At 46.3% G+C, this 129,324-nt stretch overlaps 2 protein-coding genes across 13 annotated transcripts; both read right to left on the reverse strand.

The window, feature by feature from the left end:
- Positions 1–24,537: 24,537 nt before the first annotated feature.
- Positions 24,538–31,537, reverse strand: LOC121287337 (proteinase-activated receptor 3-like). The gene is made up of 2 exons (XM_041205122.1): positions 31,462–31,537; positions 24,538–25,784 (listed from the first exon to the last, which is right to left on the reverse strand). Exons 1-2 carry the CDS (start codon positions 31,487–31,489, stop codon positions 24,835–24,837), a joined length of 978 nt encoding a protein of 325 aa, XP_041061056.1. The 5' UTR covers positions 31,490–31,537; the 3' UTR covers positions 24,538–24,834.
- A 26,393-nt stretch (positions 31,538–57,930) lies between these two features.
- On the reverse strand, positions 57,931–110,343 carry LOC121287102 (proteinase-activated receptor 4-like). Of its 12 annotated transcripts, XM_041204645.1 has the most exons (3): positions 110,114–110,207; positions 78,119–78,347; positions 57,931–61,404 (listed from the first exon to the last, which is right to left on the reverse strand). In XM_041204645.1, the coding sequence occupies exon 3, from the start codon at positions 61,328–61,330 to the stop codon at positions 60,275–60,277; it is 1,056 nt and encodes a 351-aa protein (XP_041060579.1). In that variant the 5' UTR covers positions 61,331–61,404; positions 78,119–78,347; positions 110,114–110,207; the 3' UTR covers positions 57,931–60,274. The 12 variants fall into 12 exon arrangements, 11 of the variants coding, with proteins under 11 accessions (XP_041060579.1, XP_041060576.1, XP_041060582.1 ...); XM_041204642.1 differs by lacking the exon at positions 78,119–78,347 and having other exon boundaries at positions 110,114–110,277; XM_041204648.1 differs by lacking the exons at positions 78,119–78,347; positions 110,114–110,207 and adding an exon at positions 82,657–82,720.
- Between the last annotated feature and the right edge of the window lie 18,981 nt (positions 110,344–129,324).

Here is a 129,324-nt window from a genome sequence, read left to right on the forward strand (position 1 = left end):
CATCAAAACCAGCACGAATACCAGCATCAACACCAGCAAACATCAACACCAGCACCAAAATCAACACCAGCACCAAAATCAACACCAGCACATCAGCACAAGCAACCATCAACACCAGCAGTAACATCAACACCAGCACCAAACCAGCATCAACACCAACACCAACACCAACACCAGCAGCAAAATCAGCACCAGCAAACATCATTGTCAGCACCAACACCAGCAAACACCAACAGCAGCAAACATTAACACCAGTATCAACGACAACACCAGCAAACACCAACAACAGCACCATAATGAACACCAGCACCAACAAAAACATCAGCACCAACAGCAACACCAGCCAACACCAATATCAGCACCAACACCAACAGCAACTTCAGCAAACACCAACACCAGCACCAAAATCAACACCAGCACCAACACCAACATTAGCACCAGCACCAACATAAACACAGGCAAACACCAACACCAGCAAACACCAACACTAGCACCAATGTAAACATCAGCACCAACACCAAGACCATCATCAACACCAGCACCAAAATCAACACCAGCACCAAATTCAACACCAGCAAACAACAACACCAGCAAACACCAACAACAGCACCAAAATCAACACCAGCACCAACACCAACATTAGCACCAGCACCAACATAAACACAGGCAAACACCAACACCAGCAAACACCAACACTAGCACCAATGTAAACATCAACACCAACACCAAGACCATCATCAACACCAGCACCAAAATCAACACCAGCACCAAATTCAACACCAGCAAACACAAGCACCAAAACCAACACCTGCACCAACACCAGCATCAACACCAAAATCAACACCAGCACCAACTTCAACAAACATCAACACCAGCAGAAACTTCAACACTCGCAAACAACAACACCAGCAACCACCAACACCAGCAAACACCAACACAAGCAAACACCAACACCAGCACCAACACCCAAACCCGCAAACAATTACACCAGCAGCAACATCAACACCAGCAAACACCAGCAGCAACACTAACCCCAACACCAGCACCAACTGCAGCATCAACACCAACATCAACATCAGCACCAGCACCGACATCAATGCCAGCACCACCATCAACATCAGCAAACATCAACAGCAGCACCAACATCAACACCAGCAAACACCAACACCAGCACCAACACCCAAACCAGCTAACAATGACACCAGCACCAACACCAGCACCAGCACCAACACCAGCATCAATGCTAAAATCAACACCAGCACCAACACCAACATCAACTCCAGTACCATCATCAACATCAGCAAACATCAACACCAGCACCAACCTCAACACCAGCAAACATCAACACCAGCACCAACACCAACATCAAACTCAGCACCACCATCAACATCAGCAAACAACAACACCAGCACCAACACCCAAACCAGCTAACAATGACACCAGCACCAACATCAACACCAGCTAACACCAACAACAGCAAATAGCAACACCAGCACCAATGCCAGCAAACACCAACATCAGCACCAACAACCAAACCAGCAAACACTGACACCAGCACCAACATCAACACCAGCAAACACCAGCACCAAAACCAGCATCGACACCAATATCAACATCAACAACAGCACCAACACCAACACCGGCAAACACCAACAACAGCAAACATGAACACCAACGCTAACAGCAACACAAGCAAACAGCAATAAAAGCACCAAAATGAACACCAGCACCAACAAAAACATCAGCACCAACATCAACACCAGCCAACACCAACACCAGCACCAAGACCAACATCAACACCAGAAAATATCAATACCAGCACCAACATCATCAACACCATCAAACAGCAACACCAGCAAACATCAACACCAACACCAGCACCAACTTCAGTAAACACCAACACCAGCAACAAAACCCAAACCAGCTAACAATGACACCAGGACCAACATCAACACCATAAAACAGCAACACCAGCAAACATCAACACCAACATCAGCACCAACTTCAGCATCAACACCAACATCAACACCAGCACCAACATCGACATCAATGCCATCACCACCATCAACATCAGCAAACATCAACACCAGCACCAACATCAACACCAGCAAACACCAACACCAGCATCAACACCCAAACCAGCTAACAATGACACCAGCACCAACATCAACACCAGCTAACACCAACAACAGCAAATAGCAACACCAGCACCAATGCCAGCAAACACCAACATCAGCACCAACAACCAAACCAGCAAACACTGACACCAGCACCAACATCAACACCAGCAAACATCAGCACCAAAACCAGCATCAACACCAATATCAACATCAACAACAGCACCAACACCAACACCGGCAAACACCAACAACAGCAAACATGAACACCAGCGCTAACAGCAACACAAGCAAACAGCAATAAAAGCACCAAAATGAACACCAGCACCAACAAAAACATCAGCACCAACATCAACACCAGCCAACACCAACACCAGCACCAAGACCAACATCAACACCAGCAAATATCTACACCAGCACCAACATCAACATCAACACCAGAAAATATCAATACCAGCACCAACAACATCATCAACACCATCAAACAGCAACACCAGCAAACATCAACACCAACACCAGCACCAACTTCAGCAAACACCAACACCAGCAGAAACTTCAACACTCGCAAACAACAACACCAGCAACCACCAACACCAGCAAACACCAACACAAGCAAACACCAACACCAGCACCAACACCCAAACCCGCAAACAATTACACCAGCAGCAACATCAACACCAGCAAACACCAGCAGCAACACTAACCCCAACACCAGCACCAACTGCAGCATCAACACCAACATCAACATCAGCACCAGCACCGACATCAATGCCAGCACCACCATCAACATCAGCAAACATCAACAGCAGCACCAACATCAACACCAGCAAACATCAACACCAGCACCAACACCCAAACCAGCTAACAGTGACACCAGCACCAACACCAGCACCAGCACCAACACCAGCATCAATGCTAAAATCAACACCAGCACCAACACCAACATCAACTCCAGCACCATCATCAACATCAGCAAACATCAACACCAGCACCAACCTCAACACCAGCAAACATCAACACCAGCACCAACACCAACATCAAACTCAGCACCACCATCAACATCAGCAAACACCAACACCAGCACCAACTTCAGCAAACACCAACACCAGCAGAAACTTCAGCACAGCAAACACCAACACCAGCAACAAAACCCAAACCAGCTAACAATGACACCAGGACCAACATCAACACCATAAAACAGCAACACCAGCAAACATCAACACCAGCACCAGCACCAACTTCAGCATCAACACCAACATCAACATCAGCACCACCATCAACATCAGCAAACATCAACAGCAGCACCAACATCAACACCAGCTAACACCAACATCAGCACCAACAGCCAAACCAGCAAACACTGACTCCAGCACCAACATCAACACCAGCAATCACCAAAACTAGCACCAATGTAAGCATCAACACCAGCAGCAAAACCATCATCAACACCAGCACCAACATCAACACCAGCAACAAAATAGCAGCAGCACCAACACCAATACCAGCACCAACACCAACACCAGGACCAACACCAGCATCAATGCCAAAATCAACACCAGCACCAACACCAACATCAACCCCAGCACCACCATCAACATCAGCAAACATCAACACCAGCACCAACATCAACACCAGCAAACATCAACACCAGCACCAACACCAACATCAAACCCAGCACCACCATCAACATCAGCAAACATCAACACCAGCACCAACATCAACACCAGCAAACATCAACACCAGCACCAACACCAACATCAAACCCAGCACCACCATCAACATCAGCAAACATCATCACCAGCACCAACATCAACACCAGCAAACATCAACACCAGCACCAACACCGACATCAATGCCAGCACCACCATCAACATCAGCAAACATCAACAGCAGCACCAACATCAACACCAGCAAACATCAACACCAGCACCAACACCCAAACCAGCTAACAATGACACCAGCACCAACACCAACACCAGCACCAACACCAGCATCAATGCCAAAATCAACACCAGCACCAACAGCAACATCAACTCCAGCACCATCATCAACATCAGCAAACATCAACACCAGCACCAACACCAACATCAAACTCAGCACCACCATCAACATCAGCAAACACCAACACCAGCACCAACACCCAAACCAGCTAACAATGACACCAGCACCAACATCAACACCAGCTAACACTAACAACAGCAAATAGCAACACCAGCACCAATGCCAGCGAACACCAACATCAACACCAACAACCAAACCAGCAAACACTGACACCAGCACCAACATCAACACCAGCAAACACCAGCACCAAAACCAGCATCAACACCAATATCAACATCAACAACAGCACCAACATCAACACCGGCAAACACCAACAACAGCAAACATGAACACCAACGCTAACAGCAACACAAGCAAACAGCAATAAAAGCACCAAAATGAACACCAGCACCAACAAAAACATCAGCACCAACATCAACACCAGCCAACACCAACACCAGCACCAAGACCAACATCAACACCAGCAAATATCTACACCAGCACCAACATCAACATCAACACCAGAAAATATCAATACCAGCACCAACTACATCATCAACACCATCAAACAGCAACACCAGCAAACATCAACACCAACACCAGCACCAACTTCAGCAAACACCAACACCAGCAACAAAACCCAAACCAGCTAACAATGACACCAGGACCAACATCAACACCATAAAACAGCAACACCAGCAAACATCAACACCAACACCAGCACCAACTTCAGCATCAACACCAACATCAACACCAGCACCAACATCAACATCAGCAAACATCAACAGCAGCACCAACATCAACACCAGCAAACACCAACACCAGCACCAACACCCAAACCAGCTAACAATGACACCAGCACCAACATCAACACCAGCTAACACCAACAACAGCAAATACCAACACCAGCACCAACACCAATGCCAGCAAACACCAACATTAGCACCAACACTCAAACCAGCAAACACTGACACCAGCACCAACATCAACACCAGCAAACACCAACACTAGCACCAACGTAAGCATCAACACCAGCACCAAAACCATCATCAACACCAGCATCGACATCAACACTAGCAACAAAATAACACCAGCACCAACACCAACACCAGCACCAACACCAACACCAGCACCAACACCAGCATCAATGCCAAAATCAACACTAGCACCAACACCAACATCAACTCCAGCACCACCATCAACATCAGCAAACATCAACACCAGCACCAACATCAACACCAGCAAACATCAACACCAGCACCAACACCAACATCAAACCCAGCACCACCATCAACATCAGCAAACACCAACACCAGCACCAACACCCAAACCAGCTAACAATGACAGCAGCACCAACATCAACACGAGCTAACACCAACAACAGCAAATAGCAACACCAGCACCAACACCAGTGCCAGCAAACACCAACATTAGCACCAACACCCAAACCAATAAACACTGACACCAGCACCAACATCAACACCAGCAAACACCAACACTAGCACCAACATAAACATCAACACCAGCACCAAAACCAACATCAACACCAGCACCAACATCAACACCAGCAACAAAATAACACCAGCACCAACACCAGCATCAATGCCAAAATCAACACCTGCACCAACACCAACATCAACCTCGGCACCACCATCAACATCAGCAAACATCAACACCAGCACCAACATCAACATCAGCAAACATCAACACCAGCACCAACACCAACATCAAACCCAGCACCACCATCAACCTCAGCAAACACCAACACCAGCACCAACACCCAAACCAGCTAACAATGACACCAGCACCAACATCAACACCAGCAAACACCAACACCAGCACCAACACCCAAACCAGCTAACAATGACACCAGCACCAACATCAACACCAGCTAACACCAACAACAGCAAATACCAACACCAGCACCAACACCAATGCCAGCACCAACACCAACACCAGCATCAATGCCAAAATCAACACCAGCACCAACACCAACATCAACCCTAGCACCACCATCAACATCAGCAAACATCAACACCAGCACCAACACCAACACCAGCACCAACACCAACACCAGCACCAACACCAGCATGAATGCCAAAATCAACACCAGCACCAACACCAACATCAAACCCAGCACCACCATCAACATCAGCAAACATCAACACCAGCACCAGCGTCAACATTACCACCAGCACAAAAATCAACACCAGCAAACACCAACTCCAGCACCAACACAAACATAAACACCAGCAACACATCAAAACCAGCACGAATACCAGCATCAGCACCAGCAAACATCAACACCAGCACCAACATCAACACCCACACCAAAATCAACACCAGTAAACACCAGCACATCAGCACCAACACCAGCATCAACAACAACATCAACACCAACACCAACACCAGCACGGACACCAGCACCAACACCAACCTCACCAAGAGCACCAACATCAGCACAAGCAACAATCAACACCAGCACTAACATCAACACCAGCACCAAAACCAGCATCAACACCAACACCAACATCAACACCAGCAGCAAAATCAGCACCAGCAAACATCAATGTCAACACCAACACCAGCAAACACCAACAGCAGCAAACATGAACACCAGCATCAACGACAACACCAGCAAACACCAACAACAGCACCATAATGAACACCAGCACCAACAAAAACATCAGCACCAACAGCAACACCAGCCAACACCAACATCAGCACCAATACCAACAGCAACTTCAGCAAACACCAACAGCAGCAGAAACTTCAACACAAGCAAACAACAACACCAGCAAACACCAACACCAACACCAGCAAACATCAACACCAGTACCAACACCCAAACCAGCTAACAATGACACCAGCACCAACATCAACACCATCAAACAGCAACACCAGCAAACACCAACACCAACTCCAGCACCAACTTCAGCAAACATCAACACCAACACCAGCACCAACTTCAGCAAACATCAACACCAGCACCAACAACAACACCAGCAAACACCAACACCAGCACCAACACCCAAACAAGCTAACAATGACACCAGCACCAACATCAACACCAGCAAACAACAACACCAGCAAATACCAACACCAGCACCAACGCCAACTCCAGCAAACACCAACACCAGCACCAACACCCAAACCAGCTAACACTGACACCATCACCAACATCAACACCAGCAAACACCAACACTAGCACCAATGTAAGCATCAACACCAGCACCAAAACCATCATCAACACCAGCACCAACATCAACACCAGCAGCAAAATAACACCAGCACCAAGACCAACACCAGCACCCACACCAACACCAGCACCAACACCAGCATCGATGCCAAAGTCAACACCAGCACCAACACCAACATCAACCCCAGCACAACCATCAACATCAGCAAACATCAACACCAGCACCAACATCAACACCAGCAAACATCAACACCAGCACCAACACCAACATCAAACCCAGCACCACCATCAACATCAGCAAACATCAACACCAGCACCAATGTCAACATTACCACCAGCACAAAAATCAACACCAACAACCACCAAACAACAGCAAACATCAACTCCAGCACCAACATAAACATCAACACCACCACCAAAACCATTATCAAAACGAGCACCAACATCAACACTGCCACCAAAATCAGCAAACCGCAGCACCAACACCAACACCTACACCAGCAAACACCAACACCAGCACCAACACCCAAACCAGCAAACACTGACACCAGCACCAACATCAACACCAGCAAACACGAACACTAGCACCAAGACCAACACCTACACCAGCACCAATGCCAGAATCAACACCAACATCAACATCAGCACCAACACCAACATCAATGCCAGCACCACTATCAATATCAACACCAACGCAAACATCAAAACCAGCACCAAAACCAACATAAACACCAGCAGAAATCAACACCAGCACTAAATCAACACCAGAAAACACCAACACCAGCACCAACACCCACAGCAGCAAACACCAACTCCAGCAGCAACATAAACATCAACACCAGCACCAAAACCATCATCAACACAAGCACCAACATCAACACTGGCACCAAGATCAACACCAGCAAACGCCAGCACCAACACCAACAGCAACACCAGCACCAACACCAGCATCAACACCAACATCAGCACCAGCGCCAGCACCAACATAAATAACAGCAACAAAATCAACACCAGCACGAACACCAACATCAACATCAAAATCGACGCCAGCACCAACATCAACACCGGCACCAAAATCAACACCAGCAAACACCAGCACCAAAACCAGCATCAACACCAATATCAACATCAACAACAGCACCAACACCAACACTAGCAAACACCAACAACAGCAAACATGAACACCAGCGCTAACATCAACACCAGCAAACAGCAATAACAGCACCAAAATGAACACCAGCACCAACAAAAACATCAGCACCAACATCAACACCAACACCAACACCAACACCATCATTAATACCAGCAACAACACCAATACCAGCAGCAAACATCAACACCAGCGCCAAGACCAACATCAATACCAGCAAATATCTACACCAGCACCAACACCAACATCAACATCAGAAAATATCAATACCAGCACCAACAACAACATCAACACCATCAAACAGCAACATCAGCAAACATCAACACCAATACCAGCACCAACTTCAGCAAACACCAACACCAGCAGAAACTTCAACACCAGCAAACAACACCAGCAAACACCAACACCAGCACCAACACCAACACCAGCAAACACCAACACCAGCACCAACACCCACACCAGCTAACAATGACACCAGCACCAACATCAACACCAGCTAACACCAACACCAGCAAATACCAACACCAGCACCAACAGTAACACCAGCAAACACTGACACCAGCACCAACACTCAAAGAAGCAAACACTGACACCAGCACGAACATCAACACCAGCAAACACCAATACTAGCACCAACGTAAACATCAACATCAACACCAAAACCATCATCAACACCAGCACCAACATCAACACCAGCACCAAAATAACACCAGCAAACACCAACACCAACACCAGCACCAACACCAGCATCAATGCCAAAATCAACACCAGCACCAACACCAACATCAACCCCAGCACCACCATCAACACCAGCAAACACCAATACTAGCACCAACGTAAACATCAACACCAGCACCAAAACCATCATCAACACCAGCACCAACATCAACACCAGCACCAAAATAACACCAGCAAACACCAGCACCAACGACAACACCAGCAAACACCAACAACAGCACCAAAATCAACACCAGCACCAACACCAACATTAGCACCAGCACCAACACCAACATCAGCATCAGCAAACATCAACACCAACACCAACACCAGCAAACAACAACACTTGCACAAATACCAACATCAGCAGCAGCAAACATCTACACCAGCACCAACATCGGCAAACATCAACACCAAAACCAACACCAACACCAACACCTGCAAAATCAACACCAGCGCCAACCACAACATCAAAACCATAAACCACAAACACCAGCACAAACATCAAACCCAGCAAACACCAATACCAACAAACATCAACAAAAAAACCAGCATCAAAACCAAAACCAACAAACTTTAACACCAGCATGAACATCAAAACCAGCAAACACCAGCACCAGCACCAACACCAACAAACACCAACACAATCACCAACACCAACACCAGCAAACACCAACAACAGCATACACTAACACCAGCAAACACCATCACCAACGCCAACATGAAGACAAGCACCATTTTTCAATAAGCCAACAGAATCTTTGCTGCCCCCCACCCTCCCACAAATCGTGGTGTCCTAGGTGCATGCACCCAGTTCGCCTTATGTTAGTGCCAGCCCTGGACCCCTCTTTCCAAGCACTAGGCTCTGAGTAACGCTGATCAGAGTGATCTCCTACACTGGTTTTGATCAACCAATGAGATTGGAGAGGATTCCCCAGATTTTCTCCTAATTTATCCAGGTTTTTTGAAGTGGTTAGTCACTTCACCATAAGGTTAGCTTTCAGATGTAGTGTAAAGTGTCTGCACTGTGCCACAGGCAGGATGAGCTAGAAGATCTTATCCTCTATGTTCCAATGCTCCTTGAACCCCTACATTGCTCTCTAAATTCCATTCATTAATTTAAACTATATAATTTTGGTTAAGTAAATAAATGTACATTGTGGACAAAGTACTTTGTCCATTTGGTCAATTTTACATAATCTCCGCTCCTTGGGCTGGTGTAGGTCACTGTGGCAGTTTAGTCTCTGGTACATCGTGGGATCTGGTAAAATCACCACAGGCTGCATAATCCATACAGGGAAACAGGATATATTCCAAACAATGACAATCTTTTATGGAGAAAAGTCAGGTTCATACATTTTTGAGATACAAGAGGAATATTCTGTACAGGAGACATTCTTTCATGTGATGCCATATCCTTTACAGGCGTTACAATCTCACACAATGGGTGGAATTTTCCAGAACTGAGGCTAAGTGTGGTGGTGGGCAGTTTCGGTAGCGCCCACCCCGCTGTTGGGAATGGCCGGAACTCGCGTCAGATAATATGCTTGGAGGCTCATTAATTATGCAAAAGCGCGTATCCACCCGAATCAGCTGGTGGGTTCATTGGTCCGGACGCCATATTTAAAGGACAGCCCATCACACAGCCTCACTCTCTCCAGCCCACCAGAGATGTCCGGCAGCCAGAAGAGGAAGGCCAAGAGCCTGAAGAGGAATGCAGCACCTGCTTCACGCACCGGGCCCTCCAGGTCTTAACCTGAGGGATTCAGGCACACGGGCAAGTGCTCTATCCCAGGGATGGCTGCAGGAAACGCAGCAGCCTCACCTCTCTGGCCTGGGAGGTCTTTGTGGAGCAGGTCAGTGTGGCTGGCTCCAGTGCCCGAAATGCCACCCAGTGCAGGAAGAGGCTGAATGATCTCATCCACTGGGCCAGGGTAAGTCATCCTTCAACACCCTCCAATATCAACCTCTCATCGTGGCATCATACACTCCAATAGCTACTCTCTTCAGGGATCCCACACAACCATTAGCGGGGGACACATCAATGCTCATTCTCCATCCGAGACTTTCACATCACCACCATCCCATTGATCATGTTACTCACACTCCACCCTCTGGCCCTTCTGGGGGTGGGGGGGGTGCATTCCCCAAACACAGGGGACAAGCATCCCACCCAAACTCTGCTCCGTCCCTTCTCATCACCTGCTTCTCTTTCCTCTTCATACAGGCCAAGCTGGTGCACAACAGGAGCCAGAGAGCGCAGACTGGAGGAAGGACAGCCGACATCATCGCCCTCAGTGAGTTTGAGGAGGCTGCAGCTGAGCTGGCTGGGGAGGACAGGGGTCGCTCCTATGGGGGAGGGGAGATCGGCTTCTCCCACCAACCCAGTGCAGACCACAGCTCCATCACCTCATCAAATCCTGACATTCACAGTGAGTCACGTGCAGTCTTATCGAGCTCATGCTCATTAACTGAAACTCTATTTTCTAGCAGATCGAGGCCCCCAAGCCAGTCCAGCACCAGGGTGGACCCCAGACTTCATCCAAACAGGAAGCTCTGGAAGAACCGTCATGGCACTCACACACACCCTCCACCAGCTCAGAGACACACACATCGACGGGGCACAGATGTAGTTTAGGCTCAGGCTCACTTTCTGGGGAACACCTCACTGACAAGTACCTGCAGCAGCCGGAGACATGGACAGCCCAGGTCTCTGGCACTCGGACGGCTGCTGGAGACCAGCCACCTGCTCGGTCTGAGTCAGATGATGAGCTGCTGGAAGCGGCTGCCAACTCAAGGCTGAAGATGGAACGACAGGCAGCAGAACATCAGGCAGAGATTCAGCAGTCACTCAGCAGACTAGAGCGAATGATAGAGGAGTCCGTCTGCGTTCTATCTGAGGTTGGGTCTCCGTCATGCGAGTGCCTTGTGGTCGCCATGGGAAGGCTGGCGACCACCATGGAGACCTTGGTCCAGCAGCTCTTGCCGGATTTGCGCTCAGCCCTGCACACCTTATCCACACACCCTGGTGGGCACCATCAGGATGTGGGCGACATGGGAACGAGGCACCTTGACCATCCTCCAGGTTCCCCCACCATCTCCTGCAGGAGTCAGTGCAGGGCCCTTGGGCACCCACAGGATGAGCGTCAGCTGGACACCCCAGGGCTTCCTCTCAGGACACTCCAAGGGTGTGCAGCTGCTTTGTCCTGGATGGTATTGAGCTTCTTGAGTGCTTTTGGAGATGCACTCATCCAGGCAAGTGGGGAGTCTCACTCCTGACTTGTGCCTTGTAGATGGTGGAGAGGCTTTGGGGAGTCAGGAGGTGAGTTACTCGCCACATGATTCCTAGCCTCTGACCTGCTCTTGTAGCCACAGTATTTATACGGCTAGTCCAGTTCAGTTTCTGGTCAATGGCAACCCCCCAGGATGTTAATAGTGGAGGATTCAGTGATGGTAATGCCATTGAACATCAAAGGGCGATGGTTGAATTCTCTCTTGTTGAAGATGGTCATTGCCTGACACTTGTGTGGTGCGAATGTTACTTGCCACTTGTCAGCCCAAGCCTTGATATTGTCCAGGTCTTGCTGCATTTGGACATGGACTGCTTCAGTATCTGAGGAGTCGCAACTGGTGCTGAACATTTTGCAATCATCAGTGAACATCCCCACTTCTGACCTAATGATGGAAGGAAGGTCATTGATGAAGCATCTGAAGATGGTTGGGTCGAGGACACTACCCTGAGGAACTCCTGCAGTGATGTCCTGGAGCTGTGCTGATTGATCTCCAACAACCACAACCACCTTCCTTTGTGCTAGGTATGACTCCAACCAGTGGAGAGTTTTCCCCCTGATCCCCACTGACTCCAGTTTTGCTAGGGCTCCTTGATGCCACATTCGGTCAAATGCTGCCTTGATGTCAAGGGCAGTCACCCTCACCTCACCTCGGGAGTTCAGTTTTTTTGTCCATGTTTGAACCAAGGCTGTAATGAGGTCAGGAGATGAGTGGCCCTGACAGAACAAAAACTGGGCATCATTGAGCAGGTTATTGTTAAGCAAGTGCTGCTTGATAGCACTGTTGATGACCCCTTCCATTACTTTACTGATGATGGAGAGTAGACTGATGGGGCAATAATTGGCCGGGTTGGATTTGACCTGCTTTTTGTGTACAGGACATACCTGGGCAATTTTCCACATAGCCGGGTAGATGCCAGTGTTGTAGCTGTACTGGAACAGCTTGGCTAGGGGCACGGCATTTTCTGGAGCACAAGTCTTCAGTACTAATGCCGGAATATTGCCAGGGCCCATAGCCTTTGCAGTATCCAGTGCCTTCAGCTGTTTCTTGATGTTATGTGGAGTGAATTGAATTAGCTGAAGACTGGTGTCTGTGATGTTGGGGAATTCCAGAGGAGGCTGAGATGAATCATCCACTCAGCACTTCTGGCTGAAGATTGTTGTGAATGTTTCAGCCTTATCTTTTGCACTGCTGTCCTGGGCTCCTCCATCATTGAGGATTGGGATATTTGTGGAGCCTCCTCCTCTAGTGAGTTGTTTAATTGTCCACCACCATTCACGCCTGGATGTGGCAGGACTGCAGAAATTCGATCTGATCTACTGGTTGTGGGATTGATTAACTCTAAGTATCACTTGCTGCTTATGCTGTTTGGCACGAAAGTAGTCCTGTGTTATAGCTTCACCAGGTGACACCTCATTTTAGCTATGCCTGGTGCTGTTCCTGGCATGTCCTCCTGCACACTTCATTGAACCAGGGTTGATCCCCTGGCTTGATGGTAACGGTAGAATGGGGGATATGCTGGGCCATGAGGTTACAGATTGTGTTTGAGTACAATTCTGCTGCTGATGGCTCACAGCGCTTCATGGATGCCCAGTCCTGAGTTTTGAGATTGTTTAAAATCTGCCCCATTTAGCATGGTGGCAGTGCCACACAACACAAAGGAGGGTATCCTCAATGTGAAGGCATAACTTCATCTCCACAAGGACTGTGTGGTGGTCACTCCTACCGATATTGTCATGGACAGATGCATCTGCAGCAGGCAGGTTGGTGAGGATGAGGTCAAATATCTTTTCCCTCTTGTTGGTTCCCTCACTAGCTACCGCAGGCCCAGCCTGGAAGCTATGTCAGTTAGGGCTCAGCCAGCTCGGTCAGTAGTGGTGCTACTGAGCCACTCTTGGTGATGGACAGTGAAGCCCCCCACCCAGAGCACATTCTGCGCCCTTGCCACCCTCAGTGCTTCCTCCAAGTGATGTTCAACTTGGAGGAGCACTGATTCATCAGCTGAGGGAGGGCGGTATGTGGTAGTCAGCAGGAGGTTTCCTTGCCCATGTTTGACCTGATGCCATGAGACTTCTTGGGGTCCAGAGTCGATATGGAGGACTCCCTGTGCAACTCCCTCCCAGCTGTATACTACATTGTCACCACCTCTGCTGGGCCTGTCCTGTCAGTGGGGCAGGACATATCCAGGGATTGTGATGTTGGTGTCTGGGACAATGACCAATCAGTTGTTCACGGTCAATGAGCGAATGCCCTTTGGCCCGTTAAGAGTGTCAAATCTGGTGAACAGGTGACTGGCCTTCATTGATGGAATGCCGTATATGATGCAGCTGGGCCTCCTTCACTATTTGTCTGTATACCCAAATTCTATATTCCTGTGTGTTGCTCTTGAGATGCAGCTAGTGTGATGTGAAGCCACTGAGTTCTGAGTAGCCCTTTAGCAGTGCCAAAGAAGCCATTGGCTTTCAGTGACTTTCATCACAAGGAGGTCTTCCTCCTTTCTTTCTAAGCCGATTGCCGCTCACTCCGGTGGCAGCAAGAGGTTGGAGGTCGACCCCACAGAGGCTCCTATCTTGTTCACCCTTCCCCTCACTGCCATTCCACTGTCTTCCCTCCCTGTTGTCCCCTTCGTGTTCATCAACCGCACCCTCGCCTCACTGCCCACCCCCTAGTTGAAGTGCTAGTCTCTGAAAGTGGAGGCCTGTATGAGTACCACAGCACAGGGGTGTTCCTCGGGACAATGTAGACAAAGAGCAGGAGCAGACCAACCCTACAGTCCCAGCAGAGTGATGCTCATTGCAACAAGACCGGTGCAGCGCTATGACAGGTAGGCTATGGATGTTCTACTCACCTCAAAGTTACCAGCGAGCTAAGGTCTGACTTGTGCACGCCACCCCTTTTCAAATGGGTTTGACACCAATATAACTTCCCGCTGGCGTGACAGAAGGTTGGAAGGTGAGACAAGATTCTGGCAAGCAGCTGTTTTAATGAGCATTCATGACATGCTAATGAATGCAAATGGCATTCGCGTCACTAGTTGGTGGGATAACCAACCCACCATGAACTCACAGTCGGGAGAATTGCAACATGTTCTTACAACGATGGATTTGAGACTTTTTGCTTCTGGCTGGATTCCCCACACCTGCCAGTCACGAAACCCGCCACAGGCAGGATGGGAAAATTCCAGCCTCTCATTGTTAAAGAAATCAATCCCTTTAATTGAATCAGCGAACAGCACAAGTCCAGGGCTAAGCTTCTGAAGATGCAGACAATTTGGATTTATTTTAAAGTGCTAGCCAGGACCAGCAGCTCAGGCGCCAAAGCATACACAGCCAATCACAGCCTTACATGAAAGCTAAAAACTTGTACAAAGGGCTCAGCTATAAACTTGCAATTAGGAAATGGGAGACACACATGGGCTGGGACACGGGATGACTCAATCATGTAATGGGGAAAGCCATGTCACACTGTCTAATGGCCTCGAACCACATCCAGTCAGCCTCTGTAAACTTTTTGTATAGAACAAACATACATTCTTTCATACATTGCTGTCTCCTAAAGGACAATACCCAGTCTCTGCACTGCAATCACTATACAAGAACATAATTATCAACCCACCAGGGGGGTGGGGGGATAGGGGTCTTGGGCTTTGGCCTTTGTCTAACTAATACCATTAAGTTGTAACCGGTAGTAAAATGTATATAAACTGTGCTCATTTGAACCTCAGTGGAGAAGCGCCTGGATTGCCGAGCGTTTGCTCCCCGCATGTGTAATAAAGGAACCACTTGAATAGTGCATCTGGACTCCAAGTGTTGAAATTTTGTACCAGAGTATTCCTCAGACCTTTCAATTGGCATGGTCGGCAGGATACAAAAGATGCAGGACACTGACTGGGAACCAGGCCAAATCACAGTGTGAGTACACTTTTATTCATAATAAATCCGACTCTGTCCTGACCCAGGAAGTGTCAGGCACCTCGTGTATCTGAAGCCTAGGTTCCAGGCAATAGTTCAAGGGGTGGTAAAGATGGAGTAGAAACGCTTGTATTATAGATTGCTATAATTACATCCGGGATTAGTCGCAAGTAACGAGATCGGTCATAAAGGACCCAGGTAAGAATCGTACCTCACACGACAACTATACCCTGACCGTCTTACCCAGAGATGGCCAATAGTGACAAACTCGAGTGAGGACCAGAGGAATCCCTGGCATGGCATTTAGCTGACACAAATAAGAATTTGATAGGCAAAATGATAAAGAACAATTGGAACCCATTTGATTCACCCGCTGATCAAAGAAAATGGTGGGATAACCAGAAAAAAGACAAAGATGATAAAGCATGGATCCTAATGTTAAGACAACATGTAGAGTTAAGTAAGAAAGTAAATAGAATGTTGGCCAACACATCCCAAAATGAAGAGCTGGTGCAGGCAAAAATCTCATGTCAGTTTTGCCAGCTGTAAGACAGCTACCAGTAACTCCACAATACCCAGATAATGTAGATTGGAATGGGCTGGTGGAACAGACAGTAGGATATGAGGGACAATGGGAAGTGGGTTGGGAATCACCACCCCCATTTCCCGTGGCCCCAATTAAGATAGAGTGTGTGCCCCTGGTGCCCGGACAACCAGGCAGACTAGGCAAGCCATTTTCCAAGCCTTTACTGCAGAAATAGCACAAGTCTTAGTGCAAGCCCCAGTTAATTGGAATATAGTGACTGGAGTAAAACAAGAAAAGGGCGAGGGTGCCCATGAATATGGCTATTGGAAATTTGAGGCATATTGTAACTACGGGGGTGTAGGTGCTGCGCCGAACCGAGACGATGTACAGTTTATGCAATTGTACAAGGCTGGCCTTAGCCCGGCCCACCAGGCAATCCTAGACACCGGGCTAGTAGACAAGAACACACATGATGGGCCACTGGGGAAAATAACTGCATAGGGAAAGATGGGCCACTGGGGTAAATAACTGCATAGGGAAAACTAAGATAAAGGTGTCGGCAGTGGAGGTTACAGACCCCACTGAAACGGTAGCCACTGCGACAGCCATCCTTAAACCCAAGGTGTTCTTTCATTGTGAAAACCCGAACATAAAATATTTACAGTTTTAGATGTAGCCAATGGATTTTGGTTGATACCATTGGACCAGGAATCCCAAGATAAATTCACTTTCACGGTCGGAGGGAGACAGTATACCTGGGTGAGAGACTCCCACAGGGATTCCACAACAGACCGAACATCTTCCATCAGGTCATGAGTGAGGAGCTGAGTCAGACTCCAGATGGGTGGCATGGGAAGCTGTGTTACTACCAAAAGATAAGGCAGTACCGATCATAAGGGATACTAAAGTTAATCAGCAGACGGATTGATATCCGAAGAGGAACCACACCAGTGTCAGATAAGATTAGACCAAGAGGTGGAGGGGGGCATCTCAGGTGAACCATTTGATAACCCAGATTTGACTCTCTGTGTGGATGGATCTAGAAGATACATAAACGGGCAACTTTGAACTGGGGTGGGCAGTCATAGACCAGAACGAAGAGGCTATCCTAAAAGGGGGATTAGAAGGGGCCCTGTCAGCTCAGATAGCCGAACTGATTGCCCTTATGGAGGCCCTCAAAGTGGCTAAAGGCAAGAGGATGAACGTGTATACTGACAGCCGGTATGCATTAGGGGTAGTCCACGATTACATGGCAGCCTGGAATAGGAGGAGATTCATCACCTCAGGAGGGGGGCACATAAGGCACGAGAACGTAGTACAAGAGTTAGTGGAAGCAGCTCGGACACTCACAGAGGTAGCAGTTATTAAAATACAGGCGGATAGGAAGGTGGCAAACCAGCAACAAAGGGGTAATGTGCTGGCAGATGCAGCGGCCAAAGAGGCAGCCGAGAAAGAGGAAACGCACTTAGTCCAGGTGGCTGCATATAGCGCAGAGGAGATGAATGTACAGAAATTACAGGGATACAAGTCCCAAGGAGGAGGAAAAATGGAGAAGGGCAGGGGTCACCACGGGAAAAGACGGAATATGGAGGAAATTGTTAGCAATGGCCCTGAATTGTATACAATACACCCTGTTGGAACTGTATCATGAACCAGACCACAGCGGACAGGGCAGTATGCTCAGTACATTGCTTCAGAACTGGTGGTGGACTGGCATTGGCAGGGATATAGCCAAGTATTGTCAGAGATGCATAATTTGTGCCCAGCATAACCCTTGCAAACCGATCAAAGTAAGGCTATCACACCAGCTGCGCCCCAAGGGCCCATGGGAAAACCTACAAATAGATTTTACAGGACCCCTTCCCGACAACAGGGGAAAGAGATGCTGCCTGGTCATCATCGACCAGTTCTCCAGATGGGTGGAGGCTGTGCCCACCAGGGACTGCAGCACCACCACAGTCACAAAGACCCTCACTTTTGAAGTAGTACCAAGGTGGGGAATCCCTTTATAGATAGATTCAGATCAAGGAATGCATTTTAGGGGCAGTATTATGAAAACGTCGTGTGAGCTGCTCGGGGTAAAACAGAAATTTCATGTACCTTACCATCCATAAAGCTCAGGAATGGTAGAACATATGAACCGCACATTAAAAAACTCTATTGGAAAGGCAATCACAGCAACTGGTAGGGGATGGGTTGTGATGTGCTCCCCTGCATATTGATGCAACTGAGGGCTACCCCCTAACAGGACAACTGGGTTAACCCCTTATGAGTTGATGACTGGGAGGGCTATGTGATTGCCAGAGGGCATAGACACCGGAAGCGAGGATCTGAGGTAAAATTAAAAATTATATTAAGCAATTGGTTGGACAGCTAAAGGAATTACAACAGGAAGTGAAGGACCAACAGGGATTTAGAAGAGAGGACAAAAGCAGGACCCCCGTCACCAACAGCTGAGGTCGGAGACATGGTGTTTGTTCAAATCACCCCAAGCCAACCAAGTTTTGCCACAAAATGGGCAGGACTGTATGACATTATTTTGACCAGCGATTCATGTGCCTGCGTCGATATGAAGGGAAAAGGTAGATGGAAACACTGGTCTCAACTAAAAAGGTATGATGTAAGTAAGAAATACTGAATTACCGGGCAGTGGGGATAAAGCAGACAACGAGCAGTCCATACCGTGTTAGCCAAGTGTTTAGGATTCATTCCCAATCTAGAGGGCTGGCCATCCGAAAGACAAAAGGGGGAATCCTCAACGACTGGGAGGGTCACTGTGGGCTCTGCACAAGGAGGGGTGTAAAGGAGAAAGCTGCCTCTCATATACAACCTAACCCCTGGTGATCACCAGCAGTGTGCTTCATTATAGAAATAACAATAACCGGGTAACCTCCAAGCCATGATGGAATAAAGCTGGGTGTCGATAATCATTACCAGGGCCCTGGCTATTGCAGCCACCGGCATACAGAGCATAAACCGTGAAGCAGCGGCTGTTATGGGCTTATACTACAAGAATGTCTGTGACGGATATTACATGAAAGGAGGTGTGAATATCACAACGGAAAGGTCAGTGCTCTTCAAGTGTGGCACCAGGTTTATGCAACTATCCTTTGGAATGAGAGATGGAGAGCACGTATGGGAATGGAACTCTGATGGAAAAATGAGGGCCCAGCATGCTTCCAGGTCAGCGATGGTTCGGACGAACCCAGGACATGTGCGAAGGGGGCACAGGTCCAGATACAATGTGTGAGAGATTTTTCGCAATTTACTCTCACATCCCGGGACAACAACAACTGGGGTCACTGTCCCAGGGAGGAGGACTTGGAAATGACAGATACCTGGCATTGGACCTTGAGGCCCAAACACGCAGAGTTGACTATAACGGCGGACCCCTGGACCGACACCACCCCGCTATCACAGGACACTACGACACCACAGAGACTACCTTGCCCACACATGACCCCTGGGCCACAGAATGGACTGGTACTGTATTCGGATGGTGAACTATTATATGATTAATGTTAAACATGAAATTGTACCGGTAATTATGAACCTGGCAGGTATACAACTGCCTGAGTATTGCAGTAACCAAGCGCCCCTGCGAAAACTATACAAATTACTGAGTAAGGCTGAGAATAATCAGGCAGCCGATGCCACGGGTGCCACTAGATTCAGGGGACATGCTGCTTTCCACCGCCAGAAGAGTTAACAATGTACTGACAGGGGTGAACACAGGGACTTCCCTGGTAAACTCTCTCGACATTCAAGGAATCAACTCCGAGGTCACGAATCTTAAAGGGATCATGAGGCAGCTGCCCATAAGAGCAGCGAGGGGCGGAGAAATGGCAGCGGCCCTAGGGTGCAAGGGTGTGGCATCTCTATTGGAAAGCATACACGTTATAGAGACCCATGCTAAAACCACCAGCCATTTAATAGAAAGTGAGGAACGATAAGAGGACAGCACCCAAAAAATCCAGCTGTGCCACGCTTACAGCCAGTGGATGATCAGGCAATTAAGACACAATCTGGCCCAGAAAGGAGGGAGCTATCGGGCTGGATCAACAGTACCCGGTTGCAGGGAATGGCCAAGAACCCAGGCGTCATTGAAGCCTGTACATTGAAAGGAATGACCAGGGTGTGTCCGGTGATTCAGAAATGCACCACAAACCAAATGAATGTGATAGGCATGGTATTGGCAATCCCCTCAGTCACATCAGGGCCCGTACCCTCAGTACCAACGTTGGGTTAATCTGAGACAATGACTCCCTCTGGTACTGCCCCACAGACATGCATGTCATACACAAGAATGAGGGCATACAAGGGGTATCACTGAGCAGGTGCAGGAGGGAAGGTAGCCTCACGATTTGCCCCCATCAAGTCGGAACTGGGGGCTTAGACGAATGTAGATACAACCGAACGGATGTTTGTATGTTAGAAATTACCCACAGAGAAAGCCATCACACCCATGCAGGATACAAGGGAAAGGGGAAATAGTCTGTGACAACTACTGAGCAATCATACACGTACGGAAGCCTACATTGCAACATCACCACCCCCAACTTCTGCTTTAAACTACGGCTCCCAGTTACTATCGGACTCACGCAAATGGTGTACATTCAACAAAGGGGTCAGGTCTCAGTCATCACCTCCAACACACTCCACGATGCCCTGGAACAGTATGAGGAACCTAAGCAGGCCCCAATTCCCCACCTTCCCGAAAACCTGACAAAGATTAAAGGTGACTTATGAAAGGTGATGAAACATTATTACGTGTTACAGGCGGTGTTTAAAAGGCTAATTAATGATACGGAAGAGCAATTGAGAGATCCGACATGGTGGGAGCAAGTGTAGGACTAGGGGCTGAGCGTGGATATATACCCCTGTATATGAATAATCTCTCATATACTCGTCGCAGTGCAGCTAGTGTTAGCATTGGCGTGGGGAATTACAGCACGTTGCACCTGTAAGAAGAAAGTCCTTAGACACAGGACAAAAATAATATCAAAGGAGCAATAATGGCTGCTGGGACAGAAAGTAATATTAATGTAGTAGGGCCCCAGCCTCCCGTCTTGGTGGCCACACATCACCGGAAAGACAGGAGTCTCGAACATTAGAAACCTTAAAAACTTGGGGACAGGCCTGGGTGATGCCATGGCCCATAGGACTTGCTCGGATCAGTACCACCATAGCCATGACAGAACCATCGGACACAGATTAATTGGCTAGCTTAACCTAACGGTTACGCACTCAAAAGGGGGGACTGAAGATGCAGACAATTTGGATTTATTTTAAAGAGCCAGCCAGGACCAGCAGCTCGGGCACCAAAGCATACACAGACAATCACAGCCTTACATGAAAGCTAAAAACCTGTATAAAGGGCTCAGCTATAAATTTGCAATTAGGAAATGAGAGACACACATGGGCTGGGACACGGGATGACTCAATCAAGAAATGGGGAAGGCCATTTCACACCATCTGATAGTCTTGAACCACATCCAGTCAGCCCCCGTAAACCTTTTGTATAGAACAAACATACATTCTTTGCTGTCTCCAAAAGGACAATACCTAGTCTCTGCACTGGAATTACTGTACAAGAACACAATTATCTGCGCACCAGGAGGTCATTGTGCTGTGACCTTTGTCTAACTAATACCATTAAGTTGTAACTGGTAGTAAAAAGTATATAAACTGTGCTCATTTGAACCTAGGTGGAGAAGCGCCTGGACTGCCCAGCATCTGCTCCCTGCATGCATAATAAAGGAACCACTTGATCATTGCATCTGGACTCCGAGTGTTAAAATTTTGTACCAGAGTATTCCTCGGACCTTTCACATCTTTATACACACATGCAGAAATCCTAGTTTTTAAAACTTCTTTCACGGGATGAGGACTTCACTGGCTGGGCCAGCATTTATTGCACGTTCCTTGTTGCCCTTGAGAAGGTGGTGGTGAGCTGCCTTTTTGAACCGCTGTAGCCCATGTAGTGTAGGCACATCCACAGTGCTGTTAGGAAGGGTGTTCCAGGATTTTGACCCAGTGACAGTGAAACAACAGCGATATACTTCCAAGTCAGGATGGTGAGTGACTTAGAGGGGAGCTTGTAGGTTTCCCCAGGTTTGAGATATGCTTCAGAGAGGGTTGAGCTGAGCGACACACATTGTTCGGCCAGTCTGTGCAATGTTCAGTATCTGCATTTTGAGAAGCACTTGGATTTTTCATCCCGTCTCCGTGCTTTACATTATTAGAGATGTAGGGTCAAGTCTCGAAACGTCAACTCTTTTCTTCTCTGCCGATACTGCCAGACCTGCTGAGTTTTTCCAGGTAATTCTGTTTTTGTTTCGGATTTCCAGCATCCACAGTTTTTTTGTTTTTATCTCTAGGGTCAAGTCTTGTTGGGTTGGGGAAAGTCCTGGTATCCTGCCATTGGATCCTTTGGTGATAATTTGCCCTTTACCTTTCTGGTGTTTGAGATAATAACAATGAGGATTACAGAAACATCTGGCGTTGAGAGAGAGGATCAGCCATGATCATATTGTATGGCAGAGCAGGCTCAAGGGGCCGAATGGTCTACTCCTGCTCCTGGTTTCTATATTTCTATCAGGAATCCGAAAGACAGGACCAACAATCCATCTCATTAACTAATGAGATTTCCAAGCATGTACAGAAAGAGAAATGGAGGGAAAGGATGATTGGATTCAGAGAGAGAAAAATGGGGACATTCAGTGAAAGAAATATTTGCATGGATTTTAGGAGCAGATTTTCAGCTTACAGCCAAGGGGAATGGCTTGCTTTGTAAAAAAGAAAGACTTGCATTTCTATCATGCCTGGCACAACCTTAGGATATCCTGAAGCAAAGACAATGAAGTAATTTCTGAAATGTAGACACTGTTGTAATGTAGGTGCAACAAGATCCCACAAACATCAATGTGACGATGACCAGTTCATGTGTTTTTTGATGTTGATTGAGGGGTAAATATTGGCCAAGGCACTGGGGAGAACTCCAGCCATGGGATGCTCTCCATCTCCCCGAGCAGGCAGATAGAGCCTCTGTATAATGTCTCATCTGAAAGGCAGCACCTAGTATTCATGGCAGCATCGGCGGAGAAGAAAAGAGTTGACGTTTCGAGTCCTCATGACCCTTCGACAGAACTTGAGTTCGAGTCCAAGAAAGAGTTGAAATATAAGCTGGTTTAAGGTGTGTGTGTGGGGGGCGGAGAGATAGAGAGAGAGAGAGGGGTCATGAGGACTCGAAACGTCAACTCTTTTCTTCTCCGCCGATGCTGCCAGACCTGCTGAGTTTTTCCAGGTAATTCTGTTTTTGTTTTGGATTTCCAGCATCCGCAGTTTTTTTGTTTTTACCTAGTATTCATTTCCAGCAGCTTTTATGATGCTAATGGATTGAATGTCAGGGTTTTCTATTCTAGGTGACAGTTCATACCTGACATACAATCAGGCAGCAAGTTCACAATCATCTGCATTGGGAATTGGCCAGGCTCAAGCAGAAGATTCCTGCCAACCTGGGGTTGTAGCAGATGTTTTGTATGTTGGTCGCATGGTCTATGATTAATTCTGGGCTGATTCAGGTAGTTACTTCAAACTGCTTTATTAACATGATTTACAAGATAGGTTACGGAGCTGGTATATCTCACATGAGTATGGACTGCTCCATCTGCTCCACAGAGTCTCTGCCACATGACTGCTGATGTCACTGTTACATCATGATACACATCACTAGCTCATTACCATAACAATTAACTCATTATTCTGCAGTGTGGTTGCAGGGGCATGATTTCCAGCCCAATTTCTGGCATCAATTATGGTTCCCAGCTTGTGGATCCACACACCTGAGAAAGCGGGAAACCTGAGAAAGTTCTTCAAAGTAATTATCCAGCACTTACGTTCTGGAAACAGATTATCCTTTTCACTCTGTTTCTACAATCCTCAGAAATATAATAATAGAGGAAAGGATCAAAGCAGCTGTTAAAGCTGCTCAGACACTGTAAGAAAATGTAATGTTTATGGAGGTCAGGCACCCATTGGTGCACCAGCAGCACGATATTACTTGGAGAGAAACATACTAGATATACAAACAGTATTAAGAGAGTGATTTTTGCAGACTTTTTGTACTTTATATCATTAACTGTTAAAGATCTGATTATAAGACTGTAACAGGATATAGTGACGAGGCTCGGAATGAAAAATCCTAACATCACAACAATTAACCAGTAATAGAAATACACAGTCTGATTAGCCTTTAGATACACATCATAGCACATGGTGATATTTAGACCTTTGATTTCACGGGACTGTTTAACAGAAAAAAAAGGCCAAACAAAGAGAACAACTGTCACCCAAATGACAGCACAAACACTTAAGGCAAACCGATTGTCCCTGAAACGCTTGGAGAAAAATGGATGGACCAGAGCGAAGTATCTGTCGATGCTGATGAAGGTGAGCAACAGGATGGAGCAGTACATGTTCCCGTAGAAGAAGGCGGTCATTGTCCGACAGAGTCCCTCACCAAAGAGCCAGTCATTGCCCAGGAGGTGGTAGGAGATCTTGAACGGCAGCATCAGGATCAGGAGAAGGTCGGCAGTCGCCAAGTTGATCAGGAAGATGTTGGAAGGTTTCTTGCTTTTGGCAGCCATTGTTAAAAGAGCCAGAACATTTGTTGGGAGCCCAATGCCAAACACTAGGGTGTATAAGACAGGGATCAACTTTGTGGTGATGGGATTGATCAGTTGAGATATGGCCTCATCATTTACTTCAACTGCAGTGGAATTTGCAATGTTGATTCCAGCAACTCCTCCTGACGATGGTACAATGCTCTCAGCTGAAAATATGAAGCAGATTGTTTATTCTTTCTGGTTTTTATTTCCATTTAGGGTAATTTCTCTATCATCATTGTGAAATGAAGAAATTTGTCCCCAACAACAACAGAACCTTCCTTTGCGCTTGGGGAGAGTATCAAATCCCAAGAGGAGCTGGAGAGCTTTTTTTGTCCACACACTAATACTGATGAGATGATTTAGGAATGAAAGGATTTTGGAATAATAACTATCTGGATAATGTGAAGGAGCTGGATTATATGTGCTTACCTCATTGTTTTCTTTATGGGGTCCCTTCCCTGGCAGTGAATCCAATCAAATCAGAAGTCACTGATTGGTCATAAAATCCTGATATTCCTCTGAAATTTTGAATCTTTTATAATTCTTAGGTTTAGAAATCGTAATGATCATGGATAATAGACATGCAGGCACTTTACAGGGGAGGAGATTTCGTGAACATAGCTTTTCATGAACTGCCCAACATGAGTGTAAGGGCTTGGCTTGAAGTGTTTGTAATCATCCAGGCAAATGAGCCAAATGGATGATTCCACTGGCCTCCCTGCACATTTCCCATCATTGTAGATAGGCTGGGTCAGCTGACAAAACGGGAGGCTTGGGAGAGGGACAGGTTGTGATCTATGATTGGACTGTGAGTCTGAACCAACTATTCTAGAATATTTATAATGGGGAATTTAAACTATAGACTGGGATAGTAGTAGTGAGAAGGACAAGGCGGGCTGGGGGGACAGGCAAGTGTTTCAAAATGTGTTGAGGAGAATATTCTACATCAGTATATTTCCAGGAAGGAGGCACTAGGGGAACATTTAGGTAACAGTGATCATTTTATCATGAGTTTTAGGCTGACTATGGAAAAGAACAAGGAACAATCCAGAGTAAAAATAATTAACTGGGGGAGACAAATTTCAATGGGAAGAGAAAATACCTGGCTGAGGGATATTGGAATCAAAGATTGATAGGCCAAAAATTTAAAGAGAAGGTGGTTCTGGTACAGTCACAGTATATTCCCATGAGGTGGAGAGGTAGAGTAGACAAAGCCAGAACTCCATGGATGACAAAAAGATAGAGATTAAGATGAAGCAGAAAACAAGTGCATTTGACAGATGTCAGGTTGATAACATAAGTGAGAAACAGGCTGACTATAGAAAGTTCAGAGAGGAAGTGCTAGAACAAATAAGAGATGCAAAGTGAGAGTATGAGAAGAGACTGGCAGCCAACATAAAAGAAAATTCAAAAATCTTCTATCTGTGTATAAATAAAGAAGGGGTGATAAAAGGAGGAGTATGGCTGATTAGGCAACAGAAATGTATTTACACATGGAGGCAAGGGTCATGGTTTAGATATTAAATTAGTGCTTTGCATCTGTTTTTACCAAGGAAGAAGATGCTACCAAAGTCATAATGAAAGAGGAGATTCTTGATGGATTAAACTAAAATGAGGAATTAGAAAAGTTGTCTGTACTTAAATTTCATAAAGGAAATTAGGAATTGGTAATGAATGCTGCCTTAGCCAGCGAATAGTAACAAAGGTACTGAGGGAAGGGAGAGTGGAAATTACAGAGGCACTGACCATGATTTTCCAGTCCTCCTTGGATACATCGGTGGAGCCAGAGGACAGTGGAAATACAAATGTTTCACCATTGTTCAGCAAGGCTGTAAGGATAAACACAGCAACTGCAGGCCAGTCAGTCTAACCTTGGTGGATAGGAAAACTTTTGGAAATGATAATTAAGGACAAAATTAACAGTCGCTTAGATAAATATTGATTAATTGAGAAAACTCAACATTAATTTGTTAAAGGCCTGCTTGATTTTTTTAATGAGGTAACAGAGAGAATTGATAATGTGGTTGATGTGCTGTACATGAATATTCAAAGGACGTTTCATAAAGTGCCACTTAATAGGCTTGTCTGCAAAGTTGAAGCCCATGGAATAAAATGGACAGTAGCAGCTTAGATACGGAGTTAGTGGAGTGGCAGGGAGCACTGGAGGAACAGCACCTCATCTTCCGACTAGGCACTTTACAGCCTTCCGGACTGAATATTGAATTCAACAACTTTAGGTCTTGAGCTCCCTCCCCCATCCCCACCCCCTTTCTGGTTCCCCCTTCCTTTTGTTTTTTTTCCAATAAATTATATAGATTTTTCTTTTCCCACCTATTTCCATTATTTTTTAAATCTTTTATGCTCTCCCCACCCCCACTAGAGCTATACCTTGAGTGCCCTACCATCCATTCTTAATTAGCACATTCGTTTAGATAATATCACCAACTTTAACACCTATGTGTTCTTTTGTTCTATTGTTGGTGACATCTTTTGATGATATGCTTCTATCACTGCTTGTTTGTCCCTACAACCAAACCCCCCCCCTCCATTTCTCTCTCTGTCTCACTCTCCCCCCACTACCAGCCCCCCCCCCACCCCCCACCCCCCCCACCCCCGCCCCCCCCACCCCCGCCCCCCCTCACACCTTAAATCAGCTTATATTTCAACTCTTTCTTGGACTCAAACTCAAGTTCTGTCGAAGGGTCATGAGGACTCGAAACGTCAACTCTTTTCTTCTCCGCCAATGCTGCCAGACCTGCTGAATTTTTCCAGGTAATTCTGTTTTTGTTTTGGATTTTCAGCATCCGCAGTTTTTTTGTTTTTATAGCAGAGATTAGTGTTGTTTGTCAGTCTGGAGGAAGGTTTACAGAGAGGTTCCCCAGGGATCAGGACCATTGCTTTTCTTGATTTATGTTAATAACTTTGGGCACAAATTTTCAAGTGACACGAACTTGGAAATATTGTGAATTGTAAGGAGGAGAGTGATGGACTTCAAAAGGACATGAGCTAGTGGAATGTCCAGACAAGTGGCAGTTGAAATTTAATGCAGGGAGGTGTGAAGTGATTCATTTTGATGTTAAAAATGCAGAAAGGCCATGTAAAATAAAGGGTACAATTCTAAAGGGAGTGCAGGAGCAGAGGAACCTGGGTGTATATGTGCATAAATCATTGAAGGTGACAGGGCAGACATCATGGTGAATAAAGCATACAGGATCCTGTACTTTATCAATAGGGGCGTGGAGCACAAAAGCGAGGAAGTTATATTAAACCTGCATACAACACTGATTCAACCTCAACTGGAGTGCTGTGTCCAGTTCTGAGAACCACACTTTAGGATGTGAAGGCATTAGAGAGAGTGCAAAAAAGATTCACAAGAATGGTCCCAGGGATGAAGAACTTCAGTTACGTAGATAGATTGGAGAAGTTGGGACTGTTTTCCTTGGAGAAAACAGGGTTCAGAGGAGATTTGATTGAGGTATTCAAAATGATGAGGGGTCTGGACAGAGTAGATAGGCAGAAACTTCCCAACAGTGGAAGGACTGAGGACCACAGGGCATAGATTTAAGGTAAAAGAAGCAACAGCAACATGAGGAAAATCCTTTTCATGCAGCAAAAGGTTAGGATGTGGAATGCACCACCTGAGACCGTGGTGGAGACAGGTTCAACTGAGGCTTTCAAAAGGGAATTGGATAATTATATGGAGAGAAAAGATTTGCAGGGCTGCAGGGGAAGAGAGATGAGTGGGACTAGCTGAGTTGCTCTGGTAAGGAGTTAGCATGGACACAGGGGTCAAATGGCCTCTATCTTTGTTGTAGCCATTCTGTGATTTACTCCAGATGAAAGTAGAAACAGGCCAAGTACCATAGACATAAGAATGTCAACAGGCCCTGGAAACACTTTGGCCCTATCTCTGGTGTACCAAAGTGGACAAGCTGTTCCAGTTCAGCTAACACTGGCATCTACTCAATAATGTGGAAAATTTCCCAAATTTGTCCTCACCACAACAAACAGTAAAAATGTAACCCAGTCCGTCCCCACTCTATCACCCTCCTGCCAGTTATCAGGAAAGATATGGAAGGAATTCTCAATAGTGTCATCAGCCAAGTAACCAACAACCAGCTCACTGACCCTCAGCTCAGGTTCCAACAGAACCATTTATTTCCACACATCATCGCAGCCTTGATGCAGTTACAGACATGAGCTGTTAACTAGAAGAGAGATGAGTGTGATTGCCCTGGACATCAAGGTAGCATTCAGCTGAATGTGGCTCCATGGTTCCTGCAAAACCTGAGGCCCGGGGGGGGTGGAGGGTTGGTCGAAGAATGTCCTCAGCTAGAGTTATATCTGATACAAAGGAAGATGGTTGTTGCCTTTGGAGACCATTCATGATATCTTGGGGATTAGCTCCAAGCGAGAACTGATCATTTTCACCAGCCTAACAACAAAAGCATGGAAACAGTGCAGCAGCTGGATTCACATTGTCAAATGGCTCTTCTTCACCTTTTGGATGTGGACATCACTGCCAAGGCCAGTATTTGCTGCCTATCCCTAATTGCCTTGTTCAGCCATTTTCTTCCCTAAAGGGCATTAGTGAACCACAGAACCATAGAAAAGTTACAGCACAGAAGGAGGCCATCGGCCCATCTTGTCCATGCTAGTCTGAGGACACCCAGGTGCCCTTTCTAATCCCACCTTCCTGCACCCGGCCCATAGCCCTGCAGTTTACAACACTTAAGATGTAGATCTAGGTACTTTTTAAAAGAGTTTAGAGTTTCTGCCTCTACCATCAACTTGGGCAGTGAATTCAACACCCACTACCCTCTGCGTAAAAAAGTTCTTCCTCATGTTCCCCCTACACCTTCTGCCACATATCTTGAATCTATGTCCCCTGGTTCTAGAATTCTCCACCAAGGGGAACAATTTTATCCTGTCCAATCTATCTATTCCCCTCATAATTTTGTACACCTCAATCAAGTCACCTCTCAGCCTTCTTTGTTCTCAGGAAAATAACCCCAACCTATCCAACCTGTCCTCATAGCTACATTTTTCTAACCCTGGTAACATTCTTGTAAACCTCCTCTGTGCTCTCTCCAGAGCTATTAGGTCCTTCCTGTAATGTGGTGACCAGAACTACACACAATACTCCAGTTGTGGCCTCACCAGTGTTTTATACAATTCCAACATTATATACTTCCTTTTATATTCTATACCTCTGCCAATGAAGAAGAACATTCCATATAACTTCTTTACAACCTTGTTACTTGAATTGCTGCCTTCAGGGACCTGTGTACTTGTACACAAAGATCTCTCACTTCATCTACCCCTCTTAGTATATTCCCATTTATTGTGTAATCCCTATTACTGTTTGCCCTCCCTAAATGTATCGCCGTTCCTTCACTGTCACTGGGTAGAAATCTTGGAACTCCCTCCCTAACAGCACTGTGGATGTACCTACACCACATGGACTGCAGCAGTTCAAGAAGGCAGCTCAACACCACCTTCTCAAGGGCAATTAGGGATGGGCAAAAAGTGCCCATCTTGTCAGCATTGCCTATATCCTGAGAATTGAAAAGGCAAATTACCAGGAAGTGGTGTTCTGGACAGTAAGACTTGGGTTGATTCTAATCTCATTTCACTTGAGGTGTTACAGGCAGCAAATGAAGTAAATTATCAGGCTGTAAGCAACTCCATTCAGGCACAGGAAAAGATGTGGTTTCTAATACACTGACCTGCACACTGCCCTTTTCCTGCTCGACACAGCAAGTTGATAATCCACAGCCAGTAAGGAAAAGATAACATCCATTAAACCTCCTGATAAACAGCATTATGCAACAAACTTACCTTCGCTGTTTCTGGGAGAATAATGCATTGTAAATTTGCAGAGTGGAACTTGCTGGAGAGGGAGCAGCACCGTGTCACAGTTATTCCTGTTATTAAATACAAGTGAAGCTATCCTATTGCAACAGCCAATTCTCAGCTATCAGAGTGATGCAAGAACAGTTAAATTTCCTGTAAGGGTGAATTTACAGGTCACAAGCTTTAGAACACAAGAAAGTCTGAAAATCATAATAAATGTTGTGTGAAGGAAGAACAACAGTGAAAAAAAGGAAAATGAGAAATAATAAAGTGAGAGGAAGATGTAAGTGGGCCGGGGAAGCTGGGATGTTACCAATAATTAGCCAGAGTTTGGCATAAAGAAGTTTTTGCTGAAACTCCAATTGTTTCTGCAGTAGGTGAGTGGGAGTGTGGAGAACTCAGTGAGATCGTGGGGACTAATTATCTTCTAGAACCATCTTCTAGAACCATGTGAAACCACAGGCTGAACAGTTTGGAAGATACAAGCCTGAAGGAAGGCAATGGTCATAGGGAGAACAGAGCCTTGGCTAAACAAGCAACAGGGAGAGCCCAGTGAATCCACATGAGTATCTCTGCATCAGGATCTCTCCAAGAATTAACAATAAATTCCTTCTTTTACATTTTATGTTATCAGGTTCACTTTGTCGGTCAAACGCTAGCTGCGCCCTTAATATTAACACGTTAGTTGGTGCTTGAAACAATATAGGCAGAGAGACCGATTAACTGAACAAACACTAGTGGTTTATTGGAACGAAGAACAGAGTATTAACACCTTGTGTGCTTCTTCAATCATCTCCAACTCCAGACTTAGTTACCAAAGTAGCCTGCGCTGTGTAGCGATTGGTCAATATAGTCACATGGTCAATTAACTATATTCTCTTAAAGGTACAAAGCACTCCACTTTACCGCGTCCTCCCCCTTTACTTGAAAGCACAATTGACAAGCTTCACAACATCCTAATTATTTACATGAATAATTATTTACAGGTCAAGACTCTCAGGAGGTTTCCTCGGACGTGTCGAGTGTCATAGCTCAACAGACTCGGCTGGTTTTTCTGAGACCCCCTCCTCAGGGGTCAACTGTCCACCAGGCTCTTCGATGGAAGTGGGCATCTTTGTGTCTTTGACCCTCTCTGGACCAAGAGGCCCCACCGGTACTTCCAAATCGTGTGACATTTCTTCCACGTGTGGTGCAGGCTCAAACACAAGTGACGACGGCATTCCTTCTTGTGGGACTGTCCCTCTTCTCCAGAGATGATCCACGTGTCGCCTAATTATTCGGCCATTTATTGACACATTACAGGAGAGAGGTCCTGTCGCTTCGCCTGGTAGCCAATTGGGCCCATCTCCAAAGTTCATCGCGAGAACTGTATCTCCCACCGTGAAATTTCTTTCAGGATTATGGCCATCATGTCTGGTCTTCTGAACCTCTTGGCTTGTCTCCACCCACCCCACTAGATCCGGCCTGATAAGAGTTAGACGGGTGCGGAGACGTCTCTTCATTAATAATTCAGTGGGGCAATACCTGTGGTCGTGTGTGGCGTCGTCTGGTACACGAACAGGAACCGTGACAAACTGGTGCTGATGGAATCCCCGTCCAGTTTTTACACTGCTCACTCAGCCAAACTATTAGAGGTGGGGTGGTAAGGGTTTGATATGAGTTATTCTGTTGAGGGTTGTAAATGTGTGGAACTCACCGCTGGTAAATGCAGCCCCGTTGTCTGACACAAGCACCTCCGGTAGCCCGTGCACTGCAAAATTCTGGCGCGAACGGCCTATGGTGGCAGCAGACATGCGTGAACAGACGTCGTAGACATCCATCCACTTGGAGTGGGCGTCTATTAGTAAAAGGAACGTCGTGCCCAAGAAGGGTCCCATGTAGCCGACGTGGAGATGCACCCATGGCCGCCCTAGCTATTCCCAAAGGTGCAATGCAGCTAAGGTGGGGGGTAGCTTTTGTACCTGCTGGCATTGAAGATAACTTTTGACTAGGATTTCGATGTCTGCGTCCATCCCTGACCACCACAGGTAGCTGCACATGAGCAACTTCATCCTACTAATGCCAGAGTGAGCGCTATGTCATTTTTAAAAATTCACTCAGGGGAAGTGGGCTTCGCTGGCTGGGCCAGCATTTATTGCCCATCCCTAGTTGGCCTTGAGAAGGTGGTGGTGAGCTGCCTTCTTGAACCGCTGCAGTCCATGTGGCGTAGATACACCCACAGTGCTGTTTTAAAGGGAGTTCCAGTATTTTGACCCAGCAACAGTGAAGGAACGGCAATATATTTCCAAGTCAGGATGGTGAGTGGCTTGGAGGGGAACTTCCAGGTGGTGCTGTTCCCATGCGCCTGCTGCCCTTGTCCTTCTAGGTGTAGTGGTTGTGGGTTTGGAAGGTGCTGTTTAAGGAGCCTTGGTGAATTCCTGCAGTGCATCTTGTAGATGGTACACACTGCTGCTACTGTGCGTCAGTGGTGGAAGGAGTGAATGTTTATGGATGGGGTGCCAATCAAGTAGACTGCTTTGTCCTGGACGGTGTCCAGCTTCTTCAGTGTTGTAGGAGATGGACTCATCCAGGCAATTGGGGAGTATTCCATCACACTCCTGACTGGTGCCTTGTAGATGGTTGACAGGCTTTGGGGAGTCAGGAGGTGAGTTACTCATTGCACGATTCCTAGCCTCTGACCTGCTCTTATACCACAGCATTTATATGGCTAGTCCAGTTCAGTTTCTGGTCAATGGTAACCCCCAGGATGTTGATAGTGGGAGATTCAGTGATGGTAATGCCATTGAACATCAAGGGGCGATGGTTGGATTCTCTCTTGTTGGAGATGGTCATTGCCTGGCACTTGTGTGGCGTGAACGTTACTTGCCACTTGTCAGTCCAAGCCTGGATCTTGTCCAGGTCTTGCTGCATTTGGATATGGACTGCTTCAGTATCTGAGGAGTCGTGAATGGTGCTGAACATTGTGCAATCATCAGCAAACATCCCCTCTTCTGACCTTGTGATGGAAGGAAGGTCATTGATGAAGCAGATGAAGATGGTTGGGCCGAGGACACTACCCTGAGGAACTCCTGCAGTGATGTCCTGGAGCTGAGATGACTGACCTCAAACAACCACAACCATCTTCCTTTATGCTAGGTATGATTCAAACCAGTGGAGAGTTTTCCTCCTGATTCCCATTGACTCCAGTTTTGCTAGGGCTCCTTGATGCCACACTCGGTCAAATGCTGCTTTAATGTCAAGGGCAGTCACTCTCACCGCACCGCGGGTGTCCAGACCTTTTCTCCATGTTTGAACCAAGGCAGTAATGAGGTCAGGAGCAGAGTGACCCTGGCAGAACCCAAACTGGGCATCAGTGAGCAGGTTATTGCGAAGCAATTGCCGCTTGATAGCACTGTTGATATCTTCCATTACTTTACTAATGATGGAGAGTGGACTAATGGGGTAGTAATTGACTGGGTTGGATTTGTCCTGCTTTTTGTGGACAGGACATAACTGGGCGATTTTCCACATAGCCGGGTAGATGCCAGTGTTGTAGCTGTACTGAAGCATCTTGGCTAGGGGCATGGCAAGCTCTGGAACACAAGTCTTCAGTAATTCAGCCAGTAATGGCCTTCGCCCTCTCAGGGGGCACAGTAACCCCTTGTTCCCCAGAGCAATGTGCCGTCCTGGCAGGTGAGCTCATATCTGTGATTGAAATAGGGCTTCGTGTTATCAGACATTGGCTCGGCATACCATCCATTCAAGACCTGCTCTCGAACCTGAGGTAAAAGTGGATCGTGGTTTGTCGACTCAAGGATTTGTTTGGCCTGGATAGGGAAGGAATCCAAAAACTTTAGTATGAAGACAAGTTCCTGGGGAATTGGAACCTTCATGTTGTTATCTGGCAGGGTGGGGTGGGGGCAGCTCAGTGCTTCAGCATGTACAATCTGGCTACCCAATCAGGGAATGAATGCGCATTCATAAACTCTCCAAATAATCCCAGCAGAGTCTTGTGGTTGGATATAATGTGAAAATGGCGAGGTATTGATGGAATTTCTGAATATCAAACACAACAGGCAATGCCTCCTTCTCATCGCTCTGCAGCACTGAGCGTGTGAGATCTATGGTTCATGTAATGGGTCGTTCAGAGCCCAATTCGGGCGAGGCCAGCTTGAGGAAGCTGAGGTCCGGGGAGCTGAGCGCGGCCTCGGGCTCTCGGTGGTTCTTGAGGCCGCTGCCGGAGACGGGCAAGCTCAGGTTCTTCTTCATGCTGTGGGTCGAGCTCAGGCTATCGTCATGGTAGAAAGGCGTTTCCATCCCGGGCCAAAGCTCACTGGGAGCCCTGGGCTTGGCGAAGCCTCCAAAGGGAGACTCCCAATTACATCCACAGCCGCCGCGCTCTCTACCGCTCGCCGCCGACTCTCCCCTTTATATACCCTCGGCCGCGTGTCCACCCAGGCCCATGATGTCACCGAGACGCTCTCCCACTGGCTGCCGGTGACGTCTTCCACACAGGCTGTTTTGCATGCGGCTCTCCGATTGGCCTCCCATTGTCACGGAGACAGATTGTGTACGCCAAATAGCACGGTGCATTGTGCGGTGACGTAATGATTTCGGGGCGGAGCGACCAGAGGCACATGACCTGAGGACCCCAGGTGGCGTTGCTGTTGGAGTGAAGAGTGGCGCAATGGGCAGTGTCCCTATTCCCTGAGCCATGGGCTCTGGGCTCGTGTCCCACCACAGCGACCGTAACGGGAAAGTTCATAATGTGGCCAATTTATGGTCAGGTGTGAATTCTGATGAAGAGTCATATGGACTCGAAACGTTAACTCTTCTTCTACACAGATGTTGTCAGAGCTGCTGAGTTTTCCCAGCAATTTTTGTTTTTGTTTCAGATTTCCAGCATCTGCAGTATTTTGCTTTTATCCCAGGTCTTTATGGCCCATGTCTAGTGCAGTTCCCTCCTTGTTTGGGATGCTGTTGGAGAGGGAGTGTGCAGCACAGCAAGACCGTTACTTTCTGAACAGCTCTTAAAGAGTAAAACAAAACAGAATTACCTGGAAAAACTCAGCAGGTCTGGCAGCGTCGGCAGAGAAGGAAAGAGTTGACGTTTCGAGTCCTCATGACCCTCAACAGAACTAGGTGAATCCAAGGAAGGGGGGAAATATAAGCTGGTTTAAGGTGTGTGGGGAGGGGGGGTGGGTTTGGGTGGGGGGAGAGAAGTGGAGGGGGTTAGTGTGGTTGTAGGGACAAACAAGCAGTGATAGAAGCAGATCATCAAAAGATGCCACAAACAACAGAACAAAAGAACACATAGGTGTTGAAGTTGGTGATATTATCTAAACGAATGTGCTAATTAAGAATGGATGGTAGGGCACTCAAGGTATAGCTCTAGTGGGGGTGGGGAGAGCATAAAAGATTTAAAAATATTTAAAAATAATGGAAATAGGTGGGAAAAGAAAAATCTATATAATTTATTGGAAAAAACAAAAGGAAGGGGGAAGAAACAGAAAGGGGGTGGGGATGGAGGAGGGAGGTCACGACCTAAAGTTGTTGAATTCAATATTCAGTCCGGAAGGCTGTAAAGTGCCTAGTCGGAAGATGAGGTGCAATTCCTCCAGTTTGCGTTGGGCTTCACTGGAACAATGCAGCAAGTCAAGGACAGACATGTGGGCAAGAGAGCAGGGTGGAGTGTTAAAATGGCAAGCGACAGGGAGGTTTGGGTCATTCTTGCGGACAGACCGCAGGTGTTCTGCAAAGCGGTCGCCCAGTTTACGTTTGGTCTCTCCAATGTAGAGGAGACCACATTGGGAGCAACGAATGCAGAAGACTAAGTTGGGGGAAATGCAAGCGAAATGCAGCTTCACTTGAAAGTAGTGTTTGGGCCCTTGGACGGTGAGGAGAGAGGAAGTGAAGGGGCAGGTGTTACATCCTTTGCATGGGCATGGGGTGGTGCCATAGGAGGGGGTTGAGGAGTAGGGAGTGATGGAGGAGTGGACCAGGGTGTCCCGGAGGGAACGATCCCTACGGAATGCCGATAGGGGGGGTGAAGGGAAGGTGTGTTTGGTGGTGGCATCATGCTGGAGTTGGCGGAAATGGCGGAGGATGGTCCTTTGAATGCGGAGGCTGGTGGGGTGATAAGTGAGGACAAGGGGGGCCCTATCATGTTTCTGGGAGGGAGGAGAAGGCATGAGGGCGGATGCGCGGGAGATGGGCTGGACACGGTTGAGGGCCCTGTCAGCGACCGTGGGTGGAAAACCTTAGTTAAGGAAGAAGGAGGACATTTCAGAGGAACTGTTTTTGAAGGTAGCATCATCGGAACAGATGCGAGGAGGCGAAGGAACTGAGAGAATGGGATGGAGTCCTTACAGGAAGTGGGGTGTGAGGAGCTGTAGTCGAGATAGCTGTGGGAGTCGGTGGGTTTGTAATGGATATTGGTGGACAGTCTATCACCAGAGATTGAGACAGAGAGGTCAAGAAAGGGAAGGGAAGTGTCAGAGATGGACCACGTGAAAATGATGGAGGGGTGGAGATTGGAAGAAAAATTAATACATTTTTCCAAGTCCCGACGAGAGCATGAAGCAGCACCAAAGTAGTCATCGATGTACCAGAGAAAGAGTTGTGGAAGGGGGACGGAGTAGGACTGGAACAAGGAATGTTCCACATACCCCATAAAGAGACAGGCATAGCTGGGGCCCATGCGGGTACCCATAGCAACACCTTTTATTTGGAGGAAGTGAGAGGAGTTGAAGGAGAAATTGTTCAGTGTGAGAACAAGTTCAGCCAGACGGAGGAGAGTAGTGGTGGATGGGGATTGTTCGGGCCTCTGTTCGAGGAACGAGCTAAGGGCCCTCAGACCATCCTGGTGGGGGATGGAGGTGTAGAGGGATTGGACGTCCATGGTGAAGAGGAAGCGGTTGGGGCCAGGGAACTGGAAATTGTTGATGTGATGTAAGGTGTCAGAGGAATCGCAGATGTAGGTGGGAAGGGACTGGACAAGGGGAGAGAGAAGGAAGTCAAGATAATGAGAAATGAGTTCTGTGGCAGGAGCAAGCTGATATGATCGGTCTACCGGGACAGTTCTGTTTGTGGATTTTGGGTAGGAGGTAGAAGCGGGCCGTCCGAGGTTGGGCCACTATCAGGTTGGAAGCTGTGGGAGGAAGATCTCCAGAGGAGATGAGGTCAGTGACAGTCCTGGAAACAATGGCTTGATGTTCAGTGGTGGGGTCATGGTCCAGGGAGAGGTAGGAGGAAGTGTCTGCGAGTTGACGCTCAGCCTCCGCGAGGTAGAGGTCAGTGCGCCAGACAACAACAGCACCACCCTTGTCAGCGGGTTTGATGACAATGTCAGGGTTGGACCTGAGAGAATGGAGTGCAGTAAGTTCAGAGAGAGAGAGAGTGGTGGATGGGGATTGTTTGGGCCTCTGTTTGAGGAAGAAGCTAAGGGCCCTCAGACCATCCTGGTGGGGGATGGAGATGTAGAGGGATTGGACGTCCATGGTGAAGAGGAAGCGGTTTGGGCCAGGGAACTGGAAATTGTTGATGTGACAAAAGGTGTCAGAGGAATCATGGATGTAGGTGAGAAGGGACTGGACAAGGGGAGAGAGAAGGGAGTCAAGATAACGAGAAATGTGTTCTGTGGGGCAGGAACAGGCTGACATGCTCAGTCTGCCAGGACAGTCCTGTTTGTGGATTTTGGGTAGGAGGTAGAAGTGGGCCGTCTGAGGTTGGGCGACTATCAGGTTGGAAGCTGTGGGAGGAATCCCCAGAGGAGATGAGGTCAGTGTCAGTCCTGGAAACAATGGCTTGATGTTCAGTGGTGGGGTCATGGTCCAGGGAGAGGTAGGAGGAAGTGTCTGCGAGTTGATGCTCAGCCTCCGCGAGGTAGAGGTCAGTGCGCCAGACAACAAAGCACCACCCTTGTCAGCGGGTTTGATGACAATGTCAGGGTTGGACCTGAGAGAACGGAACGCAGTAAGTTCAGAGAGAGAGATTAGAAAGGGTGAGAGGAGCAGAGAAATTGAGATGACTAATGTCGTGCCGACAGTTCTCAATGAAAAGATCAAGAGAAGGTAAGAATCCAGAGGGAGGGGTCCAGGTGGAGGGAGAATATTGGAGGTGGATAAAAGGATCCGTTGAACGGGGAGAGGACTCCTGCCCAAAGAAATAAGCCCGGAGACGAAGACAGCAGAAGAGGAGTTCAGCATCATGCCGAGCCCGAAATTCATTGAGATGAGGGCATAAGGATATGAAACTAAGTACTTTGCTAATCACTGAATGTTCAGCATCGGAGAGGGGAAGGTCAGGGGGTATAGTGAATACACGGCTGGGGCTGGGATTGGAAGATGGGGTGGGGACGGAAGGACAGGCAGGGGTGGAGGGTCCTAGATGGGTCTAGGTGTCGATGAGTTGTTAGTGTTTGCGTTCCTTAGCACTTGAGAGAAAGAGAAAAAGTTTCTTGTTGAGGCATGGAATTCAACAACTTTAGGTCTTGAACTCCCTCCTCCATCCCCACCCCCTTTCTGTTTCTTCCCCTTTTTTTCCAATAATTTATATAGATTTTTCTTTTCCCACCTATTTCCATTATTTTAAAATCTTTTATGCCCCCACCACCCCCACTAGACCTGCACCTTGAGTGCCTTACCATCCATTCTTAATTAGCACATTCATTTAGATAATATCAACACCTCTGTGTTCTTTTGTTTTTTTGTCTGTGACATCTTTTGATTATCTGCTCCTATCACTGCCTGCTTGTCCCTACAACCACACCCCGCTCCCTCCACTTCTCTCCCCCCACCCAACCGCCACCAGCACCCCCCCTCCCCCCACGTTAAACTAGTTTATATTTCACCCCTCTCCTTGGATTCACCTAGTTCTGTTGAAGGTTCATGAGGACTCGAAACATCAACTCTTTTCTTCTCCGCCGATGCTGCCAGACCTGCTGAGTTTTTCCGGGTAATTCTGTTTTTGTTTTGGATTTCCACCATCCGCAGTTTTTTGTTTTTATCTCTGAATTTAACCTTTACCCTGCCTTGCTGCTCTCCAATCAGCTCATCTCTACCCATCCCTTCTGTAACGGCAAAGAGCCAAACAACATTATGTCAACTGGGCAATCTCACTTCTAAAAAACAAGGATATTTAGTGGGGGAAAGGTCACACTGCAGTATGACAGGATAGTGTACAGGGAGCTTTACTCTGTATCTAACCCCGTGCTGTACCTGCCCTGGGAGTGTTTGCTGGGGACAGTGTAGAGGGAGCTTTACTCTGTATCTAACCCCCCGCTGTACCTGTCCTGGGAGTGTTTGATGGAGTCACTGTAGAGTGAGCTTTACTCTGTATCTAACCCTGTGCTGTACCTGTCCTGGGAGTGTTTGATGGAGTCACTGTAGAGTGAGCTTTACTCTGTATCTAACCCTGTGCTGTACCTGCCCTGGGAGTGTTTGATGGAGTCACTGTAGAGTGAGCTTTACTCTGTATCTAACCCTGTGCTGTACCTGTCCTGGGAGTGTTTGATGGAGTCACTGTAGAGTGAGCTTTACTCTGTATCTAACCCCGTGCTGTACCTGTCCTGGGAGTGTTTGATGGGGATAGTGTAAAGGGAGCTTTACTCTGTATCTTACCCCGTGCTGTACCTGTCCTGGGAGTGTTTGATGGAGTCACTGTAGAGTGAGCTTTACTCTGTATCTAACCCCGTGCTGTACCTGTCCTGGGAGTGTTTGATGGGGATAGTGTAGAGTGAGCTTTACTCTGTATCTAACCCCGTGCTGTACCTGCCCTGGGAGTGTTTGATGGGGACAGTGTAGAGGGAGCTTTACTCTGTATCTTACCCCGTGCTGTACCTGTCCTGGGAGAGTTTGATGGGGACAGTGTAGAGGGAGCTTTACTCTGTATCTAACCCCTTGCTGTACCTGTCCTGGGAGTGTTTGATGGGGATAGTGTAATGGGAGATTTACTCTGTATCTTACCCCGTGCTGTACCTGCCCTGAGGAAGGTTGGCCAGTCAGAGGACTCTGGGTTGGAGTCTATGAACTCTGCTGCCCGCAGACCTAACTCCCAACTTGGTGCAGGCTGTGCTGAGTGTTCCCAGAACAGTGAGAAGGTGCGGCACCTCGTAACAAGGAAAGAATTTGGTGATAACTTTTGGTGCAGAGATGCCCAAATAACTTAACATAAACAATGCCTCTTTGGTTATCAGTTCCCAGCATGTCTATAAACTCAAGAATAAAATGCTGAGAACTTAACTGCTGTTAGATAACATTTCACCTTTCAAAACCATGGTAACTGTTTTGAGGAACAACTGAGCAGGATTTCCATTTGGAATCCACTCATTGACTGTGGGATTCACAATATTGGTTGATTCTGAATATGAAGTGCATTCACAGGTGTGCTGCTCACCATTGGCAGCTTTTAGTTTGCTGGACTGTATTTGCTGCTTTGTTCTGGCATTACTGTGTTGTACTACACTGTGCTGGGCTGGGCTGTACCTGACCATAGTGTACTGTGCTGGGCTGTTCAGTCTGTGCTTATACAACACTTTGTCAAGGGCAGTTACTCTCACCTCACCTCTGGAGTTCAGCTCTTTTGTCCATATTTGGACCAAGGCTATAATGAGTTCAGGAGCTGAGTGACCCTGGCAAAACCCAAACTGGAGCATCAGTGAGCAGGTTATTGCTGATTAAGTGCTGCTTGACAACACCTTCCATTTCTTTACCAATGATCGAGAGTAGGCTGATGGGGCAGTAATTGGCCGGGTTGGATTTCTCCTGCTTTTTGTTTACAGGACATACCTGGGCAATTTTTCACATAGCCGGGTAGATGCCAGTGTTGTAGCTGTACTGGAACATCTTGGCTAGGAGCACAGCAAGTTCTGGAGCACAAATTTTCAGTACTATTGCTGGAATATTGTCGGGGCCCATAGCATTTGCAGTATCCAGTGCCTTCAGCTGTTTCTTGATATCATCTGGAGTGAATCGAATTGGCTGAAGACTGGCATCTGTGATGCTGGGGACCTCCGGAGGAGGCAAATCCTGTTTGACTAACTTGACTGAATTTTTTAGATGAGGTAACACAGAAAGTTGATGAGGATAATGTGGTTGAGTGGATTTTATTAAATTCTTTCACGGGATGTGAGCTGGCAAGGCATTCAAGAGGGAATTGGATTATTATCTGAAAAGGATGATTTTCAAAAATGTAATCTTCCACAGGTTGTGGGCTTCGCTGGCCAGGTCAGCATTTATTGCCCTTGAGAAGAATGTGCAGGGCTATGAGGAGAAGGTGGGGGAATGACACCAGGTGCATTGCTCCTTCAGAGAGCCAGCATGGGCTGAATGGCCTCCTTTTGTGCTGCAACCATTCTGTGATTCTGTGATTAGGAACACACTGACACACAGGCACAAACACATACACAAGCTCCATCCCCTAAGCAATGAGTCCACAGATGTTGGAATTTGTTAAGTCTGCCCAGTTCAGAGATACTGCAATGGAGCCTCCAACTTTCATTCAGTCACCCATGGAGAGGATATTTCACAATTCAAGCAAACTAAAGGGATCCTGCGATCTGAAGCAAGTTGTTGGATTCACTTGTTACACAAAGTTAGTACAATGTTTAGAGCATTATACCTCTCTCACTGGTTGAAACCCTGGTTCTACACAAAGGGATTCTGTTTCCTGCCAGCTCACTAGCAGACTAAAGGTCACACGTTTCTTTTTCATTTTCTCTGTGAACACACAGGCGTTTCTGGAGAAATCAGTGCTCGTCTCCTCCCAACCCAATCAAAAGCAATCTCAACATGGGGCCAGGGGAGGGCTGGAGAGGCGTCTGAAGGGGCTGACACACATCAGACTGTGACGTCTAGCATTGTATAAGTGGGATAAAAACAAAAAAACTGTGGATGCTGGAAATCCAAAACAAAAACAGAAAAAGAAATACCTGGAAAAACTCAACAGGTCTGGCCGCATCGGCGGAGAAGAGCACAGTTGATGTTTCGAGTCCTCATGACCTTTCAACAGAACTAAATAAAATTAGGAAAGGGGTGAAATATAATCTGGTTTAAGGTGGGGGGGGAGGGGGGGTGGTGGTTTGTTGGGACAAGAAGCCAGTGATAGGTGGAGATAACCAAAAGATGTCACAGACAAAAGAACAAAGAGGTGTTGAAGGTGGTGATATTATCTAAAGGAATGTGCTAATTAAGAGTATAAGACAGGACAGATAAGGTACAGATAGCTCTAGTGGGGGTGGGGGAATACTAAAAGGTAGAAATAAACAGTAGTGGAAATACGTTTAAAATTAGTGGAAATAGATGGGAAAAGAAAAAATCTATATAAATTTTTGGAAAAAACAAAAACAAGGGGGAAGAAATGGGAAGGGGGCGGGGATGGAGGAGAGAGTTCAAGATCTAAAATTGTGGAACTCAATATTCAGTCTGAAAGGCTGTAAAGTGCCAGTCGGAAGATGAGGTATAAGTGGGATTGAGTGGGAGAGCTGATAGAATCTCAACCACTGGGCAGACTGAAATAGAATGATTCTTAGGAAGGCACAAAGTCAGATTTGATAATTATCATTCAGCATGTTAGTTTAAACATTGAGTTACGGTGAAGGAGATACTTGCAAATTGGTATGAGTATCTCTGTGAGTTATTGCACAATTCTATATCTGTCCCTTATTCAGCACAGGCCTATATATAGTCAGCAAGGAATTCCACACCCTATATTTAGCTCACAGATTGTAAAAGGAGGCTCCATTTGTAAAAATTTTAAATGTCATTTAACATGAATAGAAAGAAAACAAAAAAAGTATAATTAACTCTGTCAACATACAGTCCATCACAGGCCTCCCACTTACCCTGACACAGACCCTCACACTGACCCTCACACTGAACTAGTGACCCTCTTACTGACCCTCACACTGACCTCACACTGACACTCGCACTGACCCTCACAATGAACTAGTGATCCTCACACCGACACTCACACTGACCCTGACACTGACCCTCACACTGACCCTCACTCTGACCTAGTGACCCTCACACTGACCTTCACATTGACCCTCACTCTGACCTAGTGACCCTCACACTGACCCTCTCACTGAACATGACATTGATGCTCACACAGACCCTCACACTGAGCCTTACTCTGACCTAGTGACCCTCACACTGACCTCACACTGAGCCTGATACATACCCTCACACTGACCCTCACACTGACCCTCACACTGAACAAGTGACCCTCTCACTGACCCTCACACTGACCTCATACTGACCCTCTCACTGAACATGACATTGATGCTCACACTGACCCTTACACTGAGCCTTACTCTGACCTGGTGACCCTCACACTGACCCTCTCACTGAACATGACATTTTTGCTCACACTGACCCTCACACTGAGCCTTACTCTGACCTAGTGACCCTCACACTGAGCCTGACACAGACCCTCACACTGACCCTCACACTGAACTAGTGACCCTCTCACTGACCCTCACACTGACCTCACACTGACCCTCTCACTGAACATGACATTGATGCTCACACTGACCCTTACACTGGGCCTTACTCTGACCTAGTGACCCTCACACTGACCCTCACACTGAACAAGTGACCCTCTCACTGAGCCTGTCACTGACCCTCACACTGAACAGTGATCCTCATACTGACCCTCACTCTGACCCAGTGACCCTCACAATGACCTTCACTCTGACCCTCACTCTAACCCTCACACTGACCCTCACACTGACCTTCTCACTGAGCCTCACTCTGAGCCTTACACTGACCCTCACACTGACTCTCACTGTGACACTCACATTGACCCCCACACTGACTCTCACATTGACCCTCACACTGACTCTCACACTGACCCTCACATTCACACTGACCCAGTGACCCTCACACTGACCCTCACACTGACCCCCACTCTGACTCTTACACTGACACTGACCCTCACACTAACCCTCACACTAACCTTCACACTGACTCAGTGACCCTCACACTGGCACTCATACTGACTGTCACACTAACGTCTCCCTTCCCAAAAGTATCCCCCAATCTCTACCCCAGAGCCTGTACTGCCCCACACTGCACCCCCTCATCCTGTACCCTACTCTGTAACTACACTTTGTACCGCCTCCACACTGCACCCCTTCACTCTGCACTGTGACTCTGTAACCCGCACTTCGACACAAGCAGTATTAATTTCCTTCCTTTCAACCAGTTTTGTATTAATTCCTAGGGTTCACTGTGAATCCGTACACCATTCAATTTAATTAACAGCCTTTCATGTGGAACGTTATCAAAAGCTTTCTGGGTATTGAGGTTCACTAGATCAGCAGTTGTCCCATAGAGGCTGGTGATCAGGAGCAGGAAATCTGCCTCTAACTGGGGAAACAAAAAGCTAAGTTAGAAAAGAACTGAGTCTGAGTGAAACCAATGAAAAGGAAGGACTTATGTGGTTTGTATTTTCTACAGAATGCCTGACACTGTCTCTAAACCACTCTGGCCCTGCCGGCCAGTCATTGCTTGTGCAGGAACATGAGCTGATCTCTGAAGGTGCTGCAACTTCCAGTGTTTCTGGATTTATTCAGTGACCGTCTGTTTCACCAATTAGTGTCCTGTAAGTTCTGAATTCCTCAATGTGTTGTTTCACTTGGGCCTGTGATTGTGTTGATCAAACCCCAAGCTGGTAGCAATGCCGCTGTCCATTGCAGCTCTCAGTCCTGTCCCTGTATCTCAGCGAGAGTTTAATCTCCTTCTCAATGCCACATTTGATGTTGGATTCAACATCAACAATTTGCATTTGTATAGCACCTTTAAAGTAGTAAAATATCTCAAGCTGTTTCATGGGAATGATTATCAAACAAAACTTGACTCCAAGTCACACAGGAAGAAAATAGGACAGGTGACCAGAATGGTCAAAGAGGTCAGTTTTAAGAAATTTCTTAAAGGTGTAGAGAGAGGTGGAGGGGTTTAGGGAGGGAATTCCAGAATTTAGTATCCAAGCAGTTGAAGGCACAGCCACCAATGGAAGATTGAAAGAAATTGAGGATGAGCTAGAGGCCAGAACTTGAGGAGTGCAGAGGTTTTGGTAGGTTGTAGGGTTACAGGAGATTAACACAGTCATTCACACAAATGGATTCCATATTCTAATTGACCTCTGCACCATCCCTAACTCTCCCCTCCCCCCCTTTTATAACCGATATCTGAACCTGGTTACTGTCCCCGGTTACTGATTCACTGATTGGTCAATATAATTTTCACTATCGATTCCTTTTCGCTTCTCGCCTGAACATGTTCTAGTTTTTCCATTTCAAACTCCAGTCATTTTTTCTGGTTACTGGATGATGATTGAGGGGCCACACATCCCATGAACAAATATATTTTAAAAGTACACTGTCATTCTGGGTTAGTACACTGTTACTCTGAGCTGGTACACTGTTACTCTAGACTAGTTCACTGTCACTCTGGGTTAGTACACTGTTACTCTGAGCTGGTACACTGTTACTCTAGACTAGTTCACTGTCACTCTGGGCTAGTCTGCTCTTACTCTGAGCCAGTACCCTGTTACTCTGGCCCACTAGACTGTTTCTTTGAGCTAGTACACTATTAATCTGGGGAGGTTTTCCACATAAAGATTCTGTGTAAATAGCAGCAGGGTGTGTCTGTTGATAGAATCTTGGATGCACAGGACAGACATCAATACTCAGCTGAGTTATGGTCACCAGAGAGAGAGAGAGAGAGAGAGACACCCACTCTCACCAAGGGGTAACCTGCGCCTTGAAAGACTCTAATTTTCATATTCCCCTTGTGTAATAATCACATCTTCATATTGTTTTGCGGCATTCATTAGTAACCAAGGTGGAAGGTTTCACAACTGCGCACTTAAGAAAGCTGATTCGATTATGGGAAGGACAATGTTGTTTGTCACATAGTCCGAGTAGGGGCCCGATTGCGTAGTTTCATTAAGAACCAACAAAATGTTTGTTTCCACGTTTGGGGATTCCCAATCGACTGTTTAACATTCAGATACATTTCCATCATCAAGCTGGAGGTGGAAAGATATTTATTCACACCCAGGGTGATGGGAACACAATTTTATTTCATTTTAACCCCTTCATTACTGAACTTGCTTTGAAACTAAAACTCTCACTGGGTTATGGGTCCCACACACACTGACTCTCACTGGGGTACGGGGTCCACACACACTGACTCTCACTGGGGTATGGGTCCCACACACACTGACTCTCACTGGGGTACGGGGTCCACACACACCGACTCTCACTGGGGTATGGGTTCCACACACACTGACCCCCATTGGGGTACGGGTTCCACACATACTGACTCTCACTGGGGTACGGGTTCCACACACACTGACTCTCATTGGGATACGGGTTCCACACACACTGACTCTCACTGGGGTACGGGTTCCACACACACTGACTCTCACTGGGGTACGGGTTCCACACACACTGACTCTCACTGGGGTACGGGTTCCACACACACTGACTCTCACTGGGGCACGGGTTCCACACACACTGACTCTCACTGGGGTACGGGTTCCACACACACTGACTCTCACTGGGGTACGGGTTCCACACACACTGACTCTCACTGGGGTATGGGTTCCACACACACTGACTCTCACTGGGGTATGGGTTCCACACACACTGACCCTCACTGGGATATGGGCTCCTGTTACAATCCTTGGCCAGACCTCAGCATATTGGGGGAGAGCTCGATAGGGACTAGTAACGTTTTTTAAAAGTCGTTGAAGGTTGAGATTAAAGACACCTGCTTTTGGAATAAAGCTACAAGATCCCATGAGTTTTGAATCAACAAAAGCAAACTACTTTATAAGTTCAGAAAGTTAAAACAAGTTACAATATGTGTCTTATGCTCTTAACATTCAGGGTAACTATGAGGTACATGTGAATTAATGGACAGACTGTGGTTGAACCCACCACACTACAGAGTATATGACAGGCGCAACCAAGACAGTGTATGGAATTCTAAAGAAATCACCCAGAAGTTAATCTCACTGTGAGTCATCCAATTTCACTGAAACTGTCAACCTCCACTGTCATGCAGAAATATTAATATCTATAATGTTACTGGAAATTATTTTTTAAATTGAGTTGTAGAGGAGTCTGCGTCTGTGTGTGTGTGTGTGTCTTAATTGGATTAAAGCCACCTAGTCTGGGTGCTTTGATGTATAGAAAGAAGTAGGTTTGAAATGGTAATTAGATAAACATGGGGAAGTTTAGAAACATAGGCCAGATTTCACCGTGTCGGGTGGGCTCGGCGGGGGCAGTCGGGATGCTGACCGCTGCCCACAATCGCGCTGGAAGGCAATTTCACACTGGCGGTACAATTAAGGCCTGCCCAGCGTGAAATGCGAGTGGCAGCACTCAGCGCTGCCTGTGCGGGCAGGAGTCGTGGGGGGAGTACAAGCCAGGCGCTTGCCCGATGTCATCGCGGGTTGTTTTACTCTCGGTCAGGTTGGGCACGCGCCCACCCACCCGAGCTAAAAATTTTACCGTTAGGTGTCAAGGGGGCAATTTGCATTTTTAAATAAACCATTCAAAAGAATGGATGAACTCTTGCACCTAGCTAGAAGCCGTGAAGCAATGTGTTTAATATTTTTCAGCTTAATAATAAAATTGGTGCAATGAAAGGCTATTATTGTTAAGAGAAGTAAAATTAAAAACCTAGTGATACAATGGAAAATTTACATTCAAAGGTAAAGCTAGATATAAACAGAAAAGAGTTTGTGATTAAGACAGAGGCATTTAAGATCTAACCAGCCTGTAAGCCTACAACTGTGTCTGCAAAGGAAGCAAATTGCAAGGAACCTCATTTTGAATTCGTAAGGTAAAATGTGCTTTGCCTGGTGTTTGTTTAAAGTCTATGGGTTATTGTTGCCTTGGTTAAGATTTACCTTGGAATGATTAATTTGGGAATTTGTTTAAAAGCTATTATGGTAGTAATTTGTAGACACGTGTATGTGTTTAATTCCTTGTTAAATTAATAAATGTTTAATTTAATTTATATAAAAGAACCTCTTGAGGCTTGGTGGTCTTATTCCTGAATTCCGAGCTGCACCTCAAACATACCAATTGAAAATATAGGTTATGACAGTTGTTTAAAGTTTCCCTCTGGGATTTTAAATAACTCAGCCTTTACCAATTGCTGTGTCATAACACTACATTTCCTTAAAGGTACATAGCACTCCACTTTACCACATCTTCCCTGTCCACTGCATTTCTGTTCCTTCTCATGTGAAATTGGCAAATGATAGTGTTAGATTGATATTAATAACAACATTGCTTAATATGAGTTCCAGTAATGACATTAAAATTCGCTGCCCGGGAAATCCCTTTGATCCCCAAGCATGGAAGTGTAAAGGAATCATTAGTGAAGTTGGAACAGGTCTAAGAATTTGAGTTAGGACATAGGGACATAGGAACAAAGGAGTTAGGAGCAGGGGTAGGTCATTCAGCCCTTCGAGCCTGCTCCACCATTCAATATGATCATGGTTGATCTAATTATGGTCTCAACTGCATTTTACTGTCTGCCCACATCCTGCTCCCCACGCCCGTAATTCTTGAATCAGTTGTCTATCAAACATCTGTCTAACTCTGCCTTGAATAAATTCAATGAGACAGCCTCCGTTGCTGTGCGGAGAAGCAAATTCCATAGACTAACGACCCTCTGAGAGAAAAAAATTTCTCCTCATCTCCATCTTAAAAGGAAGACCTCTTATTTTTAAACTGTGTCCCCTTGTTCTGGTCTCCCCCACAAGAGGAAACATCTTCCCAGTATCCACCCTATCAAATCCCCTCAGGATCTTATATGTTCCGATAAGATCGCCTCTCATTCTTCCGAATAGGCCTGGGTATCGATGTGTCCCACCTTTCTTCCCAGGATTGAGCCATAAGAACCTTCTCTGTACTACTTCTAATGCAATTATATCTTTTTTCAAATAAGGAGACTAAAACTGTACACAGTATTCCAGCTGTGGTCTCACCAAGGCCCTGTACAGCTGCAGTAAAACTTCCCTCCTTATATATTCCATTCCCAACGCAATAAATGCCAACATTCCATTTCCATTCATAATCACCTGGGGCAGAGTTTTCACCTCAGTGGGTGGATCCGTGCCCGACCCACTTGAGCGTGAAATGGCCTGCATTGACACTGGACGAGCGTCCTGCTGTCAATGCACAGTCGCGCAATAGTTCGGTCAGCAGGAGCGCACGGGAGTCGGCAGCGCGCCCGCCAACAATTAAAAGGCCTGTTAAGGCCATTAAATTATCAATTAAGTTAAATTTTTTGCTCCCCGCCAAAAGGCCTTTGCACATTTTAGGAAATCTTACCCACGGGCGGGGTGAGGTTTCCTTAAGCAAGTAAAAATAAAACAAAAAGTTTAAAACTTAATTAATACCATGTCCCCCTGCTCATGTGACAGTGACACATGAGGTGACATGTTTTATAACACTTTTAATTTCTTTATATTTATTTTAAATTCTTCATCTCCCTGAGGCAGTTGTGTGCCTCAAGGAGATTATGAAATGCGCACCCACGATTGTGCTGAAGAGTTCAAGACAAAAAGCTTTGACAAAATGTCATTTTTCAGCAATACTCAAGCTCTATACTACCAAACGGCAAAGTTAAAAGTCACATGGACAAACGCAGGTTAACTAAGGAAAGCTAACATGGATTTCTTCAGGAAAAATCATGTTTAACTAACTTGCTAGAGTTTTTTTGAAGAGGTAGCAGAGAGGGTGGGTGAGGGTAATGCTGTTGATGTGGTATACATAGACTTCCAAAAGGCATTTGATACAGTGCCACACAGCAGACTTATGAGCAAAGTTATAGCTCATGGAATAAAAGGGACAGTAGCAACGTGGATATGGAATTGGCTGAGCAACAGGAAATAGAGAGTTGGGGTTAATGGATATTTTTCAACCTGGAGGAAGGTTTGTAGTGGAGTTCCCCAGGGGTGAGTTTTGGGACCCTTGCATCTTCTGATATATATTAATGATGTCGGCCTTGGTGTAAATAGTATCTCCCATAATGATGATGTAAGAGATCACTTGATGAGGAGTCGAGAGGGAGAATATCATGACTTCAACAGTGTAGCACCTCATCATGGATAGCTGTACATAGTTCAGCTGCATAAAATAAAGCAGTTATTGTTTGGACACACCAACATCTCAGTAATCATCCCGAAACTAGACTAACCAACTCACAATATTCTACAGGCTCCCCAGAATAAATGTAATAATTGTTCATCCTGTCATATATTTTGAGTTTAACTGGTAAATTTAGAGCAGAAATGATGTTGTGTCTGGGTCTCCTTGTGTCTAGTTTTATTGCTTACAAAGAGTATGGAGCTGAAATTCCTGATATGGACAGACCGAGGGTGGAATCTTCCTCTCCTGCCAGCAGCGGGAATTGGGGCGAGCGGCAGCACTTAAATTGGCTGGAATGAAAAAATCAATTCCCTACCAGCAGAAAAATAGTTGGAATTTTATTCTCCCAACTTTCCAGATGGGTGACAGGCCGGCTGAGTTTCCCAATGAGCAATGTCAGGAACCCCATTTGCATTCATTAGCACCTCATGAATGTTCATTAAATGGCCAACTCACCGGAAATACATTCCCCCCCAGCAAATTAAGTGCCCTGCCAGTTGATTATTAGAACGGTTTGTTTCCTAACAGTACGCGTTCCATGCACCTGGTGAGCTTTACTTCATCCACAGCTTGGAGATCAGTAGACAATGCTTTCGCCTTCCTTTCACACTGTCACTGAAATATATCGGCTGCCTGGAGCACAAGCTGTGCCAAGACTGGGCACGGGAGGCATGACCAGAGAGGAAGGGTGAGATGGAGGCAGGAAGAGAGGGTAAAGAAGGAACAGAGGGGACGATTGAAAGACTTTCCAGGAGTAAAAGTTAAAAGACTGTCCGGAGAAGGTTCAGAGACTGCCCAGGGGCTGTCAGGGACATGTTGAAGAGGCCATCCTGGAGCTGTACAGGCCACGTTGGAGGGCTCTGCATGGTACACATGTCTTGGTCCCAGTCTTAGGCAGAGAGAGGCCTCTCTGGGCAGTGATGGTCATGCACAATGTGGTGTGGAGGGTGTTGTCAGTCAACTAAAGCATTTGATCCTGGTGCTTAGAGTCATCATATTGGGAAACAGAGGGCACAGTTACATACAGAAGAGACATCTGGATTTGGTATGTCAGTAGCTAAAATGTCATGGGGGGTATTGGATGGTCTCATGCAGCGTGGTGGGGGGGTGCGTGTCCTGGAAACTAGGGGTGCCTGTGGCCTCTGGAAGGGGAGGGGTCAGATCAACAAAGGGCCTGGGGACATCAGCTTTGAAGGGATCATGGGAGAGGACAGGAATACCTGCATAAACAATGATGGGGTCAAGGGGAGGTCATGCCTGACAAATCTGTTAGAATTCTTTGAGGAGGTAACGAGTAGGTTAGACAAAGGAGAGCCAATGGATGTTATCTACTTGGACTTGCAGAAGGCTTTTTACAAGGTGCCGCACAGGAGGCTGCTCAGTAAGATAAGAGCCCATGGTGTTAGATGCAAGTTACTAGCATGGATAGAAGATTGGCTGTCTGGCAGGAGGCAGAGAGTGGGATCAGGGGGTCCTTCTCAGGATGGCAGCCGGTGACTAGTGGAGTTCCGCAGGGGTCAGTGTTGGGACAACAACTTTTCACTTTATACATTAATGATCTAGATGAAGGAACTGAGGGCATCCTGGCTAAGTTTGCAGATGATACAAAGATAGGTGGAGGGACAAGTAGTATTGATGAGGCGAGGAGGCTGCAGAAGGATTTGGACAGGTTAGGAGAATGGGCAAAGAAGTGGCAGATGGAATACAACGTGGGGAAGTGTGAGGTCATGCACTTTGGTAGGAAGAATAGAGGCATAACCTATTTTCTGGATGGGGAGAGAATTCAGGAATCTGGCATGCAAAGGGACTTGGGAGTCCTAGTCCAGGATTCTCTTAAGGTTAAATTGCAGGTTGAGTCGGTAGTTAGGAAGGCAAATGCAATGTTGGCATTTATTTTGAGAGGACTAGAATATAAAAGCAGGGATGTGCTGCTGAGGCTTTTTAAGGCTCTGGTCAGACCACATTTAGGATATTGTGAGCAATTTTGGGCCCCGTATCTCAGGAAGGATGTGCTGGCCCTGGAGAAGGTCCAGAGGAGGTTCACGAGAATGATCCCTGGAATGAAAGGCTTAACATATGAGGAACGTTTGAGGACTCTGGGTCTATACTCGATGGAGTTTAGAAGAATGAAGGGGGATCTGATTGAAATTTACAGAATACTGAAAGGCCTGGACAGAGTGGATGTGGGGAAGATGTTTCCATTAGTAGGAGAGACTAGGACCCGAAGGCACAGCCTCAGGGTAAAGGGAAGACCTTTTAGAACAGAGATGAGGAGAAACTTCTTTAGCCAGAGAGTGGTGTATCTATGGAATTCATTGCCGCAGAAGACTGTGGAGGCCAGGTCATTGAGTGTATTTAAGACCAAGATAGATAGGTTCTTGATTGGTAAGGGGATCAAAGGTTGTGGGGAGAAGGAAGGAGAATGGGGTTGAGAAACTTATCAGCCATGATTGAATGGCGGGGCAGACTCAATGGGCCAAATGGCCCAATTTCTGCTCCTATGTCTTATGGTCTTATGGTCTTATGGTAACGGGAGTTTGGATAGCTAAAGCACCATCCAGGTTCAATGTAAGATCCTAACAGGTAAGGAGAGTGTTCACCAGGATGAACACACACCTCTGGCATCACTTCCACAAACCCACGCTGCAGACATTTGCGATGTTCTCGGTTGATCCTTTCCCTAGCTCATCGCCCTGCATTGGGAGAGTGGGAACTCAGCGTGGAATGATGTTCAGCCTTAAACGCAGAGAGGACACCTACCTGCAGAGAGGATTGGAGGCCTCTGGACTTCAAAGATTGATACTAATCTTTTCATGAACTCACTCTCACAGAGTAAACACATTGGAGAAATGAGTATGTTAGACATCAGTGTGACAGCAGCAGGGTGAGCAGAAACTTTCATGAGGACGTCTCCAGAGACCAAAGCATGTCTGCCTGAGATTGGAGATTGACACGTGAATTGTCCGGCCATCGGGTTCACAGATGATGCACATTTCCTGATGTCACAGATGTAGAAATAAAGGCTATTCTGTCTTGCGATTGTGAGAGAATTAATGCAGCTGAAGATCCAGGTGGGAGTTCGCTGGGGGAGTACATTTTGGGCCCTTAACTGACCGTGGGACATTTAATCAAGTTGGATATCAATTGGATCCATGAGACATGGAGAAGAATTAATGCAACATATATTTACAAAGTGAAAAGTCAAAACAATGCGCGAACGCCACTGTCACCAGTGTGCAATCAAAACTTCTTCATTTCTCTTACCCTATGGCTATGTCTGACTGCAGCCCTGATATCCGCAGCAGAGGTGGAGGCAGCCTGCTGACTGCAATGCCCTGTTATCTGAGATAACTTTGGCAGGCGTCCTTTGGTGGCCCGAGTTCTTGAGGGCCCCGGCCTGTTAAAGGTTTCCTGTTCCAATGCAGGTGCACCCTCCTTAGTCTGACCTGCTGGAGTTGATGGGGTCACTGGCAGAGGGCACCCTTGGCATGTCCTGGGATGATGCCCCCAGGTGCCTGACAGGCGCTCCTCCTCCCTTGGGGTGCTTGATGGCACCTTCCTGACCCCTTGAGGAGAAGGAGCACCTGGAGGGAGGTCGAAGTGCCCTGTCCCCTTCTCCTGCCTAGCCACTGCTGGAATGCACCCATGGCTAGAGTAATGGAATGCAGATCCAAACGCAAATCCAACAGAAACTACAGGACCTGGGTCTCCAATGTGGTCGCCACCTCCCCATGGAGATTTCGATGCATTCGTCTGCCAGAGCAATGACATCAAACAGAACGTGGACAGACTCCTCCATTCTTTGTTTCAGTCTGCTGACGGCCTCTGCACACTGACTGATGTTCTCCTGCCTGTCTTTCTATCTCCAACATTTCTCTCAAGGCCGTTTCCAGAGACTTGTCATTGGACTTGACCTCAGCAGGGGCCCGGTCTTCAGCAGTCCTCTGAGTGTCAGGGACCTCGGCTGTCACTGCCTCCCCCAGCTGTGGACCTGTGTTGGTGAGAGAATCAGCAGATTGTGAACACGAGCCTACTCTAGAACTAGGTCCCGCCGAGGTGCGTGTATCTAAGAACAACGGAACATAAGAAATAAGAGCAGGAGTAGGCCATCTGGCCCATCAAACCCGCTCCACCATTCAATTTAGATCCTGGCTGATCATCTACCTCTATGTCACTTTCCCACGCTATCCCCATATCCCCCTGACGCCATTAGTATCGAGAAACCTATCTGTGCTGGTGGAGGGTGCAGGTGAACACAGTGACAGTGCTTCACCCGAGGATAATTCTGCTTCCTCCTCTGAGATGTTCTAGCGCTGGGGCTCAGTCTTCTGATGGAAGACAACCTCCCCCTTTTCTTATTGGTACCTGGAATAGAGAGAAGGGAATATTAGTTATTGACTAAGCAGACTCATACATTACAGGCCACTCACAGTCATTGCCCTCATGTTGTCGATGTATAATGGATCCATCCTCACTGGCTTGTTGGAGGAGGCCAATTTTGTCTTCTGTGCAGGGATGATCCCCTCCTCACCAGCCAGCTCAGTGGCTTGCTTTTCAAACCTTGACAGAGTCTGGAACTCTGGAGATCCCCCTCTGGGTCTTCACTCCCTCCCTTTTGTTGTGGGTGATCTTATCCTGCAGGCAGATGTAATGACTGCGAGAACTATGGATGAGAGTGCAGTTCAGAAGCATGCATGCCTATTGTGTATGCTGACCCCTTCCCAGTAAGGGACTAAGATGCCATTTGTGCAAGAACTTACATGGTGAGATGGTGAGCTTAAAGTGGCTAGCAGACATTCAGTGCTGATGTCCCACCTGCTGGTCTTGTGTGATAATCCTGAGCGTTTTAACCCTTAGACTGCCTGATGCCCTTATGAGGACGTGAATTTAGAGTGAGTGGAAGTTTCATTTACCCTGGCAGAGCACATCAGATCATTCATTCTCTTCCTACACTACAGGATGCTCCTTCTCTGGCCCCATAGACGCTAACCTCCCTGGTGAACTCTTCCCGGGCTGGTATGGTCCGGCTCCCGTCCCTCAGGAGACCTCCTGCCTTTTCTTGAGGAGTCAGGAGCCCCAGAGAGGCTTTGCTGAACCATGAACCAGAGGGTTTGCTTCGCTTGGGTGCCAGAGGTTTCCTCTTCACTGCAACACCTGACCTGCAGTGAGTGAATGTCCATCCTGGCGCTGTTTAAATATGGCGCCAGACCCATGGGGTAACAGTGGGACGGACGACATCCTGCCCACCTTGCCAACTGGTGCACCATGCTCCTCACTCATGTATAATTAATGAGCTAAAAAGCAGAAGATTGCACATGTTCACCCATTCCGTCACCCAGAGGGAATCACGCTGCCCATCACTGGACTTAGTCTCCAGAATGGAAAATTCCACCCGAGGCTCAAGCAATTCCTCTGTGAAGATTGGAAAGATTTCTAACCCAATGAACACCTGGAATCATAACCACGGGCTGATGGGGGTCAATCCCCCCGCTCCCTTAAGTCCAGTGCCTGTGATGGGACAGTGTGTAGCGGGCGTTCCCATGGGCACAGCGTGTTACACTTTCCTTAACCATGCCGGAACTACATCACTGAGAGTGAGCATGCATTTTGCACAGGGCGATCGAGAAGGAAAGTGTGGGACCAGCCCCAGAAGGGTCAGTTTCACTTAGTAACAGACCCTTTGTTCCCACCTCCCACCCACCCCGGCTAAATGCCAAGAATTATAATTGTAATTGTAATGGTTGGCTTTGCAAGACCCAATGTTTTCCCGGGCATTGCTGTTTCCGGCACCACTTAAGGCCCCACCTGTGCCAATCATTCAGGGAGTTGTTCCAGAAATCAGCACCTTCACTTTGCAGTGACTGGGAATCAGGTTGGGGAGCAGGTCCCTGGACTGGGGAACTTACTGAAGAATTGTGTAGGAGCTGAACTGGAAAACCTGGACTGAACAGTTACAAACACCTTCACATTTCACATTCACGTGAAGAGGTAATTAACACTGATTTGGGATTCTGTCTGTCAGTGGGAGCTGCTTTAATCGTGGAATTCTCTGAATGGATGTGGGTTATACTGGGATGGGGTGGAGGGGTGGATGATGAATATCCATGGGGTTTCTCCCCATTTTCCTGGGGTTTCTGCAGCATTTCTGTTGCCAGGGAGGGGTCTCTGCTGATGGTCACACTCTGTCTTGTTCCAAATGTAAGAAGCACTTTCTGAAAGTCAGGGTGAGTTAAGGATGTGACTATTGAGTCTGACATCATTTCGTCTCACACTGAATATTGAAACAGACACTTAGATTGGTGCGAAGCAGCCTTTATACACAAGTCTACAATGTAATAGTTTAACATATAAACTGAGAATTTATAAAGAGAATAATGATTACAGAGTGAGTTGTTAGGCCTTTGGGAGGATTAAATAATATTCTAATAAATGAAAAGAAATGCAGTTTTACAATGTTCGTAGTCACCACTCAGAGATTAAGAAATAGGCCATTAGCCTAAGAAATCTGCCATCTCCGGCCCAGCTGTAACCCTCAACAGGTTATTTGTGAACTTTAAGTCAGAGGCAACCTGTTCAACTGTGAGAAAGAGGGAGGTGGAGGTGGAGAGAGAGGGAGAGAGAGGAGGAGAGGGAGAGGGAAGAGAGGAGGAGAGTGAGGAGGAGAGAAGGGGAGAGTTAAGGGGAGAGAGGGGGATAGGGGTGAGGGAGAGGTAGAGAAGGGGGGAGGAAATGGTAGAGAGGGAGGGGGAGAAAGCTAGAGAGGGAAGGGGAGGGGCAGAGAAGGAGGGAGGGGGAGAGGGGGAAGCCTGAACATTTCAATACTGAAGCAAATTGAGGGTAATTTCCTGGTGAGAACCTAACAGGGTTCAATTAGTTTTACACTCTGAATTTACTAGAATCACTTGCTGGGTTTGTTAGATTAAAATGATCCCCATGGTGTATCCCGTGCAGATCCTCCAGAAAATGAATCCTTAATCACTCTGGACTTCATTCCCAATATCTCACATCACGCGGAACATCCACTCTTGCTTATACAGCTAAATATAAATCCTTCCTGGTGTGTAACAAGGCTGACTCTGCAGCATTAAATGACACCACAGAATGGCACTATGCCCCTTTATAGCAGACAGCAGTCACACAGCTAATGCCACATAACAATACTTTAACATTAGTTCCAGTGTATTCATGCTGTGGAGAACGTTCCTGATGTCAGATACTGATTTCCCATTCAATGATAAACCAGTGTTTCTATCAGAAATGCTGTGGATGTTTCCACCTGATCTCCTGAGCATCCTTGATGTCTGCTCCCAGAATGAAAAAGCAGTTGGGACTAGTACGCTTATTTCCCAGTTTTTACTGTTTTTTTCCTTCTGGGCTGTGTCACCATTGTTTTAAGAGATGATTAACAAACTTCCCTGTCTCCTCCCAATGTTTGTCCATTGATTTTGTTTCATCACCTATTTTCCACCTGATTTTTGTGGTTCAGAACTCGAGCAGCACTAGCTCGATGTGCTTCTGTCTTCTGTCATTCACTACCTGCTCTGATTCAGCTTCTCCTTCATTTCACATTCCAGCCATGCCACCTAATCATTGGGAAACCTTTGGAAATCTCACTGTGTTTGCGCTGTGTTTGTGTTTAAATCTGGTGATTTTTATCCCAGCAAGGGCTCGTTGAGGCGTGAATAACTGGCTCCACTAATTTGCCTCCAGCTAAAAATACCAAACTGACAGATCATGAACGAAAACCATGCACAAGTTAAGGAGGGGCTTTTGAGGCATCCCACAATTATGATCAGATAGGAATATTGAACCCATGAGTACTTTCATTCGCTATTCATATGCTCTCACAGAAATGTCCAAACAATTTGTTAGTGCTGTACACTGATGTAGCCATGGAACTATGGGGACATGTATAAAGTTTACATCTTCCCACAAGTTATCATCTTCCTCAAGTTGCTGATGCGAATGGGTGTGGGGTTCCAACTTCAGGTTTATGCATCAACCAGACACCGGCATCTTACAAACCACCAGGTCCATGAAAATCAAACCAATCAGCAAGAAACATTGACACCATTTTTGTTCAAACAGGGATCACAGGACTATGTTGATAGAAATGGTTAAAATCTTGAAGGAATGAGAAGGGTGGAAAGAAATAGATTGTTCCTAGTGTTTACAGGATCCAGAGCATGGGAACACGGAGATAACATTAAATGTAAAAGATTTAAGGCAGGGAACAGGAAGAAATGTCAGAGGGTTGTAGAGGCTGGGGGAATAAACAATTGAAATGAAGCAGAGAGCAGGTTAGATGGTGGATGCTGGAAAAGGGTGGGGCATGGGTAAACACCAACGCTTGTGTCTAGAGGCCTGTATGCCTTCCGTCCCCTACTGCCTGTTTCTGGCTGTGTAGGCTACCAACAAACTTAAAAGAAAAACAAATTTCCATTTCAAAATTCCAAATTGATGACATTGGAGAAACCAAGAGTTCCTAACTTTATTTGAACTGACAGACTTTGGACCTTTCTCAATCTTGTAATTATTTGATGCTGAACTGGGCTGGGTTGAAAATATTTTCTCAATTTACAATTACCAATCAGCTGATTTTTCTCAGTTTTCTGAGATTTCTGCAGCTCCAACACAAACTCAGATGCTCCTCATCGACACTCCAGTCCTTGAGTGTGATGAGGAGGTAATGGTTGTGCGAAGAAGCTCTTGGGAAGTTTTACCTGAGAGTTCTCTGTGCTTTCCCTTGTGACAGCAGATCACTTGCCTCACTTTGGCCCTAAATTCATCAGAAAGGTAATAGTAGATGAAAGGGTCAATGCAGCTGCTGGAACTACTGAGAACCAGGCAGAACATGTAATAAATATAGAGGTCACTGCCCTCAGTGAGGCGATACTCAGAGTGGTGAATTAGTAAAATGATGTTGCTTGGAGTGAAACACACCACATAGACCAGCAGGATTAAAGCAGTGACTACTGCTGCTCGCTTGTACTTCTTCTCAGTAAGTATTAATGTTTGGATTACAGACCCATAGCAGAAGACAGTAACACAACATGGAATTAGAAAGCCCACAATAACCAGACACACAAAGTAATAGAAAAAATACACAGTCTGCTTTCCCAGTGGTAACACATCATGACATGTAGTGATGTTCAGGTCCTGGACCTGGTATAACTGATCCACAAAGAGGAACGGTAAGACCAGTAACACAGCAATTACCCAAATCACACAACAACCACAAGCAGCAAACCGATTGTCCCTGAAACGCTTGGAGAGAAATGGATGGACCAGAGCGAAGTATCTGTCGATGCTGATGAAGGTGAGCAGCAGGATGGAGCAGTACATGTTCCCGTAGAAGAAGGCGATCATCGTCCGACAGAGTCCCTCACCAAAGAGCCAGTCATTGCCCAGGAGGTGGTAGGAGATCTTGAACGGCAGCACCAGGATCAGGAGAAGGTCGGCAGTCGCCAAGTTGATCAGGAAGATGGTAGAAGGCAATTTCCTGATTTTTGTTGACATTATCCAGAGAGCCAGCCCATTGGCTGAGAGCCCAGTGACAAAGATGAGGATGCAAAGAGCTGGGATGATCGTTGTTGTGATAGGACCAGTCAGAAGGATTTTGTCTCTCTCTCTCACTGTGTTGATTGTCATATTCGAGCCGTTCAAATATTCCTTTACACCTTCAAAAGTCCTCATGATATCGCCCACGCTTGGGGTTTTACCTTTTGATTGGCCTCCTGGTGAATTGTCACAGGATTGATTTTCATAATCTATACAGAAAATAGAAAGAATAAAGAAATGAACTTATAATCGACTTTATGACCATATTAAAATATTAAAACACAGATTCAAAGGTTTTACAGTGCAAAAGGAGACCACTCTGCCCATTGTGTCTTTGACAGTTTTCGGAATGAGGTATATAATTAATGTCATTTTCCTGTCCATTACCTCAAATCCTTTCAAAGTTTTCACTTTCAAATGCTTATCTACTTCATTTTTTGCCTTTTTCCTTCAAGCCCAACCTCAAGGCTTAATCACAAAATTCCAGCCTGATACCTCAATGCACTACTGAGGGAGTGCACACTGTCGGAGGATCAGTACTGAGGGAGTGCGTACTGTCGGAAGATCAGTACTGAGGGAGTGCGTACTGTCGGAAGATCAGTACTGAGGGAGTGCACACTGTCGGAAGATCAGTACTGAGGAGAGCTGTACTGTTGGAGGGTCAGTACTGAAGGAGTGCTGCACTGTCAGAGGGTCAGTACTGAGTGAGTGCTGTACTGTCAGAGGGTCAGTACTGAGTGAGTGCTGCACTGTCAGAAGGTCAGTACTGAGGGAGCGCTGCATTGTCAGAGGGTCAGTACTGAGGGAGTGCTGCATTGGCAGAGGGTCAGTGTTGAGTGAGTGCTGCAGTGTCAGAGCGTCGATCCTGAGGCAGTGCTGCATTGTCCGAGGGTCAGTACTGAGGGAGTGTTGCGCTTTAGGAGGGTCAGCGCTGAGTGAGTGCTGCACCATCGGAGAGTCAGTACTCAGGGAGTGCTGCACTGTTAGAGGATCAGTACTGAGGGAATGCTGCACTTCGGAGGGTCACTACTGAGGGACTGCTGCATTGTCGGAGGGTGAGTATTGAGAGAGTGCTATACTGCCAGATGATCAGTACTGAGGGAGTGCTGCACTGTTGGAGGATCAGTATGGAGTGAGTGCTGCACTGTCAGAGGGTCAGTACTGAGGGAGTGTTGCATTATCGGAGGGTGAGTACTGAGGGAATGCTGCACTTCAGAGGGTCACTACTGAGGGACTGCTGCATTGTCAGAGGGTGAGTACTGAGAAAGTGCTGTACTGCCAGATGATCAGTACTGAGGGAGTGCTGCACTGTTGGAGGATCAGTACTGAGGGAGTGCTGCACTGTTGGAGGGTCAGTATTGAGTGAGTGCTGCACTGTCAGAGGGTCAGTACTGAGTGAGTGTTGCACTTTCGGGGGTCAGTACTGAGTGAGTGATGCACTGTCAGAGGGTCAGTACTGAGGGAGTGCTGCACTGTCGGAGGGCCAGTATTGAGTGAGTGCTGCACTGTCGGAGGGTCAGTACTGACTGTAGTCAGTACTAAATTAGTAAAAGAAGCAGATGCTTTGATCATTATCACATTGCTTGCTGTTTGAAGGGTTGCCTGTGCATTCTTTGGCTGCTGCTTTTCCTTAATTACAGCAATGACTGTATCTCATTGGCTGTAGAGCACTTTGCTCTGTCCTGAGATTGTGGAATGTAAGTGTGCAATTAAAACCTTTCACACTGTTATGGGGACTATGTGACTGTACAGATGAATCAGCCCTAAGCGTGGGTAATCTTAGGGGCGGAGATTTCTGGCCTTGGCCTTGGAACAAGCATGTAGCGTCTTCAAGAGCTCTGTGAATAAAGTTTACTGTTTGTAACAGGAAACATGCCCTGCATTCCAAGTTTATTACAGTAAGCCTTTTTTCTTTCTATTTTCAAATCTCGATGGATTCTGCTTCCAGCAGTAATCCTGCAAGTCAAACATTCCACCTTTAATTTAGCCTGGGAAATTAAATCTCCTAACTCCCCACTTTGTCCTCCTAATATATATTATATATAATTACCCTCTCTGGTTACTGTCCCACCAACCCGTGCAAATGGGTTTCCCTAATTTACCTGATCAAACTCTCCTGCTTTTGGGCATCTCTGTCAGATTGCCTCCCTACATTCTTTGTTATAATGGGAAACCTTCCTCCTCACTCCTCACAGGCAAACCCTATGCTCCCAGTCTCTTTGCACCAGTGCCCACTTAGCTTTTCTAACCCATCTTTCTGTATATCTGCAATACCAATATCAGGCATACCTCTGTGAGTATACACAGAACTCACACTTACAACAATTACATGCTGTTCACATATACAGTTTTACTCAAGCAGATCATATACAAATTTTTAGGTATAATCATACATATCACGCATGCAGCAAGGCCAAGAATGGAACAAAGTAAGTGAACCTCAAACAGAGAAGTAACAATGTTACAAGCAAAATACTGTGGATGCTGGAAACCTGAAATAAAAACAGAAAATGGTAGAAAAACTCAGCAGGTCTGACAGCATCTGTGGAGAGAGAAACAGAGTTAACATTATGAGTCCATATGACTCTTCTTCAGAGCTTGTTTCCTCTTATTTTTTGTGCAGTGAGAAGGGGATGAGAAGCTAGGGGTGATGGAGGAGTGTACCAAGGTGTCCCGGAGGGAACGGTCCCTACAGAATGTCACCACGGGGGTGAAGGGAAGATGTGTTTGGTGATGGCATCATGCTGGAGTTGGCGGAAATGGTGGAGGATGATCCTTTGAATGCGGAGGCTGGTGGGGTGAAAAGGGAGGACAAGGGGGACCCTATCATGGTTCTGGAAGGAAGAGGAAGGTGCAAGGGCGGATGCATGGGAGATGGGCCACAAATAGTTGAGGGCCTTGTCAACCAGAGTGGGAGGGAAACCTTGGTTAAGGAAGAAGGAAGACATGTCAGAAGCACTGTTTAGGAAAGTGGCATTAACAGAACAGATGCGATGGCAAAATAGGAACTGAGAGAATGGGATGGGGTCGTTACAGGAAGAAGCTCTGAAGAAGAGGCAATAGGACTCCAAACATTAACTAAAATTGTTAAGTGAAAATGTTAAACCAGGTATTTGGTGCAAATGGAAACTGAGGAATTGTGTGTCCCACTGTCACCAAATGACCACATTTTTCATAATATTATTGTGGGGTATTGTAAAGTAGGCTTATGTTTGTGTGAATGGTTCTGTCTGTGTGGCTGATTTAGTTGAATTAGAGTTGGATAGACTACAAGGTTGAAATATCAAAAGAGTTAGGTGTAAAAGGGCATTTGAAATGCTATTGAGTGAGCTAGGGTAAAGTCAGTAGATAGGGGTGAATGAAGTTTGCATTTTAAGATAAGTGGAGAGGTGTTTGGCTTTCAAAGGAACATGATAAAGTTTTACTCTAGCGATCTTTTGGTCGGGGGCACGGGCGAGAGGGGGCAGCATCCCTGCTGACAATTAAGATGTTTATTAAGGCACTTAAGTAATTAATCAAGCTGCATTTTTCGCTGCCCACTCAACTGCTTGGTTGGCAGGCTGGCAAATAGACCAGGTGGCCTTTACATTTTTAATGAAACTTCATCCACGGGCAGGATGAGGTTTCCAGCCCTTACTAAAAAAAATCAATTAAAAAATTTTCACATTCTTTTTCACATGTCCCTCTTCATGTGGCTGAGTAACATGTGGGGGCATATGTATCTCATGTGCAAAAAGTTTATTTTTGTATTTAAAATCCACCAGCTCCCTGAGGCAGCTCTGGGCCTTCAGCGAGCTGTCAGCGCGTGCTCTCCCGCGCTTGCGCCCGGGCACTCAGCACTCCTTCCCCCCTCCTCCCACCCCCACTCCAGCAGTGCTGAGGGTCCTGGCGTACATTTGACCCTGGCTGGCCATTAATTGGCCAGCCAGCGTGAAATCGCAGCCAGAGCCCAATCGTGGGCAGTGATTAGTTTTGCAGCTGCTCCTGGGCCCACCTGCCACATCTGCCCAACGAGGGAAAAACTCTGCCCATTATTTCTGAATTCACTACACGAGCCTTCTCATAATAAATACAAATTGCAAAACCGTTGTGATAGCTTGGCCAAGTTTCCCTTGTGGATTTGGTCAGCCTGGAAAATACCACCTGCCATATCCTAACACCACCCATAACTTCATAAAAATGGTCCAACAGAATTTGGATTGTTAAGTTAAATAATGTGAAAAGTGCTTTACTCTATGCCTAACCCCATGCTGCACCAGTCCTGGGAGTGACTGACACTGAAACTCTAGCTGCATAATGTGGAAAAATATCTAACTCACTAGCACCAACAGTCCTCATCTTGAATTAGAGTGTGAGAGTCAGGACTGGACAGTAGGATAGGAAAATTGTGAAGTGTAATTTTGGAGAATTTTACAATATTGATAAGAATTGTGAATATTGCCTGCAGCATGTTTCCTGTACCAACAGCACAAGCAGCCAAGGCCAATCTCTTCTCTGAAATCTGAAAAACATTCTGTGAAATGGATCCAAAACCACTTCACAATTTCCATTGAAATGTCAGGAAGGGGGAGGGGCTGTAACTGTAATCTCCTGCAGCAGCAGCTGCTCTGGGCTTCACTGTAAACTCACTCACCAAGATCCAGAATTTTGCTGTGATGTGCTATATGAAAACATTTCTCTTACATCCCACTCCAATTCTGCATTTTAACACATACCTGGGGTATTGGAGCAGCAATAGCTTTACTTTGTTCATTGGCATCAGTGTTTCCTGATTAAACCACAGGAATAATTCCACCCTACAGCTGAATATGGCCAGCGTGCACCAAAACCCGGAACAGTTTAATCCCAATGTCATCTTGGAAAGAAAAAGCAATCATTTTTGCAGCTCAGCACCAATAGGATTTCACACAGCATTATGAGCGTCAGCTGTGGCTCAATGGGCAGCAAATCCCGTCTGAAGATGTCAGGTGCAAATCCCACTGCAGGGTTTGAACACAAAATTCAAAGCTGATGTTCCAGTGTAGTACTCTGGAGGTGCTCTTTTTGGTTAAGATGTTAAAGTGCGCTCTTAGGTGGATATAAACGGTCCCACCACCATTATTTTGAAGAGCAGGGGAGTTCTCCCCAGTGTCCTGACCGATATCCATCCCTCAATCAACATTATTAAAAACAGCTTACCTGGACACTATAACATTTCTGTTTGTGAGATCTTGCTGTGCATAGGTTGGCAGACACATTTCCTCTGTTACAACAGTGTCTACATTTCAAAAAGGATTTCATTGTCTCTAAAGCCCTTAGAAATATGTTTTACAGATGAAAGCCTTTCTTTATACAGTGATAAAAACAAAAAAACTGCGGATGCTGGAAATCCAAAACAAAAACAGAATTACCTGGAAAAACTCAGCAGGTCTGGCAGCATCGGCGGAGAAGAAAAGAGTTGACGTTTCGAGTCCTCATGACCCTTCGACAGAACTTGAGTTCGAGTCCAGGAAAGAGCTGAAATATAAGCTGGTTTAAGGTGTGTGTGTGGGGGGCGGAGAGATAGAGAGACAGAGAGGTGGAGGGGGTTGGTGTGGTTGTAGCGACAAACAAGCAGTGATAGAAGCAGATCATCAAAAGATGTCAACAACAATAGTACAATAGAACACATAGGTGTTAAAGTTAAAGTTGGTGATATTATCTAAACGAATGTGCTAATTAAGAATGGATGGTAGGGCACTCAAGGTATAGCTCTAGTGGGTTTTTTTTATTTTATATAATGGAAATAGGTGGGAAAAGGAAAATCTTTATAATTTATTGGGAAAAAAAAGAAGGGGGAAACAGAAAGGGGGTGGGGATGGGGGAGGGGACTCACGACCTAAAGTTGTTGAATTCAATATTCAGTCCGGAAGGCTGTAAAGTCCCTAGTCGGAAGATGAGGTGTTGTTCCTCCAGTTTGCGTTGGGCTTCACTGGAAACACCTGCGGTCTGTCCGCAAGAATGACCCAAACCTCCCTGTCGCTTGCCATTTTAACACTCCACCCTGCTCTCTTGCCCACATGTCTGTCCTTGGCTTGCTGCATTGTTCCAGTGAAGCCCAACGCAAACTGGAGGAACAACACCTCATCTTCCGACTAGGGACTTTACAGCCTTCCGGACTGAATATTGAATTCAACAACTTTAGGTCGTGAGTCCCCTCCCCCATCCCTACCCCCTTTCTGTTTCCCCCTTCTTTTTTTTCCCAATAAATTATAAAGATTTTCCTTTTCCCACCTATTTCCATTATATAAAATAAAAAAAAACCCACTAGAGCTATACCTTGAGTGCCCTACCATCCATTCTTAATTAGCACATTCGTTTAGATAATATCACCAACTTTAACTTTAACACCTATGTGTTCTATTGTACTATTGTTGTTGACATCTTTTGATGATCTGCTTCTATCACTGCTTGTTTGTCGCTACAACCACACCAACCCCCTCCACCTCTCTGTCTCTCTATCTCTCCGCCCCCCACACACACACCTTAAACCAGCTTATATTTCAGCTCTTTCCTGGACTCGAACTCAAGTTCTGTCGAAGGGTCATGAGGACTCGAAACGTCAACTCTTTTCTTCTCCGCCGATGCTGCCAGACCTGCTGAGTTTTTCCAGGTAATTCTGTTTTTGTTTCTTTATACAGTGACTGGTCTGGGGTGTAGTCCCTAGACCTGAGTCCTTTCACATCTGGTTCTTGTGTTCAGGTCAAGCCTAAGTATATGGGATAAATATTTCCTCTCTGAAAATAATGAAATGGGACAGTAGTCCAGATGTTCCAGTCAGGGGCTAAGTCAGCTACTGTAGGTTATCCACTGTTAGTGAACTCAAACCACCTGATATTTCGGGTCAGCTTCATTTGCAGAGTGAAGACTGTTGCATTTCTATTTTTGTTTAATACAAAATTACTAATCTCACACAGGACTGTCAAACTAAACGTAGGTTCACTTTGTTTGAAGATGTTAGACAGGATTGCTCAGCAAACAGATTTACTATAAAGATGCAACAGCTATTGTTGATACAAAAGTACATCTGCAATTCCTTCACACCACGTGCAGCTAGCTAAACTGAAAGATCCTCTGAACAATGTCTGCTGGTCATATGGTTTACAACCTGGCTACTTGCTCATTAGCAAATTCTCTCTTAAAATGATATCACAACATCCCATTTTTCCCAAGGTAACATTACATACACAGTGAAAATACATTTACATTAGGGCCGTCGTGGAGACTATTTACATAAAAAGTAAGTCTCTGTTCAAAAGTTTGAGGCGTTAAGAATTTAAGAGTTTAAATGTCTATATAATGTATAGGTGATGTAACAATCCTCCCTGATCTCATAATCATATGACCTTCCTGAGATCTAAACTTATCACTTGGGTGTTCATAGCTTGTGGGTGTGTATCTTGTGTATTATTACTTCTGTGTCATACCCGACTCACAATGGGGAGAGAGGTCAAGTGGCCAGAATAACAATTTTGAAATGTCTTTTATTATAACACCCAATCTACTAAAAGCAGTATAGAAGAAATCTGCTAATGGAACAGTAACTGTCACCCCTGTTCTCAAATTCTGAGCCCTATTTCTGTTATATTGTAGAATCCATCACAGAAAAAGGGAAGTTCAATGGAAAGGAGCTTCAGGTACAATATCATCAACTTTTGGAAAAGACAGATTACAGTTTAAAAGAGACTGTCTCCAGAAACTGCAGAAAGGTCTACTGCATTCTGCATTTTGTATTGGCATCAATAGATTATATGTTGTCAGTTGACTACATTAAATTCTCAATCATTTCCATACTATTAATGGGTTTTACAAAGCAGCATTGTTTGTTGCATGGTTATTAACTTATCCCATACCTCAGCGCCTGTTCTCACTTTTAGCTAATTAATACCAGATATAATAATAACTCATGCAAAGTATGTAGGCTATAAGTCCCAATGACTGATAGGTCATATCAAATAGCACATCCCTTCATCTGTTTGCAACAGGCAAAATACAGACTGTACCCTACCAGCCCACGCTTGCAAAACTCAGAACTTGGTGTCCAACATTAAATGTGATTCCGCGATTGGACAGCATTTAGTAAGCAATCCTGATTGTGCTAAGAATTACACTGCAAACCAATTTAAGATTGTCAGTTGGGCTCACAGTGTGACTCACCTACACATGCCAGAAGCTACATATATTCACACACAGGGCCCTGTCCTTTCAAGCAGAAAGAACATGACCATGCATACACTCGCATTGCTCCTTTATTGACTCAACAAAAACATGGCCGACAGCCATTCCCTGGTTCATTCCCCAGGGCAATGACTTGACCAATCAGAGTCAACTTGCCTAGTTTGGATTTAAACAAATGCTTGGCAGTTAAAATCATAAGAGCATAAGACGTAGGAATAGAATGAGGCCATATGGCCCATTGAGTCTGCTCCACCATTCAATGAGATCATGGCTGACCTGCTAATCCTCAACTCCACTTTCCTGCTTTTTCTCCATAACCCTTGAATCCCTTACTGATTAAAAATCTATCTCATCCTTGGATATGCTTAATGACCCAGCCTCTACAGCCCTCTGCGGTAAAGAATTACACAGATTCACTACCCTCTGAGTGAAGAAATTCCTCCTCATCTCTGTCTTAAATGGGTGATCCCTTACTCTGAGATTATGCCCTCTGGTTCTAGACTCACCCACAAGGAGGAAACCACCTCTCAGCATCTAACCTGTCTAGCCATCTAAAAATTTTATGTTTCAATAAGGCCGCCTCTTATTCTTCTAAACTCCAATGAGTACAGGCCCAACCTACTCAACCTCTCCTCATAAGAAGATCCCTCCATACCCAGGATCAACCTAGTGAACCTTCTCTGGACTGCCTCCAATGCCAATATATCTTTCCTTAGATAAGAGGACTAAAACTGTTCACAGTATTCTAGGTGTGGTCTAACCAGTGGTTTGTACAAGTTTAGCGAGGTTTCCCTATTTTTATATTCCATTCCCTTTGAAATAAAGGCTAACATTCCACTTGCCTTCCCTATTACCTGCTGATCTTGTATGTTAGCTTTTTGTGATTCATACATGAGGACCTCCAAATCCCTCTGTGCTGCAGCTTTCTTCAGTCTTTCCCCATTTAAATAATATTCAGCTCTCCTATTCTTCCTGCCAAAGTGCATAACCTCACACTTTCCCGCATTATATTCCATCTGCCAAGTTTTTGGGTCACATGCTTTGGTCCATTCTCTGTGGCAATGCCTCCACCATCAGTGTCCACTTGCCAATCAATCATGCAGTAGAAATTTTGCAACTTGGTATTCTAGTCGATCTGTCCTGATGAGTACAAGATGAAAAGTTTTGACAGCATGTCTCTTTTTTTTCAGCAACACTAAACTAATTCATTGTTCGCACTCTGTTTTCTTTCCCTGCTCTCTCCCTCATTTTGTTGTATAATATTCTCAAAATCTCTCCCAAGGCAAACTTTCCAACCTTCTCAAATTGCATCTTCTTTCCAGCTCTCTTCCCAGCACAAAGTGCTGCATTGTCATCAACCCTATCAAACCCCTTTAGCTCCACTCATCTGAAAACAAACACTAGAAGATACTGTCCTCCCCTTCAAACCCTGCAGTCATACACCACCACTCCCACTCTCCATTCCTCAGACTTCAATGGTAAAACTATTTCTGACACTGCTTCAGGCCTGTCGAGTTAAACCAGACCCCTCTGGAACCCATTCTTCCACCTCCTCCCAATCCCACAGCCTGAGTTGCCTCCCTACCAGATTCCAAAAGTTTCCTGAAAACCTCTTTGTCCTAATATCTGCCACTTTCCCCCTTTCACTCCCCCTCTCCCTAGCTGTCCACTGTTTCTCCTCTGCCATGTAAAATATTCTGAGATAACCTCTGTGCCTCAAAATTAACAACAGTTGTGTGAAGCCATTTACTCCGATTAAAGCTCAGACGAGACATTCCTGTCCCAGCTACACAGGACAAAACATCAACATACGTCCCCCAAACTCAGCTGCTCCATTGTTGATCTAGTTTGTTATATATTGACAGGGATGAAAATAGAAAATTCTTACCATCATATTCCAGATTATAACAAGCTGCTAATTCACTCCTGAAGGTAAAAAGAGTTAGCAGCAGAAGCAGTAGCAGCAGATTACAATTCATTTCAGTGAGTTTAAGTTTCCAGCACACACACTCATAATGCAAAATGTCATCGACTGGGAAGCTCAAAGCAAAGTGGAAAAGACAGTATGCCGATGAATGATCTCAAGCTGTGTAAACATCACTGGTCAGTTTGATATGGTTTATCTTTGAGATCCTGACTTCCTGGGAGGATTTTAATAGAGAATGCCATTAAAAACAGGGCTGAAATTATAAACATTTTTTCTCAAATGTCCTTTACTGAAATATTGGAGCAGGATTTCTATCTGTCTCTTGCACTCCCATTCTATAAGTTTGTTTTACATCACATGGCTGACAGTGTGACAGTGTCATATGGCTGACAGTGTGAGAATATCGTAGAGGAGAATCATTGTGTGACAGACAGTCCTCGTTAATACAGCATCTTATGCGAGTCCCAAAACCCACAGGAATTTCTGAAAGGGAGAATGAAGAAGGATTCGATAGAACCCTAATTATTCCCCCAGCGGAAAAAAATTGGGGATTTTTATGAGTCTAACTCCGCCCAGCTAACCTAATGGGGATTGGAAAGAACTGAAATGTAAACAGGAATTCCAAGAGGCTAAGTTAATTTTCTTTTCTGTTGAAGAAATTTATTTACCCAGAGAATGAGGAGCAATTGGCCTTGGGAGAATGAGCAAAAGAGGCAAAAATGAGAGGGACGTTCACAATGTAACAGAATGGGCGACATTCACTAGCCTTGGACACCCAGCAGGAATATTCACAGCACATTTTTGATATCACTTTCTAACATTGAACTCTGGAAGCAGAAATTATCTGGGAGTGCGTTTTTAGCAAAACTAATCCAAAGGCCACAGAAAGCCTGGAATGGGAAAAGGTCATTAGATTCAACAAGCCTTGGGAAGGCAGTGGTGTAATGGTAATGTCACTGGGCTAGAAATCCAGAAACCCAAGCTAATGCTCTGGGAACACAGGTTCAAGTCCTACCACAGCAGCTGGTAGAGTAAAAAAATCCAGAATTAAAAACTAATCTCAGTAATGGTGACCTTGAAACTATCAAATTGTTGTAAACACCCATTTAATGCCCTTTAGGGAAGGAAATCTGCTGCCCTTACTTGGTCTGGCCTGGCCTACATGTGACTCCAGATTCACAGCAATGTGGCTGACTCTTAAATGGCCAAGAAAGCCAGTCAAGCCTACAAAATGACAATGGCATCCACAACCGTGCTGCCTCTGCAAAACCCTCCTCACTAATATCTGGGGGCTTGGAGAGCTGTCCCACAAACTAGTCAACCAACAGCTTGACATGGTCATCCCCATGGAATCATATCTTACAGACAATGTCCCAGACACTGCCATCACACCCCTGGGCATGTCCTGTCCCATTGGCAGGACAGACCCAGCTGAGGTGGCAGCACAGTGGTATACAGTCAGGAGGAAGTTGCTCTGGGAGTCCTTAACATTGATTCCAGACCCCATGAAGTCTCATGGCATCAGGTCAAACATGGGCAAGGAAACCTCCTGTTGACTAATGACAAGCCACATACCCTACCCCCTGAACTGAAGAATCAGTGCTCCTCCATGTTGAACACCACTTGGAGGAAGCACTGAGGGTGGCAAGGGCGCAGAATGTATTCTGGATGGGGAACTTCAATGTCCATCACCAAGAGTGGCTCGGTGGCACCACTACTGACCGAGCTGGCCGAATCCCAAAAGACATAGCTGCTAGACTGGGTCTGTGGCAGGTGGTGAGGGAATCAACAAGAGGAAAAAACATACTTGACCTCACCCTCACCAACCTGCCTGCCACAGATGCATCTGTCCATGACAGTATCGGTAAGAGTGACTACCGCACAGTCATTGTGGAGACAAAGTCTCGTCTTCACATTGAGGATGCCCTCCATCATGTTGTGGGACACTACCACTGTGTTAAATGGGATAAATTTCAAACGGATCTAGCAACTCAACCTAGGCATCCATGAGGTGCTGTGGACCATCAAGCAGCAGTAGAATTGTACTCAACCACAATCTGTGGCCCAGCATTTCCCCCACTCTACCATCACCATCAAGCCAGGGAATCAACCTTGGTTTAATGAAGAGTGCAGGAGGGCATGCCAGGAGCAGCATCAGACATACCAAAAAATTAGTTGTAAACCTGGTGAAGCTACAACACAGGGTTACTTGCGTGCCAAACAGCATGAGCTAAATGATCCCATAACCAACAGTTCAGATCTAAGCTCTGCAGTCCTACCACATCCAGTTGTGAATGGTGGTGGACAATTAGACAACTCACTGGAGGAAGCGGCTCCACAAATATCCCCATCTTCAATGATGGAGGCGCCCAGCACATCAATGCAAAAGATAAGGCTGAAGCATTCGCTACAATCTTCAGTCAAAAGTGCCGAGTGGACGATCCACCTTGCACACACACACACACACACACACACACACACCACCGCCCCCCCCCACCCCCCAAGAGGTCCCCAGCATCACAGATGCCAGTCTTCAGCCAATTCAATTCACTCCACATGATACCAAGAAATGGCTGAAGGCACTGGATAATGCAAAGGCTATGGGCCCTGACAATATTCCAGCAATAGTACTGAAGACTTGTGCTCCAGAACTTGCTGCGCCCCTAGCCGAGCTTTTCCAGTACAGCTACAACACTCGCATCTACCCAGTTATGTGGAAAATTGCCCAGGTATGCCCTGAACACAAAACGCAGGATAAATCCAACGCAGCCAATCACTCCCTATCAGTCTACTCTCGATCATCAGTAAAGTGATGGCAAGGGTGTTGACAGTGCTATCAAGCAGCACTTACTCAACAATAACCTGTTCACTGATGCTAATTTTGGATCCTGTGAAGGTCAATCAACTCCTGACCTCATTACAACCATGGTTCAAACATGGACAAAAGGCTTGAACTCCCGAGGTGAGGTGAGGGTGACTGCCCTTGACATCAAGGCTGCATTTGACCGAGTGTGGCATCAAGGAGCCCTAGCAAAACTGGAGTCAATGGGAATCAGGGAGAAAACTCTCCACTGATTGGAGTCATACATAGCACAAAGGAATATGGTTGTAATTGTTGGAGGTCAGTCATTTCAGTCCCAGGGCATCAACGCAGGAGTTCCTCAGAGTGGTGTCCAAGACCCAACCATCTTCAGATACTTCATCAATGACCTCCCTTCCATCATAAGGTCAGAAGTGGGGATGTTCGCTGATAATTGCACAATGTTCTGTACCAATCGTGACTCCTCAGATACTGAAGCAGTCCATGTCCAGATGTAGCAAGACCTGGACAATATCCAGGCTTGGGCTGACAAGTGGCAAGTAACATTCACGCCACACAAGTGCCGGTCAATGACCATCCACAACAAGAGAGAATCTAACCATCACCCCTTGATGTTCAATGGCATTACCATCACCAAATCCCCCACTATCAACATCCTGGGGGTTACCATTGACCAGAAACTGGACTGGAGTAGCCACATAAATACTGTGGCTATAAGAGCAGGTCAGAGGTTGGGAATACTGTGTTGAGTAACTCACCCCCTGACTCCCCAAAGCCTCTCCACCATCTACAAGGCACAAGTCAGGAGTGTGATGGAATACACCCACTTGCCTGGATGAGTGCAGCTCCAACAAGACTCAAGAAGCTTGACACCATCCAGGACAAAGCAGCCCGCTTGATTAACAACCCATTCACAAACATTCACTCCCTCCACCTTACAGTAGCAGCAGTGTGTGCCACCTACAAGATGCACTGTAGAAACGCACTAAGGCTCCTTAGACAGCACCTTCCAAACCCACAACTATTACCAGCTAGAAGGGCAAGGGCAGCAGACACATGGGCACATCACCACCTGGAAGTTCCCCTCCAAGTCACTCTCCATCCTGACTTGGAAATATATCTCTGCTCCTTCACTGTCGTTGGGTCAAAATCCTGGAACTCCCCCCCAATAGCACTGTGGGTGTACCTACAACACAGGAACTGCAGCGGTTCAAGAAGACAGCTCACCACCACCTTCTCAAGGGCAACTAGGAATGGGCAATAAATGCTGACCCAGCCAGCGAAGCCCACATCCTGTGATTGAATAAATGAAAAAACACTCCATTCAAAAGTTAGAGCCATAATCTGTACCATGGGCTCTGGTCAAACCATTGAATCCCTTGAGCCCCTGACCCTGAAGAGAATAAATCAAAACCCAGAATATTTACCATCCTACTATCTCAAATACTCATAGAAACATAGAAACTAGGAGCAGGAATAGGCCTTTCGGCCCTTCGAGCCTGCTCCGCCATTCATTATGATCATGGCAGATTATCCAACTCAATAGCCTGCTCCTGCTTTTCCCCCATATCCTTTTATCCCTTTTGCCCAAAGAGCTAAATCTAACTCCTTCTTGAAAACATACAATGTTTTGGTCTCAACTACTTTTTGTGGTAACAAATTCCACAGGCTCAGCACTCTCTGGGTGAAGAAATTTCTCCTCATCTCAGTAACTCAGTTATGGTCTTCTCCATTTCAGTCAACTTCCCCTATCCCAGAGATCTAGTATCAACTTATCCTGCATCAGGTTGTGCAGTGCCTGTGACCTCCAGTGTTGTTTCTCTCCGGATATTTACACAGAATAATCGCTTTTTACATTCCTACTACCCTGTGGTAAACAAGGCATCTTGTGTCTGTCCTCAAATTCCTCACAGACCATTGGCCCACATAGCATAGCAAATAATTTCTCAAAGCAATTTACAAAGTTCTGTGCATTGGAAATGATTTGAGAAGAATTCCTTTCACCTTTTTTGTTAACAAATGAAGAAAACTGTGAAGCAGACTCAGCGTTTGCAAAGTTTTGGACCCTCAGTTTCTCTTTCCACTTCATTTTTCCACCAATTTTCTCACTGTTCCCTCCTATCCCAATATTAACTGACTCTAAACATAATCAAACAAATTGATTACACAATTGGTTTTGTTAATTAAATTAAGGACAAGAAAGATTATGATCCCTTACATGCCTGTAAGCATCAGTTCATGTGACTGAAGGATAACTATCAGTTTGGTTACCTTTCTATTGGCTGTCTAGTTCTGTGGTATTGCTGGAACATCTTATCGTTTTATATAAATTTCCGGTTCTCTGCTCCCTTGAATTTGTATGAACAAGTTGTCTATCAGGATTAGACATATGTGTGTCATGTTAAGTTAAAAATACAATCGCCTGGTGTTGTAATTTTCCATTGTTAGCTGTGGCTCAGTGGTTACCTCACCTCTGAGTCAGAAGGCTGTGGTTTCAATTTCTACTCCAGAGACATGAGAGCAAGGTTCTGGCTGATATTGTCAGTGCATAGCTGAGGGAGTGCTACACTGTCAGAGATGCCATATTTTGGATGAGACATTAAACTGAGACCTGCCCTCCCATGGATTGTAGAACCTTCCATGATCACTCTTTGCCCAGTACAGTCATTCCCACTTAAATACAACCTCCCCCATATGTTGGGCCAATTCTCCACAAATAAAAACAGGAAGAGGCCATTCAGCCTCTCAAACCTTTCCCACCACATGAAGGAGGTTTATTTCCTCAAGATCTGGAGAAGCTGATCATCCAATTCAGCTCTCATGAACTCCTGTCATCCCTCAGCTCTGGCAGGGCCTGAGATGAATTTGATGTTGGGGACGATTCCGATCAGGCCTTAATTTGCATCCCATTAGTGGGATGCAACTCAGGTTCATGCCGGCCTCTCCAGTGGGTTTCGCAGTACGCCATGGTGGGCACCATCAGATAATCCCGATGTGATTTCACGTCAGCGTGAAACCGATTTCTGCCCCTCCCACCAAATTCTGCCCCCTCCCGCTTGCCACGACGCACACCGCCAATTGGAGTGGAGGATTCTGGCCAATGTCCGGCACCGTTGTTCCAGGTTGGTGGTGGCTCTGAAGTTCTCCCTTCTTTACATCTGACGTCCACTTCTCTCTTTCACATTCCATTTTCATCCAGTCGTGAGGACTGGAGAGACAGTTTAGCAAAGCCTAGCGGGATGATTTTTTTCTGCTCCGTCTGCAACGTCTTAACTTTACATTTATGAAATTTTCCTTCACAAAGTGAAAGTGTTCATGATGGAATTCCCTTTGATCTTCTGCTGAAACTACAGCAGCAACTTGAGGTTGATCTTCAGGGAGTTCTTGGGCTCAGAAGCTGAGAGGATGTTTCCCCTCATGGGGGAATCTAGAATAGGGGGCACAGCGTCAAAATATTGAAAATGGAGATGAGGGGGAATTTGTCCTCTCAGAGGGTTGTTAGTGTTTGGAATTGTCTTCTTCAATGAGCAGTGGAAGCTAGATCATTGACCACAGGAATGATAGGGCAAGCTTACAACGAACACAAGAATTGGGAGTAGGAGTAGGCCATTCGGCCCCTTGAGCCTGCTCATCCGTTCCAGAAGCTCATGGCTGATCCGATTGTAGCCTGAACTCTAATTTCCTGCCTGTCCCTCATAACCTGCTTTTTGTTGACCAAGAATCTAACTCAGCCTTAAATAAATTCAGTGAGCCAGCCTCCACTGCTCTCTGGGGAAGAGAATTCCACAGACTAACAACCTTTTGTAAGGAAAAAATTCTCCTTATCTCAGTTTTAAATGGGAAACCCCTAATTTTTAAACTGATTCCCCCTTATTCTGGGCCTCAAGAGGCTGAATGGCCTGCTCCTGCTTCTATTTCTTATGTTCTTAAGATTAAGTGCATTGAACAGCCTCTGGGAGCTGAGCTGTGGCTGGCTAACCTCACTCTGTCAACGCCTAATTGGCATTGATGAATCTTCTATTCATCAACCATATCCAGGCTTTAACCCAGCTGAGGGGCAGAACCCAGACGCTCATCCTTATTAAAGGAATGGGAGGTAGATCCTGCACTGTGTCATGTGCCTGTAGTTGCTCATGTGAAGCAGTTGTGGGAAATTGTCTGTGCCTTCTTCAAACTGGCGTCTTCTCTCCCAAACACAAACGTCCTGCCTGTGATGTGAAAAGAGATAAAGTTTGTCATCCTGTTTGCTGCAATCCGGGATGCCCGCTGGAGACTCTGTTGAACGAGAGTTTGTTTGTGATAAAATTTAAACAGGAAATGCTGGGAAAACTCAGCAGGTCAGGCAGCATCTGTGGAGAGAGAAACAGTTAACGTTTCAGAGTGACCTTCCATCATCATCTCTTTTTCTCAGATTTCCAGAATCCTCAACATTTTGCTTTTGCAAATTCGAGAAACTTTGTTCTGGGTGTCCAAGATCTAGAAGAGAAACTCAGCCAGTGGCAAGCTGTCAAGTGAGTAAATCTGGAGTGAATACTCGGCTGGGTGGGAGTCAGCAGCTTGTGTTATGCTGCACCTGATCTTTTAAAAAATTTATTCACAGGATGTGGGTGTCGCTGGCTGGGCCAGCATTTATTGCCCATCCCTAGCTGCCCTTGAGAAGGTGGTGGTGAGCTGCCTTCTTGAACCACTGCAGTCCATGTGGTGTAGGTACACCCACAGTGCTGCTAGGGAGGGAGTTCCAGGGTTTTGACCCAGCGACAGTGAAGAAACAGAGATTTATTTCCAAGTCAGGATGGTGAGTGAGTTGGAGGGGAACTTTCAGGTGGTGCTGTTCCCATCTATCTGCTGCCCTTGTCCTTTTAGATGGTAGTGGTCGTGGGTTTGGAAGGTGCTGTCGAAGGAGCCTTGGTGAGTTTCTGCACTGCATCTTGTAAATGGAGCACACTGCTGCTACTATGCATCGGTGGTGGAGGGAGTGAATGTTTGTGGATGGGTTTTCAATCAAGTGGGCTGCTTTTTCCTGGATGGTGTCCAGCTTCATGAGTGTTGAGGGAGCTGCCCTCATACAGGCAAGTGGAGAGTATTCCATCACACTCCTGACTTGTGCCTTGTAGATGGTGGAAAGGCTTTGGGGAATCAGGAGGTGAGTTACTCACCACAGGATTCCTAGCCTCTGACCTGCTCTTATAGCCACAGTATTTATATGGCTAGTCCTGTTCAGTTTCTGGTCAATGGTAACCCCCAAGATATTGATAGTGGGGGATTCAGTGATGGTAATGCCATTGAATGTCAAGGGGCGATGGTTATATTCTCTCTTGTTTGATATGGTCATTGCCTGGCACTTGCATGGTGTTAGTGTTACTTGCCACTTGTCAGCCCAAGCCTGAATATTGTCTTGCTGCATTTGGACATAAACTGCTTCAGTATCTGAGGAGTCGCAAATGGTGCTGAACATTGTGCAATCATCAGCGAACATCCCCACTTTTGACCTTATGATGGAGGGAAGTTCATTGATGAAGCTGCTGAAGATGGTTGGGCTGAGGACACTACCCTGAGGAACTCCTTCAGTGATGTCCTGGAACTGAGATGACTGACCTCCAACAATCACAACCATCTTCCTTTGTGCTAGGTATGACTCCAAACAGTGGAGAGTTTTCCTCCTGATTCCCACTGACTTCAGTTTTGCTAGGGCTCCTTGATGCCACACTCGGTCAAATGCAGCCTTGACATCAAGGGCAGTCACTCTCATCTAACCAATGGTGTTCAGCTCTTTTGTCCACATTTGAACCAAGGCTGTAATGAGGTCAGGAGCTGAGTGGCCCTGGTGGAATCCAAACTGAGTGTTAGTGAGCTGATTGACTGCAATGGATTGGGTAATCATTTATGGCCTATAAGCTGCCAGGACAAAGCAGCCCGCTTGACTGGCACCCCATCCACCACCTTAAACATTTATTCCCTCCACCACCGAGGCACAGTAGCAGCAGTGTGTACCAACTACAAGATGCACTGCAAGGATTCATCAAGGCTCCTTAGACAGCACCTTCTAAACCCACGACCATTACCATCTAGAAGGAAAAGGGCAGTTAGATAGATGGGAACACCACCACCTGGAAGTTCCCCTCCAAATCATTCACCATCCTGACTTGGAAATATATCACCGTTCCTTCACTGTTGCTGGGTCAAAATCCTGGAACTCCCTCCCTAACAGCACTGTGGGTGTACCTACACCACATGGACTGCAACAGTTCAAGAAGGCAACTTACTACCATCATCTTCTAAAGGGCAACTAGGGATGGGCAATAAATGCTGGCCTAGCCAGCGATGCCCACACCCTGTGAAAGAATAATAAAAAAATCTCTGAAGCTGTTGAAGGGAAGTGAGGTCATGCACTTTGGTAGGAAAAATCAAAAGGCAGACTATTATTTAAATGGAGAAAAACTCCAAAAAAGTGTAGCACAGAGGGATCTGGGTGTTCTTGTGCATGAAACAAGAAAAGTTAACATGCAGGTGAAGCAAATAATTAAGAAGGCAAATGGAATTTTGGCCTGTATTTCTAGGGGGTTGGAGTTTAAAAATAGGGAAGTCTTGTTATAACTGTACAGGGTGTTGGTGAGGCCGCACCTGGAGTACTGTGTACAGTTTTGGTCCCCGTATTTAAGAAAGGATATACTGGCACTGGAGGCAGTTCAAAAGAGATTCACTAGGCTGATTCCTGGGATGAAGGGGTTGATTTACCAAGAATGTCTGAACAGGTTAGGCCTTTATTCATTAGAGTTTAGAAGAATGAGGGGTGATCTTATTGAAATGTACAAGATCCTGAGGGTGCTTGAAAGGGTAGATGTTGAGGAGATGTTTTCTCTAGTGAGGGAATCTCAAACTAGGGACATAATTACAGAATAAGGGGACACTCATTTAAAATTGAGATACGAAGGAATTTCTTCTCTCAGAGGGCAGTGAATGTCTGGAATTCTCCAACTCAGAAAGTTGTGGAGGCTAGATCACTGAAAATATTTAAAGAGGAGGTAGATAGATTTTTGAAATTGAGGGCTATGTGGAGTTGGCACGAAAGGGGAGTTGAGGCCTAGGGCAGATCAGACTTGATCTTATTGAATGGTGGGGCAGGCTTGAGGGGCCGAATGGCCTACTCCTGTTCCTATTTCTTATGTTCTTATGTTTTGCTTTTCTGGTGAAGACCAATTTCAGTTGAATTACAGAGATAATTTGAGACTGACATGTCAATATATCTGTTCAGAAACAGACAAAAGAATTTGATACATAATAAGTGCTTCGTCTATTTATATTTGCATAGAGGGAGTTCAGCTCTGTCTCTGTATCAATCTTCATATATCTGATCCCATTTGAAACAATAGTTTGGAAAGAACGAACTTTAATGACCAACTTTAAAAAATGCAAGTTAATTATTGTATTTGAGATCTTTAAAAGGAAGGAATTTTTACTTATCCTGTTATGTTATTGGGGAATGTGCCAAACTTTGTATCAAAGGCAATCATATCTCTCAGCCACACATTTCCAACCCTGCATTCACAGTTTGTTTTTCCATTGGTTTTTGACTATATTCAGAAATAAAAATATACCACTTCATGTGTCAGTGAGGACTGCGTAAACAGGGGGCTGGACACAGATAATCCACTCCCCACCCCGGTCCAGCAGTGACTGGCAGATCCTGTTATATATTGTTATATTATTCATAAATATTTGTAAATAGCTAAGAATTACATAGCTAGGAACTAATGTATTATGTGTAAGTGTTCCACCGGGCCACATTTGAGACTCATATGAAGCGGAACAGAACCAGTTCAATCTGGTTCTTCTATTGTACTAGGCAGCATGGCATAATTAAACAGAAAGTCTTTCTGACCTTTCCAGGCTTAATGTAAAGGGGAGATGGTGGTGTAGTTGTAATGTTGCTGGGCTAGTAATCCAGAGGCCCAGGCAAATGCTCTGGGGACACGAATTCAAATCCCACCACAGCAGACGGTGGAATTTGAATTCAGTTAACAAACCTGGAATTGAAAGCTGCTAACAGTGACCATGAAACTATCATCAATTGTTGTAAAAATCCATCTGGTTCACTAATGTCCTTTAGGGAAGGAAATCTGCCGTCCTTACCCGGTCTGGCCTACATGTGACTCCAGACCTACAATAATGTGGTTGACTCTTAACTACCCTCTGAAGTGGCTGAGTAAGCCATTCAGCTCAAGGGGCAATAGGGATGGGCAACAAATGCTAGCAATGCCCATGTCCCATGAAAGAATAAAGAGAGAAACAGAATTAATGTTTCGAGTCCATATGACTCTTCTTCAGAACTAAAAAGAAGTAGAAATGTAGAATTTATACTGTTTAAGAGGGGCTGGGGCATGTGAAGCAGGATAGAAAGTCCTTAGGTAAGGACCAAGGAGAGATTGACCAAGATGTCATGGACACAAGACAAAGAGAGTGTTAATAGTAGTGGTGAAGACAAGGTGAAGTAAATAAACTTCCAAGTATGCCTCTTGCCTATGGCTCCTTGTTCTGATGAGCAGTGTTGGTGTCACTCAGATGTGAGGCCTTGGTTCCTGCACAAGATAAAGGCAGGTGTCTCAGTCCAGGTCCTCTTCCCTGTGTAGCATGAAAATTTCAGACCAAAGTGATGGTCCGACTTCACAGGTTTCCGTCATTCTCTCTGTGCTCTCAACACCTTTAGGTTGGGGCTGGTCAGCATCTTGATCAGTGACTCTGTGCTCCTGAAGGGGATCAGACGTTGAAGGCAATGCATTTAAAGTTTCACGGCTGTGTCTCTATGATTATGATTACGGAGCACAAATGAGCCACCCTCGCCAGACAGGAGTCAGACATTCACAGAGGCTGTGTGAAGATATATGGAGAGACCTCACTTCATGTCGTCATCATCCTCTTGCATTTGAGCGACTATTAGGGCCTCCACTGCATCTCCAAGACAGGAGCATTGTCACAGAGAGTATGTGCACTGCCATAAGCCAGACTGGAGTCAAACATTGGCAGATGCAGTGTGAGGATCTACGGGGACACCCCGATGCATGTCATCATCATCGTCCACAAATCAAGCAGCTATGACGGCCTCCGCCGGTGCACCTGCCTCACCTGGCCAGTGCAATGTCCTCATCATCATCATTATCACCTTCGAGGACCTCCTCACCCTCATCCCCATCAATGTCCTCCTCATCAGAGGAGACCTCCAGCTCCTGCATCTCCTCCTCATCACCCCATTGTAGCGCCAGGTTATAAAGGGTGCAGCAGACGAAGATGATGCGTGGACTGTATTGCAGGGCTCCACCAGACTGGAACCTTACCTTCAGCATCCCGATGGTCTGCTCCATCGTGGTGCGAGTTGCAGCATGAGCCTCATTATAGCGTCTCTGTGCCGCAGTCTGAGGCCGCCGCACGGGTGTCATCAGCCACAGCCTCTGTGGGTAGCCCTTGTCCCCACAGAGCCAACCCTGCAGCCTCTGTGGACCCTGGAAGACTGCAGGGATCTGCGAGCGACTCAGGGTGTATGCATCGTGCACACTCCCTGGAAACTGCGCAGACCTGCAGGACGCATTTCTGGTGATTGCATATCAGCTGCATGTTCAGCGAATGGAGCCCCTTGCTGTTGGTATAGTTGACTGTGTGTTGTGATGGAGATCTGAGCACCACATGAGTGCAGTCGATTGCATCCTGAACCTGTGGGAAACCCGAGATCTAGGCAAATCCAAACACTCTTACATCCTGGCTGTCCCGTGCGAAATGCACAAAATTTTGTGGCCCTAGCGAAGATGGCATCTGTGACCACATGGATGCTTTTGTGGGTGTAGGCTTGTGAGATCCCACAGAGCTCACCTGTGGAGCCCTGAAAGGAGCCACTGGCATAGAAATTGAGCACCACGGTCACTTTCACAACCACAGGCAGTGGATGCCCTCCATGTCCCCGTGGCACCAAATCCTGCAGCAGGCAGCAGATGTGATCCACCAGTTCCCTAGACGTGTGCAGTCTTCAGCGACACTGGTTGTCAGTCATCTGCAGGAATGAAAGGCGGAGTCTATAGACCATGGTTCTAGCTAGGCATTGACCAGCAATGACTCCCTGTGGCTCTTCAGCAGCTTGTGCAGAAACCCCAGCTGCCCCTTCTCCCTGAGTTTGCTGCTTCTCCCTCTGCGCAGCCAGGAGCCTCTGTCACTCTTTTCTCCATCATCTTCACTCTCTGTAGGCCATCAGGCATACAGCTAGGTCACCAGGCTCCATGATCCTGATGTACTCCTGCAGGATGAAAGAGAGAGACACGTGGGTTAGCCTGTGTGTACTAAGAACCTCTCTTGGTCAAGTCTGAAGGCCCCTTAACACATCGCGGAGAGTGCTGGCCGCCACTTGGATGGCCAGAGATTAATGCTCTGCTTAGCTGCCCGAAACTCCACCCACCTCTGACCCACTCCACCCCGCTGACTGGCCGCAGCCTTGCCCACTGGACTGCATGCTGTGCTCTCAGCTCAGGGACAGGCATTCTCCTAACCCGCACTGCAAGGCTGCGCTGTTAGCTTGAACCATGGGTTAAACTGGCCCAAACCAGGATGATGACATTGCCAGGGGCTGTGAGTGCCTCCACCAGTGACTGCTCCATGGCCAGCTTTAGCAAGGAGATTGTACAATGTGCCCAGTCGTCCAATTGTTCTGCAGTCCACTAAAATGCTCATTAGTTTGTAGTCTGTGCCCGAGCGGTGAAAAGATCTGGAACACTTGGTGGCCCTTTGATGCTTCTGCATTGCTTGAGTGGGCAGATAAGCTAGAGACTTGGCTCCGGCCATATCAATGTGGCTGCGTCTGAACTGTCTCAGCTGCAGAGGAATGGTCACTTTACCCCGGTTTCCCTAATGCGGGGCCACTTCCCTCACCCAACCTACCCCCCAACTCCGCATGTGCTTGTGCACCACCTTCAACCACAGGACTGTCCTTGTCGCCACAACTCGCATCAACCTTGAAGTCCACCGGGTGACCCGGGCGAGCACTGTGCAACATTACTGTGCACTCACCTCCAAGTTCCCCTCAAAATGCAGCACATCTAGTGCTCGCCTTATACATGTTGTTGTGAAACACGTTGGCGTGATTGCCAGATGATTCAGCCTTGGGGGGGGGGACATGATTCTGTAGGGCTGGGCTTATAATGAAATGCAAATATATTACAGTGAGGTTCCTGACGTCCAACAGCAGGAAATGCAGCCCACCATTGACGGGCAGAGTGGACGATTGCAAACTGGTTTCATGACATCATGAAACTGATTTTTGGCCTCCCTCCCATATTGTCCATTCACGCCATCGAACATGACCAACGCCAACAGGCACTGAAAATTCAACCCATTAACAATCCAAGAGAATTAATGAAAATATTAAGTACTAATAATGAGGAACAAGTGAGTAGGTGGTGAGTATTATCTTTCATCTTTTATTTTTAAGTAAAGTTTACTGCAGCTAGTAATGTGTGTTAAGTATTAGTAGAATTTATCAGTATTGATAAGGTATATTAGTATTGGTAAGGTTTTTTTAGCAGTAGTAAAGTTAACAAATAAATATAGGAATGGCAGGGTAGCTGTAACCACAAGAGTGCACATGCTGTGCAGTGTGGGAACTCCAGGACACTTCCCGTGTCCTGGACAGCCATTTGTGCAGGAGATGTCATCAGTTGCAGCAGCTTGAGTTCCAAGTTTCAGAACTTGAGCTGCAGCTGGCTTCACCGCGAATGTGAAGGCATTGGAAAGAGTACAGAGTTTATGAGAATGGTTCCAGGGATGAGGAACTTCAGGTATGAACAAAGATTGGAGGACCTGGACACTTTTCCTTAGAGAAGAGAAGGCTGAGAGGAGATTTGATAGAGGTAATCAGAACCATGAGCGGTCTGGACAGAGTAGATAGGGAGAAACTGTTCCCACACATGAAAGGATCGAGAATGAGAGGGCACAGATTTAAAATAATTGGCAAAAGAAGCAAAAGTGACATGAGGAAAATCTTTTTCACGCAGTGAGTGATTAGGGTCTGGAATGTACTGCCCGAGAGTGTGGTGGAGGCAGATTCAATTGAAGCTTTCAAGAGGGAATTGGATTATTAACTGAAAAGGAAGAATGTGCAGGGTTACGTGGAAAAGGTGGATGATTGGGACTAAGGGGATTGCTCATTTAGACAGCCTATATAGACATGATGGGCCAAATTCTGCACTGTAATAATTCTGTGAGAGTCAGCAGGGTTGATGTAGCGCAGCAGCAACTAAAGAATGTCCACTAAAAAGAGAGAAAGTCATATAGGAGCTGCAGCCAACCACATGAATTCACAGACAGAGGGAAATGTCCCACCTGCAAATGGACCAATCTGCAGAGTTTGTTGAGAAATGATGTACAGATCAAAGGGAGAAGGTGGTGGACGAGGCACCAGAGCCAGAGCAACAAGGTGAATGGACAGGGATAGAAAGAAAGAGAGCATAAGAACACGATAGACATGAAATGGTGGGATGTGACGGTTCCCAGAGAAGAAATTCACACCACCATTCGGATCAGGAAGATGGGGAGAGAAAAGCCCACGTTGATAAATCTGAAGGTGAAGATTGATACTGGAGCACAGAGTAACATCATCCTGCTCAAACTACACCAGAAGATCTTTCCTGAAAATTTGGAAGAAAATGGTTATCCAAAGAAAGATGCTCTGAAACCGAGCGACAACATGCTAATGACATATGGGGGAACTGAGATTCGGCAGCTGGGGACAACACAAGTCAGAGGGACACACAAAGGAAAAGATGGTCTAACCATATGTTCCGTGTCACAGAAGCAGACGGTCCTGCTATCCTGGAGTTGAGCAGCTGTGAAGAACTGCAGATTATCTCAGTAAATCATGAGGTAATGGGGGCGATACTGAAGGTCGAAGAGAGTGCACCCATTGTAAACGCACCCCCACCCCCCCACCCCCATCAGAAGCAGAGATGACCTGGTGCAAATGTACTCAGGGTACTTTGATGGGATGGTTAGACGTTTTGAAGATTTTGAGCATCACACTATTGACCCAGCGATGAAACCGGTGATTCATCCCCCACATAAAGCACCAATAGAACTAAAAGGAAAGCTTGAAAGAAATCTCCAAGAGATGGAAGAAAAGAAATTGATCACCAGAGTCACAGACTGGGTAAATTCCATTGTGGTGAGAGAGAAGCCAAATAGCCAGCTAAGAATTTGCCTGGATCCCAAAGATCATAATCTTACACCATCCATAATGAGTGATTGGTGCATTTATATCATTATAAAAACATTGTGCTCAGTGATTGTCAAACTGTATGATAACAAGATTAAGCACATGTACAATATGGTAAACAGACTTAAATCATGTTACATGACACAGGTTGACCCTTGACATTTTGGCCAGACCTCAACGAGGTCACGGTGTTGGAGAATGTTGAAATCGCTGCGTGGAGACTGTGCAGAGAAGCTTTGAAGACACAATGCCAGGATGGTGCTGAAATAAAGAGCCAGTAAGCAAATGGATCCCTCGTGGTGAGATTGCAGTGCTTTGATTGTCAGTTCAGTGAATGGGAGAGTGCATTGAGAGGAAGAGGATCAGCACTGGGTTAGCTCAGATGGAGAAGGTGAGTAACCAAGGTGTGGGCTGGATTAATAGCGAGCAAGGGAGAGTCAAACAAAACAAAAAAAAGTCATAAAAATTGGGCCAGGGAAGGTTGCGATTATCATGGGTGGTGCTTCATAAAAGCACAAAAGCAGCTACAGTGACACTCATCCCAGATACTATAGGAGAGGGGAGGTCAAAGGAATAGTGTCAGAATATCCAAAAAATTCCCCAGTTTAAACTAGGATGTAGCTGACCTACTATCCGAATTCAGAATGTTTAAACAGCGTACAGAGCTTTGGTTTCTTGATTCAGGTGTGTCCGAACCAGACAAGCAAGCCATAAAAATTCACCTAGCAGTTGGGAATGAAGGTCTACACAGGCTGAACACGTTAGGGTTAACAGCAGAGAAGCTAAAGGATCCCCAGAAGATATGGACTACATTGGAAGAGAGGTTCAGAACCAGATGAAACTTCCATATTCATCAGTGAGGGTTCATATCATTTTGACAACAGCCTACAGAACCCACAGACCACTCCATCAGCAGATGCAGAGAAAAGGGTACGCACTGTGATTTTTCAAACACAGAGCTAGCAGACATAATTGTTGAGTTGGTGATCACATCCACTCCCACGGAAGCATTCCAGAAAGATCTGCTAGATAAGCGCAAAATGTATAGCATCGAAGAGCTACTCAAGGATGGATGTAAGTATTAAGTAATCCTCACAGGCTGATGAAGCTTACAGGTCTTAAGTACAACACCAATTGTTGATGAATTCACTGGAACATCTAAACCTAGCGAGACCTATGGAAGGTGTGGCCTTCTGCATGCATCAAGGAAATGCCCAGCTTTCCATCAATTCTGCAAGGCCAGAAAGGGCCATTGGCAGTGGAAGTGCACCAGAGCAAAGGCTGATACAGCTACAGAGAGCCATGCACTGCTCCAAACTGACCATTCATAACAGGGACATTCATGCAATAAGAACTACCTTTTGGTATCCCATCAGAAACATATACTTGAGGTGATTGACAAACCAGAAAATGACGATGAAGTGCACAATGAGACGGAGAGCGGTGAATACAGGTTTCACACCATTAACCTTGTGGAAAATATAAACGCCCTTATACCATCACAACATCTGTTTGCCAAAATTCAAACTATCTGCCCTAAGAAAGCTGGTAATTACTCATTATTGGCCAAGATTGACAGAGGGACAAGTGGCAACATACTGCCCCTGTAAATTCTGAAAGACATGTATCGAGAAACATGGGAGGTCATGATGAATCCTACCTCTGTGCAGCTTTCAGCGTACAATGGTTCACCAATTCCATGTTTAGGATCCACAGTCCTGAAAGCAAGTACAACCAGTCCTCCTGAGTGCCACAGATGTTTCTTCATCATGGAAACTAAAGGCCCAGTGATCACAGGTCTATCAGTATGCCACTAGTGACAATCCATGGAATCAGTCAGACATCACAAGGCAGATCAACCTCAGAAACTACTCTGTCATCTCAGTTCATGACCTAACATCAAAATATCCAGAATGCTTCGTCAAAATTGTCAGTTTCAAGGGAGCTGCAATGTTACGCTTGCAGGAGAATGCAAGTCCATCTATTGATCTGGTACATTTTTTGTGCAATGCAAATGCCAACGGCTACAAGAAGAAATGGAAAAAGATTCTACACCACAGAATCTGTGGAAAACCATCATTGAAGGATGTCCTTATTGAATTCAGCATGTCCACAAACATGTGAGACTATTTTGTCCTTATCAGGACAAGCTACGCACCTCCCAGGGAGTCATTTTTAAAGGCAAGCAGGTCATCATGCTGGAATCTTTGCAGCCTGATATCCTTCAACAACTTCATCACTCACACTTGGTCATAGATTGGATGAGAAGACTCACAAGAAAGACACTCTATTGGCCGGGTATGAACAGTGACATTGAAGTCATCGTCAAGAAGTGCAAGGCATATCAAGAGTATATGCCAAGTCAGCACAAAGAACCATTGATTCCACATGAAGTTTCTACCCATCCAGGATCCAAAATTGCATCCAACCCCTCTTTCATGTCCATGGCACTTACTTTACCTTTCGTCAACTACTTTACCAAGTACCCATTATTCAACAATTGCACAATATGTCAGACACAACTCTTGCAAACTATAAGCGCTAGTTTCAATTTTTTTGTGTGCCTCGAGTGATAACTGCAGATAAAAATCTGCAATTGATTGGTCAGCCATTTCCGGGGATTTGTAGGAAGTGGAATATCAACCAAACTACTTCTCCTCATTACCCTAGGTCTAACTGCCTAGCTGACTGAATGATTCACATGGTGAAATCCCCAATTCTCAAATATAGACAGGCCAAGTAAGATCTACATTGCAATGTTACATCTCAGAGCAAAACCTTTAAGGGCAACTATTCCATCACTGGCAGAGCTTTTCTTTATCTTTTTACGGTATTTGGGCTTCACTGGCTAGGCAGCACTTATTGCCCATCCCTAGTTGCCCTTGAGAAGGTGGTGGTGAGCTGCCTTCTTGAACTGCTGCAGTCCCTGTGGTGTAGGTCCAGCCACGGTGCTGTTAGGGACGGAGTTCCAGGATTTTGACCCAGCGACAGTAAAGGAACGGTGATATATTTCCAAGTCAGGTGAGTGCCTTGGAGGGGAATTTCCAGGTGGTTGTGTTCCCATCTATCTGCTGCCCTTGTCGTTTTGGATGTTAGTGACCATGGGTTTAGAAGGTGCTGTCAAAGGAGCCTTGGTGAGTTGCTGCAGTGCACCTTGTAGATGGTACACACTGCTGCTACTGCGCGTCAGTGGTGGAGGGAGTGGTGCCAGTCAAGCGGGGCTGCTTTGTCCAGGATTGTGTCAAGCTTCTTAAGTGTTGCGGGAGCTGCACTCATCCAGCTCATGCTTGGCAGACCAGTGCATACCAATTTGCCTACTGTAACCCATTCCACACTCTCAGAAACTAAAAAGCAACTTTGAAAACTGCAAGAGAAATGACCAACATGTACAAGAAAAATGCAGGTACAGAATTGCCAAGTTTACAGTTGTGACAAGTTCACATCCAGGATTCCACAGAAGGGACGTGGCAACCAGCAGCGGTGACAAGGATTTGTTCAGAACCAGGGTCCTATGAAGTCATTACACACAAAGGCACGATGGTGAGGCATAACTGAGGACAAAGCAGATCCATTCCAAGTCCTCAACCACCTATTGCATCGAGAACAAGACCCTAAATGCAACCAAGAACAATGGTGGTGGAAAATTAAACAACTCACTGGAGGAGGAGGCTCCACAAATATCCCCATCCTCAATGATGGAGAAGCCCAGAACATTAGTGCAAACGATAAGGCTGAAGCATTCGCTACAATCTTCAGCCAGAAGTGCCAAGTGGATGATCCATCTCAACCTCTTCCAGAGGTCCCCAGCATCACAGATACCAGTCTTCAGCCAACTCGATTCACTCCACATGATATCAAGCAATGGCTGAAGGCACTGGATACTACAAAGGCTATGGGCCCTGACAATATTTCAGCAATAGTATTGAAGACTTGTGCTCCAGAACTTGCCACGCTCCTAGCCAAGCTGTTCCAGTACAGTACAACACTGGCATCTATCCAGATAAAAACAAAAAAACTGCGGATGCTGGAAATCCAAAACAAAAACAGAATTACCTGGAAAAAACTCAGCAGGTCTGGCAGCATCGGCAGAGAAGAAAGGAGTTGATGTTTCGAGTCCTCATGACCCTTCATGACCCTTGCCCAGTTATATCCTGTACACAAAAAGCAGGACAATCCAACCCGGCCAATTACTGCCCCATCAGTCTAATCTGAATCATGAGTAAATGGGAGGGGTCATCAACAGTGCTATCAAGCAGCACTTGCTTAGCAATAACCTGCTCGCTGATGCCCAGTTTGGGTTCCACCAGGGCCACTTAGCTCCTGACCTCATTGCCTTGGTTCAAACATGGACAAAAAAGCTAAACTGCCAAGATGAGGTGAGAGTGACTGCCCTTGACATCAAGGTCGCATTTGACCGAGTGTGGCATTAAGGAGCCCGAGCAAAACTGGAGTCAATGAGAATCGGGTAAAACTTTCCACTGGTTGGGGTCATACCTAGCACAAAGCAAGATGGTTGTGGTTGTTGGAGGTCAGTCATTTCGGTCCCAAGACATCACTGCAGGAGTTCCTTAGGGTAGTATCTTCAGCCCAACCATCTTCAGCTGCTTCATCAATGACCTTCCCTCCATCATAAGGTCAGAAGTGGGGATGTTCGCTGATGATTGCACCATTCACAATTCCCCAGATACTGAAGCAGTCCATGTCCAAATGAAGCAAGACCTGGACAAGTAGCAAGTAACATTCGCGCCACACAAGTGCCAAGCAATGACCATCTCCAACAAGAGAGAATCTAAGCATCACTCCTTGACATTCAATGTCATTACCAACACTGAATCCCCCACAGTCAAAATTCTGGGGGTTACCATTGACCAGAAACTGAACTGGACCAGCCATATAAATGCTGTTCCTACAAGAGCAAGTCAGAGGCTAGGAATCCTGCGATGAGAACTCATCTCCTGACTCCCCAAAGCCTGTCCACCATCTACAAAGCACAAGTCAGGAGTGTGATGGAATACACCCCACTTGCTTGGATGAGTGCAGCTCCCACAACACTCAAGAAGCTTGACACCGTCCAGGCCAAAGAGGCCTGGCTTGATTGGCACCACATCCACAAACATTCACTCCCTCCACCACCAACTGCACAATAGCAGCTGTGTGTACCATCTACAAGATGCACTGCAGAAACTCACCAAGGCTCCTTGGACAGCACCTTCCAAACCCATGACCATTACCACCTAGAAGGACAAGGGCAGCAGATAGATGGGAACACCACCAACTGGTAGTTCCCCTCCAAGTCACTCACCATCCTGACTTGGAAATATATCGGCCGTTCCTTCACTGACGCTGAGTCAAAATCCTGGAACTCCCTTCCTAACAGCACTGTGGGTGTGCCTCCACCACATGGACTGCAGCAGTTCAAGAAGGCAGCTCACCACCACCTTCTCAAGGGCAACTAGGGATGGGCAATAAATGCTGGCCCAGCCAGCGAAGCCCACATCCTGTGACTGAATTTAAAAAAACATCCAAGAATGTCAATCCCAAAGATCACTTTGAGCAATTAGCGAAACCTCCGGACAGGGTTACCACCACAGGACCTGGGCATACCAGCAGATTACTTTTCCACTTCAGAGACTCATAGAACCTGAACTTCTGCAGAGTGGTAATCGGAGTCGGATTGCCATTCTGTTCCTAGTTACTTACCTTAAAATCCAGCCTCCCCTTTCTCACCCATTCTTCCAACACACAGGGCGGGTGGGATCTGTGCGGTGCAGTGCGTTCCTGAGGGCTTGGGTCGAGTGCAGTCAGGGATAAGGAAGCCGCTCCCCCTTTATACGGCACTGCTGTAAAGCCAGTGAGTTTAAAGGGGCAGCCACTATGAGAAGTCAGAAAGATGGTAAGCTTGTGAGGTAAGTGAGTAGGATTGGGGCATGGGCGGTGGGGAGAGATTGGTTGGTCAGGGATAGTCGGTTGGGGGCTGGTGGTTGATTGGTTGGGGTGGGTTGGTTGGTTAGGGGGGGGATGGGGGTCTGGTGATTGGGGGGCGACAGGGGTTCGGGTGGCCAGTGGAGGGCGTCAGTTGGTCGAGGGGGAGTTGGTTGTTCAGTGTGAGACTGCGGTTGGGGTGGTTGGGGTGGTGGTGTTTGGGTGGTCAGTGGGCTGTATTGGTTGGTCAATTTGGGGGGTTAGGGGTTGGGTGACTGGGGTGGTGAGTGTCAGGTGGTCACTGAGGACCATTGGTTGGTCAGTGGGCAGGTGCATGTTGGGGGATTGGGGGTCAATTGGTCGGTGGGGGTTGGGTCAGGTTGTCTGTGGAGGAGAGTGGTTGGTCAGTGGGGCTTGGGGTCATTTGGTATGTTGTGGGAGTTGGGTGGTCAGTGTGGGGGTCAGGCGGTTAGTGGGGTGTTGGGTGGTCAGTCGACAGGAGTTGAGTGGCCGGTGGGGTGGTCAGGTGGTCCGTGCGGAGGTGGGGGTCTGGCGGTTGGGTGGGGAGTGTTAGGTGGTCAGTGATCAGGGTCAGGTGGCCATTGGATTGTTGGGGTAGTTGGGTGTCCTGTGGTGGGGTTAGGGTTGTAGTCATGGAGAGTCTTGGGGGTGAGGAACTAGTGGGGGTGGGGGTGGGGCGGGGGTGGGGGCACAGGGGTAGTTGTGGTCTCTTTTAGGGGGTCGGGGGAGTCCATTAGGTGGGGCGGGGCAGGGGTCAGTACTAAGTGTTTTTACTTCTTCTAACTTTCCTGGGTAACTATTCTGATAAAATAATCGAAACCATCGGCAATTTATGGTTTATATCGTGGTTTCTGATGGTTCTGATTGCAGACTTATTGCCCAAAGGAAGTTTGAACTTCCCAGGCATTTACCGTACAATCCTTACCTGGGGACTTCCAGTGGGCGGGGGGACATTTCTCCAGTGCATCTTTGGGGCACCCCCCCCACCCCTCCAGGAGCTCAGAAGTTACAAGCCATTGATTCACCAATCCTATGCACTTATGTAACGGTAGCTAAACATGAACATGTATTATAATAATTATACTTCTTTGGAAGGGGGAAATGTACCTTTCAAAGAAAGGGGGATGTTGTAATATGCCTTTAAGGGATATCAGCATGACATCACTGGAGGGGAAGTGTGACATGTGCTTCAGCCTCAGTTTCACTTCAGCCTGGAGCAGAACATGCATGGCACACGCACACACACACACATAAACACACACTAACAGCAGGACACACACAGACTGGGACACACACACTCACATACACACAACAGAACCACACACCCACATACTCACATACATGCACACAACAGGAAACACACACACACCCCCCAATACACACCGACACACACACAAAACACAAACCGACATGCACACCAGGGCACACAGACACACACAAACACACACACACACCCAACACACACACGCACACCGACACACATACAAAACATACACACACACCGGAGCGCACACACACACACACACACACACACACACACACACACACACACACACACACATCGACACATACACTGACACACACACACCCCGAAACACACACACACATACCGACACACACACACACACACACACACCGGGACACACGCTGGTACACACACACACTGGGAGACACACACACACACACACACACACACATACACATACCAGGACACACACACACACACATGCACACATCGACATGCAAGCACATACACACACAGCTCTGCTGCTAATGCCTTCAAGCTTTCTATCCATGAATGTATGTTCTTGTGTGCCTAGTTTAAGTAAATGAACCCACATGTTTACATAATCCCTTATGAGTGATTGGTGCTTTTATATCATTATAGAAACACTCCAACTATCTTGTCCCAACACTGAAAGAGGTCACACCAGCACTGGCAGGGCCAAAGGTTTTCAGCAAGCTCAATGCCAGAAATGGCGACTGGAATGTAAAGATGCTGAATCTTCGCTGTTGACAACATCCAACGTGCTCCTTGGTCGGTACAAATTTCTGTATCTACCTTTCGGCCTTAGAGTGAGCCAGGGTGTGTTCCAGCAGAAAATAGATGAGGCATACAGGGGCTGCAAAGGAGCGGTCAGCTTGGCTGATGATATCCAGATCTACAGTGTAGACAGAAAAGATCATGGCTGCCATCTACATGAAGCCAATGGGAGAACCAGGAAATCTGGGATCAGGCTAAATGCAAACAAATGCATTGTGAAAGTGACAGAATCCCGTTCTTCAGAACCTGACAGACTCAAGCTGAGTCCTGAAAAGGTCATGGCTATCCCTGGGACAGAAGCCTCAAGAGATGAGGGAGAGTTGAGAAGTTTCCTTGACTAGATCCAATACATGAGCACCTTCATACCGCATGTCAGAGCACACGGCAAACCTGAGGGAGCTGATAAAAGAATATGTAAATTTCCAGTCGTCAGAACCACATGGCAGGAGTTGTAACAAACTGAAAAAGGTAATATGTCAGGAGACAAGTCTGTCATAAAATGGCAGAGAGAAACCAGTCACTCTGCAAGTGGATAGTTCTACAAAAGGATTGGGATCAGCACTGGTATAAATGGGGAAGCCAATATCACTCGCATCCAAAACTCCAACCTCAGCTGAGACCAGGTATGTCAACACAGAAAGAGAGTTTTTGGTATGGATGTGAGAAGTTCCATACATACTTCTAAGGGAGAAATTTCATAGTGGAGAGTGATCATCGTCCACTGGAGCAGATCCACAAGAAGGATCTGTGTAAAGCACCAACAAGACTTCAGAGGTTATCCTTGAGGTTTCAGAGTTAAAATTTCACTCTGAAATACAAGCTAGGAAGAGAAATGGTGCTGGTAGGTAGCTTATCTCAGCTGTCAACACAGGAGAAACACAAGATTGAAGATCTAGATCCATCACCAAGTGCATGTAACCACCCAAACTGAGTCAAGTTAGAAACCAGCAAAGAGGAGTTACAGATCTCCCTCAACAAGTGATCCAAAGATGGCCTGATAAGATACAGTAAACACAGCCATAATACAGCAGTACTGGTCTACCAGAGATGACATCTCACTGGAAGGCGGTGTTCTGTTAGCCAGATCCAGGACAATCTTCCCCAAAACGGTGCAGGGAGAACTTCTCCAGAGGATACATGAAGGACACATGGGCCACATCATCTGGGTAGGCAAGTACAAAGACATTTAAAATATGGTGTCTACATGCAATGTATGTCAGAAACAGAAGCACACAGCTGGAAGGCAGGGCAATAGCTATTGAAGTGTCACCCAGACCATGGCAAACTGTGGGAGCCGATTTATTCACACACAATCAGGAATGGTCTCTCTTAGTCACAGACTACTACTTAAAGTTTCCTTTGATCCAGAGGATGAAAGACTTGAGAGTGACAACAATCCTCTCAGACGTATGAGTTGTGTTTGCTGAGCAAGGGATTCCTGAGAGATTAATATGTGACAATGGCACCCAGTTCACATCCAGGCAAGTGAAGGAACTCGCTGAACAGATTGGGTTTAACTTATCACCACATTATCCCCAAAGACACGGGGTTATAGAAATTCACATCCAGACGGTCAAAAGAACCCCAGCGAAATGTCAAGAAACAAAGACACAAACCTTACCTTATTATCACTCCGATCCACACCACTTGGGGCCGACATGAAATTGCCTGCAGAGTCACTGAAAAAAAGACTCTGCCAAGCAAAATATATCCTCTAAATGACCAGGAGGAAGTGAGACAACAACTCATTGAGTCACAGGAAAGAGGAGGTCAGTGCTTCAACAAACATCCTAAATCCCTGCCTAAGCTGTTGAAAGGACAGAGTGTACGTGCGCAGGATCCAGTCGTGAAAACCTAGAACCCAGCTGAAGCCCAGATACCGAAGCCACATGTAACTGAGACTGAAATTGGTAAACAAATGAGGAGAAACAGAGTCCATATTTGACCTGCACCAGAGCTGGAAAAACAAAAAAGACCATCAGCCACACCAGAAACATCAACATCCAGAGAGACAACATTAACAACAGCACCAGAAAACAAGACAACATTAACAACAGCAAGCACAACTCCTGCAACACCAAGGACAAGATGCACAACATGACAGTTAACTGCCAAGCATTGTTTGGAATTTAAACCAGGCAGCTTGATACTGACTAGTCAAGGCATTGCCCTGAGGAATGAACCAGTGAATGGCTGTCACTTATTTTGTTTAGCTGGAACAGGTGTGAAGTGTGTACATGTTCTTTCTGTCTACAAGGAGCAGGGCCCTGTATATTAATGTATGTAGCATCCAGTATATACAAATGCTCCACACTGTGAGCCCAAGTGACAATCTTAAAATGGTTGCCAGCGTAAATTTTAGCACATTGAGGATTATTTAGCAAATGTTGTCCAATCACGGATTCACATCTAATGTTGGACACTGTGTTTTGTGTTTTGCACAACAACAGCACGGGCTGGTTGGGTACTGTCTGTACCCTCCCTGTTGTGAACCATGGCTGGAACATGCTGTTTGATACAATCCGCCAGTCTTTGGGGCGTACGGCCTACATACCTAGCATCACACTGGCACTGAAATTCATACACTACATTACTCATTCGTGTGATAGGCAGAACATCTTTTTGGCTTGACAGCAGCATCCTGTTAGTGGCAAATACCACTCGCGTTGCTGCTGCATAGTAACAGCGTGAAACAGCTAGCTTCACCTGTTACTCAAGCTTTTGAGATACCTTGTCCTTCCAGGATAACCTGAGGCAGACTGGGCACTTTTCAGGGCCTAAAGTGATGGCCTTGGGCCCGTTCATGAGTTTGCGCGATACACAGTATGAAATGATCTGATCAGCGTAGCCATTGCAGCAGTTGCAGGACCGCAGTGGTTCAAGAAGGGAGCTCACAACCACGTTCTCAATGGCAATTGGAATGAGCAATAAATGCTGGCCCGGCCAGCAAACCCACATCCCATGAATGAATAAAACAAAATTATGCTGCAGGATGTCTTTGATGTGCCTATTTCAGCATCTAGCTTGCATGGTGAGCAAATTCCTCAGTCCCTACTTACGAGGTTACTATTAGGCCAATCTTATAGTGCAAAGAATTGTGAGCCCCAATGCTTGTGTTGACCAGTGAAGGTAGGCTTGTCAGTCAGGTTTGCAGTGATCCAACAGTGACAGGTGATCTCCTGACCAATCAGTGGCAAGAAGAACCCCAGATCCAGCAGTGCCATGAAGACCTCTAGATCCAGCAGCGATAGGAAGATCTCTTGATCCATCAGTGAGAGGAAAATCTATAGATCCAACATTTACAGGAATATCTCCAGATCCAGCAGTGACAGGAAAATCTCCTGATCAATCAGTGACAGGAAGATCTCCAGATCCAGCAGTGACAGGAAGATCTCCTGATCAATCAGTGACAGGAAGATCTCCTGATCAATCAGTGACAGGAAGATCTCCTGGTCCATCAGTGATAGGAAGGTCTCCAGAACCAACAGTGAGAGGAAGATTTCCTGATCTAGCAGGGAAAGGGTGATCTCCACATCCAACTGGGACAGGAAGACCTCCAGATCCAGCAGTGACAAGAAGAACTCCAGATCCAACAGTGAGAGGGACAGGAAGATGTCCAGAAGCAGCAATGACAGGAAAATCTCCAGATACAGCAGTGAAAGGAAGATCTCCTGATCTAACAGGGACCGGGTGATCTCTAGTGACAGGAGATTTCCTGATCCAGCTCTGATGGGACGATCTCCAGATCCAACAGTTAAAGTAGATCTCCAGGTCTAACAGTGACAGGAAGATCTCCTGTTCCAATAGTGACAAGCAGATCTCCTGATCCAGCAGTGACAGGAAAAAGTCCAGATCCATCAGTGACAGGAGGATCTCCAGATCCAACAGAAACAAGAAGATCTTCAGATCCAGCAATGAGCGAAAGGTTTCCTGATCCATCAGTGACAGGAAAATCTACAGATCTAACAGCAACAGGAATATCTCCGGACCCAGCAGTGACAGAAAGGTCTTCAATTCCAACAGTGACAGGAAGATCTCCCAATCAATCAGTGACAGGAAAATCTCCTGATCCAGCAGTAACAGGTGGAAATCCAGATCCAAGAGTAACAGGAAGATCCTCTGATCTAGCAATGACAGGAAGATCTCCATATCCAACAGTGACAGGAAGATCTCCAGATCCAACAGTGACAGGAAGATCTCCAGATCCAACAGTGACAGGAAGATCTTAAGATCAAACAGTGACTGGAAGATCTCCAGATCCAATGGTGACAGGAAGATCTCCTGATCTAACAGTGACATGATGATCCCCTAATCTAACAGTGGCAGGAAGATCTCCAGATCCAATACTGACAGGAAGATCTCCAGATCCAACAGAGACAGGAAGACCTCCTGATCAAACAGGAACTGGATGATCTCCAGATCCAACAGTGAGAGGAGATTTCCTGACCCAGCTCTGACAGGACGATCTCCAGATCCAACAGTTAAGGTAGATCTCCAGATCCAACAGTGACAGGGAGATCTCCTGTTCCAACAATGAGAGGAAGATCTTCTGATCCAACAGGGAAAGGGTGACCTACAGATCCAACAGTGACAGGAAGATATCCTGATCTAACTGGGACACAATGATCTCCTGATCTATCAGTGAGAGGAGGTTTCCAGATCTAGTAGTGACAGGAAGACTTCCAGATCAAGCAGTGAGAGGAAGGTCTCCAGATCCACAGAGACAAGAAGACCTCCAGATCTAGCAGCAACAGGGTGATCTCCTGATCCAACAGTTACAGGGAGACCTCCAAATCTAGCAGCGACAGGGCAATCTCCTGATCAAACAGTGACAGGAAAGATCTCCGGATCCAACAGCAACAGGGCAATCTCCTGATCAAACAGTGACATTAGATCTCCTGATCCAGCAGTGGCAGGTAGATCTCCTAATCGATTTGGAGCAGACATTCTCAACAGTGGATTGTTGGATTCCCACTGAGGAGCAATAAAATGCCACAATACTTGTTTCTCCCACTAGTGCACTGCTTATGAGGATATGATTATTAGGAACAGGCTGTTTGGATATAGCCAATCACCTTACACTAGACCAGAACCAGTAAAGCACAGGTGAATCCAATAGGTCAGTACTTGTTTGAGCTGAGAGAGAGTGAGGTGTAGTGAGGGTATTGATATTAGATGGGGGTACACAGAAAAGGAAGGGAATAATATTGTACCAGGCTCGACCCCAACCCCTCCAAATCATTTCCCTGCGTAAACTTCCTTGGGCTCTCCTGCCCTGATTAACCTGGAACCACCAGCTTCGGCCTTCAGGTTTCCTTTCGATCCAGGCACTTCTCAAAAAATGTCAGCCTCTGTTGGACGTACAATTCTAATGTCAAAGGTTCAATCCTTGGGCTACAGTGGTGGGAGCTCACGCTCCCACACAGTAGGAGCAGTTAGTTAAAAATCCACGTGAAAAGTCTGAACAGAGTTGGACTTGCACTAAACTTCATTAATGGAACTTGAAGAAATTAAACTAAATTTTTAGAAATCAATTTAGTAAAGCAGGGAGGAGACAAAAAGAATTTGATTGTCATTTAATTAAAGTTACTGGGAAAAGGTGTAACATGAGCAAGTTTACTTTAATATACAAATTACAAATAGACTGTCATGTTCACAGCAAAATCCTGTAAAGTACATTTGTAAAAATATAAAAATAACCGAATACTGGTGAAGAAATGTTTGTAACCCGGCAACCTGTCTTCAGGTAGCACTAGAGAGTGAGCCTGAGATATAACTAAAGTGGAGGGGGCTCCCGGAGTTTGGGAACATCTGGCATCACTTTAGAGGATCAAGCTCTGGTAGATGTAAGATTTGGCTTTACTGAGGCATTTGAGTCGGTAGATAAATTACGTGGGATATGATTTAAACCCAGCTGTGACTCAGGAACCTTGGCCAATCGAAACTCTCTCGAATATAGTTTCCCCACTGGAGATTACAATGTCGACAGGCGATTGAGACTGTGATGCAGTCAGGATCAGGACCCAGTGACTGAAAGATCGGAATCAGCGCAGGATAGTTAAGGAGAAGTGCCTTTTCCAAATCTCACTCACTCTCTCTCTGTGTCCCAAACACTGTGGCATGCTTTCCCCTCTAATGTTCTAATCCCACCTTTCTGCTCACCACCCCCCGCCACCCCACCTCACCACCACCACCCCCAACACTTTCTCTGCCACCCTCTATCTCCTTCCTTTCCTCTCTCCACCCTCTCTTGCTCGGTCTCCACTAGCAGAAATCCAGGCACATTGCTTATTATAAACTCTGGAGTCTGCTATTTCCTTTCCTCAGGATATTGTTGTCCTATGGCGCTGCTCACTCAGCACACACACTCTTTAAATCATACCTTGAGAGTTTAAAGTCTCTTTGTAATTACTGAGATAAAGAGGAGATTCTTAGCTGGTCAAGAATAGATTCCATTTCACCAAGGGTCTCATAAAGCTGCAGAGGACCAACAGTGAGATTCCCATGGGAATCTACCCTCTAATATTTAGCAGCAGTGAGGAGGCTGAGTGGTGTTTAACTGCTCTTGGTGGGAATACTGGGAGTAAACCTGTCTTCAGGTAGCACTAGAGAGTGAGCCTGAGGTATGACTAAAGTGGAGGGGGCTCCTGGAGTTTGGGAACATCTGGCATCACTTTAGAGGATCAAGCTCTGGTAGATGTAAGATTTGGCTTTACTGAGGCATTTGAGTTTGTCGAAAGTGAAGGTAAATTCAGGCATTGACCTCAGAACACTGCCTGGGGAGCCCAAAGATAATTCCAGAAAGCATTTTGAGGGATTAGGGGGAAGAATTTATACTACTGTAACCAAGTAACCAGATTCTACAGATATACAGTGACAGAATTACAGAGAAATGTGTCAATCTAAATGTTAGAATTACAGAAGATCACAGCACAGGTGTTGGCAAATCCCATATCCTTAATCCACCGCCCTGCTCCCTCCCCATAGCCCTGTATCAATCCCCAACTTAATCCCACTGCCCCACTCTCTCCCAATAGCCCTGTATCAATCCCAAACTAATCCCACTGCCCTGCTCCCTCCCCATAGCCCTGTATCAATCCCAAACTAATCCCACTGCCCAACTCTCTCCCCATAGCCCTGCATCAATCCCAAACTAATCCCACTGTCCTGTTCTATCCCCATAGCCCTGTATCAATCCCAAACTAATCCCACTGTCCTGTTCTCTCCCCAAAGCCCTGTATCAATCCCAAACTAATCCCACTGTCCTGTTCTCTCCCCATAGCCCTGTATCAATCCCAAACTAATCCCACTGCCCTGCTCTCTCTCCTCATAGCCCTGTATCAATCCCAAACTAATCCCACTGCCCCACTCCCTCTCCATAGCCCTGTATCAATCCCAAACTAATCCCACTGTCCTGTTCTCTCCCCATAGCCCTGTATCAATCCCAAACTAATCCCACTGCCCTGCTCTCTCTCCTCATAGCCCTGTATCAATCCCAAACTAATCCCACTGCCCCACTCCCTCTCCATAGCCCTGTATCAATCCCAAACTAATCCCACTGTCCTGTTCTCTCCCCATAGCCCTGTATCAATCCCAAACTAATCCCACTGCCCCACTCCCTCTCCATAGCCCTGTATCAATCCCAAACTAATCCCACTGCCCCACTCCCTCTCCATAGCCCTGTATCAATCCCAAACTAATCCCACTGTCCTATTCTCTCCCCATAGCCCTGTATCAATCCCAAACTAATCCCACTGCCCCACTCCCTCTCCATAGCCCTGTATCAATCCCAAACTAATCCCACTGCCCCACTCCCTCTCCATAGCCCTGTATCAATCCCAAACTAATCCCACTGCCCCACTCCCTCTCCATAGCCCTGTATCAATCCCAAACTAATCCCACTGTCCTATTCTCTCCCCATAGCCCTGTATCAATCCCAAACTAATCCCACTGCCCCACTCCCTCTCCATAGCCCTGTATCAATCCCAAACTAATCCCACTGCCCCACTCCCTCTCCATAGCCCTGTATCAATCCCAAACTAATCCCACTGCCCCACTCCCTCTCCATAGCCCTGTATCAATCCCAAACTAATCCCACTGCCCCACTCCCTCTCCATAGCCCTGTATCAATCCCAAACTAATCCCACTGTCCTATTCTCTCTCCATAGCCCTGTATCAATCCCAAACTAATCCCACTGCCCCACTCCCTCTCCATAGCCCTGTATCAATCCCAAACTAATCCCACTGCCCCACTCCCTCTCCATAGCCCTGTATCAATCCCAAACTAATCCCACTGTCCTATTCTCTCCCCATAGCCCTGTATCAATCCCAAACTAATCCCACTGCCCCACTCCCTCTCCATAGCCCTGTATCAATCCCAAACTAATCCCACTGCCCTGCTCTCTCTCCTCATAGCCCTGTATCAATCCCAAACTAATCCCACTGCCCCACTCCCTCTCCATAGCCCTGTATCAATCCCAAACTAATCCCACTGCCCCACTCCCTGTCCATAGCCCTGTATCAATCCCAAACTAATCCCACTGTCCTATTCTCTCCCCATAGCCCTGTATCAATCCCAAACTAATCCCACTGTCCTATTCTCTCCCCATAGCCCTGTATCAATCCCAAACTAATCCCACTGTCCTATTCTCTCCCCATAGCCCTGTATCAATCCCAAACTAATCCCACTGTCCTATTCTCTCCCCATAGCCCTGTATCAATCCCAAACTAATCCCACTGTCCTGTTCTCTCCCCATAGTCCTCTATCAATCCTAAACTAATCCCACTGCCCCACTCCCTCTCCATAGCCCTGTATCAATCCCAAACTAATCCCACTGCCCTGCTCTCTCTCCTCATAGCCCTGTATCAATCCCAAACTAATCCCACTGTCCTATTCTCTCCCCATAGCCCTGTATCAATCCCAAACTAATCCCACTGTCCTATTCTCTCCCCATAGTCCTCTATCAATCCTAAACTAATCCCACTGCCCCACTCCCTCTCCATAGCCCTGTATCAATCCTAAACTAATCCCACTGCCCCACTCCCTCTCCATAGTCCTCTATCAATCCTAAACTAATCCCACTGCCCCACTCCCTCTCCATAGTCCTCTATCAATCCTAAACTAATCCCACTGCCCCACTCCCTCTCCATAGTCCTCTATCAATCCTAAACTAATCCCACTGCCCCACTCCCTCTCCATAGCCCTGTATCAATCCCAAACTAATCCCACTGTCCTATTCTCTCCCCATAGCCCTGTATCAATCCCAAACTAATCCCACTGCCCCACTCCCTCTCCATAGTCCTCTATCAATCCTAAACTAATCCCACTGCCCCACTCTATCCTTGTAGTGCCTAGCCCGCAGCTCCAAATAGTAATCCAATTTTCCGTTAACTGATGCTATAGACTTTGAGTGCACCACTCTGTGCAGCAGGCCATTGCTCTAACAACTAACGACCTCTCTCCAAACTCTCTTTGTGATCATTTTAAACCAATCGCTTGGTACTGACTCCCTAACCAGAAGAAATGGTCTTTCCCAAACAGCCTATTAAAACCTTTCTTCTTGTTAAAAACGCTGTTAAATCTCCTCCTGACAGTGGTGCCATTAGCTTAAATCTTAGCTCAGAACGAGGGTGTCTAATCCAGGTGAATTTGTATCATTCACTCTCTGTGCTGGAGTATCCAAAATTGGACACAGATCACAAACTGTCACTTAATTAGATCTTTTTGTACATTTGCGATTCTTTCCTTACTCTTGCATTCTGGGTCTCAATTTATAAAACCCAGAATGCTGTTTGCCTTTTTGGTGGCTTATCTTCCTGTATTCATACTCTCAGGAAATTCTCTATTTGAACTCCTTGGTTTCTCGTGGTCCAAACCCTTCCATTCACTCCTATTCCATTTAAACACATTTTACTGGTGCCAAAGGTCTACATGTTGATGAGCTGTCTGTATGAATGAGTATTTTCCTGGACCCTTCACCGGTTTTAACTTTATTAAACAATATCATGCTCCTCACCTTGTCCCTAAACTCATCAGAGATGCAACAATAGATGAACGGGTCAATGCAGTTATTGAAGGTGCTGAGCACCAGGCAGATCATATAAAATAAATACAGGTCACTGCTGTCTGTGAGGTGATACTCTGAGTGATGGATAAGCAGGATTATGTTACTGGGAGTGAAACATACCAAATACACTATCAGCACTAACATCATGGTCCTAATAGCTTTCCCAAATTGCTGTTCACTAACCATTAACGCTCGGATTATAGCCACAGAGCAGAATATAGTAACAAAACACGGAATGAGAAACCCAAACACAACCAAACAAACAAAGTAATAAAAGAAATAACCAGACTGCAATTTTCTTGGCAAAACATCATGACAGGTGGTGATGTTGAGCTCCTGGATTGGGTAGCTCTGCCTCTGGAGGAGAAAGGGTAACATGGAGATTACAACAAGCACCCAAATCACTGAGCAGGAACAAACAGCAAACCGATTGTCCCTGAAACGCTTGGAGAGAAACGGGTGGACCAGAGCGAAGTATCTGTCAAGGCTGATGAAGGTGAGCAGCAGGATGGAGCAGTACATGTTCCCGTAGAAGAAGGCGGTCATCGTCCGACAAAGTCCCTCACCAAAGAGCCAGTCATTGCCCAGGAGGTGGTAGGAGATCTTGAACGGCAGCACCAGGATCAGGAGAAGGTCGGCAGTCGCCAAGTTGATCAGGAAGATGGTGGATGGCAACCACTGGACTTTGGTAATGAGATTGTACATGGCCATCCCATTGGTTGGAAGCCCAATGACAAATATAATGATGTAAAGGGCGGGGGTCAAGGCTGTGGTGATAGCACTGGTTAGGTGATGTTTGCCTGATTTATTTAAAACGTGCTTATAATTATTTGAGAACTTTTCTGGAACAGGGTCATGGGCTAAAGTTCTTCCAATGTCATTATCTCCTGAGATCTCTATACAGACAAAAGAAAACTGAAAGATTAGAATCACAGGTTGGTAATAGTCTCTAATATTTTGTAACCTTTTCAATGACTACGTCCTGGCTCTATTTCTCTTTTTAAGTCTTTCGTACGTCTCGAGTCTTTTTTTATTGTCTCTCAATAGGAAAGTGAGAGCTTTGTCCATGTGACAAACCTTCGGCAAATAAAAAACAAAGAGTCGGGGAAATGGGTGCTTTTACAATAGGGTGCACCAGAGGTATCTAGAATCATACGATGATACAGTGCAGAAAGAGGCCATTCAGCCCATTGTACCTGTGCTGAGAACTGTGCTGTTTCCATTAATAAAAACACAGCCATTGGAGGACAGGGACTGAAGTTACCAATGATACCAAACTGGAAGGGAGAAAGCTGAAGATTGCAATGGAATAAGAACTGGTGAAGAGAGAGAGGAGAATGTAGAGAGACAGACCAGCAGAGTGTGGCAGGAGCCATTCAATAATACTCTCTACTGCTCTCCAGCCTGAGAAGCAACCATTCAATAATACTCTCTTTATTCCTTAGCCAATTTCAGATCCAGAATGTCACTGCTGCTTCACCACAACTATAGCAGAAATAAGAGATGACAGTGACAAAGAGAAACTCAGAATATTTGTGCTCTGGATAGTTACTTTATTATAATATAATGGTTAGAGTATATAGGTCTTTCAGAAGGTAAATACTCACAGATTGTTCAGGCTACTAGTTGAATGAGCGAGATTAGGGCAGAGATTCAGAACTTTCTCAAAAAGAAGAAAGATGGAAACTAGATGAAAAGTATCTACTGAGGCAGAAAGGAGAGCTGAGATTTTATCAAAAGCAGCACTGAGGATGAGAGAAAACTCCAGCCATTGGGACAGAGAATCGGAGTGGGAATTCACTCCTTCAGATTCTCCAACGATTCTGACCGGGATTGTACAATATACACCAACTCTAATGAAGGTAGACACAGCCAAAGCAGAAAACAGACACTGGGAAATGTCCCCAAAAGCTAAGAATCATATAATAGGCCAGGGTTAGCACCACACTGCATGACTAGGTACAGCATGGGGTTAGATACAGAGTAAAGCTCCCTCTACACTGTGCCCATCAAACTCTCCCAGCACAGGTACAGCACGGGGTTAGATACAGAGTAAAGCTCCCTCTACACTGTCCCCATCAAACACTCCCAGGACATGTACAGCACAGGGCTAGATACAGAGTAAAGCTCCCTCTACATTGTTCCCATGAAACACCCCCAGGACAGGTACAGCACACGTTAGATACAGAGAAAATCTCGCTCTACACTGTCCCCATCAAACACTCTCAGGACAGGTGCAGCACGGGGTTAGATACAGAGCAAATCTTCCTCTACACTGTCCACATCAAACACTCCCAGTGCAGGTACGGCACAGAGTTAAATAAAGAGTAAAGCTCCCTCAACACTGTCCACATCAAATATTCCAAGAACAGGTGCAACATGGGGTTAGATACAGAGCAAATGTCCCTCTACACTGTCCACATCAAACACTGCCAGTGCAGGTACAGCACAGAGTTAAATAAAGAGTAAAGCTCCCTCTACCCTGCCCCCATCTAACACGCCCTGAACAGGTAAAGCATGTGATTAGACACAGAGCAAATGTCCCTCTGCACTGTCTCCTTCAAACATTCCCTGGACAAGTACAGCACAAGGTTAGATACAAAGTAAATCTCCCTCTACGCTGTTCCCATCTAACACTATCAGGACATGTGCAGAACAGGATTAGATACAAAGCAAATCTCCTTCTACACTGTCCACATTAAACACCCCCAGGACAGATATAGCATAGGGTTAGATACAGAGCAAATCTCCTTCTACACTGTCCCCATGAAACACTCCCAGGGCTACAGCACATGTTAGATACAGAGAATATCTCTCCCTACACTGTCCCCATCAAACACTCTCGGACAGGTGCAGCACGGGGTTAGATACAGAGTAAAGCTCCCTCTACACTGTCTGCATCAAACACTCCCAGGGCAGGTACTGCACAGGGTTAGATGCAGAGTAAAGCTTTCTCTACACTGTCCCCATCTAACACATCCAGGACAGGTACAGCATGGGGTTACATAAAAAGTAAATCTCCCTCTACACTGTCCTCATCAAACACTCCCAGGACAGATGCAGCACGGGGTTAGATTCAGAGCAAATGTCCCTCTACACTGTCCACATCAAACACTCCCAGTGCAGGTACGGCACAGAGTTAAATAAAGAGTAAAGCTCCCTCAACACTGTCCACATCAAATATTCCAAGAACAGGTGCAACATGGGGTTAGATACAGAGCAAATCTCCCTCTACACTGTCCTCATCAAACACTCCATGGGCAGGTATAGCACGGAGTCAGATACAGGGCAAAGCTCCCTCTACCCTGCCCCCATCTAACACGCCCTGAACAGGTAAAGCATGTGATTAGACACAGAGCAAATGTCCCTCTGCACTGTCTCCTTCAAACATTCCCTGGACAAGTACAGCACAAGGTTAGATACAAAGTAAATCTCCCTCTACACTGTTCCCATCTAACACTACCAGGACATGTGCAGAACAGGGTTAGATACAAAGCGAATCTCTTTCTACACTGTCCACATTAAACATCCCCAGGACAGGTATAGCATAGGGTTAGATACAGAGCAAATCTCCTTCTACACTGTCCCCATGAAACACTCCCAGGGCTACAGCACATGTTAGATACAGAGAATATCTCTCCCTACACTGTCCCCATCAAACACTCTCGGACAGGTGCAGCACGGGGTTAGATACAGAGTAAAGCTCCCTCTACACTGTCTGCATCAAACACTCCCAGGGCAGGTACAGCACAGGGTTAGATGCAGAGTAAAGCTTTCTCTACACTGTCCCCATCTAACACATCCAGGACAGGTACAGCATGGGGTTACATAAAAAGTAAATCTCCCTCTACACTGTCCGCATTGAACACTACCAGGACATGTGCAGAATAAGGTTAGATACAAAGCAAATCTCCTTCTACACTGTCCACATCATACACCCCCAGGACAGATAGAACACAGGGCTAGGTAAAGAGTAAATCTCCCTCTACACTGTCCCCTTCAAACACTCTCGGGACAGGTACAACACGGTGTTAGATACAGAGTAAAGCTTCCTCTACACTGTCCCCATCAAACGCTCCCAGGACAGGTACAGCACGGGGTTAGATACAGATAAAAGCTCCCTCAACTCTGTTCCCATCATATATTCCTAGACAAAGTACAGCTCGGGGTTAGATACAGAATAAATCTCCCCCTACACTGTCCCCATCAAACACTGCCGGGACAGGTACAGCACAGGGTTAGGCACAGCGTGAAGCTCCCTCAAAATCTTCCCATCAAACACTCCCAGGACAGGTACAGCACAGGGTTAGATGAAGAGTAAAGCTCCCTCTACGCTGTCCCCATCAAACACTCCCAGAATAGGTACAGCACAGTTAGATACATAGGAATGGTCCCTCTATAACTCTAAGATTGAGCACTTTGAAGCACTTCAGTGTTTTGATGCAATTCAGGTAGACCACAGGTTGCTGCGAGGCAAATGTAGTGTTGAATTGTGAAAGTTTGCTCTCTTCTTTGACCAGTCCTTGTCTGGTTCACACACAGCATTTGAGAAACTCTGAGCTCCCAGAGGGAAGGCACAGGGCAAACATAAAGAGGAAGGATCATTTCTCCTCTCTACTGATTTGAATGCAAATGTCCGTAGCGCCTAGTCTAAAACTATGATGCGTATACTCTTACCTTCCTGTGCATGACAGAGACCTGCAGATGAGAACAGGAAAGCTGAGACAGCAAGTGCGTGGAACGTTCTGGTGAGGTCCATAGTTGCAAAGCAGCTTGTCCTCAGGACACGATCTGGCTCTAGATTAACTGATTCAAATGTGTTTGTTCGTGTCTCTCTGCTTTTGTTTTGGGAGTTTGCAACGAGACTGCACAAGACCTGTCACACTTAGATTAGGAGTCTGCGTCATTTTCAGGCGTTCACATTTCACTTTATCAAAGAGCTCCCAGCATGTTCAGTTACCCGCAGATTCCCTCATATTCTAATCAGGGAATAGCAGAGATGGGAAAATTACCTCACAAAGCTCTTGACTCTTACAGTTTCGTTTTAAAATTATTTTACACTGGGTATTTTTTCCAAAACAAAAAGCTAATGGTTTAAAACTGAGAAGCGCAACACCACATTTCCTGATTAACTCTAACAGGCTCACCCATCAGTGAGCTCAGTTTGTAACAGGTTAGGTTTTGTGATGTGATACGGAACCTGAGTTACTCCATCAGGAGAACAACGAGGGAAAAGATTGCAAATTTCCTGTTCTGAATGGCTGAGTCCCCACAGCACATTAGCCATCGAGGCACTGAGTAGCTGGAGAGCTCCTTATTAGTCTGATTAATATCTCATACATGGAGTGAGTTCCAAGGTAAAGCTCTGGGTTGTGTTGATGACATTAGATGTAGATGGATTACAGCAACTGATATGGGTGCAGCAAACTGGCTACAAAACAGGAAACAGGGGATCGGGGTGAAGGGTAGTTATTCAGACTGGCTAATGGTGGGAAATGCTTTTCACAAAGATTGGTGCTGGGATATTCATCATTTATATGAAGATGGTGGTGTAGTGGTAATGTAGTGGTGGACTAGTAATCCAGAGGCCCAGGCTAATACTCTGGGGACACGGGTTTGAATCCTGCCATTTAAATTCAATTAATAAAATCTGGAATGAAAAGCTACTCTCAGTAATGATGGTCATGAAACCACTGTCGGTTGTCGTAAGAAACCCGTTTCGTTCACTAATGTCCTGTAGGGAAGGAAATCTGCCATCCTTACCTTGTATGGCCTACATGTGACTCCAGGCGCACAGAAATATGGCTGACTCTTAAATGTCCCCTGAAATGGCCTAGCAGCCATTGAGTTTAAGAGTAATTAGGGATGGGAACAAATGCCGGCCTTGACAGCGGTGCCCACATCCCATGAAAGAATAAAAACCATAAAGAATTGAACTCTGGAATCAGAAATAAAATTTCTGTTGGTGACAGGAGATTGGGGGCTGTAGTAAATACAGAGCATTGTGACAAAATACAGGAATACGTTAATAAGCTTGAAGAATGGGTGTGAAGTTAGTAAGTGTGAAGGTGTGCAATTGGTTAAGTGTAATTGGTTAAGTATGAGGTGGTGTATTTTGAGAGGAAGAATATGGAAATGATAAACTCCTTGGAAATGGGGCTGAGGGATCTGGGATTAGATTCACAAATTACCATCAGTAGCAATTCAGGTTAATTAAGTGTTCACCAATTGGGCCCCATTACTCCCTGACCACTTGAGCAGCTCCGATTTTCTTTGCCCCACCATTGGCTGCCATCTCGTTAGCTTCCTGGGCCCTAAGGGGCAGGTGGGGATGGTGGTGGTAGTATAATGGAGTGTGTTCGACTAAGTCCCATTAAGAGTTAACTGTAATAGTCTGTGATGTCATGGAAGAAAGTGACATACCCTTGTGTGATATGAGACTCAAGAAGAGTGTGCATGGTCAGAAGCTGGGTCAAAATCCTGGAACTCCCTCCCTAACAGCACTGTGGGTGTACCTACACCACATGGACTGCAGCGGTTCACCACCACCTTCTCAAGGGCAATTAGGGATGAGCAATAAGTGCTGGCCTAGCCAGCGAAGCTCACATCCTGTGAATGAATAATAAAGAAACTAATGTTCGGTGTTCTCATAACTGTAAATACGTTACAATAAAGTTAGTGTTTTGCAACCAGCAGTCTTTGACAACTTATACCCAACAACACAATGATATATGGTGACAGCAGTAAAAAGAAGCACTAGGAAAATATCTACCTCTACCAGAACACTTTGCAATAGCCACAGGCCTAAATCAGGCTGAGGCATGGCCAAAGCGGTACAGGAAAGTCACTCGATTTCACATCGCACTGGGTCTTGCAGTGAAGCCAAGCTATAAACGACTCAGTACACTTTTATAAGCAATGGGCAACTGTGTGGTTGACATCCCATTTACCCTGAGGATCAATGAGGGTAAAGCTATATATGCTGAAATTATTGATGCATTGGGGACATATTTCAATTTCAACAAGAACATCATCGTGAAACATGCAAAGTTCAGTGAATGTACCCAGAGACAGGGGAAAGCACCAACACATTTATTAATGATTTATACTGATTAGCACTGTGAGTATGGTGATCTGAAAGAGGAACTAATTCACGACAGAATAGTTGTTGTAGTAGTGGATGATGCATTATCAGATCATTTGCAGTCTCAAGATGACGACACTGGTGAAGGCAACTAATTCGATTCAGTTGACCAATCGTGATCAGGAGGCAATCAGTAGTCAGGGGAGAGAGAGAGAGAGAGAGGAACAACCTGAATCCCAAAGTAACAGATACAGTTGAATTCGTCAGACATATGAAAGGGAAAATAGAGAGAAGGAGACATGTGCAACAAAAAAGCAATTAGTGGCAGCAGATTAGCTTTTGCTGGTGCAGCAGAGAAAGACACAGTGTGGGAATTGTCCTGCCTAAGACGTACAATGCCAGTGGTGTAAAAGGATGGGGCATTTTCAAGCAGCAGGAAAATCAGGCAGAACTCTCAAAAAGAGAAAGTTTTGAAAAGAAACAGAGTTATTAAACTGAAGATTGCTACTCAAGGTGGATTGAAGTGAAAAAGTACATGGTGTGATGACCAGTGAGGACACGTGTCAGGGCTCACTCTTCTCTTTGATTGATTGTGACGGAAGTTTTGTAATTTATAGGCATGAAAGTTTTAATTCAATGCCTGCGCTTAACCATTGATGCACTGATAGCTTTGTAGCTTTGTATAAAAGGGAGTGAGGGATAGACCAAATAATTACAGACTAGTCAGTCTGACCTTTAGTGGGCAAATTATTGGAATCAATTCTAAGGGACAGGATAAACTGTCACTTAGAAAGGCACAGATTACTCAAAGACAGTCAGTGTGGATTTGTCAAGGGAAGGTTGTGTCTGACTATTTTGATTGAATTTTTTGAGGAAGTAATGAGGATTGATGAGGGTAGTGAGGTTGATGCAGTGTACATGGATTTCAGCAAGGCTTTTGACAAGGTCCCACATGGCAGACTGGTTAAAAAAAAAACCATGGGATCCAGGGGAATGTAGCAAACTGGATACAAAATTGGCTCGGTGGCAGGAAACAAAGAGTAATTGTTGATGAATGTTTTTATGACTGGGAGGCTATTTCCAGTGGGGTTCCACAGGTCTCAGTACTAGCTCCCCTGCTTTTTGTAGTATATATTAATGATTTGGACATAAATGTAGATGGAATTATCAAGAAGTTTGCAGACGACACAAAAATTGGCCTTGTGGTTGATAGCGAGGAGCATTGCTGTAGATTGCAGGAAGATATCAATGGACTGGTCAGGTGGGCAGAAAAGTGGGAAATGGAATTCAACCCAGAGAAGTGAGAGGTGATGCATTTGGGGAGGTCAAAAAAGGCAAAGGATTACACAATAAATGGGAGTATAATGAGAGGTGTAGAGGAAATGAGGGGCCTTGAAGTGAATGTGCACAAATCCCTGAAGGTAGCAGGACAGTTTGATTAGGTGGTTAACAAGGCATTTGGAATCCTTTCATTTATTAGCTGAGGCACAGAATATAAGAGCAAGGAGGTTACGCTGGGACTATAATAAACATTAGTTAGGCCACAATGTGAGTGCTGCGTGCAGTTCTGGTCACCTCATTACAGAAAGGATGTAATTGCATTAGAGAGAGGACAAAGGAGATTTACTAGGATGTTGCCAGGACTGAAAAATTGCAGCTTTGAGGAAAGATTGGATAGGGTGTGTTTGTTTTCCTTGGAACAGAGGAGGCTGAGGAAAGATTTGATTGTGAGGGGCCTGGATAGAGTGGATGGGAAGGGTCTATTTACTTTAACAGAGAGGTCAGTGACTAGGGGGCATAGATTTAAAGTGATTGATTGACAGATTAGAGGGGAGATGAGGAAAGATTTTTTCACCCTGAAAGTTTATGAAAACTCACTGCTTGAAAGGGTGGTAGGGGCAGAAACCCTCAGCTATCTAAAAGATATCTGGATGTGCATCTGAAGTGCCAGAACCTGCAAGGCTACAGACCAAATGCTGGAAAGTGGGATTAGGCTGGGAGGTGGGGGGGGGCTTGTTTTGTGCCTGGGGCAGACACGATGGGCCAAGTGGCCTCTTTCTGTGCTGTAAACTTTCTATGAATCTATGATTACAAAGAACTCAGTTTGACAGACTTGAACTTAACCATAAAGAGGTTCATTTTTATTGTGCTAAAAACCCAGCCAGGTAAAGATATAAAGATATTTAAAAAGGTATACACAAATCCTGACCTTCGCATCACACACACACACACACACACACACACGCATGCAAAATTACAAATTATACAGTAGGAGGTTAATTTTTGACCAAGTTAAAATTCACTGCTAAAAGGTAAAAAAACAGAGAGTTCACTGATTATGAGTCCTTTACTGGTATTGGTGGCCAGTGCAGGTTTTTTTTCTATGGTGGTCTTGAAATTCTAATAGCGTTGAGGCTGATATGAACTGCAATTTCTGGAGACTGTCTCTTTTTAGACATAATCCGTCTTTTCCAAAAGTCAATGATTTTGCACCTGATGTTCCTTTTTATGGAAGTTCTGTTTCTCTGTGATGGATTCTAAATTGTAACAGAGATAAGGTCCTGAACTTGAGAGAGAAGGAAGAGAGAGATGGTATTGCTGCTCCATTGAGAGGTTTCTTCCATACTGTCCTTAAAACCAGGGTGTTGTAGTAAAATACATTTCAAATTTGTTATACTGGTCACATGACCTCTCTCCGCATAACGATTTCAGAAGGTAATTGATTAGCTCATACCTGGACAGACGGTGGCCATTGTTTTATGGGCTAGGTGATTAGTTTTTTGTTAAATCACTTATGAACATTCCATTCTTTCCTGTGTTGAGCTAGGAAGAATGTCTACATAGCCATTGTCCCAGTAGGCTTTCTGTCTCTGTTTAAAAGGCAGCTTTATAGAAATGCAAATGGTGAGAGCCAGTACAGTTTCAATTCATCTTCAAAGTAATTCTTGGCATTAGCAGGTATGAAATGCCACAGGAAGTTGCCTTTCCATGTCTTAATTGTAATCCGCATTGGAAACTTCCAGAAACTGACCAATTCGTAATACCAGGTGTGTCAGGTGACCTGTGTCAGCCATTTTAAATCTGTGTCTTTGCTTGCCTTTTTAACTGTTTTTAAAGCAGTTCAATATATATTTGGTTATGGAACAGTTACAACACAGAAAGAGGCCATTCAGCCCATTGTATTTGTGCTGGCTGAAAAAGGGAAAAACTAGCTGCTCATTTTAATCCCACCTTCCAGCACCTGGTCCATAGCCTTGCAAGTTACAGCACTTCAGATACAGATCCAGGTATCTTTTAAATCAGTTGAGGGTTTCTGCCTCAACCACCAAACCAGGCAGCGAATTCCAAACACCCACCACCCTCTGGGTGAAGAAGTTTTTCCTCATGCCCTTCTAATCCTTCTCCCAATCACTTTAAATCTGTGGCCCCTGGTAACTGATTTCTCTACTAGAGCATCCCTGTCTACTTTATCTTGGCCCCATATAATCTTGTACACCTCAATCAGGTCACCCCTCAGCCTCCTCTGTTCTAAAAAAAACAACCCCAGCCTATCCAATCTTTCCTCATAGCTGCAATGTTCAAGCCCTGACAACATTCTTGTAAATCTCCTCTGTACTCTCTCCAGAGCAATTATGTCCTTCCTGTAATGTGGTGACCAGAACTGAACACAAAATTCCTGCTGCTCTGAATTCGTCCTATCTGAATCTGCCCTCAGGTTCCCATCCCCCTGACAATCTAGTTTAAACCCTCCCCAAAGACACTAGGAAAACTCCCTGCAAGGACATTTGTCCTGGTCCTATTCAGGTGTAGACCATCCAGTTTGTTCAGATCCCAACTTCCCCAGAGCTGGCTCCAATGCCCCAGAACACTGAAGCCCTCCCTCCTGCACCATCTCTCCAGTCACGCATTGGTGTATTTTCCTATTTCCAGAGTCACTACCTTTGAGGCCCTTCTTGCTAATCTCTTTCCTACCTCTCTGAATTCAGCCTGCAGGACCTCATCCCTTTTTCTACCGATATCGATGGTACCATTGTGAACTGCGACCTCTGGATGTGCACCCTCACTCCCCAGAATGCTCTGAAGCCATTTGGTGATATCCATGACCCTTGCACCAGGAAGGCAACATACAACCCTGGAACCACATCTGCGACCACAGAAGAGCCTGTCTGTTCCCTTAACTATAGAATCCCATACCACTATTGCTCTCCTCTCTTTTCTCCCCCTTCCCCGCACAGCTGAGCCACACATAGTGCTCTGGTCGTGACTCTCTCCAGAGGAACCCTCTCCCCATTGGCACACAGAACTGAGTACCTGTTAGAAAGCGGGATGTACTGGAGGATCTGCTGCACTACCTGCCTTGCCTTTCTCATCTGTCTGACGTCCGCCAGTCCCTCTCTGCCTGCTCTTCCATAAGCTGCGGAGTAACTACCTTCTGAAACGTGCTATCCACATAGCTCTCATCCCCGCGAATGCTTCTCAGTGACACCAGCTGCTCTTTGAGTTCCAAGATACAACACGCGAGTTTTTCCATTTGGTGGCACTTTCTGCACATGTAGTTGTCCAGGACACAGGTAGCATCCTGGACTCCCCACATGGAACAGGATGTGCACTCGACAGGTATGAGCAGCTCTGCTATGCCTCAAATTATTTATTTACTGCACCGAACTTGGAATTTAAGTAAACACAATAAAATGTTAATTAACTCTTGCTCTGTCCTCATGCCGGTTATTTTTTCAAAGCCCCGATTCTCGGTGGAACTCTCCATCTGACCACGTACAGGTTTATTTCAAATCCTCAACAGCAAAATCTAATTTGCTATCCATAGCTGTTTTTATCTTCTTGTATTTACTGCTTTTTTGTGTTGCTGCTTTAAGGTAGTAACCTTTTGTATTACTCAGGCTGCAGTTGCTCGGGGACAGTTGACTTCCCTCTGTTTTTTCTGAGTTCTTGTTGCTGGGCAGATCTTTGAAAAAACTTTGCAGGTGCTGTATTTTGCAGCAAGTGTATCAGTGCTAGTACAGCGTGTTTTTTGTACTGATCCACACCTGCTGTGGGCTTGGAAACTTCATTATGCGTCTGTTTTAGTTTGGGAGAAAAACTGCTCTCTTTATTTAAAATGAGCGTTTGAAGCTATTTCCCTTTGAGTTTAGAATGCTTATAAAAACTCAGATTTCAGCATTTCCAAAATGCTTAGAAGGATTGTAGTCACAGCCTGTGCTGCATTTCACTGGTATTTATGTTTATTATCCTCTGGCCCTTAAGTTTTCTTTTTATAAAAACCTTTAAAACTGCAGCAATCTCTTCAGGGGTCTTGCAATGGACGTCCACTCGCTCTGGTGGATTCCTCAATTTCCAAGTCTGCACTGAAGCTTCTTCAACTTATTCTTCAAGTTTTCTTCCTAGGTGCTTGTCTCATCGGTTGAAATTAAAGATTCATATCATACACGTCACATCATTGTGACAATGGTCACACATCAGAGGCAGTGCTAACATCATTGATAGAGATTTTCATCGTCCATGGAACAGCATAGGATAAAAAGGAGCAGGAGTAGGCCATTTGGCCCATCAAGCCTACTCCGCCATTCAAACAGATCATGGCTGATCGTCTACTTGGATACCACTTTTCCCACTATCCCCATTTCCTTTGATGTCATTAATCTCCAGAAAGCTATCGATTTCTGTCTTGAACATGCTGAATGACTAAACTTCCACAGCCCACTGGGGTAGAGAATTGCAAAGATTCACCACCCTCTGAAGAAATCCCTCCTCATTTCAGTATTAAATGGCCTGCCCCTTATTCTCAGACCATGTCCCCTGGTTCTAAACTCACTGGTCAGGGGAAACATCCTATTCACATCCAGCCTGTCACGCCCTGTAAGAATGTTGTAAGTTTCAATGAGATCTAATTCTAGTGAATACAGACTCAGTTTCCTCAATCTCTCCTCATAAGACAATCCTACCATCCCAGGGATTAGTCTGGTGAGCCTCCACTGCATTCCCTCTATGGCAAGAATATCCTTCCTTGGATAAGGAGACCAAAACTGTACACAATACTCCAGGTGCAGTCTCACCAAGGATCTATACAATTGCAGCAAGACATCTTTGTCCTGTACTCAAATCCCCTCGCAATGAAGGGAAACATCTCATTTGTCTTCCGAGTTGCTTGCTTCACCTGCATCTAACTTTTAGTGACTCATGAACAAGGACATCCTGGTCCCTTTGTACATCAACACTTCCCAATCTCTCACTATTTATTAAATACTCTGCCTTTCTGTTTTTTTCTACCAAAGTGGATAACCTCACACTTAGTCACATTATATTCCATCTGCTATGTTCTAGCCCATTCACTTAGCCTGTCCAAGTCCTCCTTGCATCCTCCTCACAACTCACATTCCCACCGAGTTTTGTGTCATCAGCAAATTTTGGAAATATTACATTTGGTTCCCACATCCAAATCATTGATATAGATTGTGAACAGCTGTGGCCCCAGCACTGATCCTTGCAGTACTCTATTAGCCACAGCCTGCCATCCTGAGAATTATTCCTACTCTCTGTTTTCTGTCTGTTAACCAATTCTCAATCCATACGAGTATATTTTCCCCAACCCTCTAATTTTATTTACTGACCTCCTGGTGGGATCTTATCAAAAGCTTTCTGAAAATCCAAATACACCACATCCACTGGTTCTCCTTTATCTATGCTACAAGTAACATCAAAAAAGCTCCAACAGACATGTCAAAAATGATTTCCCTTTCATAAATCCATGTTGACTTTGCCCAATTTTACCATCCTTTTCTAAGTGTCCAGTTATCACATCCATTATAATACATTCCAACATTTGCCTTACTACTGATGTCAGACTAACAGGTCTGTAATTCTCCGTTTTCTCTCTCCCTCCCTTTTTAAATAGTGGGGTTACATTTGCAGGAGATTCCTGGTATTGTGATATCAGATAATGGTCCACAATTCACAAATATAGAATTTCAAGAATTTGCAGAAACATTTGGATTTGTTCACACAGCAAGTTCACCAAGGTTTCCACAGGCTAATGGAGAAATGGAGAGAGATGTCCGAACTTGGAAAGGCATTACTGAAAAGGAATGAGAATTTTCAACTAGCACTCTTGAGTTACCAAACCTCACCCCTGCAGAATGAATTGGCTCCATGTGACCTACTAATGGGAAGGTGGCTGCAGACACAGATTTCTGCCCTTTCACATATGTTGATGCCACAGAGAAAGTAGAGAAAGTACGAGAAAGAGAGAAAACATACTGAAGTAAACAGATGAAGCAGTATGATTGTCGTTACAGAACGAGGGTATGATCGGTCCTTCAACAGGGAGAATAGGTTTGGATCAGAGATGAATCGAGATTTGGAGAAATCCTCACACCTGAGATCCTTCATTGTCCAGGCGGAACATGACACAAGAAGATGAAATAGAAGAGCTTTGATTGCAATTGAGCAGCAGAGTGAGGAACAGAGACCAGAGAAATCACATCTTCAGAAAGAAGACACCCGAAGCAGGTGATCCTGAACCATCCACTAGATTGAACTCTGCTCAACAGCATCCAGAGGACCAACAGCAGAATGAGAAGAGTCTGATTCCCTACACCGAGAGCAGAATGAGGTACAGTAGACCCTAGAGAAGGTACCACAATGCTTATTGGTGTAAGAGAAGGTGAGAATCTCAAAAAAAAGATCAGGAGGAAGGAGAGAGAAAAAAACAACTTTTACTTAAGAGAGCAAAAAGAGGCTAATTTCCTATGAGACTTCAAAACAATGAAATGTTTAGGATGATGAGGAGACTGAAGTATTAGGTTCCCAGAAATGTCAGAGAACGTTGAAGTCTATTCAGAGACTTGGAGGGAGATGTAGTATAACGTAGTACATTAGACTAAGTCCTAGAAAGGATTAACTGTGATATCATGGAAGGAAGTGATAGACACGCATCTGCCCTGAGACTCATGGGGAGTAAACATGGTCAGAAGCTGGTGTAGGATGTTCTTATAACTGTAAACATGTTACAATAGAGTTAGTGTTTTGCAGCCAACAGTCTTTAAGAATTTATTGAAACTACTCCAACCCAACAGAACAATAATATAGGGCTGGGGCAAGATGTGGGGGGGGGTGGTGCAGTGCAGGATAGGGTGGGATAGGGTGTTATAGAGGGTGGTCTGGATGGGGGATGTTATGGGGGGTGGTCAGGATGGGGGTGGGTGTTATAGGGGGTGCAGGTGGGGGGATGGGGGTGGTATGCAGGGGAATTCATTCCTTTTCAGTTGCTTGCTTCTGTTTCTCAACATTGACTTGTCCACATCCAGCAGATGCTCATTGACTGACCCCAGTCACACTCTGTCTCTGCTCAGCACAGAGCCTCCACATTAGTTTGTGGCTTTGGAGGAGCTTCTGAAAATGGAGGAGAGGAAGACAGCAGCAGCAAACCCCCCCTCCCTACCCCCCACAACAAACTTTCCCACCCAATCCTCCAAATCCCCATCACCACAACCTCCCCCACCCACCTCCACAAACACCCATCCCCAAGCCCTTCCCACTCTCCCCCACTTCCCATATCCCCCAAAACCCCCCACACTCTCCGCTACCTCCCATCCCCAAACATTATTTTACCCGCCTGCCACGATGGTGGGTTTTCATACCGTATCATCCCAAACCCGCCGCATTCCTTATGCATTCCCAGAAAACAAGCTGTTTCCATGGTGGGTGGGTTCTCATTCTCCCACCAAGCCATCAACTCACCGCTTCCTCACATTGGCGCCATATTTAAAGTCTAGCCGCGGGCACACATCTCAGTGCTTCCAGCCCATGGCTACTGCAGGGAAGATGTCCACGAAAGGCAAAAGGACTGCAGCCCCCAGGTTTAGTGACACATCCCTCGGGTGCCAGTTGAATGCTGTGGGAACCCGCCGCAATTCCTCTACCCCTGCTCTGGCCACAGGATGAGTAGCGGCATCATCAATCCAGCATGCCAGTTGGTGCCAGTGGTGGTCAGTGCCAATGCTGCACGATGAGGTTGGCCATCCAATGCCCATGAGTGATCTCATCCATGCAGCCAGTGTATGGCAGCCATTATAGGGAGGCAATGGTGTAGTGGTATTGACGCTGGACTAGCAATCCAGAGACCCAGGGTAATGCTTTTGGGACCTGGGTTCGAATCCCACCATGGCAGATAGTGAAATTTGAATTTAATAAAAAATCTGGAATTAAAATGAACAGAGCCAGGCATACCTAAAAGTGAGGTGTCAACCTGCAGAAGCTACAACACAGGACTATTTGTGTGCCAAACACCATAAGCAGCAAGTGATAGACAGGGCTAAGCAATCACATAATCAACGAATCTGATCTAAGCTCTGCTACATCCAGTCGTGAATGGTGGTGGACATTTAAACAACTCACTGGAGGAGGAGGCTCTTAAAAATATCCCCATTCTCAATGATGGGGGAGCCCAGCACATCAGTGCAAAAGATAAGGCTGAAGCATTTGCTCCAATCTTCAGCCAGAAGTGCTGAGTAGATGGTCCATCTTGGCCTCCTCTGGAGGTCTGCAGCATCACAGATCCTTCAGCCAATTCGATTCATTCCACATGATATCAAGAAACAGCTGAAGGCACTGGATACTGCAAAGGCTATGGGGCCTGACAATATTCCAGCAATATTGCTGAAGACTTGTGCTTCAGAACTTGCCGTGGCCCTAGCCAAGCTATTTCACTACAGCTACAACCCTGCTAGCATCTACCCAGCTTTGTGGAAAATTGCCTAGGTATGTCCTGTACAAAAAAAGCAAGACAAATCCAACCTGCCCAATTACTGCTCGATCTGTCTACTTTCCATCATCAGTAAAGTAATGGAGCGAGTCATCAACAGTGCTATCAAGCAGCACTTGCTTAACAATAACCTGCTCACTGATGCCCAGGTTGGGTTCCACCAGGGCCACTCAGCTCCTGACCTCGTTACAGCTTGGCTGAAACATGCACAAAAGAGCAGAACTCCCAAGGTGAGGTGAGAGTGACTGCCCTTGATATCAAGGCCACATTTGATCGAGTGTGGCATCAAGGAGCCCTAGCAAATCTGGAGTCAATGGGAATCAGGAGGAAAACTCTCCACTGGTTGGAGTCATACCTAGCGCAAAGGAAGATGGTTGTGGTAGTTGAAGGTCAGTCATCTCAGCTCCAGGACATCACTGCAGGAGTTCCTCAGGGTAGTGTCCTCAGCCCAACCATCTTAAGCTGCTTCATCAATGACCTTCCTTCCATCATGAGGTCAGGAGTGGAGATGTTCGCTGATGATTGCACAATGTTCAGCATCTTTCGTAACTCGTCAGATACTGAAGCAGTCCATGTCCAAATGCAGCAAGACCTGGACAATATCCAGGCTTGGGCTGACAGGTGGCAAGTAACATTCACACCACACAATGTCAGACAATGACCATCTCCAACAAGAGAGAATCTAGCCATCCCCCCTTTATGTTCAATGGCATTACCATCTCTGAATCCCCACTATCAACACCCTGAAGTTTACCATTGACCAGAAACTGAACTGGACTAGCCATATAAATACTCTGGCTAGAAGAGCAGTTCAAAGGCTAGGAATCCTACAACAAGTAACTCACCACCTGTCTCCCCAAAGCCAGTCCACCATCTACAAGGCACAAGTCAGGAGTGTGATAAAATACTCTCCACTTGCCTGGATGAGTGCAGCTCCCACAACACTCAGGAAGCTTGACACCATCCCGGACAAAGCAACCGCTTGATTGGCACCCCTTCCACAAACATTCACTCCCTCCACCACTGATGCATAGTAGCAGCAGTGTGTACCATGAACAAGAGGCACTGCAGGAATTCACCAAGGCTCCTTAGACAGCCCCTTCAAAACCCACGACCACTACCATCTAGAAGGACAAGGACAGCAGCTACATGGCAACACCACCACCTGGAAGTTCCCCTCCAAGTTACTCTCCATCCTGACTTGGAAATATATCGCCATTCCTTCACTGTTGCTGAGTCAAAATCCTGGAACTCACTCCCTAAAAGTATGGTGGGTGTACCTACACGACATGGGCTGCAGCGGTTCAAGAAGGCAGCTCATCACCACCTTCTCAAGGGCAACTAGGGATGGGCAATAAATGCTGGCCCAGCCAGCGAAGCCCACATCCCATGAATGAATAAAAAAAATCTCCTCACTCTGAACTCACACACTCGAGCCCATCACACATTCACTGGCATCTCACTCACTGCCAGCTCAAGGGACATCACCACTCACTCTCTCACACACACACCCCCACATCTCCATCTGGCCTCATCTCCTCTGGAGACTGCCTCCTCAGTCCTCGCTCTCTTGAGGCCACTTGCACAGATCAACATGTGCCCTCCACACACACCCTTGGATATCCCACTTCCCTAGTAATGCTCTAGCCCTGCAGCCTCTTCCCTTGCCTGAGGCCATTTCTCCCCCTTCCCCAAGCAAGCCCTAGCCCTGCAGCTGTTGAAAAGCCACCCCCGCCTTACAGCTGGTCTGGTAGGTAGAGACCTGCCCGTGAGCCCCCCCAAAAGCAATATGGTGCTGCCTGTGAAGCCTGGGGCTGATGACTGCGAGTGCTGCCCGAGGTAAGGTAGGCAAACAAACCTCGAAGTCCCAAGTGAAGTGCAGCCCGGCTGGTGCACATTGCTTAAGTGCTGTTGCGAAATGTTGGCTGACATGGGCAGACGATCCAATGTGGGAGGTGGGGGTTGATGAGCGGGCTGGCCTAATAACGATATGCTGATGTGTTACGGCACCATCGATGGTAAATGCTGAGTTCAAATCCCAAAGGGAAACTTGAAACAACTGCCACAATTTGTTTTGCAATTTATATAAATTTTGAGATGCGTATCCTGAATTCAGTAGTAATAAGACCACTAAGTCTTATAGGCTTTTACAAAGCTAGGTTAAACATTTATTAATAGAAGAAATGGCTTTAAATATGTACACAGATCTACAAATTATTACTATCCTAATTTCTAACTCCCCTAATCAATCTAACTCCTAGTTACACCTTCATTAAGACAACAGTAAGACACATAGGGCAGAATTTCGCAGTTGGCATATGGAGGTGGGCCCAACATGCATGCGGGTAAAATGACGCACGATGATGTCAAGCCTGCGTCCCCGACATCACAGCGCACCATCGCGATATTTCGGAAGGCAGGCGCTATGAGTTTGGAGTCCGGGCCAGTTAAGACCCTTGAGGCAGCAATTGACTTTGGTTTTGAGTAGCCTGTGCGATTTTCAGGGTGTCGCACGGACACAACAGGCAGGCAAGTAGGCCACATTTTTAAAAACCTCATTCACTGGCTGGATAAGAGGGGTGAGTGGGCTCGCTAATGTGAGTAGTTATAACTTTAGTTTATTACTTACTGCTACTTGTTTGTGTAAACAGGACAACTTCATTTCACTTCAGTGCTGCTTTGACAGAAATAACAAGCTTCAGTTCAGAGCTCTGGAGGAGTCATAACACTTGGGGCCTCCCAGGTATCACACACCCTTCCCTTACCCTGGAAATGGGGATTGTGGTCTCCCCTCTGAGGAGGAAGAGAGGGATAGAAGGGGGAGGCGGCCAGGAGTCTATATTTAGCCCCCAGAGGAGTGACCTATGGGAGGGCAGGTGCAGGCACTAGGGCTGCAGGGCCAACAGGAAGTCCAAGGCAGAAGGGGCCACAGAAGACGCCACTATCCTGCTGCCAGGGAGCAGCTACCTCAATATGTCTGAGGCACAATGCCGAAGGAGGCTCCATCTCTCAAGGGAGACAGTGACCTCCATCTGTCAGATGATTGGGCCTGAGATCAGCTCCAAATGTGTGGGTGGACACCCCATGCCAGTGGCTCTGAAGGTCACAGTGGCCCTCAACTTCTACGCCTCTGGCTCTTTCCAGGAGTTGGTGAGTGTTCTTTGTGGAGTGTCCCAATCAGCTGTCCGCAGTTACATCAAACTGGTGACTGAAGCTCTGTTCAGGCATGCATTGACTTTCATTCTTTACCGTATGGATGAGGGCAGCCAGCTGGACCAAGCCAGAGGCTTCCCCGTGTCCAGGGTACAATAGACTGTACACATGTGGCCATCAAGGCGCCAGCAGGTGAACCCAGTGCCTTCGTCAACAGGAAGGGCTTCCACTCCATGAACGTGCAGATAGTGTGTGACCACAGGATGCTGACACTGCAAGTCTGTGCAAGGTACCCAGACAGCTCGCACGATGCCAACATCCTCAGACACTCCCAGGTGCCGGGACTCTTCAGTGCTCCAGCCTGGCTGGATGGATGGCTGCTGGGTGACAAGGGCTATCCCCTCAGAAGGTGGCTCATGACACCTCTCCGCCATCCAAGAACAGAGGTTGAGCATCGGTACAATAGGAGCCATGGTTCCATAATGGCTATGGTGGAGAGAACGATCGGTCTTCTCAAGATGCACTTACGATGCCTGGACCATTCAGGGGGTGCACTGCAATACCCCCCAGAGCATGTGTCACTGATAGTGGTTACATGCTGTACTCTCCACAATCTGGCACTGGAAGGGGGAAGCGGGGTGGTGGGGGGGTGGGGGGGGGTGGGGCGGGGAGCAGGTGGGGTGCAGTGGAGGAAGAAGATGTAGATGCAGATGCTCTGGCTGCAGATGATGAGTCCAGGAGTGAGTCCACGGATGAGCACACTCAGGAGAATGCTGAGGGGATAGACGCTGACCTGGGCAATCTCCAGGGAGGCATGGACACCCAGGAGGCCTTGATCCAATGCTCCTTCAGCTAGCCTACATGCCAGGGCTGTAGGCTCCATACTCGATACCTGGGAACAACATTTACTTGGTCAACAATATGAACAATGTGCCATTTCAATAAAGTTCAATGACAAACTAGTCACACATAACAACATGGGTTCCCCTTCACCTGCAGAACTAATGAAGCACTCAGAGGCTTGTTGAGAAACAACACATTTGATACTTTGCAGCTTGGCATACAGAAATCAAACTAAATGAAAAGGTGTTCAACATTACACCAACTTAAAAATAATTTAAATGTGGAGCAAAAGAAAACCACTCATGATAAGCCCGTGTTGGGCGTAAGGTGCTTTACATTTACACTGGCGAGTGCTACGTCTAGGTTCTTCCCCTTCACTGGCATCGGCATTGGGGGCAGCCTGCTGACTCTGCTGTCCTGTTGGCCTTGATGACCTTGGCAGTCGTCCTCTGGCCAGTGGAGCCCGTGCTGGCCCCGCCTGGGAGGGAGTGGCCAGTGCCATGGCTGGCATCTCCCCAGTCACCGCAGCCTCGTCAGATGTCACGGTCACTGGCAAAGGAGCAGCTGCCCTCATCCAGAGCGCCCTGAGAGGAACCCGCAGAGATGACAGGCAGCTCGTGTGCCAATGTCAGGTCACTTTGGACCTCCCTGCTCACCATTGATGGACAGGCACCTAGCTGGGATACTGGGTGCCCAATCCATTTCCCACACTGACACTGATCACCTGAGGTAGGGTCAAAGCATTGCTTATGGTCTGCAGGAACTCCTCCACAACGGACACCATGGTACACATTCCCTCATGGATCTCCACCAGATCCTCCCACACACCCTGCTGGACTTCCAGCATCTGCTGCCTCAGGGACAACCCCAAAGGCACATCATTGGCCACCGACTGAGCATGTTCTGGTTCCCAGCAGTCCTCCCACTGCCGGTGCCCTGGGCACTCTCTGTCTCCACCTGCACCTCAAGCGAGTGTGAAGTACCCTCTCTGCTGTGCCCTGAGATACTAGCCAACGATCTTATTCCCACGAGGTGCTGGTATCTGCACTGGTGCCTGCCTGGCTGAGAGGGTGTGATGCTGGTGCATTCATATCCTCTGTGCCCTCAGAGGTGAGCAGCAGGCCATCAGGCATCTGAGACTGGGCGTGCTCTAGTGAGGCTGAAAGGACATTTGATCAGTTCAAATAGTTACAATGTTAATGTGCATGCCTGGCACCCGGATCAGGGGGCCCTCGTCATTCCATTATCAATGGGGATCCCATGTTGGAGGCTGAAATCAATATACAGACAACAGTGGAACGGTTGCAATGACGGACATTCTGACCTCAGTGCATGGCACTCTTACCTCCCACTGGCAGCCCAACCTCACCATGGCCGGTTGACCTAGGCGTATGGCGCCTCCCCAGCTCCAGTGTCTCTTGCTCGTATCTGGTGAGGATCAGAAGGTGGAGCTGCCTTCCGCCAGTCTGCAGCCGCTCAGCATTATTGTGGGCTGTCTTCTCCTGAAAGGAGAGAGGAGAATTGATTAGCCCGCCCTGTACCTGCATTACCATTGCAGGCCTGCCACCCCCACCTGAGGAAAACCTTGCAGGGATCATCCAATCCGTGACTCCTGGAGCCACCATACACTCACTCCAAGCAGCCAGGGCTGACCTCCTTGTCCAGATGCTGCCTCCATCACATTTGCCACTCACACGCTAAGACTCCCAAACACATGACCTCTACCACCTAGAAGGACAAGGGCAGCAGACACATGGGAACACTACCACCTGGAAGTTCCCCTCCAAGCCACTCACCATCCTGACTTGGAAATATGTCTCCATTCCTTCACTGTCACTGGGTCAAAATCCTGGAGCTCCCTCTCTAACAGCACCATGGGTGTACCTACATCACACGGATTGCAGTGGTTAAAGAAGGCAGCTCACCACCACCTTCTCAAGGGCAACTAAGGATGGGCAATAAATGCTGGACCAGCCAGCGAAGCCCACGTCCTGTGAGTGAATAAAAAAACAAAATTCTGAGGTGCAGGGAATGGGGGGTTGGGGGGCCAATCTAACTGCGGTACTAAGTGACACATGCCAACATGGTACTCACCCTTCCCAATCGCAGGAGATCATTAAACCACTTGTGGCACTGTACCCATGTGCGTCTCACCACATCATGGGAGCTGATCCATGATGCCACCTCCACCCAGGCATGTTTGGTTAGGTGGGGGGGGGGGGGTTCTCCTCCTCCATCCCTTGGGACAAGGATATCCTGGCATGCTGCCACACCCTTGAGGAGGGCTTCGAGGTACTCATCGGAAAACCGCGGTGTCGACTGCCCTGCCAACTGGCCCTCCTGACCGGCCTTCTGTCCAATGACGTTGTCCGTTGCAGATGACTGAACTCAGTGGTAGCCTTAGGACGGCTGCCTGCGCCATTTTTGAATAGGCCGCTGGGTCGCCATTGGATCCGGCAGACATTGGCCTCCCACCGCCGCCCGGCCCCTTCCCACAAATCTCAGGAGCCACGAATTACGCTGGGCGGGCCTTAATTGGCGTGTCCACGTAAAATGGCGGCGCAAGCTCAATCGCAGGCAGGTTCCCAACCGCCCCTGCCCGCTCCTGCCGAGCCCGCCCACCAAATGAAAAATTCTGGCCATAGATTTTAAAAGCCCCGGCAAAGAAACATGATATCCTGAACAAATCAACTTCCAAGTGAACTTTCTTAACTTCAGTCCTTTGAAGTCAGCAGCTTGAAGCACAGATGCTGAAGGCTTTTCACACAGTTGTAAGGTTTTTCCCTTACACACAGCCCATGTTCCTTCTTTATACATATCTTTCTCTTTGAAAGCAAATACCCATTGTTTCACCATGCCTTTGGACTTTATCTCCCTGATAATAAAACCCCCTTATAGCACTAAGTTATCTTTGGGAAAAATAAACACACTGGACGGGATTTTCGGCGCCCGCCCGCTGCCGTGATCTTCCGGTCCCACCGCAAGCCAATGGACTTCTGGCTGGGGCGCTGCCTTACCCACAGCATGTCC

The sequence above is a fragment of the Carcharodon carcharias genome, chromosome 14, assembly GCF_017639515.1.
Source record: "Carcharodon carcharias isolate sCarCar2 chromosome 14, sCarCar2.pri, whole genome shotgun sequence".
NCBI classification, from domain to species: domain Eukaryota; kingdom Metazoa; phylum Chordata; class Chondrichthyes; order Lamniformes; family Lamnidae; genus Carcharodon; species Carcharodon carcharias.

Coding starts and splice junctions, on each gene's coding strand:
- LOC121287337 (XM_041205122.1), bottom strand. CDS start 31,489: ATGCATTATTCTCCCAGAAACAGCGAAG. Junction 25,785..31,461: donor TTCTCCCAGAAACAGCGAAG/GTAAGTTTGTTG, acceptor TCATATTTTCAG/CTGAGAGCATTGTACCATCG.
- LOC121287102 (XM_041204640.1), bottom strand. CDS start 71,370: ATGAATTGTAATCTGCTGCTACTGCTTCTGCTGCTAACTCTTTTTACC. Junction 61,405..71,279: donor TTATAATCTGGAATATGATG/GTAAGAATTTTC, acceptor TTTTCTGTATAG/ATTATGAAAATCAATCCTGT.